Source organism: Calonectris borealis, chromosome 3, assembly GCF_964195595.1.
Source record: "Calonectris borealis chromosome 3, bCalBor7.hap1.2, whole genome shotgun sequence".
Classification (NCBI taxonomy): domain Eukaryota; kingdom Metazoa; phylum Chordata; class Aves; order Procellariiformes; family Procellariidae; genus Calonectris; species Calonectris borealis.
The window spans coordinates 46,354,733-46,498,911 of NC_134314.1; the positions used below are offsets into that span (position 1 = coordinate 46,354,733).

Below are 144,179 nucleotides of genomic sequence, written 5' to 3' on the forward strand. Positions count from 1 at the left end.
GCTGAATGTGAGCTGGCAGTGTGCTCAGGTGGCCAAGAAGGCCAACAGCATTCTGGCCTGTATCAGAAGTAGTGTGGCCAGCAGGAGTAGGGAGGTGATCGTGCCCCTGTACTCGGCACTGGTGAGGCTGCACCTCAAATCCTGTGTTCAGTTTTGGGCCCCTCACTACAAGAAAGACATGGAGGTGCTGGAGCATGTCCAGAGAAGGGCAACGAAGCTGGTGAAGGGCCTGGAGCACAAGTCCTATGAGGAGCGGCTGAGGGAAGTGGGGTTGTTTAGCCTGGAGAAGAGGAGGCTGAGGGGAGACCTCATTGCTCTCTACAACTGCCTGAAAGGAGGTTGTAGCGAGGTGGGTGTTGGTCTCTTCTGCCCAGTAACTAGCGATAGGACAAGAGGAAATGGCCTTAGGTTGTGCCAAGGGAGGTTTAGATTGGATATTAGGAAAAATTTCTTCACCGAAAGGGTTGTCAAGCACTGGAACAGGCTGCCAAAGGAAGTGGTTGAGTCACCATCCCTGGAGGTATTTAAAAGACGTGTAGATGTGGTGCTTAGGGACATGGTTTAGTGGTGGACTTGGCAGTGCTAGGTTAATGGTTGGACTTGATGATCTTAAAGGTCTTTTCCAACCTAAACGATTCTATAATTCTATGATCATTAGCTGGAGATCATTACTCTCAATCCGTGCCTCCTTTGAGCAGTGGAGGCACAGATGCAAAAGCCTCTGCACCTTTTGGAAAGCAGCAGAACACCCATGGATCAATAGTTTAACTTGAAAGCTACTGTCATTTTCTGAAGAGACTGAATTATTTAAAAGTATATACATAAAAAAATCAGAGCGGTATTGTAGATCTCTGTGTTTGATTGGTACCCACTGTATTTTGCTCTTACAAATCCTTTCTCCTAGCCAATTCAAAGATAATGATTTACTCTTGCATAGCATTTAAGTTCGCCATGAATCTCATTAGTACGAGATACAGTGAATATTACTTGATCACACACAAATGGAAAGTGAATTACAAGTTTAGTAATTCGTCCTCATGTCAATCGGCAGGCACAGCACTGACAATGACACAGTCCAGGGTGCCCACCCGAAGGCTCTATACCTACCCACCACTTTCTTTCCCTCTCCCAATCACTTAAAAAAGATGAGTATCTTATGCTCAACACTAGGTAGTGGTTCCAGACCTTAAAGAAAAGATGTCTGCTAGAGGAATGAATGTTACTGCAAAGCATCCTATCAAGTCTATCAATGCATTGTATGGAAAAAAATAAATATACAAATGCTGAAAACAGCATGTCATCAACTTCAATGAACTCTCCATACAATGGTGAGATAATTTTGCACACAAACCCTTTGCAATTACTAAACAGAAGTGACTGCAAAAACACACTGAAGATTTCTCTAAACAGAGATACCGCATAGTAAGTTCTCTAAAGTTCACCCCAAAGCGCACTTGTTTTACGTATTTCCAAAATGCCCAATTAAGCAGTTTAGCACTCTGACATTTTACTGTAGTCACTGCAAGGGACCAGCTGCTGCCACCAGCAGCATCCCAGGAACAGGTGTTGGAAAGCGATAGCAGACACCAGACCCAACCATCTCAAGAATGAGAATTGCTTGCATCAATCACACTTTCTTAGATGTAATGCATCGTTTTATTTTAATTCCCATTCCAGTTTTCATTAGCTCGGAGCTGACTTTGATAATTTTTAGCAACTGTTAAAATGACTAATTTAGACAAGGTGCTCTTGATCCTTCTATGAGAGGCCTCCTGTGCTAAACTAACAGCTGCCCAAATTGTTACGTTTACTATTGAACGCTAGTTTACTACCGGTACGAGAAAAAATAACCTGAGTGGGTTGCCAGCACATCTTTCTGTCACATTCAGTGTCGTTTTTAAATATAGACTATTTAATGTCTGTTATCTTGATTTTTTAAATTTTTTGCCTGTGGTGGACTTTGTTCAAGCCCTGAGCTTGTAGCCAGTTAACAAGGCTAATTCTAAGACAATTTATCCTTTTTACAAAGGGACTATGCAGACTGTATCACTGGGCTCCAACCGCACTCAGAGACCTATCGGCCTGAAGTTTGAACTTTGCCTGAAGTTTGCGCATTTGCATCCAGAGACATGGACATGACCTTGTTACAAAAATGCTGCTGCATTTATTTTAACTCCTAAAGATATTTGGCAGTTCAAAACTGCGTGCTCACTGCGTCAGGGCATTTTTATTTCTAGCTCTTCAAAACTGTGAGGGAAAGCGTTATGTTAAAATCTGTTTGTAATAATAAATGCCTGCATTGTATTTGATGACATTTGGTATTACCAGGGAAAAAAACAATTCCAGCATGGATGGTATCAGATCTACAGTGTTCTGCTTAAATTCAATGCAGATTGCCAATTGCATCTTAAACTAACAGAGACAAGTTCACATCTTTGAACGTTTTCACAGAACACTAATCTTTCCTCCGTCCCTCTGGACTGATGACATGTAAAACTGCGAGTACTGAGAATGCGTAACTGCTTCCACTTCCCCAAATAGTAATGCACTCCTGCCAAATAATAATGTAATAAAGTGTATTACAGGCTCTCGGGCATTAAAATCTGGAAATCCTGAAATATTTTGCAGTCTGGTTTTATCTGTGTGGGTTTTTTTTTAAGATGTTTGCATGATCAGAAGTGCCACGCAGAGGAACAGAGACACCTGACAATTTTCAGTTACACATGTGAATTTTCAATACTGTGAAAGCAGCTCTGCAAAGCTGGTATCTGCCAGAAACAGGGCAGCCAGAAATGAAGTCTGAAACTGTACTTAGCACGTGTCGAGAGTCGCTGCACTTTGTCCAAGGTGCACAGAAGCCAGGTCCAGTCTTGTCCTTAGGCTTCTCGATAATCAGAAGCACCAGCAGCCGTAAGTTGGTGCTAGAAGATAGTTTTAGCACGTTTGAAACGATACTGGCCTGAGGCAAATTGTGATACCAAAGCTGAACACTTCAGCAGGCGCTGGGGATTAAAGTCTTACTAAAAGTTTCCTTAGAGAGGCAAGAAAACAACTCAAAGCTTTGTAATTGTTTTAGTAGGAGTGTTGTCTTGAACAATTAACAGTATCAGGCAAATCGAACACTTACCTAGAAGAAAATGGGCACTGATCAGACCAATACCGATTTGGTAAATAACTCTGAATCAATAAACAAACTTTTCAGATAATTCACGAAAACAGGAGGACAAAGTCTAGCAAAGTAGTTACTCGTTTCCAATTCAGTACTTGGGTTGTTCTGGACAAGTCAAGTCCAACCGAGCACCTGTCCCCTTCTGGTTCCCATTTTCAAAGCTGCAGAACTCTGTAACACCTTTGCGAAACTGAGAGTTTATTGTATTACTTTAGTTGCACAACATTTAAACACAACTATATCACTACCTATATAATTGAGGGGCTTAAGAAATATGTTATGATAACATGATTCGCGTGAGAGTAGGAAATTATTCTTGAAAGAAATTCAACAATTTTTTTTTTGGTACATTGTAATCTCCATATTCCGCTTTATATCCCGTCTGTCTATATCCATCTGTTCTATCTTGCTCTGTACCTAGATCACAAACTGTTTCAGGCAGCGAATCATTTATTTTGTGTAATGCACCTAGCTCCATGTGCTTTCATAGGGCTACAGTAAGCTAAATATTAAACAGTACCACACTTCCCTAAAAAAAAAAAAAATTAGCTTACAAACTTGTATCTAAAAATATCCAGGGTAACTTATTTCAAAATGAACAGTGACAAAAATATGCCCAAACTGTTCCTCTGCATGCATCATATTTTGTGTTTTATTTCAGTGTTTTTTAAAATGAATGCACAAAAGGTCAATGAATGTAGACAAATAATTTATTTTTGTTTTATTTATTCATTATTTTATGTACACTTGGTATTTTTCAACACAGTCAAAGGGAAACAAATTAAGTGCAAAGCAAGATAAATATTATAGGTTGAATATATTTTAACACATTTCTGTCATCTCTGAATTAGCAGACACAGACAACTCAGTGGGGACATTAATTTCAAATTCTTTATACTGGCAGTAACAGAGTAAAACGGTACAACACAGTATTATGACATTTTAAATGAACCAACATGTCAGTATAAAACAGGCTTAATTTACTAAATAGAAATAATTGGTGTGTAAATATGTAATTAACTTTTGAAGATAAAAAGAAACTACCTCTGAGTTAGCGATATAAGGCATTAGATGATTTCTCCATAATAAAGTCAATCATTTATAAATATAGGGCTCACATCTGTGTTTTACGTGTGTTCAGGTAAACCCCTACCTTATACCACAAAAACATATTAAGTGGTACGAGTCAAAGGTTTTCAAACGAGGAGGAGCCAGGTATCCGTGCCCGAGCTGTATCTGCATATGCAGAGAGACCTTTGGGTACACACAGGGAGAGAAGATGCAGTAGTCAAATCTGAACAGAAGTAACACACTAATAACATACCTTCCACTTACTATTGGTCAATAGAGGGGAAAAACCCATCATTTTGAAATGTAATCAAGTACTTGCATAAATATAAAAAATGCACAAGCCTCAGAAGGGAATATTAAAAACAAATATACAGAAGATGCTAAGGTAAACACTGCTAGTATACTAAGAGGAGCACAAAACGAAAAATGGGGTTAATGCTGAATGTGTACGACTTGTTGAATGACAGCACAGAGAACAAATTTGGAATCTAAGATTGCACATACAAACACAGCTCTTGGCATACCGACTATATTTAGGACTGCAACGGTGTAGTGGATGTTAGCTTCGTGGGCCCATGTAGCTTAAAATCAGGAAACAGTCATGAAAAACACATTCATGAACCACTCCCCCACCTCCCACTTTCGGTTTTGCTAACCACTGCCTTCACCATGCTTTAAACATGCTCTTATTAGCCTTTCTAATCTAAACCTTCCCATGTCTGTTGCTCAAAGGACCTTAGTTAGGAAACTTATTGAACCCAGTCAGGACTTGCATGTTCTCATATGTTCACAGTAGCATTTTTATACTTTAGAGCTTGAACCACCATTATGAGGTGAAAATAAAAAACCTTGGTTTGGACATCCTTGTGACACAGTACTGAGATGAACTATCTAAAAGCTAAGGAGCCTTGGAACACAATCAAGAGTGGCTATCCTCATTTATGCTAATTTGAATTAAAACATTTGCACAACCAACATGCTCGCATCTACCATTTCACTGAAGTTAAATGCCCTCTTCCTTCTGCTAGCTTTAATACCTGACTTGGGAGGGTAAAAAAAGAAAAAAAGCTTTAAACACTCAACTACTAGAAAACAAAAGGTTTTCCAGTTTTAGCCAAGACGTTTTGTAGGGAGCAATCAGATACAGTTCAACCAACAGAGCAAAGAAAGCGGTGGCCTTTGATGGAAGCAAGAGAATGCAGGGGGCTAATGGGGAGCATCTTACCCTCAATCCACACGTGCTAGGACCGCATGCGTAGTTCAGGAAGCTAGTTTCCAATAGAAATTTTATGGGGTCTATGTGGACCTCAGCTTCTCCAGAGGTCAATTCAAGACCTCAATTTAAGATTGATCTCCTTATCGGAATTACCCTGTGGAGGAATCTCTCTCTCCAGAGTGAAGGGACCCCAGGAGACTAGTTTCCTAACTTTAGTACCTACCCTAGATATTTGAAATTAGATGATACAAATATCCTCCAGCTATAGAAAATGTGCTGGGAGGCAATTATCCTTTTTGTCCTTCTCAACTTGTTATTAAAAAAAGGCCTAACTTGCTCCTGCTGCTTACTGGCATAGCATGCATAGCAGAGCTATTTACAGATAGTGTCCACAACTGTTCCCTCTATCGCTGCTCTTCCACTTTTTGTAGAAATTAGTCCCTTTAACGCAGTAGGAGTTTGTTTTAACATTACTCAAACTCCTACTGTTGCGGTAGAAAATGGAGCATACTATTAAATCATAAATACGGTGCAAGTATTCTGCTGCTGGTTATTTGAGGGGGGAGGAGGGAGAGACCTATTATTTTTAAATCCAGATGCTGGGTTCAGGTATTTAAATTTGAAGGCCTGGAGAGGCCATTCTTTCTCATCCATAGACAGGAATAAATGTGAGCAGGAAAATTCCCAGACAATTCACGCACCTCACTTGTGGAAATCAGGCCAGTCTCGACACACCCCAACTCCACTATCCCTGGTAAGAAGATGAACGCAAAAAGCCAGAGGATGCTAAAGAGCTGTAGTGGCTTTATGCTCACTAGCAAGAACGAGAATGAGACCATCACATCGATTCCACTAAGATGGCTCAAGGGACAGCTAGCAATTAGCACTTGTTTGTATATGAAAGTTAAATCAGAAAGTGCACGGCCCCCGTACGAACACACCAATTCCTGGTTATTTTAATTCACTTTCAGCAACTCTTCCAAAATAACTCCAAGCATAGACTAGCCACTAGTTTCCAAATCACAACAAACCCAGTTATTTTTGATTTGCCTCTATTAGTTTCAGAACAGCATATATGTGCAGAAACCTGTGGCTCTGCCCTGAAGAAAATAAATTTAAAGAGACCAAGGTCTGATAGAGAGAACCCATCTCCTGATGGTGAGCAGAGGACTGTACTACCCAACAGCTCTTGACAATGGTATAATGGTAAATAAATGCACAAAAGATGGTAATTCACCACAATTATACACCGTATCTCCCTAAAATGCTCAGACAGTTCCATGTTTCATACACTTTGTCCTCTTTTTAATCTGAATTCAAATTTTCATGTTTTGACACTATGAACAGCTAACCACTATACTCAATTTCCAATGGAGTAAGCAGAAGCAATTGGCACCTAAGCCATGGTAATCCCTATTTATTATAAGATCTATGTAAACAAATACTAAAAATACGCAAACTAAACTGTTCCTAATGTATTATAGAAACTCAGTTTCTAAATGGAAACTATTATCAGCACCCAAGGATAGGGATATTTATCTTAGTCCTTGGTCTAACTCTCAGACTTCAGAGTGACAATAATACTCCTGTAAACTGATCATGTGTGTTTTGTGTATTACAGAACTGTATGTTGAAAACATTACAAAAATTTTATTTTAATAAGTTACATTTAGATTTTCCTACTAACCTAAACAAAGAAAAATATTACTTCCCTTAAAAAAAAGGGGGGGAAATTAACAAATGATTAAGATTCTTGTGACTATTCTTGACATTGCAAGTTTCTTAAGACAGGTATTATTTCTTTTTCCCCTCCCTGCCATCTTCAGCAATCGGTCCACTGAAGCAAACAGAACAACCAAAGGCCAAGTCTCAGATCACAGAACCACAGCATGGTTGAGGCTGGAAGGGACCTTGGAGGTCATCTGGTCAAGCAGGGCCACCTCAAGCCAGTTGCCCAGGACCATGCCCAGACAGCTTTTGAATATCTCCAAGGACGGAGACTCCACGGGCTCTCTTCGTCACCCTCACCACAAAATGTGTCTTCCTGTGTTCAGACGGAGTCTCCTGTGTTTCAGTTTGTGCCCATTGCCTCTTGTCCTGTCCGTGGGCATCACTGAGCGGAATCTGGCTCCCCCTTCTTCATTCCCCCCCTCCGTCCAGTATTCCTATACATTGGTAAGATTTCCCCTGAGCCTTCTCTTCTCCAGAGCTTTCTCTTTACCATTTTTACCCCAATACTGCAGCTTATTTGTCCTCAAAAAAGGACCAATTGCAAAAATCCTATGCAACTAAGTCTTACAAGCATCTGTGTGTGCATGCACAAAATTGTTTCAGAGTTTAACAAAAAATGCAGCTGGGCAGTGGTAGGTGAAGAAAAAATATTTTTACATCTTTCATAAAAATGAAACAAAGAGCCATAAGGAATTACTGCACAAGCATGTATATGAAAGGTCAGTATTAAGAGCATCTAAATACTAAATCTTGACTCAGAAGTACGAGCATGTGAAATTATATGGGAAACTAAATTTCTGGGAAAGATAACAGCTGATCTAGAACAATGCACTTACTTTCCTCACATCTATAAATAGCTCTGGCCACTCTTTCATGAGTTTCCAGATAAATCTGGGTAAGTCTCCTTTGTTTCTTTTCTCAACTTTCTTGACATTTGCATTTCTTCAGTATCCAAGGAAAAAGAGAGAGCTTTCAAATAGTTGAGGGTTTTTTATTTGTTTGTTTTCAGAATAGGGGAACAAAACATGCAAGAGAAAAACTTCATTCCTCACAAAGGATCCTCTCCAACTTAGGATATCTGTCTTAACTGTGCTATTTATCATTCTTAAATGAAAACAAGACAGGGAGAAACCAGAGCTGCTCAAACTAAAATAACAGTACTTAGTCCGTTAGCTAAAAAGGCAAATCCCACTATTGTCTGCTATTATTGAGGCTGAATCTTCTTAAAAAGAGTCACCTCTTGCTGAGGCCCTTCTTTGAAGACCATGAGGATCTGTAATGCACAAGACTCAGCCCTTCCTCATGTCTGTTCTCAACCTTCCCATGCCTGGTAATATTTAATAAAGAGCCCTTTCTCAAGTCAGACTCCTAAAATCACAGAAATTATCGTCTCAGTGAAGGACAAATGCTTTCATTTGGGAAAAATGTTGATATGTCTAACACAGCATGTACAGATACATTAAACCAGGAATTTATAGCCTAGTCATTTCAAAAGCTACACCTTACAGAATCATTGCAAAAGAGTAATAATGAACATGTAAATTAATACATAAAGTCACCCCCATACTCCATATAATAAAAATGCTACATTTTATCCAGTTTTTGTAAATTTAGTAGTCCTGCAGATGTGACATGGGAAACATATCCCATAAGATGCAATAAGTACACACAGTAAGAACCAGGACTAAACACACAATTTTTGCAAATGCACAGTGGGTAACATTTCTGATGACAAGAGAGCAGTTAAGCTAGTCATAGTCTTGATTATAGCAATACGAAAGATTATCAAAATAGCTGCAATACATTAATTACGTTTTCCCGTTAATTTCATGCATTTACAGAACTATACATATAGCTAGTTAGGTACAAGAGATATTAAAACAGGGAAAGAGGATGCATTTCCATCAAAACAAAAAAAGACATACCACAAGCATTGGCAAGGGACTCAGGGGTGGAAGTAGATCCTGGCATTTAAAACAGATTTTTCAAGTTGTTAGCATGTCTTTAATTTGCTTATTTCTGGATGGATTTTGGAGGATTTTGAGATTTGGAGATGGATGTTGTTCTGGTCCTGTTTTTTCCTATTACAAGACAGGTAGTACAACACTGGATGGAATGAAGCTCAGTTTAGTATTCTAAAGCGAAGTATCTAACCTGAGCTAAATCACAGCTTCCACAATCTCTAGAGAGGCTTTCCAGAAAATGATTCATTCTACTTTCCTTAAATATCTTAGGAGGAGATTAATAGCTCTCTAGAGGTCCGCAGATTCCTGCCTTAAACTAGATGTCTAACTTTCAGAGAGCACATTCAGTGAGATGAATTCCACTCACTGTGTACCATGATTATTGGACATCTTGTATCTGAAAAAGTTGGCTTGAGAGCCCCAAGGAAAGAATCAGCCTTTCCTTTTTTTTTTTTTTTGTCTGCAATTTGGACCTGCAAGTACATGGGAATTATAAAGTCCAAACTTCTATGCAAAACTGTTTTTCCATATAAGTCCTGTACTTACTAACATACTTAATCATGAGCATAATTTAATCAACAGAAACACCATCCATTTCCATAGAGCTATCTAGTCAGACAGCTCAGGATTATGAATATAAGCACACTACTTATGGGAAAATGCTTTAAAAGGTAAAATTATCGTATTAATTTTTAAAATGATCAAAAGAATGACATATCTACCTACACACCATCCCATACCAATTTCATACAGATAGTACGCAAGCCTCCCTTTAGTTTAAGAACAGGAGCGCTTCAGAGCAAGCCTCTTTTTTTTCGACATGTTAGCAATGTTTTTTTAACATCTGTTGCCAAAGCACATCTTTCACAATGCTTCAGAAAGACAGACAAGATCAAAGATAAAAAAATGCAGTATCCTTAAAAGCAGAATTTAGATAACGTGACTGAGGGACGGTCTAGTGTTGGAGATGACGACCCAACTCCAGAATAATTAAATTCCTCCAACTGAGAAATTGGCATAATTAATTTTGGATTAAATGAAACTAGAACAAATTTCCCTCTATATCACTGCTTCACAAGGAGACAGTCCACAGTAGTTATCGGACTTTGCGTTCACACTCTACCATACCCTGTAACACCTTTCATGTGTAGACAAACAAAAAGGCACTTCGGCAAAGGAACACAGGAACTCCAGCACACCTCCTGCCCAGGCTTTTCCTGCTGCACGAGTGGAGAGGAACTCAGTCTCCAGGTACAGTAAAACAACAGTTGAAAACAGAACTGCTAAGAAATACCTTTCGCTATTACATTCACTTCACATAAGTAATTCCTACATGAAAAACTTTGAGATTTATACATATATATGTAAGAATGTACACACAAAAAATTTTCATATATATACACAAACATATGTGCGTATATATATAATTTACACATGCATATGTACAGATAGATATACCCACATAAGTATAAAATAACAGAACTAAAAAGACAGTGATCTACTCTTGCTTCTTTGTGATGTATAAGGAAGGTCTGAAAGTGTGTCATTTTCTTTATCCTGGAAATACTAGAAATGTCAAGTCTGGTCTATCCTCTCTTTGCTGGAAGACTTCTTGGAGGTATAAAGCCATAGCTAAAAGAGCTTCTTACCCACTGATTGAAGGTTAAAGTCTACAACTATAGATGGAAGTCTTTCCCAATTATTTGTCAGCTATTTGAATTAATTATGTGTTAGCAACAGCTAAGTTTTGAAGAGTCCAAATAAAAGGTAGACTTCAATTTGTCTTTCAAGTGACAATAGAGAATTCCCAACCAAAATAACTTCAAACAGAAGGCACAACATAAGAAAAAAAATCCTTTAGTATAAACAAAGCGTCAATTTAAACCTCCTTTATACTACCTAAAAAGCAAGAGAATGAAATCCTTTACACATACATGATTACAAAAACACTTTTTGATTCACTAATGCTGTAGAAGTGAAACTATATTATTTACTAAGTTTACCAGTTTGAAGGCACAATGGCTATCACTTCATCCATATCCCATTCTATTTACAGTGAAAAACAAACAAGAAGTATCTCTAAGAAAAAAAAGGAGATAAACACAGATGCACCCTGAGAAGTGAAATTTCACAACAAAAACATTTGTTCTGAAATACTGTTCTTTGTAAACTCTCATTATCTGAACCTGTGTTCTCCTATAACTAGGACAATAATGTTTAATACTCAATTACAATGAAAAAAATTACTTGTAGATAAAAAAAAAGTTAAAAATTAAGTTCCCAGAAAAATAAATCAACTCAAACCTGATTGAAAAAAATGAGGTCTCACACAGAATCAGACCCAAGCTGACATCTGTCAGTATGGGGGGAAAAAAAAAAAGTAAATCAATCTTAAGATCTCTGACAATGTCCAGTTTGGGGGGCGGGGGGAATGGAGGGGGAAGGAATGGCATAATCTAGTTGGAAATCCCATAATGCCATCTGTGTGGAGGAAAAATAAAAAAGCCAACTGTGCATGCGCTTCTTTGGATCTGGAATTCCTAAGAGATTCTGTAAAATTTAAAAATCTGAAGAAAAAGGTCTTTTTAGAAAACCAGATAAATGTTCTGTAGCTGTTTCATGACATGGTTTATAAAGTATTGGCACCAGCACAAAGAGTTAAAAGCGTTCATTCAGGAGTCACAGAGATCATCAAATCTTTAATGATTCATAGCAGTCTTCTAAGTAGCGGTCGGTTATTTGCTGCATAAACTGAAGTATTCTTTGCCAGTGATCTTCGGTGCAATAATGTACTTCCGCAAAACAAAGTATTTTCCTTCTTATTCCAGTAGGTAGTAAGTGCCATCAATACAAGAACAGTGGAGACAATATCAAATGACAGGTGATATTTCATGGTCCATATTCATCAACAATGGCTAAAAAGGTAAAATTCTAAACTGAAGCTGTACATAGCAACATACTCTAGCAGTGGTATTCAAGAAAAAAAAGAGAAAAACTTCATCCAAGGAAGAGCAAAAGGAAGAAGCCTCTAGAATTTGTCCATCGACACAAGCGTCTTCCTTCTCCAGAGGCTAAACAGTGTTAAAGAAAGAGAGCGCAATAGTACTTTGAGCAATCACCTCCTGGAAAAATGAAAAAAAAAAAACAAAAACCAAAACAAATTCAATACTAAGGTTTGGTGATTATTAAGTCACCAAATCATATTGCCCTTGTTTCAAACTCACTATATTTTCACTGCTGTTTTACCGAACAAAATGTTTGGTTTTACACTTGACAGTAGATTTGATGCCAGTGTAAGGGAGAGTTGCTAATGCATAATTCTAAGTTCTATTTTTATGGTACTTTGCATGATAACCAGATGTATCACAAATCAAGTCTTGACCATGACAGAAATTTGAAAAGAAAATTGCTCTGGAGTTTTCTACACATTACCAGTTACGACACTAAGTACCTGGCTCAAACTTTATATCCAATACCAAGAAGCAGCTGGCAATTTTCTCTTTCGTTTCTGCTCTAAGTTCAGGTGGAAGATTCTTGCATTTATCTGTTGTGTCTCTTAGGGTGGACTGTAAAACATCACTACATCTAATTCAGGTGAAGGAAGGGAGAAAAAAAAAATGTATCAGATATGATTCACTGCCAAAAAAAATGAAGACAAAGTGTCTTTTCAATCCATTCTTATACAAGCTTAAATGGATTTTCAAACAACTGATTATAGGCCAGATCATAACATCTTATGCTGCAGGCCAAATTAGAATGCTACAGTATGTGTGTATGTATATACAAATACATCTGTAAACATTTATATATACACATACAAACACATACACATAAAAAGGAAGCACCCATCTTTTTCTTACTGCTAAATATTAAACTTATGCTTTCACCTGGATATTAACATAGTTTATTGTGTGTAACACCCTATAAAGGGACATTTAAGAAGACGTTACTCATTTTCTTCTCATTAAAGCCACACATATGGCTGGTATTTAAAAACATGCAGTGCCACCAATTAACACAGAGTAAACCAATTCTTAGGTACAATATCAACTCTTTAAGAAATGCATAACATATTTAAATGTATTTTACCCATTTGTGTAGATAATTAATACTTTCCAGTATTTCATAGGGGATTTATATTCTTCTTAAAAAAAGTCAGCACAAATTCACAGGAAACAACTCTGTCAAATGAATTCCACAGCAGCATATGTAGTGAGTCACTGGGTGAAACTCTTTTTTATGAACACATTAGGAAAGTTGGCATTCAGTTCTAGGACAATTCTATTATCAATCTGTGAACAGAAGGACACATCGAGTAAAGAAAGATCTTTACAAGATTCCAGCAATTTTCTTAAAGATGCAGGGCTTACCATCCTCGTCCCTGTTCAAAAACAAAAGAGAAACAAAACAAATTGTAAGGTTATGGAGAATAGTCTATTTTTTTAAAGCTGCTAATACTGTGTCATGAAAAAAATTGCTACTATAACACAATTTTTATTTAGATTATTTCAATTAGATTTAAAATTAAAAGCTTCTCAGAAGCAGTGCAGAATTCTTGCCTTTAAGAAGCCTGTAGTACTTTCCTAAGCCAACTACTTAAGTAACTCCATCATTTTCTATTGGGGGCCAACTTTACAACTTCAAGGGGAATTTCTAACTACAGAAGCTGACCCCAAGTACCCACAGCTACAAGACCTCCCAATGACCAGATGATGGGCTTTGGCAACAAGCAATACAGTACGCCACACTCATGCTCTCATGACTCTCCTGCTGACAGCAATGACCAGCTCAGCACACGAGCTATTATGGGCTACTCCAATTCCAAATAAATCAGCAAGGCTTCTAGGACTCTAGAGTGAGTATGGGTATTACGCACACGCAGTTGTTCAAGAGACTACTAATCATATCTATATATACACTAACTGTAACAGAAAACACACTATGTATCCCTGCTAAAAACGTGACTACAGTGACTGAACTCACACAGGCTCAGATCAACCATGGGATTGAGTCAGAAATCAAATAAATAGGTGTTTATGAGCATGCACCCACACACCCATTATAGCTGACGGAAATCTAGTCAGTACTCAGCGGTGCTCAGCACCTTATTCAGCTGACTGGGCACTGAGGTATGATCCAGTTGCCTGAAGTGCCTCTTGGGCTTCCTTACACTGTGTAGGACATCCACACAGAGCTGGCAGACAGGACACTGACCCACAGGGTGAGATCCGTGCCTTACTGGAATGGCTGGAAGCCAGGCAGGTTATTCTCAGCAAGTGAACCAAGCCTGGATGTCTACAGTAGGATAAATTGCTCATCAAGCTCTCCCGACTCTAAAAAGAGTTTATACATCCAACATGACTGCAGACACCTGCTGGCAGACACTTCAACATACACAGCTCCATCTTGAGCTGAACTGCACCCCAAAAAGCCACCTAGTCCCGGATCTTATCTATGGCTAGGGCCAATAATGCTTACCAAAAAAAAAAAAAGGAAAAAAAAAAAAGCAAGAGCAGATTTTTAAACCAGCTTTTCACTGGTGGGTCTTCTCAACTGCCAAAAATTATCAGTTTAGGGATTTCTGAAGCTACGTTTCATGAACGCTACCACTTTTCTGGACTTCTTTATACTTATAGCCCCTTCACATGAGTTCTACAGTGTAAATATATAACATTAAAAAGAAAAAAAAGAAAAAAATCAGCCTTAAACCCACTGCCTATTAATTACAATAATTAAGGGGCAATGAATCATAAAGAAGCAGTGGGAGATCATTCTCAGTTCACTATTTCCACATCATTCATAATCCTATGGACATTTCTTCTGTTCCCTCAAGGCTGTCTGTTTTCCAGACTCTTGTATCTCAGATGATCCCTGTTGTCTTGCTTCTGCATTAATTTAGTATTTTTGAAATCGGATGACCAGAACTATACAGTGCACTAAGCACAAAGTCAGTAACTGTATAACAAGGTCTTACGGTGTTTTCTCCATTTCTTTCCTAAGAAATCCTAACCTTCTGTTTGTCTGTTAGAATGATGCTGAGCAACGAGCTGATGTTTTCCAAAAATTGTCCACACGATCACTTTCCTACAAAACAGGAACTTATATAAAGCCACCCCCCAATATCCTTCGTTAATGTTATTTCGCCTCATGTGATTACTTTGCATTTGATGGAACAGTGTTCCTCCTGCTTTGTCATCTGTTTACTAAGTATTGTAAGATCATTCTGCAATTTTTCAGCATTATGTTCTTCTGCTTAAGATTCTTCTGCTCTGAATATCTGTGCATCACCCTCTGGAACAGCATTATTCACGCCTTCGCCTGGATTACTTATAAACAGAGCAGTACAGACCCTTGGTGATCACAGTAGTGACGTAACTTCACTGAAAAGTGAAAAGAGATGATACATTCCTATCCTCTGTTCTCTATCTTTGAAACACTCATTACAATCCAGAAGACAGCTAAGCTACAAAAGCAGAACAGCCTTGGCTAAAGCTTTTGAAAATCCAGTCCTCTATGGACTGGATCAGTGCCCACCTCCACCAAGAACTCCAAGGAATTCTACAAGATTGGAGAGGCATGACTATCCTCATGGGGACGCTGCTCTCCTTCAAAATACCGAACGGCCTTCATGTCCACTGACTGACTTTCTTATGGTTGCAACTGGTTTACACAGAGCAAAAGACAATCTTACTGTTCTGTAGCTTCTAACCTGCACTCTTTACAGAAGGTTTTGCCGTGTTTGTAACCCTTCATTCCTCTAGTGCTGAGGCTGATTTTAGTGACAGATCACACACCAGAAATAAGATTTCCACAGCCCTGTATTTGAGCTCGTTTAGAACTGCCGCATAAATACCATTTAGTCCTAATAATTTATTATTGTTCAATGTATTGATTTGTTCAAAAGCTTTCTGTATTGGCATTCCAATTTAAGGCAGCTTTCCGGGCTAATCTCCTGGAAAGAATGGCTCTGATGTAGCAGCCTACTTGATCCCCCTTGCCATGAACACTAATGGACAGACAACAGTTCTCCTGCAACGACCTTCTCGTATCTGAGGGATCCTTTACATCTGGAGTATCTACCAACCTCAGTCACTCTCCTGTAAACTACTTCTAACATATCTGAAATAAAATTTTAGCATTTACCTTTAGCAAATGGTTCCTTAATATCTCATTCTGCCTTACTGTGATTTTGTTTCACTTTCTAGAGTTCATCTTCCTATTTTTCTTCTCTGAACAGGATTAATTTCCAGAAAGATGCCTCTGTTTTTAGTAGTCTCCTGTACTCTTCTTTGTAAGCAAGGGAGTATCTAAGTGTAGTCTTCACTTCTTCTATGGTAGGCTCTCGGATTAGCTGCTTTGAGACATCGTTTAACATCACCTGAAAACAGTCTTTGCTATCATTCCCCCAAAGTTTACCTCATCTACGCAAAGGTAATCAAAGCTTGTCATTATTATTGTGATTTTTAACTCCCTTATCATCATACGATCACTGTCACCACAACCGTGTGGTGGTTGATGTAACAGTCCCTATAGTCATACACAGAAATTCTGTAATACGCTTTAGTTTTTTACTTCACTTGACCGTAAGTTTACCATAGTACCACTGTCCCACCAGCAGGATCTGCTCTACCATTCCAACCGAAACTCCAGGAACACTACATTATGCTACTCATCTTTTTTCCACCAAGCCTTAAAATTGCTACTGCATCAGCACCTTCATTTAAAACCAGTCTCGTTTACACATCACAGCTTTTAAGCTTCAAGATCCAAATGGGCGTTTCTACAAAAGTGCTAGATCTAGATGCCTAGCCACAGATTTGTGTAGGATGTTCTTCATTCCTTCCTACCTGAACTTCGACAGTTCTACTGTTTCATCTAAGACTAAGATTTTAAAGGATTTGTAACTAAATAGGTCATCCTAAATTACATGCTTTACTGCACCTGTTTCTTTTTTCCTCCTCAGACTTAAAATTTAATATTAGGAAATATCTTCTTCTAAAAGCTAAAAAAGCAAATAATCTAGTTGGGCTTTGGTTATTCACACCAGGGGATAAGCAAACATCATCCGCAGCCTTACTTTTATTTATACAATGTCAATTAGTGATATATATATTTCTTAAAAGCACATTCAAACGCATTTCAGAAGTGTAAATAGCACATTTTCCTTTGCCTTTGAAAGACTGACAATGTATCCTGCCTATATGTAGTGCATTTTTCTAGAGTTTGGAGGCTTTGTTACCACAACTTTTCCTACATGGACTAATCAACCATTTCTCAGAATACATACATAACCAGTATATTAAAATTTGCTATTTAATTTTTTTGTTCAGTTTATTCCCTGGAAAAATTCTCTGGTATCGCCTTTGTAAAAGGCACTTCTGAGTAATGATTTCTTTGCTAGAACAATTATTTTTATTAGCTGTAAATTATTTCATTTATATCTATCATATATCCAAGTCTTCGAATTCTAGAGTTGTTCAGGAGACCTGTGTATGATGCCTATAAAAATTGCCAGAGCCCCAATTTCTAGGGCAAGGGATACTACTACACACCAAATAATATTTAAGAGTAGAGACCCTGAAAATGATTAGCACTATTCCCTCAAACATTCTTACTTTTCCTTTCCTCCCCTAGACCAGCCAGACTAGCCTTTTATTCTTTACATTTTATTCAATCTATTGCACACAACTCAAATTCTAAATTTTAATGTGCTACACATTTTCATGTTTGAATTGACTAACTACGTGTTGATGCTCTCAGGATAAAGCTGAAAATTTTGACAGCTGGCAAGGGGGCACTTGGGTTTTCTGTTGCTCAGGAAGGTGTGGGAGGTGTTGGTATGTAGATAGGAATACATGAATTTTGCAGTAACAAGGGTGTCTACTTTTCATTACTCTCTTTGTGCAGGACAGAGGCAGTCAAGACTTTTGGAGAGCAAGGTTAAGATGACTTATTCTTCATCCTCGACAGCAGCTGGTAGCCCCACAGCAATATAACTAAGCAGCTGATACAAGATGTACAAGAAAAGCGTTTGGCACTGCCAATTCAGGTTATCATCGGACTCATCAAATTGCTCAATGCCGATCACAGTTTGAAGACTAGTTTTTAACTACAGGTCTAGAGGTGTCCACTTAACTTTTGATAGCACTGGATGAGGTACTCCATCACTACAAAACTGTCAGATGATCACAGCCAGATCACTCTACTGCAGGGTGGAAACCCACCATGTCAGTCAAGTGGAAAGGATGTGGGCAGAGAAGGAAATTATACTTGTAGGCAGGCAGCTCGGTATGTAATGGGTAAAAGAAAGCTCAGAACAAAAACTTCAAGAAGCACACCCTCATGTACTCAGTGACACACTTACATCATGCTTCCTCTTCCAAATTATTATAACACAGCAGATATGGATCCAACTCTTTTTTTTTAAAAAAAAAACCAGAAATTTACTTTCTGAAGTATGTTTTACACCCCACAAACACAGCCACTCATCAAACAATGCTTTACATGGGCCAGTAATTTTATGGAACCCTTGAAAACTGACAATTTTCATCTTCTACGGGGTCCTCTGATTCTGTAACAAGGGAATTGCCAAACAATAACGGAGAGACTAAGAAAAGGACAGATGGGTAGCAAGCCACAGGACCTACCACCTGAAAACAGCATCTAGGGTATATATAACATCCATTTTGTAACAAATTAATGACACACAGTTCAACAAGATTTCTTTCAGAGGCTTAGACTCCTCCAGTCCTGAAGCTATTGTGGTGATAAATAATCTATAACTGAAACAAGAAGTCCTCCCTCACAAGTTTGTAAGTTCTAACAACTGCAGAGAGAAACCAGTACAGTACTGTCAACACTGGTGACTGCAATGCAAGATAAGACATTGTCATCCCTACTTCGGCAGGTGCCTGTATATAGCAAAAAACCTCAAGCTTTTACACACCTTTGTTGAAGCAAAGTAAGTTCCTTTACAGCATGCACTGCTAACCTGGCAGCAATACTTCTACACCCTTCACAATGCATGTACAAGCCAGACATCTCTGTACTTGGGAGATGACAAAGGATATAATGAGAGTATCTCTTGTTCATTCACATCATAGAGAAGACCCACTGTTCAAGGTTACTCTTGCAAAGCTGAGCACTGACCTCAGGCCTCTAACAGCTTCAGACCTGTTGTCACACTTCTTCAAAAGGACAAAAACATATTAAGCGTTTATATAGCTTATAGTAACAGGATGGCCCTACATCAGCCGCCAAAATTTAGAGCACATACAGAGATTTATAACTTTCTCTGTACTCCTGCACTGTGAGAGACTAGCTCTTTAGTTCAGACAACAGCGACTTCTGCACTTACATGGGAACACCTGGCAACTCTACCTCCAGATGGCCCGATGTGGTTCTACTTGACAACTCTTTCTTTTAACCACAGACTGTAATGGTTCCCATATTCAGACAAAGAAATGAACACAGTTTCCTTGCTGTTGCCAAAAAAGCTGAGTAACTCCTTCGCATGTATCGCATCACCTTGTACTGACTCGTTTACAGCAGAAGACAAACTTTTCCCCCTCCTACTAAGCATTCCTATGAAGGAAGATAGCGGGGTCTGGAAGGTGGATATTAAAGTTTTTGGTAACATCTTGCAGATAATTCAACTGGATATCCTCTGGAGAGCACCTATCCGAACCAAACATGCGGTCTCACTGGGAAAGGTTGACTACAAATCTCCTTGACTCAGGAATACTGGTAAGCACCCAGGGAACAGAACAAATTCCTTTTCCACGTTCGCACGTTATTTTTCCACAAAAAAATCAATAAGGTGTTAAACTGAATTCAAACGTGAATTCAAATGATAAAGGAAAAGTGTGGCAACAAACCTTTACTGCCAGCAGAGAGGCAACAGCAGTAGCAGACTATCCGTAGGCTTAACACAGACGAACTATTCATTGGGCAGCTGAACTATTCTGGTGTAGTGAAAAGGTCAGAACCACTTTGTGGGCAGACACAATGCCATTGTAGTAGAAATGCATGGAAGTGGGTGGTCAGGAGAACATTCGTGTTGATGAAAGACTTCATTCACTACACTGTTTGGAAATTTTTCATGTCTGAATAGGGAAATGTGCCCTTGATAATCTAGCTACAAAACAGATTTCCTTAAGGATATGCAAAACACATCACCTCCTGTGGAGATATACATCAAGTCTCTCCAATTTGTACTAGGTGGAGATAAGTTTTTATCTGTTCATCCTCCTTTCCCATGTTGGTCAGAAAGCAACTTTCTCAGAGATGAGTAAAACCGTATTTCATGGTAGACGAGTGTACTAGCTATACTGGAGTGACAATCTGAAGCCATATGGCAAATTTTTTGTAATGAGAAATGCTGATAGCCTTAAACTTGCTTGGAACATTATTCAAGTTGAGGGCTCTCAGTTCTTTCCAGCATCTCTCTCAACCTAAATGTAGTATTTTCATTAAAATTATTACATATTAAAAATACGCAGTGCAGCTACTTTCTTCCCTTTAATTTAAATCTTCCTTTTTCAACTAATCCTGTGAAAATAAGTCAGTAAAAAGCATGAAGAAATTTCTCCCACCTTGATGTCAGAAATATCCCTGCTGTCCTACATTATTTTAAAAAGAAAACCTCATATTCCACCATAAAAAGTATAAATTCAGTATCATGCAAAACTACATTTCTCAAAGTCCTTACCCAAGAGTCCAAAGTATATTTACTTTAGATTTCTAAAAATATTTTTATCTATAGAAGCTGTAGAGGATTAGAAATTTAAGATTTGCTATGCTTTTTGCCCCTCATCACTTCCTTCCCACCGTAGAAGAAAGTCCATTTTAAGTTTTGCTGCTAATTACCTTTTCCTCTTTAATGAGTCAAATTCACTTCCTGGTAAAAGTGACAAAGAAATTCAATATTGCTTGGTGTATCTGTATTGCGCAAAAGCAGAAATCTGTTTATTGGTCACAGACTCGCACTATAAATATACACAGAAATAAAAACAAACAAAAGCAGAAAAAAGGAGAAGAAATTGGATCTTCTGATAGTCAAAAGATAAAGATTTCAGTTAAAAAAAATAATGGTCACGAAACTAAAAATTACTGGAAAAATCTCACACTTAAATCTCAGTTTAAGCAATTCGCACTAAGCAGTCAAATTACACGGTTGGTATAAATCCACCGGATTCTAAGTCAGAAACTCACTGTAGTGAGTAAAACTTCCCTCCATTTTTTTTCATATGCTAAATAATTTTTAAAAATATTTGTCTAAAAATATCTAGAGGACCATTTTGTCTTAAGGACTCCTTTTTAACTGCAAGGCTCTTGAGTCACAGTAGGAAATATACCAATAGTTCTACATTTTCTTACCCAGTATATCCAGCTGCCGTAAATGCGTACAGTTAGCAGCAAGCTCCTCAATATCTGTGTCACACACAGATCTGTTGGCTGTAAGGAAGAGCTTTTGCAAGTTTGGGAGTTTACGTGCAAGGTTTGTGAAACAGCCTGTACTGCTCTGTAACGTAGGGCACCAGCCGAGATCAAGTTCTTCCAAAAGCTGGCAGCCTGAAGCCAATTCTGCTATTCCACTTTCAGTTATGTTTTTACATCTCCACAAATCCAGACTGCGAAGCTTTTTGCATTTTGCTCCCATCATGCTTGCTATAAGATCATAGTCTTCAATCTGCAAGGAAAGCAAACACTTTGTCATGTATGCCATCTTTCCAGACATACATAGGTGTTTCAAGATTTGCTTGCTAACACACCTACGGATCTGTCTTGAGCATTTGTCATTTCTAAAGAGCTTTGAAAATTATTCATTGTACAGTGAGGTCTACTTTTACAAAAGAAAAATAAAATAAATTTCCTATCAACCCTCAAACATAGATGTTTTTAAATTCACGTAATTCTAAAGATCAGTGAAAATGCAGTGAAAAGTTCATTTTCTTTGAAAACGCCTTCTTTCTACTGCACAGTTGTTTTTCCTTCAAAAGATGATTAAAACTGTTTTTATGACTATAGGCACTGCCACCATAACCACATGAAGATTGAAGAATGTGCTTATTTCCATTCTAGTTTGATCAGTTGCTGCATCTCATAGAATCATAGAATGGTTTGGGTTGGAAGGGTCCTTAAAGATCATCTAGTTCCAACCCCCCTGCCATGGGCAGGGACACTTTCTACTAGACCAGGTTGCTCAAAGCCCCATCCAACCTGGCCTTGAACACTTCCAGGGATGGGGCATCCACAACTTCTCTGGGCAACCTGTTCCAGTGCCTCACCACCCTCATAATGAAGAATTTTTTCCTTATACCTAATCTAAATCTACCCTCTTTCAGTTTAATTACCCCTTGTCCTGTCACTACATGCCCTTGTAAAAAGTCCCTCTCCAGCTTTCTTGTAGGCCCCCTTCAGGTACTGGAAGGCTGCTATAAGGTCTTCTCGGAGCCTTCTCTTCTCCAGGCTGAACAATCCCAACTCTCTCAGCCCGTCTTCATAGGAGAGGTGCTCCAGCCCTCTGATCGTCTTTGTGGCCCTCCTCTGGACTCGGTCCAACAGGTCCACGTCCTTCTTATGTTCGGGGCCCCAGAGCTGGACGCACTACTCCAGGTGGGGTCTCACTTAGAGCGGAGTAGAGGGGCAGAATCACCTCCCTCGACCTGCTGGTCACGCTTCTTTTGATGCAGCCCAGGATGCGGTTGGCTTTCTGGGCTGCAAATGCACATTGCGGGGTCATGTTGAGCTTCTCATCAACCAACATCCCCAAGTCCTTCTCCTCAGGGCTCTCAATCCATTCTCCACCCACATTTGTGCTTGGGATTGCTCCAGCCCATGTGCAGGACCTTGCACTTAGCCTTCCTGAACTTCATGAAGTTCGCATGGGCCCACCTCTCAAGCCTGTCAAGGTCCCTCTGGATGGCACCCCTTCCCTCCAGCGTGTCGACCGCACCACACAGCTTGGTGTCATCAGCAAACTTGCTGAGGGTGCACTCAATCCCACTGTCAATGTCGCCGACAAAGATGTTAAACAGCGCCAGTCCCAATACCGACCCCTGATGAACTGGTCACTGGTCTCCACTTGGACATCGAGCCATTGACTGCAACTCTTTGAGTCCAATCATCCAGCCAATTCCTTATCCACCGAGTGATCCATCTGTCAAATGCATGTCTCTCCAATTTAGAGATAAGGATGTCGTGTGGGACAGCATCAAATGCTTTGCCCAAGTCCAGGTAGATGACATCAATTGCTCTTCACTTATACACGAATGCTGTAACCCCGTTATAGAAGACCACCAAACTTGTCAGGCTTGATTTGCTCTTAATGAAGCCACGTTGGTTGTCACTAATCGCCTTCTTATTTTCCATCTCCGTATGGAAGTCTTATTAGTTACCTTGGGCAAGCCAAAGGGACTGAAACAGGGTCCCACTACACAGGCAGAAGGAATGAAATCCACTATCAAAAACCATAGGAAGACAAGGACTGTTGGAAAAATGTAGTCACACTGCCTTCCTCTTCTGTTCATCAGTCAAAGCAGGGAAGGCTGAGCCAATTCTGCTTTCTCACTTGCTTCTTGAATGACAAGGAAGGTCAGCTAAGTCTCCCTGATGAGTGATCTGGCATGTCTACCACCAGGAACAGCAGCAAGCCAGAATCCCACTACATACAGCCCTGGCACGCACATGCAATACAGCTCAGATGAGTGCCCTGCAGGAATTGCTGCTGTCCCTGTATTCTCTTTCTTTAAACCAATGAGTGCGCCCAGCAAGTCTATGACTCAAATAGCTTTTGTTGAAAATATTTCTCTCATGGTTATTACTGTAGGGTCAGACACGAGCATTAGTCTGCTAGGAATGATGATTTGGTCTGAATAAAAATAAGTAAGTCTTGATTAGTTTTGGAAAGAAAAAGTAAGTATGCATATAAAGAATGCCCCAAAATTTAGGAAGAGGCTGAAGAACTATGAGAAAGCCTACAACCTATATTTTAGGCCTACTAAACTAGTATGTAACCCTTAAGTATATGACTAAGCTGCATTCATCTTGGACCTTTCAAGAGAGTATAGTATGATGTCAACTTAGCATTTAACACGTCTGTGGGAAACATAAACCTAGGTCTAGTTCCAAAGCAAGCGTGCACACACGCGCAACCCCCACCCTGGCACGGTGTAAGTACTCACCATGACGCAGCTGCCCAGGCTGAGGTGCTGCAGCTCCGAGCAGAAGTTCAGAATACTGAGCAGGGCTGTTTGCTGCCACGGGGGAACACATCAGAAGGAAATATGGAAAGTGAAACAAAGAGAAGAGGTCAATTAGACATTAAAGGCTGTCACCACATTTCCTGAAATACAGCTCAAAACTCTGTTACAGACACCACAAATGCCACTTAATGAGTCCCTGGGTACTCTGCCATTGATTGGCTTAAAGCAAGGGTAATCGTTACAAACCTTTATGCAAGTCACTTTGGATGTGGTTTTGCGTTGCCCTGAAGATACCTACACACCCATGACCTACCCGCTCATTTCCCATAGGAGAGCTACTGAAGAAGTGTGGCAAGTTCAAATAACAGCCAAGGCCAGCCCGAAAACACGGAGGGCTGGCAACATACGAGAACAACAGCGGAGGTTCTGACATTCGCTGATCGGCTGCGGCCTGATGGAACTGCCAATAGAGCTGCGCAGCATCAGGACCGAGCTGGCGACTTTAATGTCAAAGGAGTCTCCGTGCTGACAAGGATGCTGACAACCATTGAGCACCTGTCACTACTTGCATGCAGACTGAAACAGATATAACGTGTATTTTACAGTCATGTTCCTGCCATTTAACATGGCCATTCTTTTCAGAAAGTATTGCACATTGCTCAGCCTGAAATTGGACTGGAACATCAGATGCATCTTACAAAATGTAAAGTACACGGCTGTTCTGTTCCACAACAAGGGCAACTTCATGGGTTTTTATTTGTGTTTCTAAGATACGGAAAAGACTCTTCTGCATTGTCTGTAGCCATATTTTGTTTTATAGTTGGCAATACACACAGTGCAAAAAAGAACATAGTCTGGGATTCACATCACAAATAGCTGTGCATCATACTTAAAACATTCACCACTTCCTTAGGACTTTGTAATCTGTATGAACTTGAAAATGGGAATAAGCTTCACAACGTATCAACAATAGAAGTCTGTGGATGTCTACAGGACATACAAGTTTCTAACGAAAAAAACCCAAGCAATATGTAAGTGACAAAATAATCTACTGCTAATAAGTGGAATTCCTACAAGAACACTAGTCAACAATATTTGTACATAACGGTAGTATAATTCTTTTTTTTTTTTAAATATAAATTTACTTGTTTGCAGAAAGTTTACAGTAAAATGCTTTATTTAGTTTCCTCAGTCTGTTATATTCTAATGAAACTTGGCAGGAACATGATGTTTTGTCATACCACTGTGAAGAAATATCTGATCCCTTGCACTGAAAGGCTGGCAGACACAGAACAGGGACATAGCCTGGGGTACTCATGGAGACCATTTCAGACATCTAATTTAGGTGTCCCCAGGGAGCAATTAGAAATACGCAACACTTGATGTGTGTGGAACCCTCAGCTTCCAACTTGGCCTTCTAAGATTTGATTTCCCAGAGGCAGGCTAAAAGTAGACGCTATAAGTAAGCCTTCCTCACATATATCTTTGCAGAGGTCTTACAAAGCCACTGTCCACTTGCTTGCTTTACTTTCTTTCATGTTTTTAAAGAAAAAGGTAGCTAGGGAATTAAACAGAAGAGCATTAAAAAGTCATTATTATATAGGTAAACCTTGAGAACACTTTAAGGCTAGTAAATGTGTAAATATCCAATACATTTTAAATAACGTACTTATTAAGCAAATGCTTCATTTGGATCATTAAACCTGAATAAACGAGTAACTCCAAGAGAATGAGACATAGTCTTTACTATTTAACTCAGTGAAAGGTATGAGCTTTAGAACCTACACAGGTGCACAAATTAAAAGCAAAATCCCCAAACCTCTCTCTACAAACCTTAAATATCAGAGCTAAATAAATCAGTGTCTGACTGCACGCACAGTTCTAAACAGGGTTTCTGCAGGTATTCAGGTGACTCCACAGGAAAGCCTAATACCTTGATGCATTCCACCATGGTTTTTAGTAATGGTTTCCAGACTGGAATTTTAACACTGGCCTGAAAGGATGGGAAGCAGCACTATCTTTCCTTAATTGACATAAACAGCACAAAAGTGAACAGTCACTCTGACCAGCTCATAGGATGTGAGATCAATTCCATACTTCCTCTTTTTCAGAGAGGGGTGAAATAGGTAGGAAGACTAATATTCGTAGTTATCTTGATTAGGTAACTGAGCTACTTTTGTTAACTTGTACAGGAATTTGATGCACCTCTCAGAATACCTTTTTTAGTCCCTCTCTAATTTGAGACCATCCTTCCTGTATCGACGTGCACTGAGTCCACATTTCCAGAGGTCTTTCCACAACCTATAAAACCTAAAGTATTATTTTAAGCAACTATTTAAAAAACCCGAACAATTAAATAAAGCACTAGGAATGTGGGTAATAGAAGGGAGTTTGGTAGAACATTGTGTTGTACCATCACAAATCATGCCAAGTTAAGCCCAAGAGTAAACAACTACTTACTCAACATCAATTATAGCAGCTATATTAATTCCTCTTCTGGGGTGCATACATGCCCACACAGAACAAATCAGACTTATTTCAGAAGCAGTGTCTGTTCTTCTGTAACTGAGGTGGGGTTTGCATATGTCAAAAGAGAAGAAAAAACCCTTTGTGCATGCCTATCTGTGCCTCAGTCAATTGAGAATCCAGGTGGCAAAGGACATGAAAATAGCATGAGAGAATGGCAGCTCACAGAATCCATATGCACTACGTATAGGAGGACTATCATTGTAATAACCTGTCTGTTTCAAGCCATCTGTCTGTACAATTCATCTCTCTGACTTGCAATACAAGATGAGTGGTACAGTCCTATTTAAGCAAAAGAGAAGAGCAAGGCAATCACCTGACCCTGAAGCTGTAACACAGGCCAAACTTTGTTAGAGGGCTTTACAAGAGGAGCTAAGAGGCCACCTAGATTCTGGATCAGCAAGCTTTAACCTGGAGAGAGTCTAATTTCACTTTCTCAGCCAAGCAGAGATAGTCAAATCAAAGATTACCCATGTAATACTATTCTTGAGGCTAGTAGCCAAGATATGTATAGTTTGGAGATTTTTTCAGTTTCCCCTGAACCAAAGGTAAGGTTTGGTTTTGCACCTGCTCCCCTTTACAGAGACTGAGAAAAGAGAAGAGTGGACGATTAAAAAAAAAAAAAAAAAGAAACACAACAAAAAAAACCTCAAACACCAAACCAAACCAAACAAGCCCCACCCTGGAAACAACCTTAAAGTAAGAATTAATTTTTTTTTTGTGGAGTAATGTATGGCATGGCTTTAGTGGTCTAAATTTCTTCTGCCATCCAAGCCAGAACAAACACTACTAAAATAATCAATTTTTATAAGATGGCACAGGCAACAGGAAGAGTTCCAAAGGGGCTGAATAAAATGGTCTACCCTATCCTCCATTCCCAGGAAAGGTGTTTACAGATGAGGAAAACATACAGCTGAGACCATGCAGGAGCCGCTTTAAGAGAGAAGACTCTTGATGTCAAACTGATTAGAAGGATATGATACTGCTGCTAAACACAACCTTACGGAGCAGATTACAGAAATATTTTAAGGCATGGCAGTTAGTCCTAAACCTCAGAAAAGGGAAGCAGACTGCCTGAAGAGTCTCTGAAGACTTTATGAACAGGTCAGACAAACATCTGTCAGAAAGGACATCGACAGAGTTGATCCTGCCTTGGACAAGAGAAGAGATGAGATTACCGCTTGAAATCCTAACTTACTCCACATGAGACAGGTGAGAGGTCTGTCCAAACATGAAAGTCTTCCACTCTGCAATACAGGCCAGCCTGGAAGACATTTACGTATTGTGTATACTTCAATTAAATAGCTGATACTGGACTAACTTGTATCCTACCTGTCTTTGTAAAGACTTTAGACATCACACTTAAGTTTTGACTTAGATGTTGCAAGAGTGTTGCTGGTTTGAACAGACAACCCATCAGTGGAGAAACCAAATACTGGTGCCAGAGTAATACACTTGGCCAGACTGAATCTTGCTTGACTTTTTTCAGGACTTTTTGCATTCATGATCCAGCAGGAAGTGCAAATCATTTCTGACGTTAGTATGGTAAGGGAAGCATCCAACAGATAGCCTGAGCTCCATAACCGTTCAAACAGAAAACCCTTCTGTTTGTGGCAGATGTGGCTCACTGTGAAAGATGCACTTTGAATATTTCACTCATTGCAGTTTCATTGTCAAGTAGTCCAAGATTAAAAAAAAAAAACAAAAGGTTTTAAAAAATACACTATATGCACTATAATATGGCTATCACATAATGGCTGCACTATAATAAAAGGCATGAAAATAAGTGCACCACAGTGTGCCTCTGGAAGATTAAAGGAAGAGCTTCAGAAAAACAACAAAGTTTTAGGGTTGGGTTAGGGAAGAAACAGCCTGCACCTTTTTATAAACTTTCTTTTTATAGAGAAATCTTAAAAACGACTTTTAAATTGTTACTTTTTATGCTGGGAACAAACAACGGGCTGTTTTTTCTCCTTCTCAGAAGAACTGTGTCTGACATAAGTTGGGAATTCTTCCAGCCCCTCAATGAAACAACTTTAGAGCCTAAATCTTTTACAAGACCTTTATTCTCCTGCAATTTTTTCTTCAAATTTTTCAATTAAGTGAATGCTGAGAGAAAGTAATTTTAAAGTCTCATTAAAGACTGCTTCCCCCTTCTTTAAATATGGTTTCCCTTGCTTGCTACATTTTTAATCACAAAGTTACTAATTCTCCAGTTAATCACTTTGTCCAAGAAAAAACTGAATTATGCAAGACTTAAATTTTGGTTTTTTTAACATTAAAAATTTAAGTTAGGGGTAGAAAAAAATTTCCTTTAATCCCTGCCCCCCACAACTGCATTATATGAGAGGACAACCAAAGTTGTATTATTTTTTCTTATCATTTCCAAATGACGACCTCATCTCTAGCCCTCCCTGCCCTATTTCCCCCAAACCCTGTTGTCTCCACTTATGTTCAAATACTTATATAACGTTAGTTGCAGGCAGGTATCAGATAACATACCTACATTTGCAAGCTCACCACAACAAGAATATTGCATTTTTCCACAATATCAATGAATTAATATAATAACGTTCCTAAAGACCACAATTTCTTTTTCATATTTCAGTTACTTATCTCTCCATCAAAAAAATGCATCTTGAAGAGTCTTTGAGGTGAGTTCCTTTGCATATAAATTTATGTGGTTCCATCACAGTATTTACCCATGTTTCTAGGTAGCATTTTCATCTTACTCTATAAACTGTAAAAAATATTTGCTTTTAGGTTAGAAACAGGGTCTTTAGGACTATCTTAAGCAATTGTACTGGATAACATATTTGGAAAAGCTTGTTCCACAAATCATCACCTTTTGGATTAAGGAAAGCATCAAAAGATAAGACAAATAGGAAAAGCATCAAAAGATTTGATCAGCCAGCTAATAAAGAATTGTGGAACTCCGAATATCCAGTAATCAATCAACAACTATCACATGCTGTTTGTATGCAAATCAAATTTACATTTCTCAACACATTTAGCTAAAAGTTGATACAGCAATTAGGCAATTACTATAGGACATCAGTATACATTTGATACTACGTAGTTATGTTTTGGGAGCTTATTTATCTGACAGAACACCTGACAATATTATTCCATTTAATAACAACTAATAATCTCAGTAAAAATCCAAGACAGAAAATTCAACCTTGCCTGAATGAGGAGAGGTAAATGTGGTAAAGAGGAGGTAACTCTGCAGGGTACTCTAAGTATTCTGTCTTCCTAATGGAAGTCATAGTCAATGACTTTTGAACAAATTCCTTGAAATTCCTGGAACCTGAGAAACAGACGGAGAAGAGAACCGGAGAACTACAGACTAAGGTCAGGCCAATGAAATCTTCCATGTCTCTCTCAGCCCATCAATCACATCCATATTCTCGGAAGCAATCCCTCAGCAGAGAAATCAAAATATTCTCAGAACTGCACAGACAGGTTCCTCTGTCCACAATCAGGGCAGGAGCTTCCCTTTTGTTCCCAAAAGTTTTAAATTTACAGCAAGGGAGGTTGGGACCAGCTGACTCAGCCACACAAACGCACAACTGTGGGAACAGATTAGACCAGAACATCTCAAACTTCAGCACACACATCATGAGAGCTACTTCTACTGCTGCAGATACAAACCCCCTTCCTGGGCAACTGCCTTGTCCTGCACGCAAGTATTACTGCATACACATCACTGTGTACAAAATGACTTTGGGAATTCTCCTTATAGGTAACGCAAGGTCTCCAGCACACCACAGACTAGAATTCTCCTGTTGGAGAACCAAGTGAGACATATCACACATACAAAAAAGATAAAAAGTCTGAATCACATCTTTCTGGATGTAGTTACAAAGTAAAGATGATACAGAATTTAGCAAGTTAACACGCCAAACAGGTTAAGAACACTTTCCTTAAAATAATAACTAAAAAAATTTGCCAAGTTATCACAACTAAAACCAAACCTCTTAATGCTGAACATACACGCATGGAGAACCCCATGGTGAAACAAAAAGCTGATTATCGAGTCAATGGGAAAGCAGAGAGGAAGGAAACCACCACTTGCTTTAAGAAAACTACAAACAAGCTCTTGGTAAATCAAGAAGAGAAATCACACGTATGGTATTTACCACTTGACATTGAGATAATCATCTCACACAGGTTATTTATTGGGATCAAGTAATTTGAATCAAAAGGGTATCTGGAAGTTTTTACAGTCTGACTACTGGAATCGAGGCCAAACTTTCTGGAAGGGCAGACTAGCGACTGCAAGTTTATCTCCTTCCTAATTTCACACCAACAGTTCAAACCTCCTTTGGTAAGACCTGTCCTACTTAACAACAGCCGTACCCTGCTTTTCATCAAGAATATGTTTCTGAAGAGTGCAATTGTTAGTGATTCCGTGGGCAGCAAAGTAGTTTTCCCCCGTAAGAATTAATGTAACAGAGGGCATACATGCAGGGACCTAAGAAATACATGCTGGTTTAATACAGACAGGTCACACGTATATGTGATCATCACCTGAGAGATGTGATGGTTTTAAAGCTGGCTTGAAAACATCATCCACGTCATATGCAGTCTCTGGGTATTTCAATGGTGTGCATTAAGTTCCTACGTACATGCACCCACTCTGAATTCTTACAAGAAATACTGCTTTATCACTAACCAAATTCAGCTGCTTCATCTGCAAGACTGAACATCTGACAGAGACCTCCTAAGGGGAACACCCTCACTGTCTCTTTCAGGGCAGTTCCATCTCCATCATTATCACTATTCTCCTCAGATTACTCAAAGTCAGACAAACCAATCAAAGGCGAAGGATGGAAAAACAGGGTAATAATGACGGCTAGCAGAGCAAAATACCAGGTGACTGGCAGCAGAGCTCGAGCAATGGCCAGAGAAGCAACAGACAGCAGAGCATTGCTGTAGCTGGGCATGGCCCCACCACCCGGGAAGCAAGCCTTCCTGAAGCCCCTTCACCTCCCTCGGGGCAGGCGCTCTCACGCAACGTCTGGCAGGAGTTTTTCTGCCGAGCCTCACATCTCTCAACGTGAACCCTTCAGGCAGAAGGCGGCTGCTGTGGTCACTGCGGGGCCTCTGGAGAGAGCCCCTCCTCAAAAGGCCATCCAAAGGAAACATCCTGAACTGCATCCTTCACACGGCAGCTTCCCCTTTCATTACTACAAACTGACGTATACAACTTTTGCCAAAATATTTCAGAAAATGAACCAAATTACTTTTAATTTCAGGGAAAATATTTGAGACACTTCACTAAATGTTGATTCTGCTTTAGGACTTCCAGAAATACCTTAGTGAATAGCAACGGCTATGTGTTCTGTGTAAAGCGGAGACAAGAAATCTTGATGGCAGCACATCACTGGATTCCTTTTTTTAAGACTACAGCTATTACTATATGTGACTAAGCTATCTTTGGAATGGCAATTGATTTCCGTATGTAAAACCGGATAAAAGGAGGTTCTAGTAAGACTCCTTGAAAAATAAAAAATCAACAACCAATCCTCTCCCTCAGAATACTTTTTTTTCCTCCCTTTGGCATTATATAGCACAAGAAGAAAGTCAAAAATCAACTTTTTGGGTGTGGGGGTTTTTTTGGCACAGTCTGTGAAAGAACTATGTCAGAAATTACTTGGCATCTGCTACTCTAATACAGTAATTAAAAAACATGTCAGATGCAAAGCCAGAATTCTGTAAATTTCTATTAAACTGTTCATTTTGAAAGGTAAAACAGGGCAAATCAATGTTGCCAGAAAAAGGTAAAAAAAATCTACTTCATGAATTTCAAGGTATTGTACATCAGCATCTAAAAACCAACCTACAATCATAGAATCATAGAATAGTTTGTGTTGGAAGGGACCTTTAAAGGTCATCTAGTCCAACCCCCCCAACTAGTCAACCTACAATAGTCCCAAAAAGCAATTCTTCTCACAGAAAGAAGAATGTAATACAATAATGCAGAAACAAAAGGTATAGTAATGGTGAAATACAGTTCTTATCTAAACCTGCTCCAGCAAAGAAACTGTAAAATATGTTTCTGGTCTTTTTTCCTTTTCTCCCCCCCCACCCCTCACAGTATTTTAAGGCATCAAGATAATTTCAGTTATGTACTTGTTGGTACTACAATACTTTGAAACAACTATGTTAAAGATATGAGGGAATTTGAGACGTTTAGAGAGATGAGATTACACATGTGCATATAAACACATGGTTTAACTGGTTGAACCAGTTAAAAAGAACACAAAATGAATTTTAGATACCTATACAGTGCTAGTTTTAGTTTTCAGGAAAAGTTTTCATACCCGTTGGCTTCCCAGAAAGCACTCATTTTCAGATGACTACTAAGATTTTGAGTTCTAAGCATAAATACTTATCCTCAGTATCTTATTTTTGACAGAAAGAACACGTCTTGGGATAGTACACGAACATTCAATAACACACAAAATACATAATATACTTTTTCTGGAAACTAAAATTGGATCTAGATGTCTACAAAGCTATTCAAGTTGTTCATCTTCTTTTGGTTTCATCTATTTTCACTTCTCTGTATGTTAATTTTCAGTTAAATGAAATGTTACAGAAAATGGCAAGGAATCATATGCCAAATTAGAACTAAATGGTGGCCAAATTTGTTTTATGCTTAAGTCCTTCAGTTCCCTGAGCTAACTGGTGCCATTTCATGAGGAAGCTCATCCTTTACAAGGTAGTTTTTGCAGCCTTTAGGAAGAACAAGATACCCATGTAGTCCCAGACAGAGATAACCAAGTGTCCAATCATTTAGTTCACAGAAATGCTTATACCTCTTAAGCAAGCTTTCTTTAGCAATCCTTTTCTCAATTTTTCCAGAGGAAAAAGGCTGAGTTTTGTAACTAACTGAACTTCCTGCAACTTAGAAAAGGATGTTATCAAGGTACAGTATTTCAAGTCCTTATACACACCCCTATGTAGAGTACTCTATAAAGTACCATACATACCAGAGAATCTCAAAGTCTTCTGTACATGTATTCTCATACCACAGCTACAAAATGAGAAAGTTGCTGTTACGCAAATTTTACTGATGGGAAAAGTGTGGCATACAGATCTCACAACTGGCCATTGTCCTGGTCACAGATCAGGAGAACAAAGCTCATGGGTGAAATCCTCAATTAGTGCCATCAGCACCAAGTCAGAGAATCACAGAAGAGCTGAGTGTTGGAAGGGACTTCTGGAGACTGTTCAGCCCAGCCCACCTGGCCTCCCCAACCAGACTGAAAAAAGCTGTCAACAGATGTAGGAGCCAGTCCCTTTCACACCTTCTCAACTGATGTTTGCAGAAGGGGACAAACACACATACACACACACTGCCCTTTATTACCACAACCACAAGTATCTTTAAGTGATGCCTTCTGGATAGAGACATTAATGTAGACAATTTTCATTTATAGATTCAAAATAAAAATGGCAGCAAAAACATTTTCCTCTACAGTATAAGCTGGCATTAGAACAGGAAGTCTGTTCTCCCTTGAGCTTCCATCCAGCTATCACCTTGGAAGATACAACATGGAAAGAAACATGATGAAAAGGGTGAGAATTGGAATATACTTGTTAAAAATCAGCTCTCCCCCCTCCTTCCCTCCTTGCCCCCAATGTACTTGGATTATTGAGATGAAGAACTGGACAGTGATAAAACTTTTGCCTCCAAAACTTTATGACACAGGTTTAAAAACAGATGCAATATGAACGTCAGGTGAGAGAAGAACGAGAGTACATGGAAGTGAAGGTGGAATGAACCTTATTACTGAGTGCAGACGTAGCCTTTCAAAAGTCAAAACACTTGCCTCCTCACAAATAGGTGCAGTGTAATTTGCAAGCTGAGATTCAGGATGTAGAGGGGGACCTTTTTGTTCTCTACAGCTACTGGAAAGTGCCAGGGACACAGCAGGGATTGGGACACAGCAATACGGCAATTACTGAATTAATTCAATGAAAGTAATAGTCTCTGTAGTTAATTCAATCACTTATTTTGGTTTTGCTTCATTTGGTCAAATTATGCCCTCCCTTATGTCTGCAAATCTGTTTTACACTTTCACTCTTCCCCCTCACTCTTCACATTACAGGCTCAAATGACCAAATTCAGCAGGACATGGGATCAAAAGGCACCATCAAGGCCCTGTATTGCATGATTATTTGTCACCAGCTCAACCTCCTTCCAAGAATCTAGCTAAAGGTCTTCACTTTTTTCCCCCACTATTTGTTTGCAACATTTAATCCTGAAGATTTGTACCCAAGCCAATGAAGTTTTGTCCAAGCTGAAAAACCTCAGACAATAGCTCTCAGAAGTGTAACATAACCCATAACAGGTTATTTCTGAAAACTCTGTAGAATGATTTTATGGCAGCATTAACTCTTTCATTGCTCATGGCATAAGAAAATAAGAGCTGTTACATTTACTGCTAAGATTCTTATGCCTCTTCTTGGTATCTAAAATTTCCAATGTCCTCTCTTACAGCTGCCCAAGTTCCAAATTTGCTCTTGGTCAAAGATATCAGAGATTATAAGTTATAAATACAACACTTGCTTTAAAATGTGTGCAAAACAAAGTCCTTTGTCCATTGTCATTTGATTTAAATTTAGTTCATTTTGTATTTGAATTATAGTTGTAATACTATAATTGTTTAAAAACTTTTTCTTCACACATTATAAAGAATTCAGAATATCATGCAACATGAAACATATAATCTTACATTAAAATTTACACCTAGCAATAAGGAGACTGTCAAGTTCTCCTGCTGCAATTGTGGCTTTGGTTTCTTTAAAATACAGTTTTGGCTGCATTATTTATATGGATGGAATACTTCATGGTAAGCATTAAAACAAGATAATATTCATAGTCAAACCATAAAGATGTGCATTGCCAATTATTGTATACAGTAATACCTTCATTGTTCATTGTATTCTTTAAATGTATCAATGCCAACAAGTGCTTCAATTATGCTGTGAATACACTCTCAATGAATAAACATTAAGGAGTCATGTATTAGCATGTATTAGCAAATACCGAAACAACCACAAAAATCCCACAAGTATAATAGTGATCTTGAGCTAGCAGAAATTACATTTATAAAATGTTGGGATTAGTTTCTCAAAGCAGGTTACAGATTATTTCAAGCATATACATAATTGAACAACCTTTAAGAATGAACTTAAAGCACCAGAAAAATGAGTTGTATTTAGTAGGGAGGAGTATAATGATGCAGGACAATTTTTTTTTCTTTTTTTTTCTTGTTTGGCCTGGAACAAGTTACTGAAAGTCACTGGACTTTCCTCCTTGTAACAGAGAGGTTGGAATAATTCAAGGGTGTTGGAAGCTTCCCTTCAGAGGTTTGAAACTGATTTTGTACACAGAAATTTGCACTCAATAAGTCAAGGCAATAACATTATATATGGCCTTGAGAATCAGCAGGGTTAGGACCAAAGTCCATAAACTCCTCCAGATGGTGCAGCTATCTTCCAAAATAGCAATGCAGTGCTTTTGGTGCCAGAGATAGTAAGTAGCAGAACATCAGAATTGCCCACTACCCTAAAAACGTACACTTTGGAGCTTTGATCACAGAGACAATGGGAATATTTTTAAATACAAAACCTATGGAAAGAAAACAGTTAAAATAACAAGAAACTGTCATAACAATTTCTCAGATGATTACATAATACGTCGTAAATTTTATTAAGTTTCCGTTTTCCTCAAAATCTGTTTTTCTGTACCTAACAGGTAAAAATCATTAACAGTAGTCAATTTTCTGCAGAGTATTTTTTCAGAATTCATCCATTAGTGTCACAGAAATCATATAAACAGAAAAGTACAACAAATATTTTAAATCTTAAAAGCAATTTTTCTCTTTTTTGGCATTAAAAAAACCCCAAAAAATAAAAGGAAAGAGTACTGCAAGATGTAGTCTGAGTAGGGAGATCCTACACCTGAGCAGGTACATGGGAGTTTGCTTTCATTTAATCAAAATATCATTTCTTTTATTAAAATGTTAATACTGTACTTTATAAAGCACTATGCAAAACCACAAACAGCTTTATCAATATACTGACAAGAAGGATGGAGAATCTTCATCCCATATCCTATGTTATTTAATCACACGTCCAAATTCACAACCAAAAGAACAAGTTGTACTATTTACCCAGATGTGCTCTGACACAACACTGCATTTTCAACACAGATTGACAACTGTGGAGTAGGAAAATTACCCCTTTTTCACTGGCATCACAAATAACATGCAGAGAGGGGCCCTCCTTTAAAGTTAATTGGAGCATTAAGTTCTATTTTGCTTTTCTTGTTATCTTTAGTGTTGCCCTTTTTAAAAAAGACGATCATTTCCCTTAAATAATTCAACTTAAGCGTTTACCTTGATCAGCCATAACGATAAATTCATCAGACTGTTTAAAACCATAAAAGGTAGTCCCCCTCCTCATTTGATCTAATTTTACTATGCTTCAATTCCAGTGACTGTCTCTAATTGTGCAGTAAGATACATACAAAGAAAATGATGATACCCCATCGGAGAACTCATTTTGGTCAACTTTCTATCTACTTGTTTCTCTGTGTATTCATTCCCTCTTCACATTTTGCTAATTACCTCAAAATCCCCAGTAATATCAGAAGCATACCACCCTGGTTTTACATCAAGGCAGTTAACACAGGATGAACAGGGATGCCATCCTTCTGTCACAAAGAACGATAACACATTGATAATTATGGTAGGACTTGAACCTTTGCCATTCTAGAACATGATGCGAGAAGAAAATTTAGATCAAGAGACTTCATGCTTTATTTTGATTTTCTTTAGTTTATTTTTAAGGAAAAAAAGCAAACAACTGATTTATTTAGGAAAACAGCGGTCTAAATGGAATAAACAGATTTTTCTTTTGGTTTCTTTTTTTCGGATTTTGAGACAGAACTTTTACAGAGGACCATAACACACACATCAGCTCTGTTCTTCTCACCTTCTTACTTACTCTTACTTACTTTCTCTTAATAATCACATACTTGTTAGCAGTTAGCAGTTTTCCTTAGTGGATTCATGGCCTCAGATTCTTTTCTCTGAGCAGGTCAAGCTGGCAACAATACAATGCCAAGCTCTTGATTAAACATTAGCTTTGTTCCCTTGTTTGTTCCTTAGAAGCTCCAACAATGAAGAACCAGTAGTTGCAGAAATTTCACAAAAATCAAGAACGCTACTGTATTACAGTTCTCTGATAAGTTTTAGAGAAGTCTAAATCACTCCAGAGCATGCTTGATGAATTTACCTATCCCATCTTTTTTGCATCTAGACATCAGTTACTACTTAACATCTCTGTACCACTGAAGAGTACAGAAGGAACAGCAGCCTATTTTGTATATAAGAACAAAGATTTGCATTAAGAGAAGCTAATGGCGAGAAAGGTAATGTTATCTCTATAAATCTGTGACTTTTGTAACTCTAATCCTCTAATTCAAATCCTATGCTACATCTTCTTTCTTTCCCTTTTACTTTTCCACCTGTGATGCACAAAGTATATTGTTAAGTGGCTTCATATTAACAAGTAACACAAAAGCATCCTCTCCAATTTACCTAATTAAATTTCTAGAAATTTCTCTTCCATGGTTTGTTAGGAACAGTGCCTTTTGTTTATACTTATGTATAAAATGGAAGCGCAATCTTAAGTAAGCTTGATTATGAATGTATGTTCTTGTCAGCTACAAGCAGATGCATGTCCGTACACATGAAAGGCAGAAATGAATCTTCACAATTTAAGGACTTCAAAGTCAGGAAATCTTTAGCACCTACATTCAATCTAATTTCAAGTTCTGTTCAGCAAAGCGATAGCTGAGAAATGACAGTTACCAATCATTTTCAGAGCACACCTCAGCTGCTGCACTATTACAAACACCAAGTCTCAAACTTTAGAAGTTACCTGAGTAGAATCGAGCAGGTTATGATCAATCAGCAATAGAAAAAAAATGAAGTTATACAACCTTTACCTCTGATACAATGATCTTTTTTGCATCTGAAAAAGCCCTGTAAAGTACAGAGCACAGACTTAAAGTGAGGTAAGGAGATTTATCCAAGATTTACAGAAAGTCTAGTGAGATACAGCCAGAACAGATACACCCAAGGTACTGATTCAGAGCTCTATACAAAAGGCATTTCAAAGCAGAGCTCACCAATTTATATTATACTCTGAAGAAAATAATAATTGCTTCAATACAGAGAGCAACTACCACAAAGTAACAAGTTACTGAGGGGCACTGGCTTCATGCTGACTGCCTGCATACCCCACAGCAAATGCCAACTATTCTAGGCAGCCTACCCTTTAATCTAACTACCTTGCATTACCAAATCACCTCTACAGATAGCTAGACCTTGGACACAAATGTACATATGATTTACCAAAAAAAGGACAACAAGATGCAACTAACTTTGTAGCATGTCTTAGGTGTGAACTGCTTATAAATGAAATAAGGTACTATAACTTCAAGCGCCCCTTGGACATGTGGTAGACAGAACCAAGCCACATCCAGCACTCCCCAACACCCCCAATTATATAGCCAAATACAGTCTGTCTGGAGTATACTTCAAAACAAGAGAAAAGCTTTTACATTTGTGATTTCACTACATTGCTTAAAACAGCTGGTGAAAAATCACCAAGCTTCCACGCAAGTTAAAACATGCAGGCTTTTTATTTATTTTTGTTAAATCCAGAAGCTATTCTGAAAATAAAAAAAAAACCTACAGGTTTTGAGACTACCTTTGAATTTTCTTAATTTACTTTTGAATTCACATGCAAAATTCTAATTCACGTCTTCGTTAATGAAAAAAAAAAATACAACTTTACCGGGATTGAAAGTATTTATTGCAAAGGTTAAAAATACTTGTTCCTACCTCCACTTTTGTTCGGTAGAGAATGAGACGCTTTAGGCTGCCCACTTTGGCTATGTGGTTGAAAGCCTGAGGTGGTATTTTATCACATGATGAGAGATTTAATTCCTGAAGATTTGGACACATTTCAGTAATGACCTCCAAGCATGTTTCATTGAGAAAATGGCCACAAGACAACTCAAGACGTACTAGTTCAGAGCCACAAACTTTCAAGAACCTGTAAAAAACACATTTCAAGTGAAAAATAAACATACTTTCAGGTTAGAGTCTGAATGCTGTCAAAACCTTAAGCATGTAAACCAGGAAAAGTTCCTTTCAACAATGAAAGGAACCTACAGATCACAGCTCTTATGTCATCCCAGTTAACTAACAGAAAACATGATTAGGTTAAAGTAAATTAATCATAACCACTCTGAAGAAGTTACTTCTGAATCAAATCTGTACAAATCCAGAAGAGACCAAACTAATTAGGTTTTGAGTTAGAGAGCAATATTCAAAAACCAAAGGTAGTCTGAGAGTCAAGGCTGTTTCATCAACATTAACTTGATACTGTACGTAATCTAAATATTATACAATGTTTTGTACAAAGGAATAGTTGACTACATACATTTTAAGAAACACAAAAGTCTATATAATGCTATACATGGCATAAGGAGGCTAACGTCACTAAAGCAGCCTTAAAAAGCAATTCTACCTTGAAAACGAATTGCAAAAGAATCATTGGGGGTGAGAACAGTACAAAGAGAGCTTTTTATTAAATTAACATTGGTTTTGAAAACTCTGTTTTGGTTTAGAAAGTTGGAACGTGCTTCCTTCTTGCCATTTACTCTGAGACAATGGAGCAAAGAACAACACAGATAATGTTTGAAATGCTTTTAAACAGTCCCCAAAGCCAATTTTGACAATGGCCTGCAAGTTTCCACCAATAATTTCATATTTCTCTTTATCTCAGAAAAATCTGCAAATGTAAAAGTGAGGTTAAACAAATACTTTCAAATGGATTAAATATTCAGGAGAAGTATTTTAAGACTTTCAGAAAAACATTTCATTCCTTTCATTAACAAATAAGTCAAAATCAACACTTCGTAGCTGTTCTAGAACACAGAGATTCCTAAGGACTATTTCACATGACTTTCATTGGAATTATAAAAATTTAAGATATTAGAAAACAAAATATTCAAAATCAGAAACTTTGATGGTCTCTGCATGAATTACACCTTCTGTCAGAGACCTTGTGTCAGAAATTCAAGCTCCATTATATCTAATCCAAGCTTTAATCAAAACCACATAAGCTTATGTCCCTTTTTATTGCAAAGATAACCTTCAAACTGTGAATCAATCACTAGGCTTCTAAGTTTGATATTTAATAGGAAACAAAACCCCATACGTTTGCAGTGATTTTGTTATACTTTATTTTAAGTTTCTCTAGTAGAAAAAACTAAGTTCCTAACCTATGGGCTGCAATGAGTTCCCCTTTTTACTTCCTAGAATAATGGAGCTACTTGTGAGAGAGCATGAATTAGTTTCTCATAATAAATATTCTGATCTGCTCTATTACCAGTTCTATCCTACAAAAACTTTCACGCAGACATGCAGCTTTAGGTTCTGCCACTTTCACCGCAAAGTTAGCATTACTTTTTGGTTTAACTGATACAATAAAAATGCCAGAGAGACGTGACGCTTCTGCTTGCACAAAAACTCCTATTGCTACAATTAAACAGGTACTAGCCTTCCCAAGACTTTGCTCCTGATGAAACTTAGGATGAAATAGCTGCTGGTCTTAAAAGCAGACACATTCAGGGAGGCATTCCTCAAGGATACTAACAGTAGCATATGACTTGAAGTCCGTCTTTTAACATCCAAGTTTTCAAACCTCCTCCCTTCCTTATTTTTTTATTACTCGCTCAAATCATACTTGCCATTCATCATCACCTTTCTTTACTCCTTTCATCTTGCACATTACGTGGCCTTAATTTGATTATACAGATCCTATGCAATATGAAGGGGAAAGGAGATTCCAGGGTAGCATCACCATCCCTGGAGGTTTCCAAGAGTCACCTCAAACCTTGACTGACCTGATCTAGCACTGGGGACACTGGCACTTCAAGTGGGACCTTCAGCGGTCCCTAACATCCAACATTTCTATGAGCCTACACAAAAAAAAACCAAAGAGAGGGTCTGAGACATGAAAGGGGAGACATAAGCCCCAGAGCTACAGGGGTTCTGCTAAGTATGGCCTTCAAATCTACTTTTCCACTCTGCAGTCTCTCTTTAGAATCTATTTTAGCTTGTAAAATCAGAGTTTACCAAACACCAAGCACTTATTTGCTGTTTTCATACTGGATACAGTGAATTCACCTAAACTGGTAAGCCTTCTTATGGGAGTGTCAGAGCTGAAATGACAGGACAATTAACATCAGGTACTTAAACATTACACTGCTATTTTAGGCTAGCAATAGAGTTCAACACTGCCATGGAGAAACACAGGATGCAAATACTCTGGAAATCAGAGTAGAGACATATGGATTCATTGCTGATTACTAATTAGCCAATTCCTCTATTTAATGAGTGCTTTAACAATACATTCACACAGCTTCTTTCATCAACAAATTATCAGGTTTGTTTGAATGGTGATATTTTCCATAAAACCTTGTCAATCGCCACTTATTATGCGGCTAGCTTTTAATTTGCTAACGGATAAATATTTTATGAATTACTCTATTACAATAATGGATGTTAGGTTAACTGCCATATAATTTAACAGGGCTTGGCTGTTATAAATGTTGGTACAGATCAACGCTTTTCTCCTTCTAAGACTATTAAAAGTTAACATTACCAGGTCAGGGAAACACTCATTTAACCCCCTAGACTTGGAGAAGAACTCCAGGCTCACCAGCTTGAGGAGTTATTATCCTCATAACGTTTTATTTAAATTCATTACACTTGAAACCACAGGCAGAGCAAACACAGCGACAGCAACGAGCGTTGCACTTCATGGCTTTGCTGCCTTTTTGGAAAAGGTTATTTAGGAGACATTAAACAGGAAGGCAAGGGGGATAAGGGACATGCAGCAGGGTACAAGAATGAGCTGACAGGCATGAATTAAAGAGATGAACAGAAACAGGAGGAGGAATTTGAGGAAGTCACCAACCAGCACAGGGCAGAGAACATTAGGCAGAACTGCAGAGTTTTCTGAACAATCACAGCACCCCAATCTTTGTTTGCACTTAACAGGCTGCTCAGACAGAGGCTTTTGCCTAACGTCTTTCTACACGGATCTCCAAAGCCATATGGCAAGGTAGAACATGGGTTCTCATGCTTTCAGAACAAGTGTGGCATTGCCTTCATACTTCTGAGACTTAACAGACACTGGATGCCTGGCTCTGACTTAGCTCATTTGAAAATAAACAACCCCCAAAAAAGCACCTTCTACCCAAATCAACATTTCTTCACATACCTCTCCTTTAATCACTGAGGACTGACTGGTTCTTGTTTTCAGTCTCTCCTCCTTTCTGCACAGTCATCCACCCCTTTAGTTTTGCTTTTATTATCAATATTTTATACACACAATTTCTGAAGTGATTTCCCTTCATCCCTTCATGTTTGTTATGAAATATGACTGACTAAACAACCTCAAATAATGTGAACATGTACATTTATTTTGCTAGACACTGGATTGGGCCCTTCCCTCTAAGTTCATCCTCATTCTAGACTGCAGTATTTCAGTGGTTTTTTTGCTGGTTTTTTTGGTTGTTTGGTTTTTTGGTGTTGCTTTTTGGGGGGGGCGGGGGCATGTTTTTTGTTTGGTTTGGGGTTTTTTAGTTTGGGGGGTTTTTGTTGCTGTTTGGTTTTTTTTTTAAATAAAAAAGCAATCTCACTTTCCACCACCTTCTGCCTGCTCTCAAGAACTGCTGCTCATTTTCCCCTGCTTCAGCATCAGCTTTTGGGAAGTAAGTTAGGCCTAGTAAAATCCTTCTGAAACATCAAATGTATCTATTAGCGGTTAGGACGCTATTTGCTTATGCTGATGTTGGAGTCACTTAGTCTATTAACAACTTCCAATCTTATAATTCATGTCTGTTTCATAAGCATATCTGATGAGCTAAAGAAGATCCAAAATTAAAATATCAAGGTACAAGAGATAGCACCCTTCATGTCAGAACTGGCTGCATAAGATTTTCCAAACAAAATCCTCAAAATACCTTTAGACATACGTTTATGAGGGTACTGACACATCACATTGCTCCAATAGTTTCTAATGGAACTGCAACAGATCCAAAACCTGCATTTCACTGTTAGCATAGTGATCCTCACTTACTTGATACCCCATGGTTCAAAGTTACTGAAAACTCTACAACAGGCAGGGATCACAGTCCAGTTCTCTCTCATCTACTCATCGTTCCTAAACACAAATAGCTATCTAGTTTTATAGCCCTTTAGTACAATTACCCCAACAGGTTTCAATCATGCTGATTTTACCAAATCTATTTTCAATGAAAAGCTTAGGTACTCATTTTGTAGTCACTGACATATAAATCACTGAATTTGGTGTCCAACGGCGGGGAAGCAACTTCCATTTATGAATAACATAGGGTTGGATAGATTTTTTTTTTTCTTTAGCACTTTCCCTTGTAGTGTTACCTTATGCTAGCATCCAAATCAGGGATGTTACCTCCCTTACTTCACAGATATAACATTGCCCCATTTGTCTAGCCCTCCTTGGTATCGCCCTCCCAGAACCAGTATTTCATTAAAACAACCGTTGCAGTTTGCTTCAAGTCAATTACACATTCCCTCCGGCTACTCAGGTCTCCTGCTTTCCACAGCCTGCCACCAGAGAAGAATACTGTCAAAAAAAAAAAACCCAAAACCAACCACTTGGATTTTATTCTTCCTCATTTCACTTCTAAGATCTTAAGGTCTTCTCTTTCTTACTGTAGTTCTATCAATACTTTACTCGCACAGACTTGGCAGAGGACTTCATAATCCCAACCTGTCTTGCAGTTACAGTCTTGCATTTAATCCAAGGCCATACCCATTCCTGTATCCCTGGCAGCTTCTATTGTCTACTGTTCTAAAATCTTCTGTTTTCCCTTCAGTCTTCATAATTAAGGAGACAGTTTACTTACTTTACACAGAAGGCTTACATATTTGAATAAAATCAACCCCTAATGTTCTATGCAAGTTTAAACCTCATGCACTTTTCCGTTTTCTCCCCCCAAACACTGAAGCACATTCCTCCTCCTTTCAGCCAGTGAGTTGTTTTCTACTCTAGGTAGTTTCCAAAGTTGTGGTGACTGCATATTTGCACGGCGGCTTTTGATACTTCCGTTCATCAGCAGACACCAACTCCTGGGATCATGGTCTCTGCACTGATTAATATAAAAATTAATATAAAAAATTCCAAGTGCCTAATTGACTGTGGATCATAACATGCTACACCAGCCTTACAGCAGAGATCTGAGGACCTAAAGGAACTTTGACAGATTTACTTATGTAATTTAAAACAATGAGGTTTGGCTTGTGGAATTACATTTTAACGTATTTCTTAAAGTCACGTCCAGATATTTTTATACTCACAATGACATTTTTCCTTTCAGGACTGCTGTGTTACACAACAGCAGCAGCATGTAGTACAGATAATTGTAATAAAAGTGTTAAGATTGGTATCACTGGAGAACAAATGAGTACACACAGCTGTAGAAGCATGAGAAAGAACAAATGGCAACACGAGGGCTGGTAGAGTGGTGTGTTAGTGGAAGTTATATTAGCAGGTCATCAAGATCCTTGAACATATGTATGTGCAGTTTCTCAGGACACGCAGATTAGGAGACAAAGGACGGAGATGGCACAGAATGGCGAGACTACATGCTGGATAAATTGGTTTGGACACATCTCAGTCGTCTTGGTGCATCTGAGTATGCACGCGTAAGAGTGAGACTGAGTAACATAATTTTGTTTTTAAAATGAAGTCACCTTCCCTTCCTCTAAGACATTCTAATTGTTATTTTCTACTCTAGCATGTATTAAACTTTTTTTTGTCAGCAAACCTTAAAACATTGCATGCAAGTAAGGAAAATATTAAGTACCTGATCCTGTGCTTTTCTCAACGCAGATTAAACTATTTCAATAAAAAAATGCAAAACATTATTACTTTATCTCAGTGACAGCAATCCTAGGTTTTACTAAAAACTGTGGAAATTAAAAAAAAAAGAGACTGACATGATTTTTAAATTGAGAATCCCTGTCAAGTCACACATTACTCCTATTTTCTGTGACTGAGTATTTGATGCATGTTTCAGTAATTTCTCTGACCTTCCTGCTAGTTTGATTTGTAGAAAAACCTCACCAAGTTAAACATTGTCAAAATACACCTCTATTAAACAGCAACTGAAGCCTTCAAATATTAACAGCAACAAAATTGTTGAAGAAATATTCCTGGATGTGCTTGACATGCAAACACTACATCACTAACCTGAAAATAAAACACTACTAATTCATTTTCACAGTATAAAATGTTAGAAGTAAATAGAAATCCTAATACCTCAGATATTTAAAGCAAAAGAGTTTAAACAATCTAATGACATTATCAGTGATACAAAGAAATCTGCATGCAGAACTCGGTTTTTAAACTGTCATGGTCCTTGAGCTGTTTAAACCGCAGCATTTATTCAGCACCTCAATACTTAGTGTACCTCCAGTCAACTTGCCTCACTTTTCCTATATAGGTCTTATCCTCCCACGCTGATATTCCCCTGGTGTGAATAAATTCACCATACCTCTAATGCCAAGAGAAATGCAGTGCTGCTTATGTAACGCTTGCTGTGAAATCTTTGTTTATTCCCTGTCACTTTGCGTTCCAGACACTTGAGACTGCTTAGATACTCATTTAATTTGTCTTTCACTTTTCCGTATACTTTTAGTTCAATCTAAACGATAAAGTTTAGTTAATTTATATTATATGCGGAAATGAAAACTTTATGATAGTCATTTTTAGCCCTCAGGAGTAGATGTTATCAATAAGTTAAAATACCTTCAGCTTTGCCTCGGGATGTTCATATGCCTGAAGCATTCTATCTTCTCATGATAATACAGTATTTGCTTCAGTCACATTTCTTAAAATTACTCCTTTTAAAAATTTTCTACTTTAATACATTTTTGCAAGAAAATATATATTTTCAATTATTTCTTACAATCATGTCTATATGAACCTTTTAAAGCAACACACAAATTTACCCAAGCTGCTACTTTTAAGATTGTCGTAAGAAACCACAGATAAAAACATTTTTGAAAGACATTTGCCAAAATAGAATTCGAGCAAGAGTAGCATTTAAACATGCCCTGACTTGCAGAAATCATAACCTAAACTGTATAGTTGTAAGAATGAAACTAACTCTACCTGTTTTGAATTCAACAGTGCCAACTGTAACACCAAATGCTGAGAAAAGTGCAAAAATAAACAAAATAAAAAACAGGCCCTGTAAAAGTGAAATGCTGTAATCTATGAGGATAAGGTATTTCGGTTTTAGCATTTTGCCGTTTCTATACTGTAGCAATTTGCAGTGTCTGTGAAGTTATTTACAAATTTCATTTAGCAAATAATGTTTTTTCTCCTTGAATTGACAAATATAGGTTGGCCTTTTAAAAACAGCATAACGGAGTTCTTCAAATTGTTACAACTTCTAGGCAGAATTCTCTACACCTCCAAGCAGTTGGCTTGACAGCCATTCATGGTCGCTTATGCAGCAACCTATCACAATATTTATAAACTTGAAGTATTGGAATAAGCAATTTAGGCTCGTCTGAATTCAACCTCAAGTTACAAGAAGACTTTTTCACTAATTAAATCCAAAATAAAAGATGCAGCTTGGTACTCTATAAGCACACCTCATTGCCTTATTTAAAAATTTCCATTGCAGAAAGAAATAGAGAATACCAAGACCAGAGAGGGAGCCAAAGAGAGCAGGATAAATTAAAAAACAACAAACTGACTCAGAAACATTCATGCAGTAGTCTGCAAGAGAAGATTTTACGCTAATAAATGTAGTGGTACATGTCTTCTACTGTTACGTATAGAGACAGAACCACATAAGTATTTAATTTCTGCAAAGGACAATTACAGTCTGAAAATCTGATTAAGTTTTTAGTAACAGTTAACATCAGCAGGTAACTGATAAAAGCAGCAATGCACTCTCTCCAGCCAACTGAGAAGACTCATTCTGAAGAGTAAACTAGAAAGAAAATTTAAGGGTGAAATAGAATTCCTAGGGAAGTCAAAGTATCAAAGTACCTCCATTCTTTGGAAACTCTGTTTTGCATAATATCTCCCAAAAGTCAGGCTGGGTGAGGAACGTCTAGAATTGCAAATGGAAAAGTAGGAGTTCATGACTACATGTCCCGGATGCTGCAATATCGACATGGTCGTGGTTTCTTAATGACAGCCAGAGAAATAAAACTAAAACACTACTTGACAGATTTCTCCTTTGAGGAACACTATCTCTTACCAGAAAGCTACTTTTTTGATGAAAGTTACGTTAATTCCTTTGAAAAGCAAGTGTTCTAAGAAGTCTCCTGTATTAACAGATACTTCCATAACAAATAAGCAGCAAAATTTCATTTCCTGGAGGCCAGCAAATTTGAGAAACCTGTTGATGAAGAATGTCAAAGGGAAAATTTGTGTTTGGAAATTCTACTAGAAAAGACACTTCTACGGAACAAAGAGTTGCAAAATTATTTCTGTATTGGGAAAAAGAAAACTTTCAAAATCAGACCTAGTGGAGAATTTTTGATTCAGAAGTGAAAATTCTGAGCAGAAGTCACATCTGAAAATTATTTAGCTTACAACTTGGTTTCAAAAATTTATGATTGAATTGCATCTCCCATTGCCAGACTGCATTTATCTCTTCCAAGAAAATTTTTCCTAGAAATAGATAACTTCACAACTGTATCAATGTCCAAGAACACTTTTCCCCCTTGTTACAAAAAAAATCACCTGTAATAATGATTATAAATTGACCATGTTTATTCACAGTTTATTAATAGTCAAACAATTAATATATATTATTTTAGAAACGCTGACTACACGTAAGTGCTACTATTAGTTCAGCACTGAAGTTAAAAAAAAAGTCATTAGTAATAAAGCCATTTTCAACTAACTGGAAGTCAGAAAGGCTAGAACTGCAAAGTTTATTATTCTCTGAATTTGGATATTCATTTCTTTCAAGACTACAAAAATTTTTAGCAGTACTGCATGTTAAAAAAAAAGAAAATCTTAAAAAATCGCCATGAAGATGCACATACTTTAAGTTTTCAAAAGACAGATTTAATAGCTAAGCATCAGAAAAGCAAGCACTTCATGATTGCAGAGTTGAATTCTCAATTAAAGCTTGCATATTTATCCTCTGCATAATGTATCTAATATGAAATCCAAATTTAGGAAGAATGTTTGTACCCCATTCAACAACTAGCTGATGTCTATCTCCTTTTTCTACCAACAAGCACAAAAGAGCATAGGGGTCTTGGATTATACTGGAAGGTCAGGAAAAAAGGAAGCTACATTCTCATCTTGACAAAGTATTTCTTCAAGTTATTTTACTTCCCCAGGGAAGGCACCCAGGCACCAAAGGAAAGAAAATGTTTGCATACTTGATTTAACCTTTTTATTCAGAAAGCAAATGAGAGTTAAGACAAATTTTTTTAGATATATTTAACATTTCTGTTTCTTATCAGTCAAGTTCTGCTTTCACCTGCCATTGCTGATTACCTCTTACTTGAAGCGGCAATTTTTGCTTAAATGAAATACATTGATAGATGCTGTTTAACTAATGCAAATGAGCAAAGAAGCAAGAAATTATATGTTGAGAAAGCAGAGAACATGGCTGTTATACAGAGAAGAATCCCTGCGAATTTGCTATTTTAATGACCTACAGCACAGTCATATTTTCAGCTCAGTGGAAGATGCACATGCAAACCCCCTGTTTCCCAACAGGGCTAATGTTTTAAATCATTTTTATGAAAATATTTGCATTTACATTGCACTCCAGTGATTACTTAGGGCCCGTACCTTGTAAGCATGCACTGTAATCAGTTTATTACCGCAGCCATTCTAATACAGTCCTACTGATGACTCATCTGTACAAAGCACAACCGCAAACATTTTCTTTGTGAGACAGACTTTTGACAGCTTGGTTCTAGCGGAGTCTTTTAGAAGTCCAGGAGAAAGCAAAACACTGCTCCCCCTGGAAGAAGCCTTTCAGTCACAGGCAGTTTGGCACAGTTTTGACTCTACGTACTGAAATGGACTTCTGCTGCTGTATCTAGTATCCCTTACTGGTTTAGCTTTTATTTTTTTCTACATCATAACAATCACAGCCTTTACAGTAAAATCAAAGACATTTCTTTTAATAAGGTTTCAAACACTTAGTGAAACTACTGTGCAGCAGCTCTGCGAACAGGGCTTGTCAAAATACTTCTGTACATTTAGCACTGACCTGCTAAATCCAGAAACAGAGATGGCTCCCCTGTTTCCAGTCCAAGACAAATTCAGCCACTGGATGAGAGTGCAGCGAGACTGTAGGTATTCCAGAGATGTGTCATTAATCCTTGCCCAGTAAGGTTGTAAACTGAGATGAATGTACTGTAGAGGATCACAGCAATGTTGATATAGTAGCTTACAAGTCTGCGCTAGTCTACAGAGGTCTGGTACTGTAAGGTGACTCAAAATCAACTGGATGAGCTATATTAAAAACAGAAAAAAAGTCACAGATGGTCATATAGCACTTGAAATGTTAAGGGAAAACTGCAAAGGAATAAGAAAAGATGTTCTAACTTCAAAGAAAAGTAAATCCTTTTACTTAAAAGTAACTTCTCAAATAAATCATTGATTAACTATTAAATAGGACTGCACTGCCTTTTCAATTTGACAACATATTAAACAAGAAAGGAAAAAGCAGATCAGCATATGAAAGTTACAGGAAGCTTTCAAATTAGAAGTTTCTTTACCTGTGCTAATTTAAACAGTGATATATACGTAAACACTATGTTTACATATTTCCCTTCACAATGTCTGCACTGCCATTGATCAGAACACTGAATTGGCAACCTCTTTCTTCTCTGGATTTGGTTTTTAAGATGGTAGCATACTTACAGAGTACATGGAAAAACCATACCATGTCCCAGTTTCCCCACACCTTGAACTGATTTCAGATTTATTCCTCTGCTCCCTGCTTTAAAAATCAGTGTTTTGTCTTCTACTTTATATCCTCTCCCATCCATGCTGGACTATGCAACTAGGTAAAAAATTCAACATATTCAGATCTTCTTTTACGAAGTAATCTCTTCCTTGCTGTAATACTTTGAAAGCATTTTTGTTCTATGCCAGAGTCAAATCTGAAAGGCAAAATCCCTTTTTAACTTTTATCAGATTGAATTATCTCAGCTTCAGAATAATCACCAGCCCTTCTTACTAGCACCACTATTCATGTTTTCATAATGACTTATCTCACACCCAGAAATTAAGAAATATCCCCTGTCTCCTATCATTCTCTGTTTTCCTTTCTAAAGGAAGATCAACACACATCAACATATAAGTATTCACTTTAGGAAATAACAAAAACGCTCAACAAAAAAAAAAATCTCCTTTAGCTTAGAAACTGAGAGAAAATGCACTTGAAAAATGAAATCTAAAAATTAATGTTTACTTTACCAGGGCTGTCTTTAACACCTGTAAGTACCTGGGCTCGAGCTATGTAACTAAAATTGACTCAGTGTTTTCAAGCACTGAGCAGGAAACAGTAACTCGCTGAAATAAATCAGTATAAATTAAAAAAAAACCCAAACAACCCACAAACCAGCTTAAACTGAAGAGAGTCCTGTGGCCCTTTCACAATACCATAATGTTTCATTTTAATAACAAAAATCAGAATAAAATGCTTGACATAAAATGAAAATGAAGCTTTTTCGTGAGATTGCACTTCCAACGTACCAGTTTATGCAGCTAGCTTCCGCCTCCCCTCCTCCCCCCTTCATTTTTGGAAGAAAAGAAATAAGAAAACAATCCAACTTCCTGCAAAATGAAAAATGTTACTTCCTACTCAGCTCCAGATTTAGTATTTGGATTTCAAACACGATCTACGACTCTTCAAAAAATTTAACTTCAACTCCAATGCCAAAATACAGTGTTTGCATATACTCCAGTTTCTCTCAAGCTGGATTTCAAGCCTTCCCTCTTCCATTCTCCTCGCCCCTCCTTTCCCCTAAAAACAGCTCAGGCTTTTTGTCTCTGCAGGTGCCTGGAACTCTCACCTCATCTTGATGCAGAGGATCTGCGTAGACATTTCAATGTGACAGCAAATATATATTTAAAATATATATAATAACGGCAGTTAATATATTATAATCAACAAAGTTTACTCCCAACTGACATTTAGTTTGTTGGCATTTTGGTATCTAAGAGAGAGCAAACTAACTGAGAGCTAACATAGATATAATCCCAAGGTAGTATCTTGATTTTTGCTTGGCTCAGACCCATACTTCAGCTTAGAAGTTGCTTAGCACAGTTTTGTTTGTCATTCTAATCGTAGATACTTAAACATATACCCATTTTTCTAAGGCCGTCAATTCACTTTAAATACTTTTCAATATTCTGAAAGACAGCTTCAAACTATTTTGCGACCTTTCAGGTATTTCACACTCTGTAAGCCACCTGAATATCTATTTTATGAATGTCTTTTCCCTCAGATTTTTCCCATGCTTATTTAGCAAGTTTTCTAGAGCAGAGAGCTCAGCAACAAAGGCTGCACAGTTAGCTAGATTTATGTCTACAATTAATGTGGCATAATAATGTCTGATAAAAACTAAGTAACACAAATTTTGTTCAATGGAAAAAAAAGTTATTTTGTGACTTCTGAGCAGTATAGATAATGGTGAATGAAACTATAAATGCTTCACCAATGTCCCTTTATACTAATTGATGACTTCAATGAGTATTTCATAACATACGAGACGTTGCAAGCTTTCCACACCTGAGATGAAATGTCTTCCCACATGAATGTCTTAGAAAAAATAATCCTTCTTTATTTTTTACTGAAATTATGCTATTTCATAATATCTAGAATGAAAAAATATAATGAAATGTCACTACTATGACATTAAGATATAAAGTACTTTTTTTCTGGCTTTTGATTAAACAAAGATAACAGGTTCCAAACCTACAGGCTAATAACCATTAATAACCGTTAGTCTGGAGTTTGGTGTCCGTCAGAAATCCGCTTTTTATGTACGCATATCCTAGCATGAAGTACAATTTGATACCATAATGAGTACGTGACATGATGTGCTGTATTGTTCTATACCATGCTCATGGCGGTTCCAAGAATGTTGCAGAATTGAGTATCTGCTTTGAAAACTAATTTCGTAACACAATTTCTCGCAAACAACTGTTTTTACTCTGCATTTATGAAAAATTATGGCAACCATTATTGTTTCATACTTTCTAATAAATCTATCAGTAAAAACAAAGATTATTGGAAAAACAATACAAAGGAATATAGAGGAAAACAAAATATAGTTTATACAACGCTGATTGCCTTTTTAGGCTCTGATGGATCAAAAGTACTTTCTCTCCCATTTCCAGGGCAAACATGGCACATGCCAGCTTTAGAGATGTGGTGAGATCAACACCCACTAAAGTGAAAACCTCCAAAAACTGGAGGTTTCCAAATCATAAGTCTCCACAACAATTCAACAAACAACAGTATACAAATTCATTGTGTGCTGTTTGAGCACAATAAAGATCCTGACTCATACCTCATCCATGTGTATCATCATCACAGTCCCCAATTGCAGCATCTTACATATATGCATATATTTTGAATTATAAATTAAAGAACATAACATCTTAAAAAAACAGACATTTCACCCACTGCATCAAAGTTCACTTATAAGCTCCGACAGGATCTCCATCACACTCTTCAATACACGGGGTAAAACTTTAGCAATCCTGTAGCTCCTAATAGTACTTATCTACCCAAAAGTTTCTCCACCTTTTTTAAGCTTTTTTGCTGAATAACAGCAAGCAATAACCATTTGTACCAAATAAAATACCTTCTGTGGCTAGAGCACAATAACGCAGAACTTGATTTGGTCAGAAAATAATGCTTGGATGCTGGTCAAACCTAGAATATCTGCACTTTCTACAAATTTCCTCTTTCAGTTCTTCAACGTGAGTCCCTCCAATATGAAAATAACATTAGTCTATGCAAACCACTCATTCAGAAACACGCAAATTAATGACTTGCGATTTTTTCATTCTGCAGCTAGAGCTGCCACAGCTTAAACTCTAATTAACTAGAATTGATACTAAGACATGCTCAGATAAAGAACAAAGGAGATGGGCACAGAAGGCAAAAAGAGAAGGCAGGAATAAGATGGTATTCTAGGGCTTTTGACATTCCTCAACATAGTTTAAGAAAACACAGTCCCTAGTTCCACAATCCTATAGCTTGCACCAGCGAATGCATACATATTTAATAGCGCACGTGAACACATGAAAAGTGGATCTTGCAACTGTTTCACAAAACACATCCGTTTAAGTCTCTCTCTTCTTTATTCTACTCACACAACATGCTTTGGCGGAGTGGGCTTTACATCACCAAGCTATAGGCTCTGATCCTCTCAGCAACGAAAGGCTGTAAATGTTTTAAGGCCCTCCTTGATTCAAAGAACAGAAAAGGATCTTACTGACAGACTGCACAATCAAATAATCAAGACTCCAGGAGGACTAAAGCTGGAGAGATCTTCTCCGTGTGCCATTGCTCAGAGCCTAGTCTGCTATAGCAACTGGCAGTATATTGGCCATTAACTGAAGGGAATCTTGTGTCATATGGTTATTAGCTGTTAAGACAGCTTTTAAGACTCTCATGAGTTTCTCCTTCCTAAGAGAGGCATAAAATGTTGCTGACTATCTGAAAGCCTACAAATATTTCTTCTGGAAAGATGTAAGAACTTTACTGTTGAGTGAGAGGTGTATGACACTTAAAAATGCTCTTGCTTATTGCTCCAACTCTTAGCTATCTAAGTATCATTTAAGGGATGCAGACCTTACATTCAAGACCCGTTTTCCTGCAACATAGGTGCCAAATCCACATTTAGCGGTGAAATTCACTTCCCCAGTAGACATGAACAGCTCATAAATCTTGTAGGCAGTTTTAGGAAAAATTGGCTTCAAGGAATGACAAAGATGTCATTTATATCTTTTTATATCAAAATTTATATAAAAAGTATCTTGGGACCGCAGCATGCAGGATTTCTCCTGACTCTCCTCTGTGGAGAACAAAAGTTAGGTTCTTGGTACCTGGCACATCTTGGCAACTCTCAAACTGCACAACAGGTATGCCGTGGCAGGTACTCCTCACCTTTCTCAAAGGCTTTTAACCTGTTCAGGCCTTCAGATCTCAAGCATTCCTGCACAGCCAACTAAGACTAAGGCCTTATTCCTTCCACTTTACAAGCAGCACAAGTTCGTCAAAGATAACTAGGAAGAAAGACAAGGACATGAAGTGTCTCCTAGAAAATCCTTCCTCAATTTTAAGGTAATTCTGGAGAACCGATGACAGTACAAGTACTTCACAGCTACTAAGGGCTGGTTAACACTGTCCATGAGCAGGGAAAGAAAATCCTCTCACCTAGTTCATCCAAGATTTCACACTTTCTTCTAAGGAGTCTGTGCCCCAGGAGTCAAGCATTTTTCTCTTTTGTTGGCAGGAGCAATCTAGACTCTTACAATGTTTTTAGAGCTCACACTGCAGCAAGCCATTCCTAATGCCATTTTGAGGAACAACACAGTCTATGAAAGGATAGTCTATGGAAGTTCAGAAAGACAATGAAGGCAAAACGAAAGCTGAAGGAACTGCTGCCCACTTTACGATTAGCACAGAAGACCATTCAGCCTGTGTACTTTTTGAATTATGGAGGGTAGTATGAAAAAGCCTGGAACAGCTCAAATAAGGAATAGGCGTATGTATGAAGACTTAGGACAGCTACACATTCACAATCAACATGAACGTATAAAAAGATACAATTTTTCATGTAACGTATCTATCAAAACTGGAAGGAGTCAGCGGTTGCCTTACTTCATCATTACAAGGTTCGAACACTTCCCAGAAAAATCTGACACTTGTCAGTCTTGAAGACAGCATGCAGAATACTGTTCCCATATCTGATGTGATAAAAAACTGTCTTACTACAAAGTACAACATTTTTGCTGCTCTGATACCCAAACCTTCCAGCTGGACCAAGAAAGTAGGATACTGGGATTTCTGCTGTCACAAAACCAGTCCAGAAGTAGTCTTTTGTAGTTTTCTGATAAATAATCCACCCATATTTTCAGTTTCTTTAAATCAAAGCAGAAGAAAAAAATGTATTTGGTATTGATAGACCATATATATGTATTCATGAAACCAAACACGTTAAAAAATGGATAAAAAAGAAAGCTGGTGCACAAACAGAAAAGCACAATAAAGTACATGGAGGCAGAAGTTCACAGGAGTAACAGGACTACACAAATACTTCCTAAATTATAATCTTAATATGTATAATCATGTGGAACAGAAAAGAGATTGATTAATCTCTCTGGTAGTCTACTATACTACAAATCAGTTTATCCAGCCTTTTCAAACAAGACTTCCTAGACTTAAATAAAGTTTTCTCTACAATTAATTTATTTGAATGACTAAAACCAAGACATTTTCAAACTTTCAAAGAGTTATACATTTTCAGATGTTCTGGAATCAACTGCACCTTTGCATATGCAAAGTACTTTCTTTACTTCAGTACTGATATACAAGCACCGACAGTAAAATATATTAAACACTATATGGACTCTGGGGAAAAAAAAAAGTCACCACTAGAGCTAACTCAGGATGAAGTTAGCATCCTCATTTATTATTCCTCTGTAGCAACAAAAAAACCAAACTCAAGAACTGAAGAAGACTTAATAGAGAAAATAAATACACAGGAGAAAGATGGAGAGAGTTGTTACTCTCTTTCCTCTTTACAAGCACAGCAAACTTCTGCAGGTTCCTAAGGCACACGGTCACCCAACCATGGCTTTCACGTGCTGATCTGGGGTACTTCGAGACAAAAGATGTGACAAAACCAAAATACTATTTCATTAAATCACTTATTTCTGAAAGTGCCCTGCAATCCGTGACAGCATCTCTCAAATCCTCCCTTCGCTTTCAAAAGCAAGTCTGATTCAAGGCCACAAGCACACAGAGCATTTGATGAGTTACCGCAGTAAACAAACACTTGCTTCTTTGACCAGACTGCAGTACACTGAAGAGCAGGAACAGTCATGTCTCTGCCCAAGTTCAGAGGTCTGACCAGCAAGTAAAGGCTCCTTTCCACTATGCGCAAACCCAGTTTATTTCAGGAGAGGTGAAGACAATTATTTCGTCTCTCAATTCTTGCTGTAACTAGGGTACTAGCCTCCATAAATGGCTACGCTCCACTGAGAATTTCCTGGCCTGCACACAATATTCAGCAATCATACTTCACAATCTCATTATACTGGAAATCACAGGAAAGAAAGTATTTATCTACACTGACTCTGAGCACACTTGCAACTGCCCCGCTGCCAGGTGATCTGAAAGGAGTAGTTTCTTCACAATTGTTTTCTGCGCTAATGACAGAATAAAAAGTAGCAAACACCAAAACAAGACAGTGTACAGAAGTCCAACTATAATACTCTTTACCTGCACCATGATTCAAAACTTAGCTGGATGGAAGAAGCTTATTTCATAATAATATGAAAAGATTACCGCAGTTTCAAGAACAAAGGTCTGGGTCTTTATAAGACAGATAACAGGAAAAGAAACTTTTAACGTATTACAAACTATTTTCACTTACAGATCTTGATTCGATCTTTTCCTATCTCTTTTACATATCTTCTTCATCAAGCATGAGGACTAAAACTACTGGAAAACTGCCAGAAGCTTCTAAGTTCAAGAGCTAGAAATTCAAGGCTAGAATAACTGGTGTAAAAACTGCGTGTGAGTGGACAGGTTCTTGAGAAATAAAAGTGCAATAACTATGCAAATACCAGCAAAGTGCCTTGCTAATGTCCGTCCATGGAAGTAGACAGACATACATAACTCAGGCATAACTATATAATAACTGCAGGAGATTCACAAAAGAATGCAAGGAAAAAACAACAATTTTGACCAGTACCGAATAAAGCACTTTTGCACCCTTAATGATCAAGACAAATACATTGAGCACAAACATGCTTTTCTTACCTCATAAGGCAGTTTATCAAAATATCCGTTAGTCGGCCATTCCCTGAGGGTAACGATGCTGAACTGTTTATTAAGGGTGTCCATTCCACAGCCATACTTTTCTTCATCCTCATCTTCATCAATATCATTCATATCAATCATCGAAGTCTTAAGTGAAAGCACAGGTCTCTCTTTCACACCATGTAGTACTACTGCATCCAATTCAGTGTAATAGTCCAGAAGAGAGCTGTTCACTTCCAGTCGGATTAAGTTTGTGGGAAAGTTTATCTGTTTGATACAAGGTGTGAATTGTCGAGCCTGAGGACCATTCACCTTTGTAGGTGCCTCGGACCAAAGGATTTCCCACCTGTGAAAGAAAAATTGCACACACAGACAGTATAGGGATTAAAATCAAAGTTACTAAAGCAATTCCTGAACAACAGCAAGAGTGCTTCTTCATCAGAAGTATTTAACAAGTGAGAAACATGGTTGAAAAGACAATGAAAATTATGTTTTCCCTAGATTTGGTAAATATCCTAAGGATGAATTTAACAGCGTACACTAATTCATGACCTTAGCATATTTTCTCTGCATTGCTAACTAACAAAACAAGCTGTATACTCATAGTCACACACTTGTGTTAGAGTACTGTTATGCACGCACAAGTTGTAACATCTCACAAGTAAGGTAATCGTAACAAATGGGTTACAGGTGTCTTCACAATGTTGGCATGTTAGTGTAAGTATGCAGGGAACAGTCTTACCATGTAATCCAAATATACAGTCAGCTGACCTCTCTTATTTCCCACAAAAGGTTTTCACAAAAAAGTAAAAAACAAAAAAAACCCACAGCTCAGACTCTTTAACATCAAACCTGTTCAAATTGCAGCATCGCAAATTATTAAAAAAATAATCTAAACTCTTTTTTTCAATCTGTCTCAGCAAGCAAACTATTCCTTTTAAAAGTAATTCACTGTCAAATTACCAAAGAAAATAGAACCTTCAAGTCATTTTTGAAAGGGTCCTTTGCAAAAAACATTAGAATTTCCAAACTGCTAAACTGAAAAGTTTTTCTCCTCTTTGGTCCAGTGACAGAAGGAGGTTCGGTCATGCATAGAACTTCCATACATACATCCTTACTTCCACACACAGATCTTAAATCTCCTCAGTAAACAACAGTGAAATCTGCTGCCAATTGAGTAATCTGGAGAATCAAGTTTTACATTCATTAGGTCTTCAGTGCTTCCAAACTTGCCAAGAGGCCTGAAAACAGAAACATGCTCTTTATAACTGCATGGGTCCTCATCCAGTGAATGGATTTCAGGGGTCCTTCAGTCACTGATGCCCATATTTTCCTCTCTCAAGTCCAGTTAATTCCTAAAGAAGGAAGCCTCCAGCAGCCACTGCTGCTACTCCCTTTGACAGTACGCTTACAGCAATCTCTGCATCCCCTGTGCATAACCGAGACACTTCCACATCTTCTCCATCTCTTTCTGATCACCCTAGCCCCAGCTTCAAGGATTTCTCTCAGGCTACTTGTCCTGTCACGTGGGTCTCAAACACTGTACCTGCTCCTTAGCACCTCAGCATCTCGGCTTTCCCTACCAGATACCACTACTGTGAACTTACAAGTATTGCTCAACACTGACATGTACTGCAGAACACACCGGGGGGGGGAGGGGGGGAATGGGATTAATTAAAAAAAAAAAAATCAAACATGCTTTATTTTCCAGAACCAAATGCTTAAACTTTGTCCATCATGACAGAAAGTAAAACATATGCAAGGACTTTCATTAAAACATAGCACGCGGTATAAATAAGGCTTAGAAGCTTAATATTTGCTACTATTTCAAGGATAGGAAAATCAATCCGTATCGGCTGAAGCTTCCATTTCACGATGGACATTTTCAGGTATGCACAGATAAACTTTCCTATCCTACATCATGCTGCTCTCCACAAATACCTTACAGTAGAATGGGAGGCCTGCAGAAGTCTTCTGTCAAAGGAAAAAAAAAAAGTCATGAACTAAAAACAAACATGCAAGACTGGTGAATAGATGGCACATCAGAAAGTACCAACATAGGAGAGTGGACAAGTCTACCCTAAGGTTAACAGTTTTTATAAGAAAGACTTATTACTAAGAGAAGATTTCATTCATTTAGGAAATGAATGTCAACTCACGGCAAAAAGTAACAGACGTAGTCCCACTGCCACACCCTCTCACATAGGTCGATTCCCTAAGCAAATACTTAATGTTGGCAATGCACATGACCTTTCTTGAACACATCCAGATCACCATCTGACATTTTGCTTAGACACTTTCATATACCCCAACTATCCTCAGGGAAACTCAAGGCTATCTTTTCACTAATTTAGCACATGCTGGACCGTCAACTTTTAACAGAATGTGTCTCAGTTATTGACTTCTCCTTTGGTGCCCTGGGGAGAGGATTACCTAGCAGTAGCAGAGTTCTGGAAAAAAATAATGCATCTGGAGGTCTAGGTTCATCAAATTGCAGAGCAATAACCTCCTTCAGCAAGCAGTGAATCTGGTTTCCAGTCTTTGTAATAAACTAGAGAAAAGGAAAGACACGTAGCATGACTTTACAACCTTGTGAAACTCCACATTACATACCAAGTGCTGATGAACACCACCACCAGTGACTATTTTCCAAGGTCCTTGTCATACTGTTTTCATCAACAGCGCTTTAAAGGAGTTAGCTGTTGGTTTAACTGGAAAACCTCAAGTCTATTGGGTTGATTTGATGTTAGTCTCTGCCTTGATGGCACCACACACAAGAACAGGCCATAGCAATTGCTCTGAGTCAGGGTTAGCAAATTTTTCCTGAGTATAGATATACTCTTAAAACACCCATGACTGCAATTGGAAGTGGCCTCTTCATCTAGGATCAGCACTTTCACATTTAAATGGGCTACATGTAACCTGAATGGGAGTGAAGACTCTACAGTTGGAAATGGATCAAAAAAGTCTAAATTTCCAAGAGGCTTCAGTAAGAACTGCATTTCTTCTGTTCTGGGACACTTTTTTGTTATGGTCATCCATTTCAAAATCCTTCAGAAGAAAGGCATTTTGACAGTCAGTCCTGGTTTGAGGGTACGTACCAAAATCAGCTTCCCTAGTAAGGTTGCCTGCATTTGTTTCAAGCTTAAAATGCTCAATAAACTATTTAACCCAAAACGACGAGAAATTGAATCCCAACAAATACCTGTAAAGAAGTCAAAGGAATTTCCCCACCACCACCTTGAGTTAATTAGGTAGCTCTCAAAAATCAAGCAGAATCAAATGATTGAAGGTAGGACATTGTTTGTCCTCAAGTCTTGGAGATATACAGTAACAGGTGATCAAATATGTTGCAATAAGAGTGCTTTGATAAGAAGGTTTCACCAGCAATGTGCTAGAAAGCCTCGGTCTTTACACTGCCATGCAAAGCCTGAATGAGAGGCAGCAACATCATCTGTATTATTTTCTCTAGTGATTGAAGAAAATGAGGACTTTAAGTGAAGTTTTCCCATTAGCTTTCTCTCTACCTCATGAAGATAGCCAGGAACTCATTTTGCTCAAATTTCTGATACTAAAGACTGCATACACCTCTGTGGTAAAAAAAGAAATTCCCATTCTTCTTCCCTCATCATGAAGAAAACACAGTCTAGTGATTTTTAGGCTGAGAAACATACTTGCAAGGTTTTTGTCAAATGAGAGCAAATATTTAATGCTTGTTTAATTTTCTGTTGACCTAATGCTGTTGGAAAGCCTTTTAATGGCTAAGATGATGCCTGAGTAGACCTGGTAACTTCGAAGAAAATATATAATAGGAAAGATTCTTTGGAAAAGCGGCTCCCAGGAAAAGTAATCAGATTTCTCTCCAGCGAGACAAAATTAAACTTTGCCTGCAATCTGCTGAGATTTCTTCCATTGTAAAATTGAGATTGGTGTAGAAAGTGAATAAAGCACTACGTGTGATTCAAGCACAAAAAATAAACGCCCTGTTCTAAGAAACTTATAGCTGTGTTAAAAGCCAAAAGAAGGGAAAGTTTCAGAGAGACCAACAAGGAAAACTCAGAGAATAATATGACCACACTGTTGCTGAAATTGCAACTTCTGCAACAATTATAATCACGATATGTGATTATAATACATCCCATCTGCTCTTATCCAAGCAAGTGCTCTGTAAATAATCTGTAGGCTACCTACAAGAAAACGTCTCCTGCCTGCTAACATGCCAGGGATGCTTCAGCACACTAGGTTCAACATAACCTGGAAAGCACAGCCCTGGCCACAGATGTGAGTTCGTAAACACAAAATGCAGGGAAGACTTATCATGAAAACAATTTTAGAACCATTTGGATCAAGGTGATAAGCAGAATTTACAGCAGTCTAATTACTATGGGGGAATATGCAGCAGATTTTCATTTCTACTTTGAGAGTTCCAATACTGAAATACCAGAGAGAGCAGACAGGACTCCAAGAATGCTCAGGGCATTTAAAATAGCAAAAGGTATTTCAAATAACTGCCCTGTCCACATGAACTTTTTATGGGTTTCTCAAAAATGACTGTGTCCTATGAACCCAGAATTCATTCTTCTATGACAGTCATCTAGACAAGAAAAAGCTGTTTCCCTGAAGATGTCAAAACAAGTTATAAGTAAGGATGCAAATGGCTAGAACTTAAGTTGAGTGTTACACATAGGTGAGATACAGCCCTGAAGGTCCCTTATCACGCTCTAATGTGTTGATGGTATCAGCAGTGTTTCAGGTGCCTTCATCTGAGATTCACAGGGAACAAAAGGTAGAGCAAAAGAACCATCTGAAAGCCACTCTCTACAAGCAAGAGACTCATGATATTCTACATCCAGTACACTGCCTTTCTGGTTTCACTCCCTTTATCAGAAGGGGGGATTTTTTTTCATCAAACATTTTGATCCTTATCCTGGCTGCCAGCAAACAAATCTGCAACATTCCCACCTGGATTAGCATTGTATTGCCTAAATACAATGAACTTCCTAATGGAAGGAGAGGGAGCCTTTTACTTTGTCCGCCTTCTTTAGCGTGCTCCTCTGGTTGCTGCAGCTTCTGCCTCTACAGGCTTCAAGACCTTCAGAAAGAGAAAGGAACCTCACATGCAGCAAACACTAGGAAATCCTAGGAAGCTAGGAAATACTGAGCCAAGCTGTTAATCTACAAATCAAACTCAGAAGAGCATCTAGCAAAATTCTAAGTGACATGAAAGAAATTAAACTAAATAGAAATAAATGGCGGAAACACAGAAGGCAGAATGGAACTGCTCCCAGCCAGTCAAATGATCATGGTATCTCACCTGTGAGAAACAACCTATCAATGTTACACTTTATCTGTGGAAAACAAGAAACAAATAATCACAAAACAATCTCCAATCTACTAAAGAAGCAATCATCGCATAGCAGTAAGAACATATGCTATGAAACATCACCCCTAGCACTGCCACACACCCCAGACTAGTTAGGAATCTCTGGCTTTGAGCTTTTATAAAAGCGTATAAATATGTGGTGTCACTATAATGTACATAAAATAAGAGAAACTGTCAAATTAAGTTAAAAAAAGACCATGACAGAAGAAGAACAGGGACCAATTTTTTCTTTTATATTCCAAATTTAAAAAGCAAAGTTATTTTTGTAAAAGGAAAAAGTTGAAAAACTTCTGAAAAAATTATTTCTGACTTGAAAGCTCCCATTTAAACACACACAAACTCTTCCTGTCTGACAGCAGCTAACTATTAGGAGTATCAAAATGTTTCAAAAGGGCTGACACCGAAGAAGCCATTAGGGGATCGCCAAGAGTAAGCCTTCTGGGTAAATGAGGAGGAAAAAGAAACAGGAAAGAAAACATTTTCCTCATCACAGAAGCTAGCTATATCTTATCCATCAATCTTATACACTACTCAAAACAAAGAAAATTCTGTTGGTTGGGTTCAGCTCACGCCACTGTCAGGTGCAGTGTCCCCCATCACGCCTGCGTGGAGCTCTGCCTCTTCCACTGGCCAAAGAGGGACTCATCGTTGTCACCAAACCCTGAGTACACAGAAGGTGCACCACAGTACAAAATCTCAGGGCTACACTAGTATAATAATCATAGCACAACACAATACAAAAAAGGGAGGGATTTCTTCACCAATAAAAACTGAGACTATATGCTACAATATTCCCTTAGTCTCAGATTAATTTTTGCTTGGATTTTCTGCAGATAATTCATGTAACAAATTTGTACATGGATACCAACATATGTTAGCATAGTTTAAGAAATTATCAAACACTTCTCACCAGTCAAGGTGTGAGTGGCACTAATGAAAAGTATAAAAGGTCTCCATGTGTAAAGACAGCAGCTTCTCTGACCTTTATGATTTTTAAAAATTGTTTTATGCAGAGGAGAGTGATGTAATGTCTTCTGTGTTTAAAGCAGCAAAAGATATGAGAAGGCAGAGAATCCTCAAATTGCTGGAAGCTGGTTAAACCATAATGAAAAAACTTCAAATTAACTGTCACGTTTTAAGCATTAGAATTATTTAGGAACAATTACATTCCATTGTAATGTGATAAATGGAAAAATAAATGCTTATTCCCAGTCCACGCAGAGCTAATCCCACCTCTAAAAAGACTCTGAATAAAGCTGACCTGAGACAGTGTCATACAAAGCTGTAACTGATAGCAGTACTGAATGCACCAGCGACAGAGGAACATGACTAAAGACCTTTTTCTGAATACCTGCACAAGTCGTTCTTTCATGCAACTGAAGCATAAAGTGAGCAACAGAGCAACACGTTGGCCAACTATGTGGGCTATAGCCATTTTTCTACAAGAATATATAAAGTCCTCTTGAGCAAGGACCGCGGTACACCAAGTCCTTACAGAGCCTCTTGTAGGTTAGAAGCTTTTGCACACAGCAAAGTCTTGGATGAGCTGATGTTTTAAATACTAAACAAAGAGAAAAAAGCTTACTCAGCTGGACTAGTGCAATCCACTAAGCATAACTTTAAACAACAGACTTTTTCCTCTCAACTGTTTTGACTCCACCATTAATTTGGCCTTCTTTTTATATCAAAGTAAGAACCGGTGAAAAGGAACCTTTCTAATGACCTGCCCTTTCTACATTGGTGTTCAGAAAGAAACAGATCCAGAGTCAGCAGATAAAACAAAGCAGCACTTTAAGGTTTTTAGGTAATAAGGTGATTTAAAATTGAGTACCAAAATAGTCAGAAGAGGAAAACAAGGTTCTAAGTGCCCTTTGAGTAATTGGACATGGCCTTTTTTTAACAGAAGAAAACAGTATAGCAGTTCTTCAAGTCCAAAACATCAGCTAAACACAGAATCACCTGAGATTATCAGCAGCATTCTGCCTTCAAAAAAAAAAATTCTTAGTTGACATCTCAGAGAATTTTTGGAAGTGAAAACAAGGGACCAAGAACTGAAGCAGAAAAGAGACCGCTTTCTTGCAACTCTTCATATTCCCCTCGTAAAGGAGCAAATGAACAGAGAAAAAATACTGCAAACCTCATGTGGAGAAAGGATTCCCTCATCTTCTTTCAAGACACCATGCATAAGACATGTTTGTCTCTTTCAGAAGAAAGGAGACAAACCAAACGTGCAGCTCTCAACAGACAAGTCCTGCTGAGGAAAGGTAAGCCAAAAGAAAAAAAAAAAGTTCCTCTAACACTTCTCTAGCATCAAGACTGGCAAATACTGAAGATGCAGCACAGACAACTGGTTCTGAGGCTCCCTGAGACAACCTTCTTCTAATCAAAAATGTTGTTAACACAGGCAGGCAGAACAGAAGATACTCCTGCCTACAAATTAAAAAGCAGGGTCCATCCTTTTTATGAAGAAGGGAAAGTCTGAGCTCTCACTCTGACCACACCCCAAGAGGAGTCATAAAGCACATCCCAAAAAGTTTTATATTGGTATTTTCACTTCCATCTTCTTTTAGTTCTCTGAACATTTTTCTCCTTTTTTTTAGTATACCTTACTAAATAGCTCCTTCAGTTAACATTTGTTAAGCTTTCCTTCAACACTTCTCGGTCTTTACACAAAACCAAAAAAAGTATACTGTTTTAAGAACCAAAACCTAAACAGACATATTTATAAAATAGCATTAGCTTATTACTCAGAATAATATCCTTTTATTGCCCTGCAGCACACTATCTTACTATTACTCTACTGCAATATTATCAACAGTTAAAGAAGTAATCTCTACATATATCTGTGCTACCTCATAAAATAAAGAAGTAAAATCTACATCATAAAATTAAAAAGTAAAATGAAAGTTCACAGAGTAATTGACCAAAAGTCATTTCACATTAGGTTCTAAGTTCAAAAGTCTTAAAAGCTGCCTTCACCACATACCATCCTATAAATAAGTTCGGTATTACAGTGCCAAATGCGCTCCTACTTCTGAAGTTAGGCGGCCTATTATTATTAGTTTGACCTATCACTGTTTGTTTAATTCGGATGTTTACTTTAGAGCTATTCAGTATATACTCATCACAGAGCTGTAAAACAAACAACTGCACTAAACAACAGTCGGTGACAGAATCACACAATATATTCATTGGGAATTTTAAATATATAACATGACACCTGATTTTCTAGGGGTTTTGAATAAACGTCAATGGCCTAGTATTAGGAAGCATGGGATACTAAGTTAGACCGAAAAGTATGCTTTTTAGCTGTACCTGTAAAAGTCAGGGAAAAAACACCCAGCATCCAAGCTAACACTACTCATACCGCCAAAGCATGCATTTTAAAGGAATACAGCATTTGTTGGCATATTATTTTCTACAGGATACATTTTTTAAAATCTTTCTTCTACCAGTTCTCCTTTCCTTTATGGGTTTGGTATCACTTAATCTCTTTTTGATGTATTCGGAATACTTTGATTGCATATACTGATCGGTTTTCCCAATGTTCTTCCCCACTATGTGCTTCTACCTCTCTCTTTCTCCTTCCATTTCTATTTCCTCACCTCCTCACTAAAAGCTTCACACCTCATACATAGTGTTTTTCTGTATTATCTTACCATTCCCCAGGTCCCCATCTTCCTGCCTCCCCAACTGGAATTTCATCAGGAGTTCTTACTATGAGGAAAACCAACAGGATCAAATCAGCTGCTTTTAGTCTACGAAGCAAGTGTAAAAATGAAGTGCGGCTCACACCCTTTGATCAGACCAAAAATAAAGATCAGACAAATGGCATCACCTTTTGTCCGACTGTTCTGTGCTTCTGGTTTTGGCCTCATTTCCATATGAATAGTTATAGTGCCTGACTGTACTATACATACAACCTAAAGCATGCAGAAAGAAGAAAGAGTTTATGGCTACTTGAAGCAGGATGATATAGCAACCGTGAATCTTCAGCCTCTTCTACACAATTTGCTTTTCTTATTGGAGAAAGAGAAGAACTCAGAACTGCCATTTCAAAAGTGATTTTTATACATACATAATAATTATTGCTCATAAAAATTCCAACACAAAACCCATCATTACACAAATTAAATCTGATACTAGGATCTGCATTAATTCCTACAAAAAAATCCACAACTCTGAAGTTGCTATAAAAAACATGTCACCACAGTTTTAAAAACACGCAGAAATAAAGAAAACGTTAGTGGGTCAGATACAAGACACAGAAATACTAGGAAGTAAAGTTCGCTAAACAGCATTATTTGTAGCATTTAACATCTTACAGGAAAGCATAAAGGAGAAAAAAAAATTACCTTACTTCAGCTGGTGGATTTTGTGAGTAAGGATTTGCAGAGCATGCCAAAATCCTGACTACAGCTCCAGGATGGTATGTTTCCAGAATGTGCACTGCAGTGGGATAAACTGGTTCCTCAAAAGCGAGTTCCACATAGTCCTGGCTACAGAAGGTGGGTGGCGTCCTCTTGAACGGCAGCCGAGCGCTAGGGCAACGATCCCACCAGGTCCCGTAAGTTCGAAAGACAGCAGTCTGAGTAAAGTCACCAGAACTAGGGTACACGTTTGGAATACCTGCTAAATTCCACATGGTATACGACATGCTGTTTTCACTACCATAGTGAGAGCTGAAATCCAACACTTCTTTGGCGTACTGAACTATTTCAACATTGATAGGTAAGGCTCGGGTGTTTGATTCAATAGCCCTCCGGCTGTTCATTTCTCCTCTTGTCGCTGTCCTAGCTCGGCGCCGAAGGCACATATAGTAAAACATGCTCAGAACTGTTAGCATGGGAAACACTGGTGACATCTAGATATGACTCAGGAAGATGCGAAAGGTCAGGAGTCCTTCATAAGGTGCATTAACTGCTTGTGGTGTTTTGGAAAAGAGCTGATAAAACAGAATGAATAAACATAGTTAGCAGGTAAGACATTCTTAGAAAGCAAACTGTACTCTTTCGAATATCCTCTAAAACAAAGTACTGCTACTAAAACATTAATAAATTATTACATTTTATTTTAAGACAGTTATTTATTTGGAGGCTACTAAGTGCGGCTCCCCATTTACTGTGTTTAAAAAAAGAGAAGACTATGAAGAAACATTAGCCAAACCTAGCCCTCGAGCAACAAAAAGACTAATGGTTAACTTAAGCGTTATTTTCAGGGATTTATTAAGAGAAAAAAAAACTTGCACTGACTTACAGAAATGAAATCAAGTATGAAATGAAATCCGGCCCTTGCAGTAAACAACTGTAGAAGGGTATCTGAAGGTACAGCTAAAATTATCCGTAGTATAGTTTTGAAATACGTGAACTAAAACAGACTTTTAAACAAAGTACTCGGGTACTTAGTCAGGCTGCAGCAGTATACAGCTCAACAAAACCCAAGTTACTTCACTGCTTACATTTTGCAGTAGGACTGCTCCCAGACCCAGATTAGTTCATTTAAAGCTAGCTCAAGTATATCTATATTATATTATAATCTGGAGAGTAAATACACCCTTCAAAGACAGCTCATATAGAAAGCTGGACAGCTGCTCCAGTGAATTGTTTCCTCTAATTTGTTCCCATAATTTGTGAATGGTTTTAAAAGTGAAAAGAGCGAGCTTTGGGCAGTTGATCTAAACCAAAAACTTAACCCACTGCTTCCTATATCAGAGCACTAGCCTGAAATAGACTCACAAAAATACTGTCTTTACCCTCTGAAGTTGTCCATGACAGCATTCACCACTGACAGAAGGGTCACCAGCCTCCTGAAGGATGCTCAGAATTCATTAACGACATCATCTTCCTTTAAGCCAAGCAACAAAGTAAGTCTTCAAGAGAGTCCTGGCATCAGAAGGAGAAGTCCCCATAGAAAGCATTTCACTTCTGATAAGAGAAAATATTTTCATTTATGTAACAATTCAGTTAAACACAAAATATATTAGATCTGCATACTGCCAGACCACCTAAAAAATCAACACAAAACATAATAATACTTAAGGATACTGATGTGTTTTACACAGCCTACACCAAATCAAAAGTAAAACAAAAAAACAAGCAGGTTTGACAATTAGAAAAAGCCAAAGTAAAGTAAAGTCTCTTTACTAAAGTTTCCTATTTACAACAGTGAAGAAATATTTACAGCTGAATGTTGTCTTCAGGGCACAGAAGGGCTGTATCATATTCCCTAGTAATAAAGATCCTCTTACATATGCTTGTCCCATATTTAGCAGCCGCTCCATACCTGTGTGATGTAAACTGTTAGATTTACCAACACACAATGAAACGTGGAACGTGTTCTCTGATTTCTGCTAGCAGTACACAACAGACTTGGGCAATAACACAGCAGTCCAGAATTCACATCCTCCAGTACCAAAAACTGTTTCTCACAAACTGGCCTTCTAATTAACTTGTTCATCAGCTTTACTAGGAAAGCATAAGGAGTAATGCCCATAACCTGTTAGAGGCCAAAACAGGGATGACTAAGCATGCCTCAAAATAAAATAAATGTTTCTTCAACGGCCTGTACTGGAGTCGCCGGTTAGTTTATCACAGGATACACACTGTGGTAATCACTGAACCAAGAGAGGTGGCTCTTCTATTGCAGAAGACGCATCAAACAACAACTAATATGATGCCTCACATTGCCTGGCAAACAAACCACGTATTTAATGTTTGCAATGGGTACAAGTGAGACCATACTTTATAGAGTTTTTGGAAGCATAAGCTTAAAGTAGGGTAAATAATTAAACAAATGGAAGCAAATCAAAGTGACTTTTGTATGCCTCTATATAAATCCATTGTGCGTGTTTCTTCGGTAAATTGCTTGTTTCCCATACTCACAAAATGCACACAGATGTACAAACAGTTCTCTTTCACTTGAACGTTGCCAACAAGAAGGCGCTTGCGGTAACAGATAAGGACAGGCTGGACTATTTGACCCTCTTTCTTGTGACAGCGAGAAAGTTTACTAACGAAGTGTTCACTTCTCACTTTCTTGCCTCTTCTATTATTAGCTTTTTGTTTAGTTCCTGTCCTTCACTCAGTTTCACATGTTGACATAGCTGTCAACAACATGAATTACTCCTGACTTTCGGTGCAGAAGGGAATGCATAAGACGATATGCTGGATCGACTTCAAGCTCTCCTGGAATGCCAAAACCCAATAATGTCACATTTCCCCCAAACATCCTGTTGAACCACCTTTTAGAAAAGGCACTGGGGAAAAAAGTAGCACAACCCCCAATCTCTCCGCCTTAAAAAACACCCAAAAAAACCAACTCCAAACTGAAAACTGTTATTTTAGCTTTTCAGCATGGAACTGCTGTAAGACGTAAGTGAAGATTACAAATACATTCTCCTTCTGGATTTTTCTTTTAAAAAGAAAAATCTATTTACAGAATATGCCAACAGACATTAAACTTCCACAAACTTACTGCTGTCAAGCCCTGGAATCATGTGTAGACCAGCATACATACCAGCTTCTAACTCAAAACTTCACTGATTAGCATGGTTTGAAGGCTGCTCCATGGAAATTATGGCTTTACAGAGCTCAATTTCAAGAATCATTCAGCTGGGGTACTTCCAAGATCAGGCATGAATCACTTATCTCATATATGCATCCTACACAAGTTCACATCTGCACTGCAAACTCCAGGCTTCCTCTGGCCATAGTCCGGAGCTCCTACAGCGCTGTTGTAAAACCAGCTGCCTATCAGCTTGTCAAAGAGCAGCATAACCGCCGGCTGGTTCAGAGCTGTATATCAACTAGCTGGCCAGTTTAAGCCAGGTCTAACAGAGCAGATAACTTGAAATCATACTGCAGATTTTCCATTAGCATTACTTTGGGTCATTCCCCCTCTACCAACTTGATGGTTTTCATAAAACCTGTAAAAATTTGATATCCTTGACACTGACGCCACTTTGTCAATTTTGGCTGACATTGGTCAACAGGCTCAAAAGTAAGTAAGTAGGAAGAAACAGGGAAGAGCACACAGCTTTCATAAAAATGTATTAGTCTGAACAATACAAGTGGAGGTAAATTACTCCTAAAGAGTTAAAAGCAGCATAGGATTTAGTAGTTTATAACAAGTAAGAGGAAACAGAAAACTATTAGAAAAGAAGGATAAATAAGCATTAGGACTACAATACAAATAGGAACTCTTCTTCTGGCATTTTAAAAGAAGCATTAAGAATTGCATGGAGTTAAAAGACCAATGAAAAATTGCTCAAGAGGTTAAAGGATAATAAGCTAGTGAAAGACTTACATTAAATACAGATCAGTAGGGCCAGATGATATAGAAAGATTTTTTCAGGAACTACCACAGGTCAAGCTGATTTCCAATTAAAGGGATTTAACTTTGCAAAAGAAAGATAAAAATGCAGACTCAGGCCTATGCAAAGCATCAAGATAAACAGCTCTGGAGCAGAGCAGTTCATGTACATGCAAAGTTTATGTGGAAAACTCCCCCTTCCCCCAAACCGCTTGATTATTTTTAAGAGATCCATTTGGGCCTATGCAACTATACCTTCCAATCTCTGGCAGCATCTTTGGCCTGTTGTATATTATTCATTTTCTTTTGTACAGGCATAATTATGCCAAACTGAAGCTTAATAAAGGTTTCTTTTAAACGTATCTTATTATCCTCCTCCCAAGCAGCAGCCTTCTACTTCTTTTCTTTTATTTGGTTTCTTTCATATCATAATTTTTTTTCTGTCAAGATACCATTAAATGGACTGAAATGGCACTATTAAACACCAGGACCTTCAGCGGCCACCACAGACTAGCACAGAGGACGTTAATGGTTGGTTAGAAACAAAAAGCAATATGCTATGAAGTAGAGTGACGTTGTGAGGCGCTGTCCTATGCCTACATGACCACTTCGCACTTCCAGACTGGATCCCGTCCCCAGCCTCTCTGGGGGCTGCCTGAGCCCTGCCCTCCCGTCTCATGCCCCACGCAGTCCCGCTCTGCTTCACAGCCACCTCTCCAGCCAGCGCTGCTGGGGAGCCAGGTGAGTCCCGGGGCTCGTCCAGCCAGACACCAACCACTCCCGCAAGCGAGTGTAGTTTTCAGTCTCTTCATCTCTCCGAGCCAACTCGTTGCCAATTAACATGAAGTCAGCGCTGGCTCAAGTCGTGTAAGATTGCAAGAGCCCCGGGTCAGACCAGGGCCATGGGAATGTTACCTCTCGTTTTACAGGACAGACAGGACTCCAGAGAACCAGACTGGACTAGACCTGGAATAAAACTTTCCTAAGAGAGAGGCAGGCTACCTTCTTTCAAAATACATTGGAGCCTATCACGTTATTTACAATCTCTCCTATTCAGATCATTATTTAATCGACAACTATTTCAATTATATAGGCAAATTCCCTTTTTCTGTTATGATTAACGGTTCTTCCCTTCGTGCTATACATACAGAAAGCCTTCTAAGACTGTAATTCACTATTTCCTTCTTTCAAACACAACAAACCTTGATAAAGGAAAATGTCTTATGGTTTCTGTACAGATTTCACGGGAACAGGCACTAATTAAACTAAAGCATTCAAAAGCACTAGATCTCTTCAGTCTATTTTGCCTCTTTTTACAGGGAGTTTACGTACACAAATCTATTTTCCAGCTTCCAAGCAACCCATTCTGTTAATGATGATTGTCCCTACTCATTTTGGTTGTTTTTGCAAATGCAGCTCCCCAGTATTCACAATTTCATCCCGTAAGAGCAGAAACAGGACATAGTTACATAGTTATTCACCAACCAGACTGCTGAGAAAAGGTGGGAAATACACAGAAAAAACCTGGGGATTTGGAGGGGCTGCAAAGTGAAGGATGTGTGTAAAGACATAACAAGTAACAGATATCAGACACAATAAAAAAATGAAAGATGGCATGTTTCTTCCCTGAGCCCCTAGCAATGCATGTGTGAGACAAGAGTTCATACTATTTCAAGAGAAGCAAATGTTGTATACACAAGTCATGTATACACCAGGTTTGATTTTTAAAGCCAGAGAGGTAGTAACTCCTCTTTACACCAGCTTTGCTAATCTCACGCTTGGGAGTATTGTGCAGAGTTTTCTTTCATTTGACTATAAAAGAAACAACAACATTGACAAATTAGAAAGGACGTATAAATGACAAAAACAATAGATTGTATTATCTCTGAAGAAAGATTAATGCAATTTAATATATGCATCTTAGATAAAAGATGGTAAATGGGAAATCTCTTAATTATCTTTGCACGTTAATGCACAGAGGGAATACTGGAACCTTACATTACAGTCTAAAACAGAGTATTTTTACCACAGGTTAGCATCTCTCGCTGTTAATTACCCAGATTATACCAACATCTACACTCAACTTGTTGAAACTGGACGCTAATATTAATTAAAAATTAATAAGCTCAGGCCCCACTTGCTGTGTTTCTTCCTGTAATGTGTTCTGGCACTAAAAACATAGCCATTTTACATATTTGCAACTTATAAACTTACAGTTTGGAAGAAAAAAAAGGAACATTATGACAATTCTATCTATTTCAAAATCTTGCTTGTGTTGCCGTCATAAGCGTCAAAACATGCAAAATCCAAGAATTTCAGATTACTTCACTGATTGACTGTTCCTTCCTGCTAGGACCAGAACTCATCGTGTGGTTTAGCACCGCAGTATAACGGAGACAAATGTTCTTTAGGCATCTATTACATGGTCCAGGTGACCACCCTGCCTTCTGGAGGTTGTCTTCACATGTAACAGAAATTGTTTCTCAGTATGTGTAAAATCACCAGGTAGCCCCTTTTAAAAAGGACTCATTCTACACGAAGCCTAAAGTCACCAGCATTATACCACTTCATTTTGAACAACTGCCCTTCCAGCTACAGTGAAACTCTCCTCCTCATGCCAAAAAAAGAAAAAAGAAAAAAAAAACATATCCCCATTCAATACTACTTTCAATAAGCAATTCAAGTGCACTCGTCTTCTCATTTTTCTCTTCACAGTGTTGCACTACCTCTCCATGCAGTCACACCCCGTGTAGCACTTACTTGCTGGTCCCCTGCCTCCTCACTGGGCTGATCGCACCTATTAGGCCACGTAGTTACCTCCCGCTGTCCGTTCATCAGCCTGAGCTGATAATAAACAGCAATTCACATGAAGCAAAGCACCCCAGAGTACATACCTAAAAAAAAAAAATAAATAAATATTGCTAGTTAAGCTCCTGCCCTGCTCCTGTTGTCTTGTGATTGGGCAACTGGGGTAACGGGGTGTAACTGGTGTAACACAACGGGGACCACGCAGCAGTTCGCACCTCCGGAGCCCGGCGCGCCCAGAGAGGACGCGGCTCTCCACGGGGGACGGGCGCAGCCCTGCCCCGGCTCCGCCAGCTTCGCCTGCCGCCGGGGCCCTTCCGTGCACCCTGCTCCGCCTCCGCCCTCCAGCTCCGCACCCCCGGCACCCGCGCTCGCTGCCGACAGCGGCCTTCGCCAGGGGCAGCTCTCGCCCAGGCCCAGGGGCACCGGCGGGGCACCCCACCCCCAAGCAGGCGGGACCGCCTGGCGCCGCCGCTGCCCTCCGGGTCCCCGCCCTGACGCGCGGACAGCAGTCCGCCACGGCCCCGCCGACCACGGCCGGGGCGCCGGCCCTGCGGCCCGGCCCCCGCCTCCGCCGGGCGGGCGGGCACACACCTGTGGCCGGCCGCGCCCGCCGCGCAGGGCCGGCACCCGAACCGGGCTGCTCCCGGGCCCGGCGCTGCCAGGTCGGGCGGGGGCGCGGAAGGGGGCGTCGGGCACCTGCCGCCCCGCCGAGGCGACCCCCTCCTGCCGCGGCCGCGTCCCGAGGGGAGGGGCCCCGGTAGGCAGCGCGGCCCCCCCGCGCCCGCCCCTCCCCCGCCCGAGCGGAGCCGCCACCCTACCCCGTCCGGAGGGCGGAGCAGCTCGGGCCGCGCGCCACCGCCGCGCCAGGCGCCGCCGGAAGCCCGCACGGCGGCGGGGCGGGGCGCCGGAGGAAGAGGCGCGGCGGCGGGGGGCCGCGGGGGCGGGGCCGCGAGCTGCGCGTGGCCGCGCCTCAGCGCGGGGCGGGCCGTGGCGGCCGTTGCCGGCGGCCGTTGCCGGCGGCGGGTGGGCCACGGAGGGTGCAGAGGGCTCGGCCCGGTGTCCCGTGCTTTATTTCGGTTGCGAAGCCAAGGGAGAGGCGGTGGAACGTTGTCACTGGTTGTGACTCACGCCCTCTCCGGCCTGCGTGGTAGCTCTGCAGCCGCCAAAGGCTGCGGTGAGGCGGGGGCCGTGAGCCGCCCTCGGGAAGGCCGCCTGCCCTGGGCAAGTCCCAGCCTGGTTTCTCCCAAAGGTTTTTAACAGGCGGCTTAAAAGTCCCGCCCTGGCCCCAGCCCAACCGGATCGTGCATTTAACGTGGTGCTTTGAGTCCTCGGCATGTCGTAAGGGCAGCCCTGGTTTTAATTGATCTTAATGAGTACTTGCTCCAGCGAATTGTAGTGCCTCTTGGGTCCCCAACTGGCATATTGCAAAGGAAGTGTCACGATTTGCTTCCATATCCTTTAATTTGATATGCGTGCCCAAGCACTTGTGCTTTCTCTCTCAACCGCCGCTTCCCATTCCAGCTCCTGCGATGGTCGCCAAAATTGCCATCAGTCCGACTAGTCTCCTCGTGTCTCCGGCGATGCTCCACATTAGATGGTACCTGGGACCATTCAGTTACAGTAGAAAACAGTGATGCTGACTTTGACTAGGTGGTCAAAAATAATTCTGAAAATCCAGAAAAGGTTAAAAATACTTTATATCTAAGTTACTTTTTGTATAATGCCTTAATATAAATTCTATACATTTATAATAAATTCCAAATATAGAAATCTATAAATTTAGGATCGAGTGCTTCTCTGCTGCTAACTGTAGTGGCAGACAGGCCACTGCACAACCCTGCTTTCCACAGACATGCCAGGCTGACCAGTTTATAGGTGATTCATGTACCTGCACGCACATGTGTGTGCACATACAGAAATGCACATACATACATATTTTATATGCATAAGATGCCACTGTACCATATACAATATTTTTAAAATAATATTTTAAACCCCAACTTTTAAGGCATTACTTTTACGGAAGAGAAAGGCGGGGCCCTCAGGTTCCAGTGCCAGCGGTGTAGTGTGCTGTTCTGCATCATTCAGCCTCACTCCTACCCTACAGTTAGGTGCTAGCTACAGAGTGCTTATAAAGGTGCTTTCAATACCCACCTTCCCAGACAGTGGCCACCTTAAAATCTGAATTCATAAAAATACAAAAAAAGAGGAAATAAGACTACAAATAAGTTTGATGAGTCAGAAGATAGGTTAGACATGAAGCTGCTTTTTTGTGTTTTATTTTGTTTATTTTATTGTTTTCATTTTGATTTTTGTACATATCGTGGTATCCTCCCTTTCTGAATGAAATGAAGGGAAAGGGAACACTGTGAAGGCACAATTTATCTATCTATCTAACTCATTTAAGACTTCTGCTTTAGCATGAAATGTATCACCTAGGAACAGGAACGTAAGAGCACCCATTTCTGTCTATTGGCTATAAAGAAAAAGCAGGCAACTAGCTCAGGTATCTGTGCAGAGGTCTATGTTTGACCAAATCATTCCTGTCTGGTGTTTATTTTAAGACTATATTGAGATTGATTTCTGTGTCAGTGCAGAAGATAGAAAGATAGGAAAAGTTTTTCTTTCCGTTCACTCACACTCCAGCTCACAGATGCTGAAATTATCACTTAAATTTAGCTTTGTAAAGGTTATGTGTTTGATCTAGTCTACTAGGCTCATTCTATAATTCATGGGGAGACACGGCTGCCTCCAGGTGATCCAGCCTATCCCATTCACGCCTATGACAGGTGCCTAAGATACACAGAAGATACCGCTGTTTGGAGGTACACCTCTCTCCACGTAGCGCAGACTGTCCCCAAGCTTTCAGACAGCAAATATGATGTGTTATGTATGAACACATCCTTACCAAGCCAGACAAATTACAGAACCAACTTCTTCATTATTCACAGAGATTGTCCAACAGCAGGTAGCATTTTAAAACTGCAGTGAGACTAGAATTTGTTGAAGAGGACAGAGGACATTGGGTGACAGTGTCCTTTTTGTCTAGGCTGCTGTCTCAAATTCAAGCTATGATGTGCATTAAAGATGTGCTCCAAATTACTGTCAAATTGTCATTCCACAGCCTTTGTAAAAATCAGTTGATGATCTATTAAACAGTTTTCCACATCTGGAGATGACAGATAATTTCCAGTGAGCTATGCCACGTAAACACTTTATAATATATATATATTTCTATATAACATCAGCAGTAAAACCAGGCATAGAGTATGTTCCAGAAATAGTCCCCTGTGTTGAAAGGAAATACAGTGGTAGAACAGTACAGGAAACCTTCCGTTTGTAAAATAACAGAGAGACTTATCTTCTGTGTGTTAATCAAACTTTGTAATCACCAAATTCATGTCTTAACAGCATCCTGCTTCTCCTTCAGCTTTTGCTCCTTATGATAAGCGATGCTATGGCTTGCTTATTAGGGGGAAATCTTGCTGATGTCAGTAAGAATATTGTTATTTCAAAATTAGGTATAAAGAATGGAAAGGCCATATAACTGGCATGGTTAAATGTGGTGAAGTTATGTCGGTGTCTATACCAAAGGCACGTAAGGGAATGATATGGCTAGTGACATCTCAATCACTTTTGATTCCCAAGACATGTGGTTGGGTCTTGGATCCATGGTCAGATCCTTTAACTCACTTGTCACCACAAGCCGCCATTGTGATAAAAATGTCCGGAAGGAAGCTTTCCAAAGGAGGTCAAGATCCCACCATGTCAGCTATGGTGTCTGGCAGTTGGAGGTCCAAGGTTCTTTTATGTTCTGCACTCCCAGAAGATATCCAGATCCACTTTTCCAGGCAAGGTGGTCTTTGAAAAAGCACATGTGGCGAAGGGGTTTTTAGTGAGAACAAAGAATCTGCTTATTAAGCAATGAAGCTTACCTGAGCCTTGGGTAAAGAGTTAAGAGACAGCTCCTCCTGAAAACAGGGTAACACTTTAGCTAGTTTGCAAAAAAAGAGAGGCCTAAGTTGCTCTTTCTAACATATTGGTTGAGAAAACATTTTGTAAATAAACAAACGATGCAAAAAATTACCTGGCTTGTAAGTCACCAGTTCCCACTCCCAGCAGGAAACTGATCTGAATTTTGTTATCACTTTGCAAAGCTTTGTATTTGAAAGTGTTAAATTGAACCCTAAAAATAATGAAATCATTTTAATCAGTGAGTTATTTTTAATACAACCAACTTAGCCAAGCGTTAACCACAAAGCAGCACTGAGTGCCTATGCATAACACCGTTGCCATTGGTGTGAGTTGTTCTCTCTGGCTTCCTCAGCATCCCAGGATATTAACCCAGCGTGGGAAACATCTCACTGCCTCTTGGACCGGCGTTACTGCTTTTTGATATGTGAAATTACATATATTCTTTGAAGTGGAAGAGAAAGTATACTAAGCCAATGAGACTCCTCACTGAGTAAATTTAAACATGTTTGTAGGTGTTTCCACGAGCCAGGCCTAACAAGTCATTGGTTTCTGTGTCAGCTTGAACTCTGCTTTTTCCAGAGGAGATTTTTTATTCCCTGTGGGTTTTTTTTTCCCATGTAACAATATTTTGCGTAGCATCCTCTCTCTGCTATGCTCTATGAAAACACCATATTGCATAGTTAATCATATTTGCTGCATTTTATCTTTATTTTCCTGTGTTTTTATTAAAAAATAAAGGGAAGAATGTGCCACTGTACAAGTATGTGCTTAAATTTTATACACAATTAAACAGCTGCAGTATTTCATCTGTCTCTCTGCTGCTTGGCACTGGTTCTCAGTAGACCGCACAGAATTTAGATTATAGACTCACTGGGGCAAGGGCGATGTCTTGCTATGTCTTCTATGAAGTACCTTGTATATATTATCAAATTATATAACAATAACAGTTTCAGCATTTGAATGGCTAAGCACTGCCCTTACTGTGGAAGCACTCTGCACGATATGTAATTAAGCTTTAAGAAAAAAGCATAAGGAAAGAGAAAATCCAAATTTATCAAAATACGGTGTTACCTGGACATATCACAATTAAAAATCTTTCCTCTTTCCTTTTTATCTTTCTGCAGAAATGTACTCATGAGCAATAATCCTAAAGCCTGGAAAGGATGTGCTGACTGAAGTCTTCGTGAGGTTTTTTAATGAGGATTAGGGAATCTGAGATAGTAAAATCTGCTGTATACAAGGAGGTTGTTGTGTAAGAATCTTCAGACAAGTTTTAAATCAGAATCCTTTGTCAGCAGCAGTAGGATCCAGTAAGGATAATATGCTAATTTTAACCAGCAATAGGCTTCATATAGGGATCTAAAGAGACAGAGATAGATACAATCTTACAAAGCTTTTGTGTTGACACTGCACAGCTTGTTACTGCATTCAACTGAAATTTAAGAGTGGGAATGTAAAACTTGTATAACATTTTAGCAAGATATACAGTAACATTGAAACGTGAATAACAATTGAAAGAGTAAGTAGGAAGTTCCCTTAGCCCTTGGGCTACTGCCATTTTTCTATTCCAGCAGACAAGTAAATGCTCTAGGTGTCAGTGCCATAAAAACGTTCCCAGAGGCAATTCTGGCAAAGCACCTACTTTCTTCAAACCGGACCCATTGCTTTAACCTTCTGAATGTCAGATTTCTAAAGCTAAGTGCTTCTCGTGCACTGTCTGCTGCGTCTGGTCTCTAGGCTTTGCTTACAGCCTGCTGGGAGTGCAGAAGAGTGTCACAGGCATGTACGCTCAAGGAACAGGGACAATTGATTCCTTCTTCATAACAACTAGAGAGCTGCAAGGTACATTTGAACAAGGTCTTATTGTAATTTCACAATGAAAGGAAAGTTCTAATAATTAGCGGGACTCTGTGTTTTATCAGGCTTATGATATTGATTGGTAGTAATTGTTAATCAGCTCAAGTCTCCTTTATCATGCCAGTACTTTTTCTTTAGAAATGTATCAGCCATTTCATATTTTCTTGCATAATGGCTGTATGAACTGACCGGCAGCAAGGAGCAGATGACTGGTACTTTTGAGATAGATGTGTGTAATGTCCACACCGTGCAGTTTTTTAGCACAAAAACCAAGGGAATAGATACAGCTGCAGTGCAGTACTTCAGTGTTTGCAGATCTGAGCCATATTGATTTCAATGGAGATATGTAATTTAGCCTCACAAAAAGACATTGTTAGCCTCTCATCAAGCATCGCATAACAATTTTAAACCCTTTATAATATGTTCATATGACCAGAGATATTTTTATAGGTCAGTTGTGTTCCATGGCTACAAAGCTGTTCGTGGCTCATCCACTGCTGCCACATTTCACAGTGTCACGATCAGTCAAATCAGAGCTCAGCAGAGCTGAAGAGTTACAGATGCTAAACAGTAAGATGATTCCACCCAAGGATTAGAAACCTGGAAAACTATGAGAAGTACTGTGAAGTTCATATCGCTGTTCCAATCAGATCAATGGGAGCATTGTTATCAGTTATCAATGAATGGAGAAGTTGTTGGTGATGCTTTGCAACTGATATCTTAGGCTACCAACATGACGGATCAGATGTGCAAAGTTTTCTTTCAGAAATAGCATATGCATCCACGGCATGCAGAAAAGCTGCTTTCAGCCATGTAAATGTGCCAACAGTAAAACCATATGTTTATTTAGTACCTTTTCCCATTGCTAAAGATATTATACAAGTATAAAAAGTAAAAGTGATATATTAAAAGACAATATAAGAAAATTTACCCATAAAAAATTAAGGAGGCTTTACTGCTTGCTGTGCTTTATTTAAAAAAAAGAAAAAGGAGGGGGGTGCGAGAGGAAATATACAAAGCACATTGCAAACCTTATTTTGTGATGGAACAGTTCAGAATGTGTAGTAGAATTCAGCAACCTATTTTGTAGCCTTCTTCTAAAAAAAATTATTCCTGAATTTTAGTGAAGGAAAGTCTGGGAGCTCTAAATATATACAAGCCCTAAAAAGTCATGGGAAATCTACCTCAACTTGGGTAGTTAATGACCTAATGACCTCTTGCTTAACCTAATGAGTCTTCTTCAGCAAGCAAGGGCACAAAAAAGGAACCTATCTTCTCAAAGAGATAAGGTCTATTCATCAGCAGAAGTTCAGTCCTCCCAGAGTTGAGGATAAATGGCTTCAGGTCATTCAGCTGAGTTTGTCATTCAAGCATTTTTCCAGAATATAGAGCAAACTAGGAGAATGGGTTGAGAAAGGGGGTTCACACTGCTGGGGAGCGTGTGTAAAACTGGCAAGAAGTCTCTAGTTGTGTTCTTTCTGTGTTTGTTTCCAGCAGATAATGTGTAAGAAAAGCGACTGTCACTTCCCTAAATATATAAGCTTTTAGCAGCCAATTTCAGGAAAGACTTAATGAGCTTCAGCTTCTAACTAGAAGCCTGTAGCTACCTTCCTTTCCCTGCTATACTGGCAGCTAAAAGTTACACTGTGCATGTGTGCTTGTAATACGCATATGTGTACACACACACCCACCCACATCCCCACACCCACACCCACACATACACCCTGCCCCCATTGCAGTTCTCCTTCATTTGTGAAAGTCCCTTAAGTATGGATACGGTGCAAATACACAATAACACAGCCAGATGTCTGACCCAAGCATTCTCTGTTTAGGAATGAATTTGCTACAGCAATAGAAACAGCTGGACTAAGTCACTTCTCAAGTATGCATGGATACCATGTTGGCATTCAAACAATCAGAATATGAAAGCCAAGAATCTGGTTTTTTTTCATTTTTGTCTACTAATTATACCAGAATTTTCTACCTTGGTGAGTTGGATGCTCTATTTCCATCTTACAGCTAGTCAGAAACAAGCAAGCTGTTAGTTACAAGTAGTTCTCCAGCCCTTGGGTCTTAGTTTATTTAGCTAGCTCCCTTCTGTTTTGCATGTTTTAGCTTTTGAAATTATTATATTTTCTTGCAGGAATTTGGCGTGTTTCCATAGTTGATGAAGTAGGTTTGTAATCTAGGTAATATTTACAGAGAGAGGGTGAATAGGCAGCAATATCAAGCAGCATAGTGTCATACCAGTACGCAGAGGAATCGTAATGGGCAGGACATCTACATATAAGTTCTCTGTGCAGCATTGCCAGGGAGAAATACAGGGAAGTGGGAGTAAATGCTACCTGATCCCAAACAAGAAAAACTAGACATCATTTTAAAATAACTCCTTTTCCACATCCACACATCATTACTGCTTTGGAAAGGGGACTCATAGCATAATGGGAGGTGATGGTTCCTAGCTATAAAATTACCAGCGCTGTGAAACTTTAAAGACACAGATGTGTTCAGACTGAGTTAAGTATGATAGCGTCACACACTGTTAAACCTGCATGGTCTGTGATTTTATCAGCTGTGGATTGATTCCCGGTATGTTAATGAAGACCTATGTGTAGTTTTCTTGATTAACTTAAGGCTTAGAACTTGTTACTTTAGCACTGAACAAGATTTAGGCTTTTGAGTGGTTGCATCTGATACCTCAATTATTCATCCTGGGAATTAATGTACAATTAGCATGAATTCCTGCTTACATGGAAATAGATGGTTATGTTAATTTGGACGCAGTTGCTGAAAGAGTTCTGAATAATGAAAAGACTGGTATTAATATCTTTGTGTTGGATACAGATCAGACTGTGTAAGGAACATTTTTTTTTAAAGTAGAAATGTGTTCACAGTTTGTTTTATTTGTTCCATTCTCCCTTCAGTTTCAGGCTATTCAGCACATCTGCCAATGATTTCACATAATTATGACTGTTAAATAGTTTTTGACTACAAATATATATAAAATATTTGGCCTACTTCTGTACTGATTTGTACACTTCTGAATGAGGGTAACTCCTTTGAAGTGACTGGAATTATCCCGTTATAAAGTCGCTTAAGGAAGATCATAGGTAGGTCAGTTCTTCCTGGAGCTTTTTGCTCCAACATATCATGCCTCAGATTTGCCAGTCAGTTGCTGGTACTGTAATTAATTAGTTCATTCAAAACCAAGGTAACAGTGTGCAGTTGCTGAGAACACTGGAATATGTTTTTCATGGCAGAGCGATTTCATTCTTAGCTTTTAAATACAGCAGTTTCACCAGAAGAGCGGCATTTGGTTTGAACCTGTTTTTTTTATCTATTGATTTCTCTGCTTCCTGGCACCAAAAGCTTTCCTCACTGTTTGGAGGACATAGCGAGGGATCATCAGTCTAAGCCTGAAGCTGCAGTGACATCTGCAGCTCCTGCACGGATTAAGGAGACTTGGGATGCACAGAAAACTGCTTATGTGCGTGCAGCCCACTCACCTCCATGCAGGGGACAGCAAGTTACTTGGAATAACCAGCAAAATGAAACAGTTTTTTTTTTTTTGCTGCCTGCTGTTAGCTTCCAGTATGCATTAATGCAAGATATTCAGTGTTGTTAGTGAGATTTTTCCCCCTTCTATTATTATAACCCTTTAGGCTAAGTGTTGTCCTGTCCCTGGCTTCCTGGTGATCGCTTATTCTGGGCACATAGTTAGTCCTGAAGGTGGCATTGTTATTGACTGAACATACTGTTTGAGAAAATGTTGATTACTTCACATTCTTCAAAATTAATCCTGAAACCTTCCTGAACTATATTAATCAACTCCTTTAACTTTTTCTCCAGTGGAGAAGGTGGAGGCCAGTAATGTCATCAAAGAGCAGGTGCTCCTCCCTGCCTCATTAGCACCTTGCCTTTCTTCTTCAGTTCCAAAATCCTTGAAACCAAGAACGCTATTTATAGCTTTTACAGAGCTCCGTTGGCCTGTTCCTGTCTCTGCAACTAACCGTTTGTCTGCCTCTTCCACCATGTTAAATCAGCCCCTTGTGACAGCACCCTCAAGACCTGCAGAAGCAACGGCTCTGGAATGACATGGCAGGTCTGAAGGAGATTGATGGCAGCCAGAATGGTGGACCGATGGGAGCATTTAAACACACCAGCATCTGAGAGACTGAGGAAGAAATTAGGAGTGTGAGGATGATAAAAGGGAAATATGGGGGCATAGGAGGGAGGACAAGCAGGGACTCTCATAAATGAGAGCTGGCCACATCCCAAGACAGGAGGGTAATCTCAAAATGCCTATAAAGAGGATGCTGGTAACAAATGACTTTTTTTTTTTTAATGTGTGTATTCAGACTATATTAGGAACAGAACACAAGGGCACTTAGATCTAATAATAGAAGCTATGTTAGAAAAAAATGGGAATATTTTTTTCCCTATATTTGCAATAAATATCTTCTGATATCTTTGCATAATGTCACAAAATCAAATACTACTATTGGATTATTTTGTGATCAGCAAGAATGTTTGTAGTGCTCTGTCTGCAAGGTATATATCTTGCCAGATATCCTTGTGGTTCCAGGATATCTGTGGAGGATTTTTCCTTCCATATGCAAGGCAGCACAACCCGACTGGCCAAGGATATTACTGTGAAGCGCCAGGCCGGCCTGCCTCCACGTACTGGATGCTGGAATTAAGAATCATTATTTCAGGTTGGAATGGAAAATCCTGTATTTCTACTGACACTAGTGATAGCCACGATAATAAGTGGGTTTTTATGATGTTAAAAGGCAGAGACCTTTAAATGTTGATAGCAGAGGTATGCAGTACAAATAAATGCTGTGGTGATCCATGTTCAGCACGTAGAAATGTCTCTGTACATAGTCCTAGCATACAGTAATAGCTGTGCACACAAGTGGAAATCAAATGTTCTAGGTAGTAACATCTAGGTCTGCTGCAGCCAGCTGAGTGACCTTAAATATCTATCACCTATCTATGTATGCAGATGCTCTCCCATCACAAAGCAGGATTAATGATGCTACTTCACAGAGCTAATGAGAAAATGAATCAGTTAGTGTTTGATTCACAAGAGCCATAAAGCATTATATAGACATTGTTTGTTTTTAATTCCTCCCTCTATCATGCTAGCTAATAAGCAGTATTATTCATATTCATATTATTATTAAAATCACATTCGATTTCCCAGATAACCCAAAGCATCTTTCCAAAATGCTTTTTCTAGCTTCTTTTCCACTTAGTATTTCTCTGCCAGACTACTTGGATTGTAGAATCTCAGTTCAACAGAACGCATAGAAGATATAGAAGATACAGGCGGGTAGGATCGTTCCCTCCACCCCCCCCAAAAGTCATGATCAAAGAGTATTCTCCTCTTACAATACCTAATGATCTCTCCTTTTTGCTCAGCTTCAGGATCTCATTCTTGAGACCCAGTTTACTGTTCTGGATAGAAAAGGTTTAAAGGATCTGACCCAGAGTTTGTCCTCCTGCTTCTATAAACCTGAAAAAGATCATTCTCAAACAATCAAAGTGTACATTCACATTTGGATAGAGCATACGTGCTTTTTCCATCTGGTCCTTGCACCAACTGACAGAGGTGAAAAGACATCAATGGCAAATGATGTGAAGCATCATTTAATCACATGTAATTTCTTTCTTGTTTAATACCAGAGGACATATGATTTTGTAAATATTTATACAGGGTCTTAGAGCCACCTATATAATAATAGTTTCATATTCAATAATGACAGATCACCGATGCAAAAGCCTGTGCTTATTAAAATGAAAGGTAGCAACAAATACACACTACTAATACAAATAAGAATTTTGATTTGTATTCTTGTTTGCTTCTTTTTTGTTTTTTTTATTTTTTTCAATAATATTTCTGGTTATCAAACCCATGCATTCCTCAACCAAATTGGGCTATATCCTGTCCTAATACAAGCATAAATGTCCTAGGAACATAGTTTGAGGATGAGGCAGGTCCTGTTTAGATCTCTCAAACTGCTATTGTATTCCCTTTAGGAAAAAAAAAAAAATCACAGTTTTATTTCCTTCTGTTACATGCTATTAGCCTTCCCGATGTGAGATGCTTTCCTGAAGCAACTAGGACAGCAGCAGTTCATTTGAAGCCTCCATTAAAAGCATCTTTCTACAGTACTGTAGTGAGTCTTTCCAGCCCACCCAGTTAGAGAGTTTCTTTTTACTTGTAACTTTCCATCTGGATTCAGAGCATTCTGAAAAATCAGTTCTCACTCTTCTAAGGGTTAAATTTCTGCTAACAAATATGGACTATTTGATATGAAAACCATTATTGTTTGATATGTCAAATAAAACATTTGTCAATCAAAAGTCTTTAAGCACTGGGCTATGTGACATTTACTCTTTTATAAACCGACAAAGTCCCTTGTGGCATGCCTTTCTTCCTCTCATTTAAATAGTGGTAGGAGAACAAATCACACTTCAGGGCAAGTTGATAACTGCCAGTCACGATTTCTGCCTTGTTTACTATAATGAGGAGGGTAATAAATGCATCTGACCATTTCAGCTGGCATTTGCATAGATGAATGATTTGTCCAGTCAGTCGCTCTCCAGTGATTTGGGCCTTTTTGTCAGCACAAAGAGCATTCAGTCTCCCTGGAATTTACAGCAGCCAAGCTCTCATTAGCAAACATCCTTTACCATGAATGATTCAAATAATTACCACTGAAATAATAAACTGTTTCACAAAAACATTTTATTTGATGGCTCCAAACATCAACTTTTCTGAATTGTTGACATTCAAATAAGCCAGAGAGCTTTATTGTTGAGCAACAATGATCCCCTTGTAAAAGGGTGGGCATTGTTTTACCTCCAGTAGACCTTTAAACTTGGCCAGATATCAAATGTGTCCTTCAAACAGCTAGCCAACGTGCTGGGTAATCGGAGGGCACGTACCAGATGGAGCTATAGTAAAACTGTATGTTCAGGCTCCCGACTAATTTTCACTAGATTTACTTAGGATATTGCGAGCATAAAATTCCAGACTAATTAGCAGCAAGTTATCTATTTGCATCTGCAGGAGTTGTATAATTATTAAATGCTTCTGCTTACACTGAGCTCTCAGTTCTGAGTTCTCTTCTGTAATGATATTCTATGTGTATAATTAAGTGTTATTTGATATAGTTTTGGAGTTCAATCAAATGAGCAAGCAACAATTATATCCTATTATGATCTCCTCTAGTGCCTGGCAATAGGAATGATGTCATTGCATTTCCAAACCCGTAGCATGAGGCAAAAGGAATTTCCTGCTATCACTCTCCTTTACCCTTTCTACCATGCGTAATTAGAAAAGTTTTATTAGTTAATTTAGAGTAGGGCTATTTACTATGGGTGTTCATAGGCTGCAGGAATGTCTTCAGTTTTCATTGCAGCATTGTTTGTATGGGTATGTGCATGAAATTATTATCTTAATATCAACCAAACAGGATTCAATTGCACATTTTATGCTTCTCTTAACTGCAAGGAAACAAAACACAACAACAGAAGGGGGAATATTTCACTCATCCCAGCACATTCTTCTTTGCATGATTTCACTTTCACATTAAGGTAGGGTAGGTAACAATAATCTCAAACAGCCTAATACCTGAGACCTTGATGTTCAGAAATAGAATAACTGAGCCCTAGTTTTCATTTACAGACCCTTTATATCCCTCTGGCAAGACAAATGTCTTTTGCTGCCAAGGAGAGGTAGAGAGCTTTTAAAATATGTGAAAGTCAGGCCAGTAAAATTAAATACATTAAAACACATGACTGTTATTTGCAAGCTATAAAGTGTACTCCTTAAAATATAATGTCTGGTAATTGTTCTGAGCCAGGAAGGCAAATATTTAGAACCCAACTTTTCATACTTAGGTGTTTGCAATAAGAGGCACAAATTCTGCCTCATTTTTATTCACCCAAGGATAATTGCCCATTACAACACCCAAATTTGGGACTATATATCCTATTTAAGCACCAAGCTTTGGAAGCTGAATCCAAGTGAATAAAGTTACTTAGATAAATTGTACACTGTCTTTGAGCTTTCCAAGTTTGTCCACGGACATTTCATCTTCACCCAGCCAAGACCATTCAAGTCCAGCCTAGTCCAGTGTTATTTTTTATTTCCTCCTGCTGTTTCTCTAATCTGTAGTCAGTAACTAGATGAAATAGACTATTTCTTATTTTCCTTTTTGGCTTCTCAGGTGCAACATCAGAAGGAAATTAAGAAATCCCTTAATAATTCACTTTTGACAGATTTTTTTTTTTTTCATTTCTAATCTAATTTGGTGTTGACAGAGCTAAGGAACAAACAGAATTGGCTGGAGCCATGTACAGACGGCCAAGTGCAAAGAACATTTTCTACACCTCCTGGTAGTCCTGTGTTCTGAAAGTCTCAGAGGAGCTTGCTATCTTGCAATGAAGATCAGTAAAAGCTCAGTTAAAAGCAATACTGCTTTCCGGAGCAGTCCATTTTACATGTCAGCAGGAAGAGAACCTGCACACTAACATTTAATCCATAGTTTGGTCTCTGTAGTCTTCTGTAGATCATATTGTTACCACGTTGCCAGCATGCTACAGGTGAATGTCCTGTTCCTGCCACCATCAAGCTAGACTTTAAAGCTGACTTAGTTAATGAGTTATTTAATCTCAAACTGCATACATCTTAGACATCACCACAATTTAGACAGCAATAAAAAAAAGTCCAGTTTCGATGAGAACCAGAAAACAAACCAGAATTTAAATCAGAATTTGGAGTGGGATTCAAGTCTGGATATAGATACATATGTTTAGATGTCTATGTAGGAGGCAGGTATCTAAGCTCTTGTCTCAGTAAATAGAGACCCTGTCAAAACTGTCAGTGGAACGTGGAGAACAAACTCAGGTCTCCATTGACTGTAAAGAGTAGATCTCCACAGGCTGCAAAGGAAGATTAGATACCTTGATCACCTGTAGAAATCTCCATGTAGACACCTAAGGCTCAGTTGAGTTACCTAAATATAGGCACTTGGTGTTGGTTGAGATGTTCTGTGGTATCTAAAGCATCTTCACAGGGCTATGAGCAACTGGAAGCTTAGTGCAAGCAAGATGCCACTAAAAACCATGTCTGCGACCCTAAACAAAGATATCTTAATATTGATTTGAATCCTTCCTCAAGTCTCCAAACTCAGAAATGCTGAAAATCCCAGCTCTAACAAAACTGGAGCACCCTGAGCAGTGTTGGCTTTAGATGTAGGCAGAATAGGTGTCTGCCTAATGCTGCACGCTGCTGCTGGCAGGAGAATAGCGCGCAAAGAACCATTTATGTATACCTCAGCTTCTTGCGCACCTTCCTGGGCAGCTTCTAGCACTTTCCTCACATCTCCCCACTCATCCTCTTCCGCTGCTGCCATTTCTACCTTGTAGTAGACTATGAGATCTGGTCCCAGTACAAGAACTATTTACAGAAACAAGTTTTATTTTATTTTTCCAGCTCACCTTGTTGTGCTTAGACAAGCTACATGATTTAGCTCACCAAGCCATTACAATTCCTTGCAATTGTACAATGCAGCCATAGTCCATTGGTAAAATATTGTCTTAATTTCTTATGTATGTTTTTCTTTATAATTAGGAGACTTCCTACATTATTTATGACTGTTCTTCACTTCTGCAACAGATAAACATAGAAATACTATGTAAACCTAGTAAAATGAGTAAATCAGGCCAGTAGTAGAAGTGAAAGTGCCATCTGTATGTACCGGTACAGTGGATTATAAGAAGTTGCTTTAGATCACCTTCTGTATTACCCTTCTTTGTGACAAGGAAATCCCAATTAACACTCATAGAACAGAAAAATGCAACTCTTTTTTTTTTTTTAAATCCAATGGTCTGGCAAGGTTTTTACTGGTAGATTTAAAACTCTAAACACAAAAGCTTTCTGTAAATGTGTTTTGTTTGCAGTTATAATATCTATAGCAAAACTGGTTAATTAAAAATGGACTTGCAAAATCCCCAAAAACTGTCAATCTGGAACTGTTGTTTTTAGAGTTTAATTCAGACTATTTCAAGGCATATTTCAGTGAAGCAACAATGATATGCAGCCTGAAATTTTATCACAAGCAGATATCAAATCATTCTCTGTCCCATGTAAAAGGGGTTCTGAAGATGCAAAGTGTTACAGAACAAACTACCCAACAAATCTATTATATGACTTCTCAAAGGGAAAAAATATCAATATATGTTAACCAATCCTATCCTTTTAATTCAGTGGGGAGGTTCTTCTTGAAAGTTGTATAGTATAATCACTTCTAGTTATTATGGCAAAAGTAAACATTTCATTAGAATTACCACATATGATAATATCCCCAATTTCAGGCAAACACACCAGATAATTTTCAGTGATACCCAGAGTAAGTTGTGAGTTTATTCTGACATACATAGTTTATGCTGCCTGAAGGACTTAAAGTATAAACTATTGCACAGAATGTGAAGAATTTCAAGGTAATGCAACTTTAGAGTTATGCTCCAAGTAGTCCATCGTATTACATCTTACTCTGTGTCTGGCTATTTGTACTGGATGTTCACATTTATATCATGTAGTCTTTTCCTGAACACTCTGGTCCTTCACTAGCAATATATTTAGAAACTGTCAGAGTTATGAATACACTAAGTACATTAGGTGACTCTCAGTTTTGTGAGACCACTCCCTATTTGACCTCTTTGGCAAAGCTTCAACTGAAGAACTGAGAGGAAAAGGAGACAGTTCTCATAAGAAGCAAACTTTTCTCTTTCAGGATGGATGCTTTCACAAATGATGTGTTTATAACCACAGGCAAATGCTCAGCTTGCCTTCATGTAAACAAGCATCTGGGTCTTATGATCTGGGCAACAATAAGATTCTAAAAACCTGCTTTCTTTTCCTCTGTGGGTAAGTCACAACAAGTGACCATTTATGAAGTCTGTCCTCAAACCTCATGACTCTGAAGTCTATGTTCTTTCTGTATGCAGATTTACTGTTTAAGAGCTGAAAAAAGCTCAACCAGCCCTGAAAATAAATAAATCCCACCTACTGAATTCCCTTGTAAGTCATGTCCTCTGAAAAGCTTTGTCTGACTCCTCCAGAGGTGAGTCATTTGGCCTGAAATCTTTTTGTCAGTGAGCCAGATACTGGTTCCTGCCTTCTTTTATATTCCTCCTGCAGAATAAAAAGTCTGTAATGATCTCTGCCAATTCCTCAGGTGCAAAAAGAGTAAATCAGCCCCATGGCTGTGCCTGTACTCCAGGGCAGGTGCCCTCAGGGGCCCTGCTGGCGAGCATCATAGCTCCCTTGCTTCCATGCAGTCCAGACCTTGGTTGGATGCTAAGCCAGCTCAGGACCTGGGAAGCACTCTCTGGTGCTGCAGTCTCAACATTTCCTACATTTACATGCTCTTATGCCTGTGCCATATAGCCTCAGATGAACAAACGTAGCCAAGAGAGGGAGGTGGTGGCTCATGGGTGGGAGAAAATGAATTTAATGTGCGAAGTGTGCATAGTGGCACAGACCATAACCAGTGTGCAAGGTTGTCAAAACAGAACAGCTACAGACAGCAGGGAGCGGAGGAGCCCCTGTGGCCCACAGATCAACCAGAATTAAGAGGGTGACAAAATCAGAATATTGTTTATTTTCTTTCCAGACCAGCACCGAGTACTTTCTCATCAGCTTCTAGAGCTTTTAACCTGACTCTGGAGTCAGAACAGTATTGCAAAATAAAAGGGGAGCTATGTGAAAAGCTTAACGTGAAGATATTATGCCTGATCCTTAACGATACAAAAACTGATCTATAACAACGGAAAATGCAGTCTATTAAGCCTGCAGAGGTCTTCAGCCTCAGAAAGGTAAGTGCTTCCAGGGAGTCCTCCCTATCCAGCACCGAAGTTATAGGTGCTGTACAGCTGCAGGAGCTGCTGTGCAGTAGCAGGAGTAGGAATACTCTGCCTTTCCGGGACACAGCGCTGCGAGCACCGGCAGAGCTCCTTCTCCCTCCCTCCCGTCCGCCCCCCTCCAGGGGACCAGCAGCTGCTGGGCTTTCCCTTGAAACCTTCCCCTCCTCCCGAGCACCTGCACTACAAGCTCCGTAAGTTTGACTTCATTTTGCAGGAGACAGCAAGGAGTTAAACTCCCACTGTACTAAAGGAAACTGTTCGAAAAGGATGTGACTCCCACATATCCCAAACTTTCAGATGCCAACCATTTTTTCTTGAATGAAAGCCCTTTTGGTGCTTTTCATTGGAGGGAAAAATGCATTTCAGGAGAATCAAAATCAACAAAGAGATTACAGATAGCAAATATAACACTACACATATTATAAGGGACGAGTACGGTAAACATGGATGGCTAATTAAGGAAATTCTTGAGAATGTCTTGAAACGGAATTGCTATATACTTTTCCTATGAGCCAGCCTTAAAAGGCATCGCATTCAGGATGAGTAATGGAAAATCTTGTTCTTTCCTACCAGAACTGCTTTATCAAAAAGCTAGCTTGCTTCACTTTTATTATTTACTATTTACTAAGCTTACAGTAGTGCTTAGAGTTTCCAGCTGTTAATCTAGCTGCTTAAAAAACATTGTTAAAGACAGCTGCTGACTCAGATTTCTCAGAGAGGAAAGCAGAAGGAGATACTCCTTTCAGCTCTTTCCAGATCATCCACACGACACCTGGGTCTTTTCTGGGCCAAGTGATGCCTCTGTAGATTTTAGATGTAATCATGTCTCCCTCCATGTATTTCTTCAATTTGAACTGCTGGAATAATATGAAACCTGGGCTGCAACTCACTAGAGCAGTGTTTTTACAAAACTGAGGGCTTCACGTAACATGTCCTGGAGGGTGATGTGAGGGTGCAAAGGGGGTGAGACAGTTTTCCACAGTGCTGGAAAACTGTGCCAGGCAGGAGGAGCCAGACCTAATGCGATCTCCTCCATACTGCCTTTCAGGAACAGACCTGGGAGTGAATTCAACAGGGAAGGTACCTGTGCCTTGTCTTTGCATGAGTTGTCTGCAGCGATCCAAATCAAAGCCAGGAGTGGGAAAGCAATTAGCAGGGTGCATAACTGGGACCTGGAGTGAAAACTTCTTCTTTGGTCCTCATTCCTTAAGTAGCATGGACAGACTCCTATAGACATGCGAGAAGTTGCTGGGATAGGGCAGAAACTGAAGCTGCATCTCCTGAATCTCAGCCCTGTTACTTAACCACTAGATAATCTCTTCCACACTTCATCTACTGTGAAAAACCACCATTAAAAAAAAAAAAAGGCAATAGTTTCTTATTTAGTGTTTAATGCTCTCAAAGGAGTAAAACTCTTTCCCCCTTGCTGCCCTCATCACTTTCAGCTCCCCACTTCTGTCTTCCAGAGTTACAGCAGAAGATCCATGCACAGAATGGACCCCCATTTCTCATATGCCAGGTATGATTTTGTGACAAAAAGCAAAGTGCTAGTCCTTCCCAGATATAAGAGGCAGGGACAAGGGACACTGTGAAGATATTCTGAGTAGGATATTTTGAATAGGTTTTGTCTTATCACTCATTGTAAATTCTGAGAAAGACACACAAACATATACCTCTGAGGAAAACACCCAGGGCCATCTAGAAAAGAGCAAAATGTCATTATCAGAATCTAATGCACTCTGAGTATCAGCAAACATTTCTACTTATAGAACAATTTTGAGAATTTAAACTGGTGAGGGTTTACATCTGCTCCTGGCCTCTCTGACTCTAACCAATATAAGGTCCATCTAGCCCAAGACCCTGTTTTCAGCAGTGTCCAAGGGCAGGTGGCCATAGAAAAGTATGAGAATAGAGAAAGCACATAGTGATATTTCCCAAAAATACTCTCCTAGCAACCAGAAATTTGCATTTCAGGGGCTTTCTGAGACAGAGTGTGTTTTGTTTTTAACAGTCCATGGTGGATTTCTCTTCCATGGATGGCTCCAAAACAGAAACAAGAAACAGTCAGAGACACTACATTTACCTGTCTGAATGGAGGATGGAGTCAATGGAGTGAAAATGTCAAGAAAAAATTTAAGCTCATTTTTCCTTGTGTAGAATACACTTTTTTTTCATGCTGACGGTATCACAGTACATACTCAGCTGAAATTTTAAGTATGTTTTGTTAATCACCATAATGTTAATACACCAGAAAAGTTGGACTCTAGTAGTATAAATTGCCAGAGCCTTCATGAGATCAGTGAATTTCCCCACTTACACCACCAGAAAATTTGGCTCACCATAGCTTCCTCTACTTCAGATTCTCTTGATAAACGAGGCTGTAAGGAAATATTGCATGTATTCCTGGGTTACAGGTATAAATGATGGAGGTTTTTGAACAGAACTTGCTCAAAAAATGTCAAAGAAAAAGAACTGCATGCTCAATGTTGCATTTAAAGAAGTTAAAGAATATCTTGGATAGCCTTGTGTGATGTTAGACAGTACAATTTCATTCTGTTTAAGAAAGTTTCCTATCCAACTTTATCAGGCTCCATAAAATTTCAGTATGATATTTTAAAATCTATCTAAAACAGCAAGAACACAGATATGTGCAACACCATGAATATAAATGCAAGCCATTTAAAATATATCTAAGCGAGCAATCCAGGAACAGTCTGATCATGGGGGAGAAAAACAGATAATCTGAATTTGTCTATATCCATGTCTCTCTGTGTAAATATCTATCTATGCATACTTATGAATATTTCATCTGGATCTAGTTTGAATTTGGATTCAGCTCTTAACCTAGACAGGCAGAGTTCACAAATTGCCTGTTCAGTGATCCTGCATTGTTTTGTAAGTGTGTAAGGATGTGACTCTCACAAACCAATATAGAAGCAAAAAACCTCTAAGGAAAAAAAGCCTGAAGGACAATACCTTCAGCTCTGAATAGTCAAACACCCTAGATTCTTGCTGCAAGGTGCATTATGAAGGGTACTCAATTCACTGCTCAATTTCATATTAGAGGGATTGAAGTGAGGGCCTGGTTTCCAAATAGCTATTTCTATTGACCTTTGCAGAAGACCATCCAGGGCACTCAGTTATAACGCCACTGAGCACCTCCGGCAGCATGTTTATTCTGTGCTTGGGAAGACTTTTCTTAAATCAGGAGCAGTATCCATAAGATATTTTTATCCCCAGGGAGTTTTCTTTTTAATGCCTAAAAATTAAGAACACCAGTGACGTTTTTCTATTTGCTTATATAAAACTAGTTTTCATCAGTATGAAAGAAGAGAGAAAGAACTCTGGCCACAAATCCTCAGCTGATCTTTTTTTTATAAGCTTTTTCTTTAAAAAATCTGATGCAACATATATGTTCAAACATCTGGATCCAGGAGATACAATGGTTTTGCCTATGAAAAGAATTTTGCCTATGAAAAGAATTTTACGGTGAAAATCACTGGTTTTCTATATTCTGTTAATTCCAAACTGGTTTAGGCTAAGAAGAGAGATTTGAATTTCTTTCTAAAAGGTAACTTTTCAGGTGGGTGTAAGATATTGAAAGCAAGAACTTGGTGATAACTGTCTGCTCAAACATAATTATAGCTTGCTGCCGCGATGTCAAAACAAAGCCTTTCACCCCTGGATGACCAGCCCGACTGGGACAGGCAGCGCCTGCAACGCTGCCCTCCAGCGCGCTGCCTGGACTGAGCTAGTGCCTCCGAGCTGTCATGTTGTTACCCAGGCGATTGCCTCAGCAGCAGAAGGAGGGACCAAGTGACATGAGAAGGTGGCTTCCCAGGGTGACTGATGCCATTGCTTCAGAGGAAATAGGGGCTTCATGCCTCAACGCAGGACCGTAATGTTGCTTTAGGCAATTGCTTCTCTTTGCCTCACTGTTCCCTGACTGTGAAGTTGGAATGAGAGTGTCTAAACATTAGCATAAGGCAAATAATGATCATGCTTACATGCTTTTCTCAATGATATGATCCACCTGAGAAGTTGGAGCCACTCAGGCTGTGGATTTTCTTTGGTTTCTAGGGAAAGGGAATGTGATGCACAAAGGCTACCTGGAAAAAGGAATATAAATTCCTTCTTGTTGACTGTCCTGTTAATCTTGATCCTCATTAAACAAATTTTTCTGAAGACTTCCAGCAGATCTATTATTTATACATCACATAGATGTGTAACAGTAAGGAAAAGTATCAATATCTGGAAAAAAAATTAATTTTGTCCTCATAGAGCTTCACAAAAAAAAGCACTTCAAAAAAAATGCCCAGTTGTCATTTTATAGACCAATTTTAATGAACTTTTTTCTCCTCTTACACTTTAAAACAGTCGAAACCACACTGTGTGTTACATAGTACTACTAAGCTCTCGACTAGCTGAAATGACGGCGTGCATGGGTAGCGGCAGCACAGAGAAATCCAGGCAAATGTGCACACAACACAAATTTCACAAATTTAGGTCCCGATTCAGCAAAGTCCCTAAAACATGAGCATAATATTAAGGATACGAATAGTCCCAGTGAAGCTAGTGGAATCACGTTCCTTCTAGTTAAGCGCTGTATTCTGAGGCACATGTGCACAAACAAAGCTATAGAAACCCCCATCTATCTTTCAAATAGCTCCTGTTGACAGCTGCTGAATGCGGACAAGTATGCCCCATGCCATTCCGGCTTCTGCCGGTATTATTGCTTGTGTCACCCCGGCGTTAGGCCGAGGGAGCGCTGGCAGCTGCTCTGGGGGGCCAAAGGAGACTGTAATGAACAGGAGGGAAGCAGGCAGAAGGGCCACATGGAGCTGTAAGGAGCAAGGGAGAGAGATGTGTTGGCTGCAATAAATCCCCTCGCTGGAGCCATAAAACTTGGATTTTCCCCTTAATAGGGCTCTCAGTTCCTCTGTAATGTGATCTGAAAAAAATTACAGCATTAGAGATGAAGGAAGGGAAACTTCTTGAAGATCTAGGCTGATTCAAACTGATTTAACCAGACTGTTTCTTCATTAAGACAATATTCTCTTAAATCCATGACAGAATATTGATTCCAGTATTCTGTTCCTTTTAAAAGCATACGGTCTCTTCCTGAGCTGAGAGAGGAGGACTGGAACAAAGATCTATCGTAGGAATCTGTGGGGGATACGTGCTGTAGGGCTGTAATTCACCACGGCACGGAGCAGTTACGCAGGTGCCTCTAGCATCCCTGTCCCCTCAGGGAAGAATCAGATAAGGCTGCCAGGGCCTCTACACTCAGACTCAATTTAATCTTAAGATTGTAGGTATATGTCTTGAATGTATAGTGTGAAGAAACTCTAGCCTTGCTATATTACCCGTGTTTTCAAAGGAAATTAAGTCTGTGTTGTCACGCTCTGTATTTGCATGTGCATCCGCACCCTCTCTCCACCCCCAGCACCATCTGAACTTAAACTTTAAATCACAGCCTTTAAACCTTTGGCCAGTTTTGACCAAATTTGACAGAGGGGTAACAGGCCCAAAGACACAAGCTCCTGCGGTTCTGTGAAGGCAGGCAGCTGCCCAGAAGCAGAGAGATCCGCCTGAAAGAAAGGCAGGCGTGTGGGTTCAGCCCTTCTTCGACACCGGAGGATCCGCATGGCAGAGGGAGGCTCGGGGTGCCCAGCTGTGGCAGAGGCTCGCTCGGAGCAAGGCCCTTAGTAGACACTTGAGAATCCAACTGGGAGACACCCACTGGTCTATAGGAAACCAGGCTCCCTTAGTCCCACCGGCCAGGGAGCCACCCTGCTTCCAAAAAGGAAAGCAAAGCACTGGTTGAAAGATAATGATACTTGTGAATTGTTTTGGTTTATTTTTACTGGTAAAATCTTAGCACTCGTTACAGTGGTAACTTTCTAAGGGAGGTCCTGGGATGCCTGGCAGTGCTGTTCAGCTGCCCGCTGTACAGCCGGGGGGAAGATAAAAGCAAGCATATTCTGCACATCACGCTGGTTCAGTTCCAGCGCCGAGCGTGGACCTGCCTGAGTGCAAGTGGAGCTGTCAGCTCGTACAGGCTTCACTGTCAAGGGCTGTGTCATCTGTCAGTGTCGGTTCCAGCTCACTGTACCACATAGAGGCGATGCACTGGTGCCTCCCAATTGATAACACGCTGCCAGAAGCGTGTTACTTTCTCATCTGTCTTCTTGTAGCTGTCAAAACTGGAATCCATTAATTAGTTTGTTCTTGTGAATTTTAGTTGTTCTGAAGACATGTAAATTTCAAAGTAAGACACACACAAAAAAAAACCCCCGACAAACCACCGGGAAGGTGCCAATAGGGGGTTCACAAATCCTAAGCGGCATTACTATGAGCGGTAAGTGCTGGCTGCAAGAACTCCGTCTAAGTGAGTCTAATGATGTGGCTAGTTTCACCACATTGCTTTTAATGAGACTGAGCTGCTTACAGGGGGCGAGAGGCAATGACAGCTAAGGAAAGGGAAGAAAACAAGGCACCAACTAGTGAAGTCAGCTGAGTCAAGAAGGTTCTGCTTGTTGTTTGGTCAGGGATTTTTTTCAATTTTACAGGTTACTTACCAAGAGTGGAGGAAAAGTTCAACTGGGCTTTATTTCCCCATATTTTTCGTCTCATGAAAGAAATGTTGTGATTTCAGAAGGAGATTTTGCCAGCGCTGTGGGTTTAAGATGAGATGCTTCTCACTCTAGCACTTGAATGGACAGTGCTATCTCTAAACAGAACAGTGGTTCCATTGAAATTTCAAATATTAAATATGTACATTTTTATTTTACATGGGCATTTGCATCTACTCCCTCACTTTCTCATGGTGTCAGCAAAGAGATTTCAGGTAAAAGTTTCAGAAGCTTCCTGAGTCTTCAAAAGCGAGTAAGGGACTGGGGAGCCTGCACTGAATTGAGACTCAATGGGACTTAGTGCAAATAAGTGTGGTACAGAAATCCCTGAAATGGCTCCACCTGAGCACAGCTTTCAAACCAATCTCGCCAGCAGGTATCAGAAGAGCTTTCTAGCTCCACCACAGCCGCACAGGCACCACCAGGCAGAGGCATGCCGAGGCAGATGCAGTCGCAGCCTGAGCTGGAGCTGCCATCGGGATTCTCCACACCATCGCCAGCATGCCCTGCCACCCACTCTCGTGTTTCTAAGCTCAGTCGCTTTCAAAAATGGGAATTAAGCTCATGCACCACTTAATATTTCTGAAGTTCCCATTCTAAGGAATCTCACATACAGGCTAACTTCAACTTGGCCCTCTCGCTTCCTACACAAAACCCTATAAGGTAGTCTACCTATAGGAAACCATGTACTAAAAGTTTCAATACTGTAATTCCTTCTACTAGAAGGGCAATTTGCTATTGCTCTGACTAGACATGATTTGTTTCTACATTTTCTTTAAAGAAATGTCAGGATAATTCCCTAGAATTCATCCTCAAAATAGCCACTTCTCTCTGAAAAATCAAGATATCTCCTTTTTGTCCCAAACTATGCCAACCAAGGACATACAAATATATTCACCCAACGTAAAAGGTGGGACTATATATTAACAGATAAGACAAACCTGCTTCCAGGAAATCAGATCCTTTCTTTGCTTTTGCACTGGTTACAGAAAAGGAAATGAAGCCAAAATTTGCAATTCAACAAGGTTACTTCAGTGTCAATAAAATACCTTTCATCAACGCTTTATGGCTATTGTACTTGGATATCTTCATTTGCATGCATTTACCTCGTGCGGCAATGCACACTTTCCTAGATATGTGTACATCTTTTTTAATATCCATTGAAATTTGGCTCAGAATCAGCTGTTTAGTGGTTTAAGTTCATTCACTCACATGGGTAATCCATGGAAGAACAAGTATTTTAAATGCGCCTCGGAGAAATAAATAGCAGTTTTATGTGTGTTTTGGGTATTTTAGGTACTCACATAAAGAAAAATAAATACCGTTTATGACCACTGGTTACATACCTGTAATAACCTAATTTTGAAGTCCCGAAATCTCACGGCCTGGCACCAGTATTTCCATGCTATGCGCAGGAATGGAGCTCTATGCTTTTTAACGGTGTTTGAGCCCTCTCAGAGCCCTTGCTGTTTTCTGTGGTTTCAAAGCCACCCAAATCCTGCCAGAACAGCAGTTTGCACACCCAGTCAGACCTAGGGCTGGAAGAAGGTGCTAAAATACAAATATTTGCAGCAAACGGTGCCAGGAGGAAGGGGCAGCCAGTTGCAGCCTTTCTTTGCTCTTTGCTTCTGCACTCAGGCTGTCACTGCTCCTCTTCTCCACGCCAGCAGCCCTGGAAGAGAAGGAAAGCGCCCACTTGCCCGTCCCCAGCACCTCAGCCCCGGGCAGGGTGGGTGGCAGGCAGGCTCCTTCCCCAGCTGTTTGCCTGCTTGAAAGAGGGACCCAGAAGAGGCAGCAAGCGGCATCCCCCCTGGTTGGAGGGCTGGGGGTTACCTGCTCCAGGTGAGGAAGCGCCAAGCACAGCTGGGAGGCTGTGAACACCAAAAGGCCTCCCTATGGGGCTAGCTAGACTTTGCCTGTTACGAACATCTACATTTTTATGCACTGCAGTGATGATGTGGGGCCTCCAGATTGCAGGTTCTTGTAAAAATAAGCAAGAGCTACTGTGGATATTTATTGCCTTATTTTGGGAATCTTATCTCTCATGTAGCAGCGAACAGAGCCATTTGAACACAGTTGCTGGCTGTGATGCGCATGAAATCAGAAGTGTTTGGTGGACAGGCTCTCTCTAACGTTAACAGCACAACATGACTTTCTGGAGAGGGATGGGGCAGAGGTGCTTATGTGGAGCGGCTGGCTGGCCCGCGGCGAGCAGCAGCCACCTAGCTGGGTGCTCTGATGGGAGGTCCAGTGCTGGCAGATGAGAGCCAGAGCCGTGAGGCTGCCTCCGCATCTTTTGTGCATGGGGTAGGCATGAGGGCAGGACATCTTACCTTGCCCCCACGGGGAGAGTCAAGTTTGGAGAGGCTTCAGCTCTCAGCTAGACATCACACTGTGTCTAAATAGGGTCTCTTGCGTTTGGGGAGCCAGACAGTCCTTTACAGTGTAAACATCCTTTCATCCCGTTAGTGGCCACTCACATCTCCACCTACATCAGTCTGTGGGGAGAGAGCAGGACCAAGCAAGGAGAAGGTCAAGAGGAAAGCTGGGAGGAACAGATATCACCCCCCAGCACTGAGTGCAAACTTTTGGCTTCAGTTCTTTCTCCCGGGGTGCCTGGTTTTAGCTCGGGATACTCGGGCAACATAACCTTAATGACTCCACTCTGTCATAGGCTGCCATAGCTAAACCAGGGATGCAAAGTTCCATCCCCATGGACATCCTAGAGCTCCCCGTAGGTCTTGTGGGGATCCTGAAGTCTGTGACCATCTTCTTTGTCCAGAGTCAGTGTCAAACTTTACGTCTCTGTGCAGTGGAAGATTGTAGAGAAAAGCATGCTGGAAAAATCTGCTTCGATGGGATTTGTCTCCAGGACAGTTAGCATGATGGAAATTTATAGCTAGATTAGAGATAATCTCTTCATGCTCAAGTAGCATTGCATAGGTCAGCTATCAATAACATAGCCAGTCGTTTTATTGTCGAAGGTGGAAACTAGATTGCCCCAAAACAGCCCTACCTGTCCCCATATACAGATGTATATGCTCCCAGCTGTTAGTTCATAATAAAGTCCTTCAGGAGAACATTTGCCTATGAATACTTAAAGAAGGCTTCTACTTTCTACAGTGGATGGAAATTCATACTTTTATTCACATTTTTTTCTTAACGACCTTCTGCCATAAGAGCAATTTGCTTAGTCCACTCCAGGTGATTTTGCATGATTTGCAAATCTAATTTTTATCTCCACGTCTCACATTTGAAAATCTTTTGCCACCATATTAATTTAACATTTTTATCTTTTACCCACCAAGACAGCTCATCGTGACCTTTAAATTCACTTACAAAGGATAACCCATTGGTTAATCTGGACCAATTGGCCTCAGTTACACACTTGGTGACAAACCATTATTTCTACCCCAGTTCTTTAATTGGCCAGAATGCTCTTTTTTATCAGATATATTAGCTGTCAGAAGTGCCTGCTAGCCTTTGCGTACTTCCTGGATGGTGTCCAGGTCATTACAGCAACATCTCTTCAAGTCTGGAATATTTATTCTCCACGAAAATCCTAACTTTCTCCCAGCTTTTAATTAATTAAAGCCTGAAGAATGCTGGATGGGTCATTCCACAGGCGAGCCTTTTGAAATGGAAAAACTGATAAGAAATCTTTCAAGCTTCTTTTTCTTTTACTCATTCAGCAGTTTTGCTTCACAAATCACAATTTTATACTATTTAAATTTCATCTCGTTGAAGTATTTTACTTTCATTTCTGCTGAATTATTTTGCACTACAATAAGGCAGGCACAGTTTCATGGGCAGGGAGGAATAGCAGGAGCTGAAGGGGCTGTAACCCCCCAGCATATGATGGGGGAGCGGCTGTACCTCTCCGTAGTCCTCCCCCCCATCTCGCCAGGGATGCGGTCTCATCAGGACTGCATCCTCTGAGGATCAGAACCGACTTCTGAGAAAAAAATAACACCCCACAACTATGGCCAGAGATCCCACAAACCTCTACAGACCTGCCTGCAGGGAACAGCCAGGCAGCTGAATCCCACCTCATTTGCTGTGGTGGAACAACTGATACACCTCTTCAAGGTGCTTAGGCACTACTTGTATGACTAACATGCATGACCTACATCCATCCCTTTCTATATTTAACGTCTAACAGAGGTGCTGGTAACATTAACAGTCCTTCATCCCTTACATTCGCAGAGCAGTAACATCAAGATTTTGACAGTGCCATAAATATTCTATTCACCAGCCAAGAAGACCTGGTTAAAATAATCTTTTACAATGAAAATTTATTTATTATTTTATACCACTGTGTTTATTGTCATTCACACTCTGTATTCTCCATCAGTGACTCACAACAGAATCAAAAGGGATTTCTTGAAAGGAGACACATGGTAAGTGTGGCAATTTCTTTATATCTATGTAGTAAAATTTTGTTCATTAAAGACATATCTCTTGATATCTCCTGTATGTCAGTCTTCAACGTAAAATTCCAAAGTCACCCTACGATAAAAATGGATTGACAGTCTTCAAAATGTCATAAATTTACTCCAGTTTTGTCAGTGTTATATGAATTTGAAAACAGGCCTATCTCAGTGCAAATATGCTCTGTTACAAATACTTCTTGCAGCTTCATGTTCTTCCAGCTTTAATAGTAACACTCTGTGAAGTGTAAGACTAATGTCTAAAGGTGTGCCAAATGGAGATGTTACTTGAATGGCAAATGATGAAAAATTAATGTAATACTTCTATTCTTGCTTCATGTTTTTGGCTTATGAAGCAAAATCAACATATTTTTAAAGTAACTTTTTTGCTGGATCTCTGCTTCCTGTGCATGTTCCTTTTCATATTTGATTTATTTCCTATGTAGATTTGGATGATCTTTGAATAGTTGAAGAATATTTCCGGGAGAGCAATGTCTTGCTTTGCTGAGATCAGAGATCAAACTTCACTATTGTCTGGATTTTACCCACAAAAAACCTGTTTTTCAGGCAAACAACAACCCTTAGGTAAAGTCACGGGAGCCGCATGACCTGAATGCGGCATAAGGGCTCTACTAGATGTGCTCCCTATTGAAACCTGCAGTGTCACCTATCAGCAAGCCCTTCAATCTCCAGTATACAGTATGTTTAAATGCTGTGTAAATATAGCTTTTGCACTTCCATTTACCTTTGTCTCGCTTCTGCCGCGGTGCTGCCAAACAATGCTGGAAGCCACGGCGGGGCTGAGCGTGCAGGCACGTACGGGAGCACATCTGCCAGCAGGCTGATTGAAATGTGGAGGAGGTGAACAACGGCCTCGCCGATGAAAAGCAAGTCCTGCGGTTCACCAAGTCTGTCTCAGCCGGACTGTGATAGGCTGCGCAGATTTTTAAGCCTACTGTATTTTTCGCAAGCTGAGGTCTTATGTTTGCAAAGAGTCAGAAGATGCAGTTGCATAGATCCCATTCAGGATGAGGGCCTTTATGTGCATTTATTCTTAAGGAACAATTTTGCAGTAGCTCAAAAGAAACTGTAGCCTGGTTATATTTTTTTTACTCTCCCGTATGTTATTGTAAATATAAGTCTTCAGAATTGCCTTTTATTTTGGCATCTAAAGCTGGTGCAGACTTTTTTTCTGATTATATGGATTTTAGGTCTGTTATGTTTTCTTCTTTTGTTAATGGATAAACTTGTTGCACAACCATTGAACGAGACTATTTCAAAGGCAGGAAAATCAAACTCTAAAACTAGGTTATGCAACAGCTGAGACATTGTTTGAAAAACCCTGAATTTGAACTCCTCGTAGTTATGTGCAGTAAGTATTACTTACATGGCTGCATTTTTTGCCACAAGACTGATGCTACAACCAGCCAGAAGATTTTGAAACAAGCTTGTGTAAAAAAAAAGGCAAGTGTCTGGATGACTTCTGCCTCTTCTGCTGTGGAAGTGGTGGTAGTGATGAAGCAGAGGATCTCAAGAAGAAGAGACAGTTTCCAGGCTGTGGTAGTCCTTTCAGTCCTCTTTGATGCCCATAGTGTTGCAAAAATTAAGTTTGTGTTTGCAACGTGAAGGTACACCCATGAGGTGCATCTTGCAAGCCATGAGAAAATCAGAAAATTTGCCTTTAGACCAGAATGTGAACAACATTTAGAAAATACAACAGCATATAGAAAATAAGGCATGCCAAACAAGGGAGAGGAAATTAAACTGCACATAGTTGCTGAGATAGTTGGTCTTCTTCACACTATTTGTTATGTACATTGGGTAGGCAAGGGAAAATTAAGCTTGTCTGGGTATTGTCTAAGTTTTGAATTCATAACTTAATGTTCCTTCATATATTCTCTTTGGAAGTAAAATACATACAGCATGAACACTGTAGCTCAGTGGTACTCAAAATTCAAATAGAGAATGAATAAAAAAGAAAATTAAGAAGTCACAAAAGATCCCCATTTCAACATGCTTAATAATTCAGTTTAAAAAAACAAACTCGTATATTAGAGGGCATGTATTAATTGCAGATTTTAAAAGACCTCTGCATAAGAGTATTCAGAATAACCACAAAAACCAAATCTTATATAGAAAAGTCATGCATCCTGCCAAATTTGAAGGCACCACTCCAGAACATTTGTGTGAAAGAGTTCCTCAAATAAATGAATTTTTTATAACACAAGGAAAACAGTTATTCTACTAACCTGTCCTCAGAATTAGCTGAGTCATTTTTAATTGAATTCTTTCAGCTCAGCCATCCTGAAATAAACCACTGAATGAAAAATTTCCACTCACACGGTTACAGTTTGTCAGCTGAAAACAGAATCTGTCCATACAGAGGGTCAACATACCCTAAGTGTAGCTGGGGCTTACACTGTTATGTTTCTGCAGGTGGCGAGTACTTAGATCGGGTGCACTCGGCTGTTGGGATACAACCTCATTCAGCTATCATCTCCAAAAGGGCTTTCTTCCAGAAGCTGAGGAACAGTGCTTTAAATGATGGCACCTTTGTTTTCCATGGAGCTAAATGTGGTGCCGCTTCTCTGGAACAAGAAAGGTAGAGGACTATGACTCGAAATATCAATTTTAGCACCAAATATGGAACTCAAGTTTCGGCTCAAACCTAATTATTCATTATTTCCACTACACAAGCTGATCAGAAATTGAATTGAGGAGGCTCTTGTAGGCAATTATAAACTATCTTCCAAATTATCTTCTTGCAAAGAAGAGGAATAAATCTCCTTCAGTGAAAGCAAGATAAAACCAGGGTTAATTTTATGCCAGCTGGGTCCACAATAGTTTACTCTTCTGCTTGTCAGCTGAGCTGCTATATTATTTGTAATGTATTAGAATTGCAGCCTCTCAGGATATGTATGTGCAATGTGCTGGTATTCCAGCACCACGTTTGATATAAAACCAGCTCTGGATAAAACCGGCACTACAGGTAGGAATGACAGCAGTGTTTGTCAGCGCCAAGCTCGGTGCCTGCAGCCTCCTCAACATTGTTGGCTGTTGAGCTCTTGGCTTGTTTGGCTGCTTTTTAAACGTGTTCAGCCTATGAACTCTTCTGGAAATCAAATTGCAGCCGATGATCTGCCACTCGGAGCTGGAAACATTTGGTGGGATTTTACGGAGACCTGACATAAGTAAAGTACCATGGAAATCCAGTGCAAACCGCTGACTTTGGCAAGAAAACAGCTTTAAAAACTAGAATCAGGTTGGGGAGGGGTGTAATCTGCGGACAATCTTTGTCCGTTTCTCTGTTTGTCATTTCTGATCTGTATTAATATTCATCCTAACCCGGCCCCAGTGGGAAATTACTATGCATTTGCTCTAAATCGGTCAAAACTCCTGAACCAGCCATATGGTGTGAATCCCTGTTTGTCTGGTAGCGCAGAGTCTATCTTTCACAGCCCTGATGCACATACAAAACTGTCTGCTTTCACTGCTTCGTAGCAGTGTTGTAAATATAACTGAACTTGTGAAAGAAACAGGGTGTTAATTGATGGTGTACATATTCGCCCTCATAAACGTCTGCTCCTAAACTACTTTTCCCGGTTTCTAAGGAAACCCTTATTCCTTAAAATGGCCAAGATTCTCGCTCACAATACAGTTTAAATTCTTAATCATCTAAAGCACTTTTTGCTGTGAGGGGAAAGGTGTAGATACGGCCCATCTGTATATTCAACAGTTACTTTGAACTGGGAGGAAGGGAAGATTTTTGTCAGCGCTGAGGGTAGGAAACCATCAATTCGCACATTATGGGAAATGTGATACTGTATTTTCAACTCCAGCTCCTGACTTTCTTAATTAAGACTGTGCTAGACATGCCAGAAGAAGGGGTCTGTGTGTCTGATCATGTGCAGGCAGTTAAAAATGGTTGCCTGTGGTTGCTTCACTCATCATAACGGTTCATTTTATAAAGCTATACCGATACGGGTCGGCATTGCAGCAGAAAGGAAAGGCCGTCGCCAATAACCGTGGTGCCTGCCCTTCAGTTGGGGCTCGTGTCGCTTTTCTTCCCCAAGCCAGGTTGAAGCAGAGTTACCAAACCCAAGGGGCCAAAGCTGGGGGCCAGCTGCCTGTTGGTGCATCCCTGGACAGTGGATCCTCCTGTTTTTTTCCCCAGCCTAAATCACACTAATTTAAATTAACTCACTGGGCTAACGTTTTCACAAGAGCAATTGCCGTGTTGGTCAAAACAAGATTAAGGTTTCTAAATAAGAGTGTGTGTCTATTATGCTATACTTTATTTGCATTTAAAAAGTATATGGGAACCTCTGTAACTCGGAGAATGCAACCACTGTGGCAAAAGCCACACCAAAAAGAAGCAGCCCAGATCTGAACAGACCTGGTAGGATACCTCAGCTGATGAGTATGTGAGTCGTGTGCCTGCTGACTTACACTCCTGCGGTGCAGCTCTCTGCCCCTCTCGAAACACTTCATGTCCTTCCAGCCACTCGGACATGTGCTGATCCCTTCTCTTAGTGGGGGCAAAGGGAGGGATGCTCGGGAAAGCCACTGAGGGCTTTTGCTGCCCAAAAGTGACCATTCCTGTCATATCGCTCCTTCTCCTCACAAAACTGCATGACATAGTCTAAGAAACATCTCTTTTTTATTGCAAGTAAAGCTTCAGAAAAAGAATAGGAAGAACTGAGATTTTGTATTTCCAGACTGTTACTGAAAAAGGAGACCTGTGGAGTCAAATCTTTGGCTCTGCTAATGCTTCCCAGGGCCTTACAAGGGTGAGCCTGCACAGTTTCAAGGCATAAAATGAGGTGCCCTGTATTTCTGAGGCACAGAATCCAACTAGCATTGCTTTTATTATTCCCATGCACTGCTACTCCTTCCCAATTCATTTTTAAATTAAAAAGGAAATAGGTAGCATGTTATTTTTGCTGGGATTATGTTTTTCCCCAGAGGAAAAGGGGAATTGTCCAGACTGTATCATAATGTCTGAGTCACTGCCAAGAAGGTTGCAAAACCATATGGATAAACCTGCCCGATTGCAGGTGGACAACTTGTTGTTGTTGTTATCAAATAACTCTCCATCAGTCCTGTCTTTCAGCCTCCCCACTCAACAACTGCCTTGGTAGAAATTACTGAACACATTTTCACTGCCATAAAAATTGGCCAGAGCTATATTTCTGGATTCCAAGAAAGCTTTTGACAGCCAACCATGATACTTTATGTAATAAGTTGTCAGCATACTGTGTATCACCTAACGCTGTCACTTGGCTTAGGTCAAAGCTGTCAAATTGCCAACAAAATATTGTTACTAGAAGCACTAAATCTTCTTTTCAGCCGAGTCCTGTTGGGGTCCATCAGACATAGTCCTTGGTCTGTTATTGTTTATGCTGTGTATAAATGACCTACCACATGAATATGCATGAAAAACAAAGCTTACATATATGTAGACAACATTGCCAGCAGATGCTGCAGTCAGATTTCAAAAAGATCTGTGAACCGGTAGGGGAGGACCGCTTATGGTCTGCTTATGGTTTTAAAAGCACACATATAAAATGTTTCAGATCCGGGTCCAGACGTTGAGCTTCTCTGTTACACTTGCAGGTTACATTTACGTTGTACGTTAAATTAACATCTGAGTTATAGATTTGACTATAAAAGCTCCAGCTGAATCATGAAAAACTCATGAGGCCCCGGGGTGAGAGGCCAAGGGACGAGAGGTGGGAGAAACACATGAGAGGGGATTTGGGAGCTGCCCTGCCTCGGGTGCAGCTATGAACTGCCCTGATGCAGCTGATCTCTGAGGACCTGTCCTCTTTTCCTTCCTTCTGGGCTGTCGTGTAACTTTTTCTCAGCTGACCCCAGAGGTGGAGAAGGAGGGGAGGAGGAGGGAGAGCCCATAACCAGGACAAGATCTCGGTTGAGGGGGTGAGTCCACAAAGCCTGAACGGTGGGTGCGATGCTCACAGTGCAAGGCCAATTTTGGTAAACAGAAACTATTTTGTCTCCATTATATATAGAAAGAAGACTTAAAAGGACCAAAGCAGTGCATTGTCTTCTCTTTTCTCAAATACCGCTAATCAGCTTTTTAAAAACACAGCCTTCCTAAAGCACTCCACTCAAACAAGTAGTCTCAGAAGCACGGAGATGTTTTAAGGATGTGCACACGTCTGTCATAACCAACACACCCTACAAAGAGTGCAAAGCAACATTGCACTGTCTTGCCGTCAGTTTGACAGTGAGTGTGTGGAGGTGACGACCAGCGGCAATCTGATTTCTTCTCAACCCCTGGAACTCTGGCCGTCTGCTTCTAATTTCATGTCCGTTGGTACTGAAACTTTACGTCGATGAAACTCCTTTACTGTTAGTGGGAGTAATTCTTTCAACTGGAATGAGCAAGAACTGAGTCAGGCTCTTGGAGAAAGTACAGCAGTGAGAAGTTCCTACATATCATAATGATGTATCATATAGGAAGAGAAGGGAGCAAACTAACCAGAAATTCAGGCCAGGAGTTTCAAAAGTAACCAATGACTTGAGGCTCCTCAGTTTCTAGATGCCTGGCCTAAGGCTCTATGAAAGATCTCAGTTTCCATAATGCTGAGCATTAACAGTGTCTGAAAATTACATTCATTTAAGACACCAAAATTCAATACTGAAAGGCTGATCTAGCTTAAAAAAAAAAAAAAAAGCTCAGACACCTTTGCAAATGGGATGAGAGGCCTCATTGCATCACCTCACACCAGTTCATGCACCCTTGCAGAAGTGTCCTCCATGTGAGATGTCTACACCCCTGGTCTCAGCAGCGGTATCTGTACTGCTGAATTAAACAGATCCAGGAGCTGTTCTCTGGCTCTGCGGCTCAAAAAGGCGCAGGCTTACTGGCTGCATGGCACTAGGCTCTGGCTCTCCCTTGGGCCCTGTGGGGTGCTCCTACAGGTCTAGATATAAATGTGGCATTCTGGTTTTGTCATTGCTGTATTTGGCACTGAATCATGAGGGTCTGCAGCTCATGACGGCGATGTTTTCCTAGCAGGAACCCCAGGCTCTGTGCATGGGGACAAGTGGGGCGTTGGAGAGAGCATCCTGGACGCCCGCAGGACACAGGGAGCCAAACCTGGTGCGCTCTCACTGATAGTGCCAGCCCAGCGCCCGGGCCAGCCACGTCGGGCACTCCCCGAGGGAGAGAAGCCGGCATGTATCAAGACCGTGCCAAGGTGTGAGCTAACAGCTAATAGCTAAGTAGCCTGGATGGCCAGCAGTCAAGGTTGCTCTCTAGCCCTGCTTTATTTAGCAGCACAGACACGGCCTTTGACAACTTGATTTTTGCTTTGAGAGCGAGCGCAAGGCTGCTGGAAACGTCCGCGGGGTGTAACGTGTGACTGCGGCTCCCGGATCACTCTGCCAGCGCAATCCAGGCGTGACACGGCCCTCAGTCCCCTCCGCTGCTGCCCACAGCTTCCTGGGGGCCCTGCCTGACGCTTGCAGTAATTCGTGCCTAATCCTGGGGTTGCTTGAGAGATGAACAAAAGGATGAAATCATCTTATTTGGCAGCTTTACTTATGACTGTGAGGAAAAAAAAACAAACTCGAGTCCCTTTTTTCCCTTTAATATAAAGCAACTGTTAGGACCATTTACAGGTCTATACATTTAGATTTTTATTGCTTTGGTTAATGATTTAATTTAAATGGCAGCAAAGGTTCTACCAACTCCACAGTATTGATTATGTGGTCAATAACTGGATACAATTATTATGCCAAAATACATTCTTTTATTAATGCTGATGTAAAGGCATTTCAAAATATAAAGCGGCGGTGGATATGTTGTGACTCAGAGCAGAGAATCAAAGTCACAGCATGGGATGGCAATAAAGAAAAGAACACAGTAATGAGGAGAAAAGTCTAAGAGAGAAAAAAAGGCAGCACTTGACAGACTCTTTGCAAGTTAGAAAACAAGCAGTTCTGAGAGCCGCATCATTAACGAAGCCTAGTTTACTATGAAACTCTGTCCTATATTCCTATTCCCCTCCTCCTCCCCACAAGCCATCCCAAATCCTCACCGTGTTCCCTATGGCCTTGATACCCTCCCACAGCATCCTCCCCTTGTCCCCTCGTCTTCCACCTCCCCCAGCACTGTCATCTCTCCGCCGTCCCCCGTGCCGCCCGCGGGGCACTGTGCACCCCAGCCGGTCCCGAGGGATGAGGGTGCCGACCGGCTGGCCAGTGAGCGCCTCCTGCTTGGCCAGCTGGCAACCAAACCCCGGAGATAACTGCTGCCCTCAGGCTCCTGCCGCTGAGCTCCTCCCCGAGGAAATCTCCAGCACAGCATTTCCTTGGATCCCTCTTTCCTTTGCAGATGCTGCTTTTCACAGTTTCTAATAAACTCATGTATCTGAGAGCTGCAGTCGGTAAAACTTGTTTACAGCAGTCATCAGCGGATTAAAGGAATGATGAGGGATGGGACGAGATGGGTGGAATCTCAGGCAGTACAGGTTTAAGTCTTTTTTTTCCTCACAAAACTGGAAAACTGGATCAGAATTCCTGTCCTGTATCTACTTTTCCAAAGAGCTACAACAAAGAGCTCTGACCAAAGGTCTCAGCTGCAGCCTCTTTCAAACACTCATTTTCCCTTTAAAGAAATATTCAGGTTAGCTGTGTTCTGGCATGATATAAAAACCACATAAATAAAGACCAACAACTAAAACTCAACCTCAGTTTCCCTCAGCCGTTGGTAAGCGATGGAAAAAGTCATGCTGCCCTCTATAAAAACTGCAGCTGTGTGTACAGCTCAGCCCGAGCCTTGGCTCACAGCGGTATTCCTTGTTTTAACTGCGGCTTGCAGAGTCAGGAGGCTCCCACTCTTTCATCCCACGGTGTCTGGGGATAACTGGGGCAGATACAGTGCAATAAATAATCAGCAGGTTTCAGCGTTCACAGTGACCTGGGATTCTGCATGGGACTGCTTGATGGAGTAATTAAAAGCCTAAGTCAGAGACCAGAATTAAAGTTCAGCTGCCACTTTTACTCTTTTTCCCTGCCTTTGAACATTTAATTTTGCTACGTTAATAATCTTCTAAGAGAACTCCTATGGAATTTTTTTGTATTTCTTTAAAATGACAGGAATAGACCCATTCTGCCATGTACCTAGATCTGTTAGCAACAGGGCACCTGGGGCTGTTCAGGAGGTACAACCCGAGACCGAACTTTCTGCCTCATTTAGTGTAAAATTTCCTGAGTCATATGGATAGATTTCCTGAGTTACAGGGATAAAACTTGGACACTGGCAGTAACAACATCCCTCCGGCAGCTTAGCGGAAATCTTTCCATGCAACTCCAATAACCATTGAGAAAAGCAGGGTGTGATTTACATACTCCTACACTAGGCATTCCCACAGAACCGCTAGGCTGTGATCACAGCACATTATTAAACGCAGAGAGCATGCAAAAAAAGGACATTTTGAAAAAAACCTTACCACTTTTTCAAATCACAGCTAATTTCCACCAGCTGACAGGAAGCACATTTTGCTCTCCTACACATGTTCTTTCTCAAAAATGTCCAGTTTCTGTTTGTTTTGACAAGTTTGGTCTCTTTTTAAGTGTTGGGTTTTTTTAAAGTTTAAAAAATGCCTAAGCCAACTAATTTTCCAAATAAATGGATAAACAAATAATTACAGAATTGAGAAAACACTGACAGTTACAAAGGAGGAGGTAGAGAGTAACAAAATTAGGAGCAGGTGAAAAGGCGGAAATGGCTATATAGTCCTAACTGCAGGCATTACATATAGTTTTGTTTATGAACATGTTCAACACATAGGCATATCACACGTTTGCAGTAATGACGGCCATATGGCAGCGCGTGGAACTGCGAGGAAAGTCCTGGAGCAATGACAATATGACTAAATCATGCGTGTGTATTTGACTACCTCATTGACTCCCTGACCATCCATCCATCTCTGCTGAAGCTCTTGAGATGTTCCAAACCTCTAAAGAGATTAAGGCTTTTCTTCTAAACTAACCTACTAGAGCATTTCTTTTGTATTTCCTGCACAAGGATCAGGACATATGCTTTATATCATTGGGAAGGAAACCTCTCCTTCCCAAAGATGTAGAGTTTACCGGAGTCACAGAGGAGGCCAAGGCTCCCTCTGAGCCTGGGAGGAATGTCAGAGAATGGACTTTCAACACAGGACAATTTTATGTGCTGAAAATCCATTGTAGGCCATTTTAAGCAGCTTTTATGGCTTCCTCTGAGTTGTGAATCCATATTATTTGCTTCCTGGCTAAAATACGGTTCAAGGTTATGGATCCACATTGAAGTTTAATAGTTACTTCAACATCAGAAATATTTGTTTGACTTGCGTCTCCCAATGTCATAGAAGTTCAAATACTGCTGCAGCAATATTTTAAGGCAGAAAACTGAGAAAATTTGAGGCCAACAGGTCAAACATTCTATCATTTAAAAAAAAAGAAAGGAAGGTGAGCATCTATTTCTTAAAAGATATTCAGAAGACCACCAGGTCTTGTGCAGGAACTTGCTCTTTAGAAGATGTGTGTTTTAAAAATGCAAAAGAAGAATCTTAATCAAAGAAAGCTCAATTCATTCCCTTTCCCCCCCTTTTTAAAGAAAATAAAATATGGAAATGCAAACTGAAGAGTGTGTCTGTGAGACACTGGAAGATGCTACCCAAGGGTGTTCGCTGTAGAGAGGAGGATAGCTGTATTAAAATGAATAATTTTGTGGGGAAAGGATAAAGAGTTGTTGCTGTAAGAAAAAAATCTTTTTGATTGACATGAGAAATTGCTGCCACATGAAACAGTTCATCTTCTTTGAAGGGCTCTTTTGTCAGTGAGGTCAGGTCAAAGAGGTTTGAAAGGTCCTCATCAAAGGAAGTTGCCTTTCTAGGCCCAGTGCATTCCCTTGCTGGAGCAGTCTTGGCTTCAGGAACTGTATGGAGATGTGGGAAGCCGGGGGATGGCAGCTGCATAGCTAAGCAACCGCGCCTGGCTGAGCCATGAATCAACACTGTCACCTGCTGTGGGCACGATAATCTCCTCATTGCGCAGGCCGGTGGAAAGCTGCTGCACAAGGGCGAGCGCTCAGTAGTAGTTCGTAGCACGTAGCACCGTAGCACGGTGCTGCTCAGGTTGTGCATGTAAGTACGAAGCAGGAGGGAGACCCTGTGCTCACCGCCCCGCGCCCCAGAGTCAGAATTTGGGTTTGCAGCGTGTCCCAAAAACCAGAAATCCCTCTTCCCCCCTTTCCTGTCTCAGTGCTATTCCTCATCCCTCGGGCACCTCCACTCATCTGGGAGTGGGAGAGTCCAGGTTTTCCCCTCCGTAAAGGACCATTTTCCCCAGGGACGGCATGGCACTTCTTTGCAATATGAAGGAGCAACATGTGTTAAATTCTAGCCCTAACCCTCTGGTCCAACATGTCTGTGCCACCCCCTGCCCCGGTGTCGCTAGCCCGTTTTGTAGGTGTCCCCACCACGCCACTTGATGATGGAGATACTTAATCGACCAAACCAAGACCTGGGCATGGCGTCTGGGTGTCATACCCAACCGGTTAGCCAGGCACCATGCGGCAGGCAAGCCGAACCAAGTCAGTGCTGCCGCAGCCTCCGCCAGTGCAGCTGAGGCCACCGCAGAGGAGCGCCGGCTCCAGGGCCACCAGTGCATGCCAGCCCAAACACAGCTCCGGTTCAATGCGGGCTGAACAGTACAGGCGGTTGTACTTGTCTTTCTGGTAACCAGCACCACTTTCTGTATTCTCCGTTTTTTTCTGAGATCTTGTTCCAAGCATCTACTCTTGTTTAGTTTTCAAGACACTACAGACCAGGATGGCAGTCACAATCAGATGAGTCCTGAGCTCTTCCCTTCTGCCCTGCAACTCATCAAAAGTCAGAGGAAAATTCACCTTCTCCTTTTTCCTGGTTGCTCGGGGATGCCCCGCGTGCTGACGGAGGGTCCTGCTCCCCACGTCCACCCTGCTCCCACAGCCTCCCACTCCAGTGGGACCTGGAGTCTCCCTGCAGAAAGAGTACGGGAATTAGCATCTCATTGAGATGAAAGAAGCAGCTCACACCTCTCCCAGCGAAGTGCAAAGCCCAGCCCTGGTAAAGGTCAGTTCAGGTTTTTTTTTCAGGATAATTTTCTAGGAAGGCTTGAAAATTTGGGGGCTTCTGTTTGTTCTCTAAAAAAGAGCTGACCTTCTGATACAGTCGTGCGACTCCAGGCTCCGCTTCCTTGGGCAGAAATTTTGGATGCTCAGTGCCTTAAAGACTTGTTTGGCTGATTGCAGGCAGGTTTCACCACCGCTCGCTCAGCCACATCTCGAGTTATGTGAAAAATCACCTTTGCTGATTAGGCTTTCCTTCCTGATTGCATTGCCCTGTTTACTGTCATTGAATTTTTGAATCAGGAGGACGTTTTGTTTGTTTCTCAAATTTTAATTGCTGTATGACTTTCCTCTTCTTCACTAACCTGCTTTTACGTTTTAGCAAACAATTCCAGAGGTAATTGCCGAATTTATACATTCATGGAAACCCAGCAGATATGTACGATAATAGCACAATTTGATATTTATGAAGTGCCACTTTTCTATAAAGGTAGAATTTCAGTTAATTATCACCGGGCTGTTTATTAACACTTGGAAATGGAAAAATAATGAATGGGCACATCGTTTATTCATTAAAATGCTGATGATGAGTTGCCCCATTCATAAATTAGCCTTGCATTTCACTTCAGTGAAGCACTGCCTGTGCTGGTGGGTTTTGAAGGTCAATTGTACTTTAACCCACGGCTTCCTGTGAACGGCGAACATGTCGCCTTGCACTGTGATCACAGTGACTCTTGTCAACCAAACAGAGTCATTCTGCAAGGAGTTTGGCTGGCAGGCTGTGTAGGCAAAGGAAGAGAGCCGCAGCAAGCGCCATTCTTCAGGAGATAATTCTCTTGCGCTTGGAAGCAGTGCATCTGTCTCTATCAGACAGCGAGGATTGATGCACCAGGCTGGGAAGGTGCTCCTGTGGACATCCCTATACATCTTCTGAAATCAATGCCCTTCCTTCCTACAGTCAAAACACTGTTCCTGGGGAAAGTTCTGCCTTGCTGCTGTCCCTCCGATGAGAAATCACACACACACACCCCCCGACTGGCAGAGCTACCTGGGCAGGGCATTTTAATATAGATGCAGGCGATGGAGAGAAATTCAGAGCAAGTATCTGAACATTTGGGCCACCTATTACCCTTTTTCCGTGGGTGACCCCTCTCCCATCCCTGGGAGGACTGTGCCAGGGCACGGAGAGCCATGTGGGAGGAGAGGGGCAGCAGAGACAGAGCTGGAACGGAGAGGCTGGGCAGAGGACACCTCCTCACAGCCATTTGCTATGCAGTGCAGTGTTGAGAAGATGCTACACTGGAATGAGATCTAATAGAGAGGCTTTTTCCTGAATTGCTACGGTCATTAAAATTATCAAGGACTTCCTCCCAGGATCATGTTAGCCCTGAGGTGAGTTTAAAATTGCATATTTCATTCTGCCCATCCCCAGCCCTCCTGCAGCGCAGGCTGGACGCTGCGGGGTGCCGTTGAGGAACTGCTGATAACTGCTGCCCCGGGGGCCGCTGGACACTCTGCAAAGTTTGCTGGGTACCTTGGCGCAGAGGTGCCATTGAAACGTCAGCTGTTATGAGGGCAACGACTCTGCCAGATGTGCTGAACATGATGAAAATTAGAAAGTAGGTGCCAAAATAGTCTATGGTGGTTAAACGGAGAAAATTTCTTTGAAGCCATCTTGAGCCGACGCCCGTTTCCGGTGGGTTTGGAGTAATCCACAACGCAGCTGGAGCTTGAGAGAGACCTGAGGTCTGAAAGGGCGCAATGAGTCGCTAATAATGGCCATTTCCAGGACAAAATACACGCCAATATCAGGAGCTAAGCAAGGACTGTGGGCTCTGCTACTGGCCGCAAGCAACTGTAGGCTCTCCTGAGAAAAAGCCCTGTATCACTAAGAGAAGGAAAGCTAATGCAGTTTAGCACTGTAGCTCCAGGTCTGGAGATGAGCCACCCTCTCACGTGTCTGGGTCAAACTTTGCTAGCAGTTCCCCTGAGCATGGTCAGCAGTAACGTTAACTAGGTGCTCCTGTGAGTATCTTGGCCACCAAACAGTTTTCAGAGGACACTGTTCCCTTCTGATAGCATAAACACCTCTTGCTCAGGTAAGGAGAAGTATGAAACTTGTTTTAGGAATGACTGCAAAATGAAAAAATCATCCTAAAGGGTCCTAAAGGTCCGCAGAAGGACAGATGTTTTTATCTAAACGTGAAGCCAGTTATAAGCAAGGTGGTTTTTCTGAAAAATGGATCTCCAGTGACCTTGGACAGGACCAATATCTCTCAAGTGTTTGTGCTGCACAGGGTTGTTCAGAGACAAGTCCGGGCTGCTAACTAGTTACTAAGACTATATATTGGCTTATGTTTCCAGTGGCATGTCTGAAAACAAGAATGCAAGAATCAAATTCAGGTTTTTTTTTAGCTGTCTTTAAAAATGCATAAAGTTTTGCTTCAAGTGTCACTGTTGGAGTTTTACTATTATGCTAACAATCCAGGCTACCCGCTGAATGCAATGGGCTACAGGCTCCATTTGGGGATTTTGCCTACTGTGAGCATTTTTTCATTCTTTTAAAATAAAATACGGTTCTCAAATGCCCAGCTTGCAGAGTTCCTTTCATATTTTTTTAAATAAAAAGAATGTTTAGAGAAATTATCTCTGCTTTCATACATGTTGCTTATAAAGTTCAAGAAAAGTATTTCTGCATTTTTTTTCCTTATCAGTTACAACTAAAATGCAAAACCCACCAAACTTTTACCCAGTTTAAGGTACACTTCTTCTAAGCATTGTGATCCTTCATGAGATAACCAACTGAATTTTAAGATACATGTCAAAATGACTAGCAAGGACAAATTAAGGTTAGTATTCGACTTTTTCTTTTGAAGTACAACTTATTTTCTTGCAAAAGTACAGCATCAGTTCCTGCAAAGCACTTCTTTTGTTATTGATTGGAGACATATAATATATAAAGCTGCTGCTGTACCACTCTACAATAATTAAAAGTACTTCATCATGCAGCTTTGAGATTTATTTTAAATGCACAAAATATGTTCCTTATTGTGATTCACAGGAATTTACTGGTCTAATTTCTTTAGAGACCAGCAGGAATATATATTGACTCTGGTTTATTTATAAACCAGCTATTTAAATTACCAAGTTATTTACATTGTTATAGTCTCCATCATTTAGTCACCATTTGCAAAGATTTCACATTGCTCTTAATTTGGCACTCCCTAGTGCTAATAGTACGTATGGTAGAAGGTTATTTAGAAGAGAGTCACGCAAACCATCCTGGTACGGGCGGTCTCCTTCTTGCCCCAGACAGTCTCTTCGTGACCTCCTTTGCAAGGGGACAATGTGCAGGGCTGGAGGATGTTGTGGTTATTTATCATCACGATACAAGGAAGAAACAAGGCACGTTGTGAAGAACTGTAGATCTGAGGGGTTCAGTTGCCCTCAAGGTCTAGATTAAACAAACTCTGCGGCAATGATGTTTATAACGTTGGCCAGCTGTAAATCAGTCTGTTGGGGACAACAGGGAGCGCCAAGGGAGGGACAGGGTGGCCCAGAAGTCCTCCAAGATCCTGTCTTGGTTCTGGGGTTACGTGAAGGAAGGAACAGGCTTTGGGTGGACTCGACTGGCCCCATTTCATCTTAGTCCACTGGCAATATATGAAAACCAGCAAGACCACAAGGCTCTGAAACTGCTGTAAGTGCAGCAGAGGAAAATAGTTATTAAAGGAATATTTCATTCCTGAGGGTGAGGACATTACCTAGTCCTTATTTTCATTTCTAGCAGCATTTTTTTTTAAAGTCTTAAGCACTCAGTACACTACTTATTTTCACAGCACTCGCTCGCTCTCTCTTCTTTTCTTTTCTGCCTTAAACTCCGTGTGTAGAGGATTGAGAATGACGGCTATTATTTACTGTGCCGCTTTTATCCCGTGGCTGGATCTCGCGCTGAAGGGCCTTCCTGAGTATCTCCAGTCGAGAGACAACTGTCAAGCAGACCGTGATGAAGAGCAACTCCAGCGGCCCCTGTGGGGAGGCGAGCGGCAGGTGCCCCGGCCACGGGGACGCCACGCTTTCGGAGGCTGGCGGGGAGAGGGGTGAAGTGCCCCGGTGAGCCGGCCAGCCCCGGCACGATGGCAGACCCCCTGGCGCTGGCAGGACCAGGAGACACTGGCTGACACCACGCCAAAAGCCTTTCAGCGCAGATGAAAGGGGTTGCAACTCAAGTGTTTGCGTGGGGCTTCATTTTCGGTTGGCTTCGGGATGCTTGTTGGCCGGGTGAGCCTGGAGAGGCGACTCCTGCATTCGCTTGGGTTGACCTCAGCGCCACGGCGACTGGGAGCTGCATGCAGTTATACAACTCGGTTTTCATTTCCAACAGCAAAAAACGAATGGATTCAAACCTCCCAAGGGGAAAAAAGAAAACCCACAGGAGTTTACTAGCACTGAGGTTTATTTCCTTCTAGATGCTTCAAGAAGGAGTCTCAGATGGAGGTACGAGCACCGCAAGCGCCACGCCAGCCACGTGCCAGGGCAGCGCGGGAGCCGCCTGTGGCTTCAGGACACGGTTGTCCAAACCTCGCCTTAAAAACAGGGCTCGGTGCAATGCCGAACCAAAGGTGTCCGCCAGACATGGTGCCTGCCACCCCATCTTTCGCTGAGACTGCTGCTGTGATGCAAAACCCAATAACGGCAACAAATAAACCCTCCGAAAGAGTGTGGTCCCTTCTGCAAGGAGATGATTGCTTCTTTCTGAAGGAAGAAATTACTGAAACGCATGCTGCTTTGTTGCCTTATATTTCTAAATAGCCCGTTCCACATAAGGAATAAATCTCTTCCCTTACACAATGCAGGCAGATTCAGAGCACATTTTGGAACAAGGAGAATTTTAATTTTTTTTTAGTGGGCTTTGGATCATAGCATTGGAGTTTTTACATTCAGAACAGTTTTAAGGGAACTGAAAAAGTTTCGGAGGTATGGATCCCAAGCCAAGAGATGCTGATCCAGAAATTTTACAACCGTGTACTTTCTCTCAAGATATCCACAATGCCATGAATTATGTATCCAACCTTGAAATGTTGTTAAAAATATAATAGAAAGTCACATATTGTGCATATTTAGGTTTTTTTCAATACTCATACTTCATAGTTTTGAGCCAGATTTCTTCTCCTCTGTGACATTTGTCCACACCGAGAACTGCGTCCAAGATACGCTTAAAGGCAATTGAAAGTTGTTTGGAATTTTTCTGATTTAAAGCATTTACTTACTGTGCAAGTTGCCAAAAATCTGAACAGTTTAAAAACACTGGGCACCTCATTTTCAGTTTTTCTCAGCAGTCATTCCATTTATTTCTTTGGAGCTTTAATATTCTTACAGGTTTTATTTAATTTTCACATCATGCATTTCAAGATCATTTTCGTGGAGTGCCTTTAATAGGTATTGTTTTAATTCCCAGCATACAGATCTTCCTAGTTACTTATTGTTAATGTTTCCTCTTGGACTAAACCCAAGAAACTGAAGAACTTGGCTCTAGAACATGGCAGACACATAGAGAGAATGCTCTGACAAGTGAATTTGGGATTTAATTGGCTTGTACCGCTAGATGCTGGGTTTGAAATGTATTGACAGCAAAGGACTGAAAGAGAAGCCTTGAACAGTACAAGCATTATTATGCTGATAAAATGGAGAGCAAAACGAATAATGACATTTCTTTGTCTGGTTGTTATCAGGCATCCAGCCTCCCCCAAACCAGCGGAGAAGCTGTTCTTCAGTAAATCTTCAACTGGTGTAAAGCAACTTCTTTTCAAGTCAGGGCAGGTATGCCATTTTATACCATCTATGCATGTTCACTGCCACCTTTGCAGAGGAAAACCAGCTAGTAAGATAGATATTAGGACTGCATCTGCCAACAAAAGAGAGTCTCCAAACCGTAATGACTGGTCTGAAAAAGAAGTATGAAGCAGCTTCATTTCAACCCATATGGCCAGCACATACAGTCATTCACTTACAGATAGGACGGAAGATAATGTCTCCCCATTCCCTGAACTCCGTAATTCATGGAAAGATAAAAAAAAAACAAAAAAAAAAAACCAAAAAAAAACCCCCTTCTGACATTTTAGGGGAAATTCCAGAAAATCTGTGCTTAGAGCATGAGTAGCAGCCAAGGATCCCTGTATTCTCCCATCTTCCCTTTAAAAACCTTTTGTTATCAATGATAAAGATAATTCAAACATGGATAGATCACATTTTGCACTGAGAAGAGCTAACTATGGTGAAGGAGGAGACATGAAAAAATCTATTCTGATTTTTCAAATCATGAAAAAAGGAGGCCTTGTATCACACTAAAAAAAGACTTCATTCGCACAGGTATTGAAATCCTAACCTTTCCTGCTCTGAACCATATTACTCAGATGGGAGGATGGAAGGAGCGGGAGAGAGGCAGAAGATGAGGGGAGCAGATTGCCTTATGTCATCAATTTATGCATTGTAGATGAAATTAAAATGCATACTTTTATGACACTAAGCGCTAATTCTTCAGATCTTAATTGATGCGGGGTGTGGATTTGCTTGGTTAAAGACAGTAAAACCCAAACCAGTGGAGACTTCTGCTTAAAGGAAGCATGCATGTTATGGTCTGGAAAGGAATCTGAGAACTGGGAAATTAAATATACTACTGTATATTTCTTAGAGGAAATAAGCTTATTCCTACTTGGAATGTATTTAATTATTATAAAATCGATTTTCTCTGAAATTCTAAGTTTCAGTAACCTTTCACAGTGAAACTATACCTACTTGAAAGAGTCCTAATGCAATTTGTGTTCTGGTGCAACAGAAGGAAACACTAAAAACTCTCTCAGATTTAGCAAACAACTTATTTTTCTCCCCCTTCTAAATCAAATTGATGTGCAGCATTTCTGAGAAAGATATTTCATGTGTACACCTGGATTAGTATAGGAGTACACAGCAGATGACTGTCTTTGTCAAATATGAGGTAGCTTAAAAAGCAGCTTTTATTTCTGCTATGGGGAGTGTTTTCCAGTCTGCTTTGAAAGAGCATGTTAATTCACTTACACATGTTGCTGGAAGCATCCAGACTACCTGCTACTGCTGTTTATTATTGGTTTATTATTTTCTTAGCCTTTCTTCTGGATGTCCATATAGATCATACAGTATTTATGTATATGGCTACATATGCAATTCAGTTGTGATTACACAACAAAACAGGTTAGAGCTTTGTAGATTTGGAGACTTTTTGTTCCGTGGCTGGTGAGGCGAGTGAGGAGGGTACTGGCTTGCTGTGCTTCTTTGTCATGCTGGCGTTGGCCAATGCAGCAGATGGATCAGTCCTTAAGCAGAGACACTTTTGATAAATCCTAGTGCTGGTCTGGGTGTCAGTGGGGAATGCAGAACTCCTGTTATGCTTAGACTTTAGGATTATATTGGAGAGGAACATAATAAATTTTTTCATCTGTCTGAAATTTCATATCCATAACTCCATATGCCTGTGCAATAGATGAAACTCTGTTCCTGCAAAACCTTTCCCATTGGCTTTAATATGTGTGCAATTTTTGCAGAACTCTGGGTCTATAAAATCACATTCTGTTTCACTAATTACCTGCCCAGTGTATCACAAATAAGATCCTGACACCCCCATGGGACAAAGTTCTTTGCAACCAGTAAAGGTGCAAGTGCACGGGGATGGTGCAAGGCTCCCTCCGCTTCCCCACTGCTAAACCCCGCTGTCACAGCGCTGGGAGGGGGCTGTGTGCCCCATTCGCTGCTCTGTGGAGACAACGAGCAGCAGTGCTGGTCCAGGCTGCAGCCTTTGTAATGAAGACACTTCCTCCTGAAACAGGAGAAAATTTATTTCAAGCAGAATCCTAAATAGTCTTTAGATTATAAAGTCATGTCATGCCAGGGACAGATTTGAACCAGTAACCTACCTAGAAAAAAGCTTTTTATCACCTGTTTTTTCCCTTAGCAAATAAGTCACCTACAGCCCAAACATTGGTCCTTGGATTTAAAAATATTTCACTGCATATTTATAATCTGCTTTTTGTATATTTATGCCTCTAATATTTGTAAATTCTTATTATGCATCCCTCTCCCACTCTTAATCATCACCTACCAAAGATAACTAGTTATCTTTCCCCTTGTAAATGAATTCACTCCATGCCTCTAATTATTTTTGTAGGTCTCGTTCCTCCTGTAAGACAGAATCTTATGATTAAGGAAGTGCCTTAAATGAATTCATTCTTTCCTGAATTATGTCTGTAACAAAATCCTTCTGAAAGGGTCTGAGACTTTCTTTTTACTTCAGGTGCTGCTCTGCTGTATATTCAGTTTCAGATTCCATAGACAATTTTATTCTCAATTTCATAGCTAATTTGCCTTTTGCCATTCCTGATAGCTCTGTTTAGTTACCACTTCTTCCTACTTTTTCTGCTCTTCAGAATATCTGCATTATGGGTAATTTTTCATTAGCAACATTTTTTTTTCTAAAAGTTAAATATGCATCACAATTAGGGAAATATGTCTTTGTGCAGTTTACAGATTTGTGGATTGGGATTCTTTGTATATCTGTGTCAGACAGACAAAACCCTCCATCTAGAAGGAGGAATTTTTTTGCCTTCTCTGCTGTCTTTTACATCTCGATGAGTTAAAACTTACAAAAGGGACAAGAATCACTCCTGATTCAGGACAAGCCCCAGGTCTCCTGTAAGAGAGCACAGTCCCTGGAAATACGACATTTGACTCACTGGATACATGACATATATGACAAATATGACTCACCAGAAATATGACATTCCCACGGCAAAACAGATTTTGAACTTCGGACTTTTCAGAAAGCTGGTTGCTGCTTTCTGCCCTTTCTGGTAGTCTTTAGGTGACTGCATATACTGGAATATAGGAAACAAGCGGTTGTAGAATCCTATCATCACTAACCAAAACACTTAAGTACTTAATCTATGTCCTTAGCAGTTTTTCTGGGCATACTGCAAGTCACTAGAGTATTCTGATTACTTGAAGGAGTTAAGTAAAAAAGAAAAATCTCATGTTTCTTTGTGGAAATGAGAAAGTAGTGCGTTGTGGTTAGTTCTGCTGACCTACAAAGCAAATGCACAAAGGCATGGGATACTTCCATGAGGAAGTAAGTTTAAAAATGGAAGGGTCTACTGGGGAACTGACACAGCTTTTGGCATATGTTTCCTGTCCTCTGAAGGTTCTCACCATGACCGTTCTTGGGCTAGTACAGTGACAGCCCTTCACGTGCATGTGTTCTCATGCACAGCCCACGCGTGTGGGTGCTGAACAAGGAACCTGAGATAGTTTTGAAGGAAAGTTCAGCTGCCCCTTGTCACACAACCACCTTGAGGTTTTGCTGCCCCAGGCAGGCAAAGTATTATCTTCCCCAAAACAAAGGCCTCACTTTGCCACTCGTTGCTATTCATCCCAGTCTTCTTCCAAGAAGCAACATGACATGTTTGCCAATTAGTTTATAGATCCAGTAGCCACAGTCCCATTTCCATGCATTGCACTCCATTTGTCGCTTAAATGAAAGGCCCTACGGAGACCACAGACCTGAGGAACAACTGGCATTCAAAACCAAAGGTGTTTACATAAAGATGAAAAAAGTGATGAAGGAAACACAGACAGTGGTAGGAAAGAATAAAAGGTAAAAGATTAGGACAAGTGAGAAACATAGAGAAGGCACCTGATTTCATGATTTAAATTATTCTAAAGCTCTTCGTTTGTGGTTTACACGGATAATTACTGGCAACTGCACGAGAAATATTTACAGGAATTTTGATGCTCAACTGTTACAGTAATATGAAAGAGCATTGATCCAAACCTGCTATCCTGCTTCAATATATTCGATCCAAACCTTCTACATCACATCAGTCAGGAAATTTAAATTGTGATGGGGTCAATTATATTCATCAGATCTTGCTTTGGCTTCTGAGAGGGGGGTTTATGAGATACTAGGAGCCTACATGAAAGGCAATGGCAGTCCTACAGTACCTCCTCCTTTATATATTTGTTCAAAATCATCTTTATTCTACTGTGCATTGTACCCCCACCTTCAAGTCTGTAATACTTGTTTCTTGTAAGAGCATAAGCAAAGGTTATGACTCTGTCAAAATATTTACCTTTCCAAACGTTTACATGGTTGATTTCCTCCTTGGTAGAGCATTTTCTGGAAAAGGCAAACAGAATCCCATCAACATTTTTAAATAACTAAAAATCAAAACATTTTAAGCTTTTGGAAGGCTTTTGGTAACGCTGCCTATTCTTTGGTGCCACGGTAACAGCAAAAAATACTGACATCTGAACTGCAAACGGTGTGCTCCCTAATGCTTACCAAGGAGCATGTTCTTTCATACACTTAAAAATATACTATTCAGTTAATTCAAACCATTTGAATGCATGCCATATTGGTTCTTCCAAAAGCAAAGTGTTACCCTTGTGTATGTATGTCTGAAACTAGTTAAAAAGCTAACTGAAAGCCAAACTTTTTATTTAAAGTTGTTCATTGCTGTTGACCGAAAGGAAAGTAACAGGGGAACACTAACACCTGTGTAATCTTCAAATTAAAGAACACATTAATTAATTATAAATTTTTAGAAATTAAAATTTTTACAAATGTTTTTACCCCGTGTGTGAGTGGGGTACACGCACGGCTATGGGGTGCGTACAGTGTAAGCAGGTAAAGGAGCAATTGCCAAGTCTATAGCAAGGGATATTATATACAGAAGAGGTTTTAATTAGCTAGAGTTTTAATGGGATGGAGAAGAGAACCAAAAATGGGTAATGAGGGGGGTATTAAACTATATTAGTGATAAACCCTTGCTCCCCAGGGTGAGAAAACACAAGAAGGAGAGAGAGATTAGGCTGAGCAATGAACAGAAAGAAACGATGAGGAAAACAAGGCGATGATGATTATTGAATTTACGCAAAGTACTTGCAGACACGCAATTGAGACCAATCCTGCATTTGCTATGGTTAGATGAGCTGAGACATATATTTCATCTTGGATAGCCACCTGCCACACACCAGAACTAAAACAAGCATTTTCCAGTAAGCCTGATATTCCCTACACTCAATTTATGTGGATTAGATGAAATTTCCTCTTTCTTTTCAGCAATTTTGGCAGACCGCTGTACATTACCAAGGGTTGCCATTATCTTCCTCTGAATGCTGCTGAAATGGTTTGTAATTTCATCCCAGTATTACCAAAGAAACCTGTAATCTCCAGCTACATTATTTTAAATAATACAGCCCAGCGATCACATCAACAAGCGGAATCCTCACAAATGAGGAAGTTTTTATCTAGAAGAAAACAACAATATTTATTTGCTATCACTTGCCTTCAAAATAAAATCGCTCGGGCACCTTAAGAGTGTAAACAATGAGTGTAATCACAGTTCTCTTTTTGTCTACGGAGGAAACGCATTGGATAGATGCAAAAAAACCCATATTAACAGTAATGTTTTTTGGTAGAACTGGTGTAACTGGGAGTGCGTTTAGCACAGGCAGTATGCTGTAATCTGTCATTATGCACTGGACTGCTGTCAAAATGCCTTCTGATAGCTGGGCATCTAGATAGATATTTACTAGATTTAATCTCCTTCACTAGCAGAGGTTGGGAATGCAACCAATTTGATCAAAGTTTCAAAACAAGGCTATTGACTGATACCACTTTCAGCAGAAAACCACACAACCTAGTTATTTTTCATGTTTCCAAAAATGTATACATTTAACAAAAAGATTTGTGGTTTCCACTGCAAAACAGTATGGTAATTTGAATTAACCTGTTCATTAGCAAAGTCTGATCACCTCCTGAGAGTTTTTTCCAGGGGTCCTAAACAGGCAAAGGATAAAATGCCAAGCAGAATTTATGGAATTTATGGAAAGATCAGTGGTTTAGATAGCAGTATTAGATATTCAGATTAATACTTTTTTTAAAACAATAAGTTAAAAAATTATTATAGAAGGGCTTTATCAGATGAGAACATTTTAGCATCTGCTGAAAAAACAACGCTTTAGTGGGCTATGGCAGTAAAACAATAAATAGGGCTGAACTCTTATCTCATAATATGACATAATGAGCTCTGTGAACGAATGAATCCTGAATCAATTTGGGGCCAGTCATATTTTCACTGACACAGAGGATTCCTACTTTTCTATGTGTTTGTGTACGTGTGCCTATCTCATTATAAATTGCGCTCATTATTTCTGCTCACCACCTTAATGATAGAGCCACTTCAGCATTTCAATACAGTCACCAAGAATACTCATTCAGGAAACAGAAGGGAGGGTTTTTTTATGGGCATTCATATTCCTCTTGCTAGAATTATAGCTGTACAAATATATATTTCACTGGCCTTTCCCTTACTTAACATTAGTGTGACATTTCGGTTTCCACAGGTGACCTGCAGGGGCTGGGAATATTTTTTCCTTTCCTTGACGTACAGTTTGGCTTCTGGCAGGTTTTTTTTCACATTACTCTGAATGATCTTGGACTGCCTGTAGCTAGAGATGAAATGTTGTGCTGGATGCATCCATGATCCTAGTGCTTTGGTGCACCACCTCGGATTGGCAGGGACTCTAGAAAAACAGGGAGCTGACTTGTCTATGGCACATAAGAGTGATCCACCTCTTAGAGCTGCTGAGGTGCTTCCATGCAATTCCCTCACTATTGCGGGACTTCAGATGCCTCTCACCGACTCTGCTTCTCTTCTTGTGGCACTTTGCAGCTTTCTTGAATCTGGTATTAAATCGTCTGAAAGGGTTTCGTGACTGGCAGCTCTCAGGGCATGTGAATTGAGAGCTCTCTTCACCCATCCTCTTGGACATAAATCCATCGCACGGCTGCTTATCACTGGGTAAAAGACTTCTCCAGCCTGTGTTTGTAAGCACCAAGTGGGAGCACAAAAGAATTGTTTGGAAGTTCAAGATAATATTATTGAAAGAATCCCAAGTCTAGGCATTTGCAAAATCGCAAGCATTTTCTTCATAAGGTGCTTTGGGATCCGCAGGGATGGAAAACCCTGTAAAACTACAAAGTGTTGTTAGTAAACTTTCCTTACCGTTCTTCTCTGGGTCTGAGCAAAGGTAACACGGGTCGGCTAATGATTTCCAAGGAATGCAGTTGTACTAATAACGAAATATGTACACTTGGGCTGGGATCCTTCTCAGTCGCTGTGATTGCTCTCCTCTACCCAAGGCGTTTTATAAAATATGGTAATTAACGCAGCGCCTTCAGACAGTCTAAATTTATTGCAATTTATATGTTCGGGAGTGTTGGTAAAAGGCCAATGCTGGCATTTCTTTAACTAATAATTATTGTGTTTTATTGTTGTGGTTCTCTAACACATTAACGAGCGAGGACCCAGCTTTATTAGAATTCACTTGGCCCCACTGTTCCATGCATATTTATTATGCGAGAGAATAGGATTCTCTTCCTCTAGCCTTCACTAATTTAAAAGAAGATATCCTCAATGAAATGTATTCAAATATTTTGACATTTTGCTTCACCTCACTTACAGAGCAGAAATTGTTTCTGACAGTTATTATACAGTACGGGAATCCTGCTGTTTCACTCTGCTGAAGCGCAGGTTGAAAAGACACAGCGATTGCATTTTGTTCAAAGAGTGATTCTCTGGCCTAGAAATAGCAACACTGTCAGCTGTGATTCACTGGAAGTTTAGATAATATCCACTCTGTACCTCCCCACCAAGAACATGGCATTTTTTTCTTCTTCTTCTTCTTCTTCTTAAAATAGAAGAAAATGAGTCAAAGTGTGGAAAATTCAGCATGTCCAACTTTGGGATCTGAGGTAGAGGAAGGTTTTGATTTTGAAATGTAAGTGGAAATTGGGAGAAATGGCAGTGAGGGAAGTTGAGTGGGAATTCTTTCCTTCATTCAGAGACTTTCAGTCCTGTCTTTTACTGTGTTTTAAACAGGCCTGTTTACAAGACGAAATAGCAGAGGTAAAAAATACAAATATCTGGGCATTTCCAAAGATTTAAAATTACTGAAACAATTATAGGCGACACCGGCCTGACTTTTCTTTTGTGTCATGCTTCTAAGCATGTTACATGTGTGGCAATGTCTTCTTTAGTACAATAGCATCTATGTGTGAAGCACAATGCCAAATTTCTCAGGTAATGCTCCCAAAAATTGCTTATAACATGAAAACCTCAGCCTTTTTTCCCCCTTTTAGAATGCATTTTGGTGCTGTCTCAAATATATATAGGTTGAAAAAGAAATTTTATCTTTCGATCTATACAATCAACTCTGAGTGAAGTTAAGCAGAGCTATGGTAGCATATTTAACACTTTAATTTAGCCCAAAGGCCCTTGCTTTTAGAGCAGATTTTAAGTTTCATGAGGGTTGTTTATTCGATGGCAAGTGGAAGAGCACCTGGAGAATCTCAAGCAGGAGGAGGAGGAGGGAAGAATATGAGGAAAAACCTGTAAAAGGGTCTCCCGGATGCTTTGCTGCTCCCTTTGCTGTTCATGCTATGCAGATCCTCTATCAGAATCGAGGCTTCTCTTTTCAGAATAAGAAAGAGGAATCTGAATGCACAGTGAAAAGAAATCACAACAGTGGTATTTAATACAGTTCCTTAAGATTTCAGAAACTGAGTTTCTGTCAAAACCACAGAATATCGCAGAAGGGGGTAGGAGACAGTGATAAAGGGTCTGTTCTCATAAAAAGGGATTGTTCAGCTGTAATCTCTGTTAATGCTCCTGTCGTATCACGGGAGAATCTGCCTATTACATTGATGAGAAAATAATGAATATAATATCTGGGAAAATCACATTGCTCAAAGTGTTTCCTAACTTTTCCATGCAAAAAAAGCCTCCCAGACAGACAGACATTATTAACTGGAGTGAAATCATGACAGCAGCTGCAGGATGTGGCCCTTCTTGTCCTGGAGATGCAAGCCTCGACTGTCAAATGCGATGAGCAGTGTGGCGTGTGAGCTCGGATTGAACCCCGTCTACTAAGGCAAGTGAATGGAAGCTTTAAATCAGATTTTGCTTTGTGCCACTTCGTCAGGGGGCTGGAGGAAATCGGTTTCCCCAGAAGGCTCTGGAAAGCATGGCTGCAACTATTCTTTGCTAGTCGCTCGGGCACGAGGCACACTCACCCTTACACAATCGCGTGGCGATGGGATGGCTATAGCAGGAGCCCTGCCAGAGCAATCGGCCATTAATGAACCACGTTAAAGCTCTGCCCCAACAAAACAGGAGCTAGTCCTGGACTCCCAGCCCAGCTCCTGGCCCCTGCTGCCCCTCCAGGAGCCATCTCCTTGAACACCTCCTCCTGCAGAAACAGTCATCGCACGCACAGAAATAACAGGGTATCGAAGCCTGGGATAAACGGGTTGATCTTAATTGCACACCCTGCTCTTGGGAGCTCTGCTTCCACATTATTTTCCTAGAGAATCATACTTTGTACGTGGCAAAATCAGGAAACGGTTGCTGGCAGAACAGGGTGTCTTCTGGAAACATGATTTGCCTAATTTCGGAGTTCGAGAAAACTTCCATTGCTTTTGATCGCCCTATTTATGTGAAATGTCAGCTGGTATTTGTGTAACTATATGTTCCAGCTTGTGCAGGGGATGACACCATTGAAATGGATGACTACGTCCTCACACCTGTTCTGCTTTTAAATACAATGGATTCATGGGAAGCTCCTGTTTGTTAATGGAATGAATTCTGAACCCTACCCAAGGGGAAAGAGATTTTAGAAGTAAACTGATAAAAAGCACTCATGTTCTCTTCTCAGACAGCATTTTCAGGAACAAAAGAGCTGAAATTACCAAGCCTGCATCCTACATGCTCTAACATCATCGTATCATTTCAGATCCTCATGCAACATGCAGCCAGCTGTGCCAGGACTGTAATTACAGTAAAGGTTGATTATCCTCTCTGACATGATTTTCCCACCTATACTCATCCCAATATTTTTCATTTCTGCAAAACATAAACCAATACATTTTCCCAATTTTTTTTATTTAAAGGACAGCCTGGCTTCTCAAAGATGTCCGTGAAGGTATTGTCGGGAACCGTGAGGTCTGAGAGACACAGGACTTCGCAGTGCAGTAGGCACAGGTGGAGTAGATGCTCAGAGGCCACTGTGAACACTGATACCCAGGGTAAAATCCAGTGCCCCAAAGTCAGTGAGGTGGTACTTCACTCTTTGATTACACAAATAGGATTAAGACTGTTTAAATTGCCATTGGATATTAAGGTTAACAAAAAAGTATTTCAAAGAATAGTGTGATTATTAAAAAGTATAATTGTAATCTGTTTCAAGGAGTAAAATATATGCCAGTCTGTGAGCTAGTAGTCTTGATTCTTGAACTTAGAGCTCACTTGATCCTTATTGACAAAGGTTTATTGCAATATGAAGAAAACCACCGGTGGTTGGAAATCGAGGACGCTGTCATACCTGTGTGCTGAGTCTCGGCTTGCAATCCTCCCCAGGCTCTCTGCAGTACCTGCCACACATAGCGATGCTCCCCTCTTTCCACCTCATGTTCTGCTCACCTTATTAACAGGCTTTCTGGGGGGAACTCATATAGAAACTAGACGAGACTCTCTTTTAGGTGAACTTCCAATGCAACCTTAATTTTTGTTACCAAGTCGCAAATGAAGAAAACAATGATGAGAAAAAACTATCAATTAAGGTTGAGGGGTTTTTAATTCTGTATTTTTGACAGAATGAATGATCAGAGGTGCAAATTAAAGTATATGGATAATGTCTCCAGCATATTGTTGAATATAACTGTTTGGGTTTGTCAAATGATCCCCGACACTAAATGCAGTCTGTAAGTTCGACATATAAAGCACAGATATTCTTGTAAATACTGTGCTTCATTTTAAAAACATGAATAAATTGAAAAGTTGATATTAAGCAGGACTCATGGACACTTTTTAATAGGAATTTGGACAATACTCATTTGAGAGAAATATATTAACTCCGAAAAAAAGAAGAAAAAATGAATAGGCCTTGGAGGTGGGGAGAAAAATCCCGTCACTTGTTTCAGTTCCAAAAGCCGTCTCAGCTGCTTTCTATACTCAAAACCCTCGCAGACCTTCCCACACAGCCCCACTACCCCAGGGGCAGTTTTGGTGCAGGAGAAACATGGAAGAGTCCAAAACTTGCCTGGTCCTCGCTGGGCTGACACTGTAGGGAAGATGGGGTAAGCAGTTAGGATGCTTCTGGCTCACCCTTAGGCACTACATCTTGTTTTCTGGGTTTAAGCTGCTCCCTTTGGGCTCCCCATACAGCCTGTGGAAAGTAGGAAACCCCAGAGAGCAGGTACATTACCTGTGTGCTTATCTTAGGGTAAAGTAAGCTTCAGATGCCTGTATTAGATGAGATAAATCCTACCAGTCAATACACCTGAAATCATCAATAATGCTCTGCAGGCAGGGTAGGTAAAGACAGAGCCCTCTGTCAGCCTCTTATTCCCCCGAAATCATTTACTTCTTCTGTAAAACTACCCACCACTTAGAATAAAAGCCATCAGACAATATGCATATGCTAAAAAACAAATATGTACATTGCATCATACTGCCTCCTATTACCAGCCATCACCCCGGCCCCAGTGTAAGTGGGCTTGCTACCAGTGTGGACCAGACAGCAAGTTGTCTAAGCAAGACAGCAAGAGAGAGCAAGCTGTTTAAGTAAGAAAGAAGGGACAGTGGATTCACATGCACGGGCAAGGAGACGCCAACACAGTGCTGGCCAGCACAGCTGGCCACTGTCCCAGTCTCAGCAGCGCTTTCACCGGTGTCCAGATATGTGTAGGGATCCTGATGGCTTGGAGAGCAGGTAATGCTTGATTTTGCAGTGTTTACAGAGAGCCTGCCAGGACTGCAGGCAGCTCAGGAAAACCATGAAGATGCCTATTAGAAACACAGCAACTAAGCAATAAAGGCTGCTAGTCTGGGCAGACCTGGGAACTGACCTTACAGGAGGGAATGGTACATACAGCTAATGCACAGGAGGGAATAGGTAAGAAAAACTTTAAACACAAAGATGAATAGGTTATGATGTTTGATGTGATAGAGAAGATGAAACCAGTGGAGATATGTAAAGAGGAGTAATATGGTCAGTCACAGGCCAGTAGAATAATTTCTAGCAGGAAAATGAGGGCAAAATAGCATTTGTCAAGAGATGTGCAGTTGAGGTGAAAAGAGCTGTAGTTGTGTAGGGGGGTTGGAAGTACCTGTAACTGAAATATCATGAAAGGCTTAGCACGATATAAGGGCCAGTGGCTTAGAGAGGGGTTGGAGAAAGGTACAATACATCTGTACAGTGTCTAGCATCATGTAGATATGTAATTAGTCAACCCTATGTACTGTCTGGACTCAGCCACCACACAAGGCACTCTCTTGTTTTGCCTGAAAATGGCCCTCTCTACTCCTTTGTGCCCTCTGGACTCTGTCCTCCTACCCTCTCACTAAGCTCAGGACTGACACAAGCAGCAAGCTAAACTGCGTGCAGATAGGGTTTAATGAGCGCTATCCACACACTGTAGTTCTCCATAGGTGAAGAAAATAAGCAGTGATGGAACGAAGATTCATTCGATATCAGCACAACGGAGGTATTATAGCAAAGATTGATTATGCAAAACAAAAATTTAATTCTCATAAATGCATGCTAATAGGCTGCAGAATGAAAGTGTATGGAAACATAAGAATAAAAAACCGGGGGGCATTAAGAAATACAGTTTTCGAAGCCCAAATAAACAGAAGGCAGAGAGAGCCCCAGCAGCTGATGCCGTCTGTGCTCCATGGCATTAACTGCCACAGAGGCAACGTGCGCTGGGACCTGGCACAAACCACAAGTGGCGATCGCCAGGACTTCTCTGCTCACCCGAGGCATTGCCACCAAGAGAAAATGTGCGCAATGACCACGCTAAGGTCCCGGGAGCTCGAGCTGCCCCGCTCCCTATCCCATGGGGGAGGAGAGGTGCCACGAGATCTCAGAGTGTCTCAGCACAGCAAGCGTGTCGGCTCGCTTGACTCAGACTCACGATATCATATAGAAGAGCTTAGGTGAGTGGAAATGGAGTAACACAGTGACTGATCACAAGCCATAATATTTGTACCTTCTGTTCTGCTGATTTAAAAAATTATCTTCGTTTTTGATATCCACTGCAATAAGATTTCTAGCCAGTTCCCCCTGACCATCTGTTTCCACAGTTGACCTTTAGAGACAGGAACACTAGTGGGCTGTGTAATTCCTCCTTAAATCTCAAGCAAGTTCTGCTGCAGATATTTCAGCACCAATTTCTCCATAAATGATAACGCTAACGGTCTCACTGTTCCAGGCTTGTGATTGTTTGGGTACAACCTTTTCCATTCATATTAATTGGCCCTGGGTTTATTTAAACCCGGTACGGTAGGTCTCAGAGATGCCTGCTATTTTATAAACCATTGGGTAGTAAAAGCAACTGAATGTATCAGAGAATTCTACTACCTAATTACAAAATCTGCAGATTTTCTCATTTAAGCAGACTAAAATCTAATACAGTTCAGTTTTACTCTCTCGTACTTACGTTTTAAGTTAGAGCTATGGCCTTTTCTCATTTTAATTGCTCAGAGGGGAATTAAATCCCTCCCAATACCTTTACCAGCTGTTTCCCTAAGAGATCTATCTGGGTATTTATATGGTCCCAATCATAACAGTCTTTCTGCTAATCCCAAGGACTATATTCATAGATTTCTGTGGTAAAATCCCTATGGGACGGGGTAGCGCCGTTATCTCCGCTGTACAAATAAGGAACTGACACACAGAGAGATGAAGGGTTCCCAGCTGGCAGAGAAGGGCCAGATCCCCTTGGGATTTGGGCAATGAAATGCTTGGCACCCCAGTGGTCCTTCCAACCACAAAAGTCTGCAATGCAGATGCTCTGCTCACGTGCAAAGGAGGACTAGTGAACCCTTGTAGCATAAAAGGAGGGACCTCGCTCGAGGTACCTGGGGGCTGAGGAAGGCGTCCTTGGCCCAAGGGGCCAGGCTCCCTCAGTAGCTGAGCAAAAATGATCAGCACTTGCAAAAGGCGGATTATTTTTCCTTGCCTGGAAAAACAGGTGGGATGGATCTTTCTCTCTGTGAGACAGAGATGCCTTGTGTAGGCCAGAAGCCGTTGCTTCGATGGGCCACGGCAAACCGAGAGGAACTTCAGCTGGGGTTAATGCACCCATTTATGGATTTGGCCCTGTGATTATTCAGGGTCATATATGAAATTTGGAAAGCTGGCAAGACATCAAATTCAGACCTCCTAATCGATGTGCAGTTTCCTAATGGCTGAACGGTCTATGTTTTCAGTTTCCAGACTCCAGATCAGCATAAAGTCAGAGCATCGGCTGCAGCTCTTCTTAATGGAATAGCACTTAAAGCAAAATTGATGCCTCTTTAAGAGCAAGTCGGTCCTGAAACAACACGTTTCTGCCAGATCTTGGGCACGTTCTTGGAAAGCAGTGCACTCGCTGGGCATCATAACCAGAGAGCCGTCAAAGTCATTGCAGCAAATGCTGGCTCAGTCACTATTTCTTCTCAGAAGTACTCCAGACTGGGGTTTTGCCTGTGTAAGGGGTTCAGGATTTGGCCCAAAAGTAATAAAAAAGAAAACCAACTTCCCTATATACCTCACTTTCAAATGCTACAAAGCGTTTTTCCCAGATTAATAAAACAGGCCTCACAAGTTTGCCAAAATTTACTGTTCTCCCTTTAGCTAATGGGGAAACGGCAGCACAGGAGGTGAGCTTTCTGCCTGGGTCGTGGAGGAGAAGTCAGCAGCAGGCTTTGGGCTGGCCTCCAGACCTCTGCAGAATGGTAACGATCTGAATAAAAGCTCAGTGTTAATAAGATAAGACTGCAGTAAGACAGTCAATGAGTACATTAAAATCTAGGATATGCAAAGCAGCTCACGGGGCGTCTTCACTGAACGTTTCAAATATTTTTTTGCTTGTTCCTACATTAGTCGCCAGTGCAGACCAGGGTGAAAACCTCCAGACAGTAGGGAGGAACAGCTGCTTCGGAGAACCTGATGTTAATGCCATGCACATTTCTTTAATCCAGACTGTCCCTAGTTTGGCCCCATGGGCTGAATGCCCGTTTGTGACTGGGGTGCTCTCCTAACGCAGATACACTCTTAATGCCCATTTTAAGCCTGGTTGTACACTGTTGTTGCTATTTGTTCTCAGTTTGCCTAAAGGAAGAAACTGTTTCTAGACTGGGGGAGTCTCTTGGTTCATAATTCTACCATGGTTGCTTTGTCTTAAAAGTTTGGGACTGTGCCCTCCTACTAATTAGTGAGCCCAGAAGTCTTCCAGCACTACATTCTTCTTTTCAGTTTTGTAGAGTATTAATTCTGTATGGCACAAATCCCTGCATTGATTTTAACTTTGATCCTGAAGAACCATTCAATGCAGAGATTGGTATTTAAATCTAATGCCCTTATTAGTTCACTCTTGTTCAGCTTCCAAATGAAACATGTCGTAGTCTTTCATACCAAATGTTGGGATGCCAGTGGTGTGGATATGGACTGATGTATACTATGATCCACAGATAAGAGAAAACACAATGACCTTGATTTGAACACAGGCACCTTAGGTGACAGACCAATGCTAAAGGGCAGCCAGATCTCACGTTGTCATTTCAAAGTGTGTATTCAGTGTAACTTTTTAGAAAACAAGATGAAATATAATTCTTTAGCTTCAAAGGAGTCTTTTTGAAAGTTGTGATATTTCAACAAAAGATGACAACGTGCCACCACAGAATAACTTGTGAATGCAAATACCTCTCACCTCATTGTTCCTGGTTTTCTTCAGAAGCCGTACATCTTACTTTTCTAAAAAATGTAGGCTGGAGAACTAATAGAATTTAAAAGAACTTCCTTTCAATATGAAGAGTTGTAAGAGTGTTAGTTCTCCAAGTCTTTAAGGAAATCCAATTATAAGTCTCTTTATATTCATGCACCTTACCAAAAGAGGAACTTTTTTCTCCGTTGGTGTCATTTTCTCAGCAGGGACTCCACCATGACATTGGTGCTGAGTTTCAGTGCCTTTCTCATTAGGAGACAACTGCCATCAATTCCCAAGAGACTGGGGCGGGACCCAGCCACACTGTCCTCGCCTGTGGCGCATTATAAAAGGGGCTTAATGTTCAGAAGCGATGCATAAAGGTTCTCCAAGGCCACTGGCTTCAAATTTTTAAATGTGTACTCCGCTGAGAAATGCAAAGTCTAAAGGTAATTGTTCCCATATTGTACTGTGAGCCTCTGAGCAAAAGTCTTTCACTTCCCCTCCGTTTACAGCAGTACATAATCACAGCTAATTATTAGTATTATTATCATGCTGTCCTCAACAGTTTAAAACAAGTGTCTGTTTGCCTGACTTTTAATCAAATAATGTAATCACACGGATAATTTCTGATGTAATGCTTACAGTTTTACAAGCAACGGTGAATTTTGGGGAATCTGAAGTTACAAAAGATCAAGACATTATTAGAAGGAGTATTAATTCAATCTACTCTATGTCAGTCTTATGAAAATGACTCTTTTAAAACTGACAAGTAATCACAACACTTTCAAATTAATAACCTCCTATCTCCTTTGCCAATCACATTTCATGCAATATTTCTGGTAACAATCCCTTACTGATGGGCCCTGGTGGTGTGATGTTAAATTCCACTTTTCTTTATTAATAAGGGTTTAGTAATTTATGTTTCCGGAAGAGATGACAGAGATACACCAAGTCCTAGATAGCCTTTGTGCCATTGAATTAGGGGCAGTGCCGGTGCAAAGGCTCCTCCTGATCCTGGGGGGAACTGGGCCGGGGGGATGTACAGACAAGCATCACAGGTGGCAGGGCACCTGTATCATCGATTTGGGACAAGACGGATGACCCTGTATCATCCTCTCCATGCAGATCCAGAGGACGGTTTCAGCGTGAGTCCCCCCGCTGTGCTCCAGCGCAGAGCTCTGGCTCTCACCGCTGCACTCGGCCAGAGCGGGTTTGCTCCGTGGGAGGTGCACTTGATGAACACGCTTCATGTTTTCCAGCACCGTGGGCATTCACTCCGTGGCACCATACCAAATAAAACCAAACGTGCATAGGGTGAACGTCACTTCACATACCTGCTGAGTCACTTCACATACCTGCTCCTGCCAAGCCATGCTCCCTGCTGATTCAGGCACAGCCAAGGATGGTGAGCTGGCATGAAGTCTGTGACCGCTGCCATCAGCCATCCGGTCCACAAGCATTGCATTCTCTTTACCTCAGAAACCTGCAAAATGTTTCCTCTATGACTTTCAGAAAAAGTGCCTGGACAACCCAGAATGACTTTCATGATCCATCAGATGACTTTCATGGTCTTCATAGACTCACCAAGTCAATATTCTGCTTCAATGCATTTAAAAAAGAAACACCCGTCATGCTGCCACTACTCACTTTAGCCACAGGTAGCATGCTAATATTATTAGATATTTCTTTTTAAATAATTGAGAACATTTTCTGAGAGTTCTCTAAAATCTACAGTCGATAGCACTAAAGTTTAAGGCTTTTATATCAATATATCAGAGACACATTGCATGTGGCTGAGGCAGAAAGGCGAACATCACGCCTAAACGATAGGAAGGAAGTGGGAGACTCTAAAGCACTCTTCTGGATCAGCTGGAGCCATAGATGGCTTGGGTCCTCTCCCAGTGCCGGCGCCTTGAAACAGCCAGCGGCAGCGATGCTGAATGGGAGCAGGCAGAAATCCCTGCAGGCAGTGGCTCCGCCAGAGCAGGGCTCCCCAGGTCCCACTAGAAAATGAACGCTTTATAACCATGTTTTGCATGTTACATTTCCAAAGCACCAGACAAACAATAGCTAATTATAATCCATACGAAAGGATTATATGTTTGGCAGCTGGTGGTAAAGCCTTTTAGGTAATTGCTTAGGGGTTTTAGAAATCTAATACTTTGTTGCTAAATCTCCTTATAAAAATTGCTGCACTTGGACAGTGGAAGTTCGTAGGAAGGACCAAGCCCCATTTACCATTTTCCTGCAGATACAGATTTAATACAATTGCCAAAAATACTCAGTCAGGTATCCGTGACCACTCTATTGGAAATAGCCATCTTGGCCTCTGTAGCTCATGGAAAAAAGGAGCCCTCTTCAGGGAACCTCTGCAGACATGCACAGCACCCAACTCTTAGCTGCAGTCACCTAGTAAATGCACAGGGCTGGGGTCTCGCTTCTGGGAGCTGATCAAGGCCACCGATGGCAGCTTTGGCTCTGGTCCAGAGCTTATAGGCTTGCATAGAAAAGCACTATTCTTAAAAACAAACTAAATGCTGCAAAGTTTAGGAAGAGAAACACAGAGGCACCCAGTAAAGACCAGCTACTGTCTTTTAAATCTCACAGTTATAGATACAGTAATTAGGATGGGAAGAAGGAGTAAAGAGAAAACATCTCTGAATGGGCACAACAACTTTCAAGGAATAAGCAAAGCTAAGTGCTTAGCAAGGACACTATAGCATTTCCAATAATCCTCATCAAAAGCCCAAGAGGCCTAAACTGTGATGGCAACGAGTGCCATCTTCAGGGGCAATCCTTCTGGCCCCTCCGATACGTAAGAAGCATTTGCAGCTGTAGCTCTGTAGCCCTCCTGGGAAACCCCATAAAGTTGACACAACCGTACTGGGAGCTGAGGTGGGACCTGAGCCACAGGAGCAGGCAAGGAGCAGACCCTGTTAGCAGCCATTTCTCAGCCAGCCCCCGAATCAGCCGTGGTTTTTACAGTCAACCTGTGGCCAAACCGGACCAAGCCACCCCCGGTGCCCCCCTGCCACCAGCAAACCTGACCGCACACGAAACGCCAGTCCCTGCGCGGCGCTGGCTTAACAGGTACATAAAAACAGGAAAATAGGGTTGGAGAAAGTAATGTAAACCTCCACTTTACTTCGGGAGCCAGCTGAAGCATAGCCAATGAGTTTAATGGACATTTTCATTTCTGAAGGTGAGCTGCTTTATTGAAGCGGTTATGTGGACGGATACGTTTTTGCAATCAATATTCAGCACTAGCAGAAACTGTACTGACAATACTGAAAGGTTTTCTGTGCCATCTACCTTTACTCAAAGGAATAAGACATATCCTTGCTTTCAAAGTATTTCATCTGCCTGGTTCTAACTTTTCTGGATTTCTGTTTTAGTGGAAACCGTTGGCGTTACACCTCAGGAATGTAAGAAAAGAGACTGGAGAATGTGAGCAACCCTAGCAAGGTGCAATGTGTGGCAAGGTGCATGCTGCCCTCAGGAAGGAGGGCAGGTTGCTCTGGGACAAAGAGTGAGAACTCCATCTGCCAAGGAAAGGTAGGAAGAACTTCACCAGGCTGGCATGCAACAGCTAAGCGTGGAAGCCTGTGCGTTCATCGACTGCAAATTATAGCCTTTAAATGTCACAGTAGCTGAGGCAGAGCATGGGAGCTGCGCTTTTGCTGCACACCAAAGGACCCTTGGGCTCTCTGTACTGTCCCTTGGCAGTGACCAGGATGGATGCCTAGCAAGAAGATTAAGAAAAGAACCAGTATGACGTCCTGCCCAATGATTTTCCATTCCTCCCACCCCATGTTCCACATGTCCTACACTTGTCTCTATTCAGGAGATAGCCACAGCATCACACTTCCTGACAATGTCAGTTATTCCAGCTGTCGAAATGTCCGTGTGTGGCAGAGGGATTACACCGACAGCTGTTTCAGGAGAAAAATAGCTAAGCGTAGTTCCTGTTACATAGCAATGTAATCTTTTCCTCTGCCTTGGTCATGCTGGTGACCCACATTGTCTCTGACAAGTGGTTATCGCTGTATTACACTACATTCAGAAACATGTTAAAAAAAGCATTGGCCTAGTAAAAATCTGGTTTATCCATCCATCCATCCATCCATCCATCCATCCTTCTTCATTCCTTCCTTCCTTCCATCCTGCACATACCCTAGAACATTTTGAATAATGACCAAATGTTGAAAAGATTGATTTTGATTCTTTTAAGTATTATGTGTGGCTTTTGCTTACCATGAAGATATCTTGTGGGGGAGAGGTCTCAGGGACGTGTACCCTCCCTCAGCTTGGAATGACTTCAGTGGCTTATTTCCCATTTTCTTACAACTGCATAATGAGTAAAAAAATCTTAAAACCTGAATATTTAGCATTGCAGATGCACAGTGCCCATGTTTCTGCTTTGTTTAATGTTTGGTACAGTTTCAAATGTTGTGCTTTTCCCTAGGAATGTTGTGGCCAAATTTGTCTCACTGGTGTAAGTCCGGAGTATTCCCACTACCTGGGAGCAGAGCCCTGTCTACAGTATTTTCAGCAGGCAGCAGTTTTGCGGTTCTATTTTATATGGTAGGTTTTGTGGAGTATTCTTAACAGGTCAATGCTAGGGAACAATTTACAGGAAAACACATCAACACCTAGCCATGGGCTTGCCGCCTTCTTAGGAGTATGGTTAACTATTAATTAAATGGCAAAGAAAACACTAAAACCAAAAGGTCTTGTTGCTTCTACTTGAAAACTATTCAGGTTCTGCATCTCCTTCCAAGTGTCTCTTGCACATGCAGTAACACTAATAATGAGAAAATTGTGACTGCTACCAATTACCACTCAAATTTCATTTAACAGGAAAAAAAATCTGAGGCAATAGCAGATTGGCCATGATTTGTGAGCACCCACGGGATGCAAGGAGGAGTCCAAGAATATTTTAGCATAACCCATTGACTGGCTGCCCTTGCTCATTCACCAGTTCCCAGCGAAGGATAGTCAGTCAGCTCTTAAATGCAGGAAACACTCAGAACAGCCTGTGCGTTTGTGTCCTTCCCTTTGAAAGCCAGGAGCAAAGGCGCGAGTGCGCAGACTGCCCTCCGAGCGCTGTGCCAGCCTGGGGACGGTGCCCGTGCCAGCTCTGGCTCTGCTCCTGCCGTGCAGCAATTCCTCCAGCCCCTGAGCTGGAATGTCCCCAGCTCCTGCTGTCCCCGACCAGAGACACCAGTCATCCCATCCTCTGGACCAGGAAACAGCTGGAAGCGCTGCTCATCTCCAGGGAGAGCAGAGACCAGGGAGGGGGATCCTCATCTGAATGCAGCAGGATCTCCAGACAGAGGGAGCGCTGCGTGTTGTGCCTGTGAAAACATCAGTAACTTGGGGAAAAAAAGGAGGGGATCCAGCTCGGTTGTACATGCCGTACTAACGAAGGTAGAAACCTAACTAAGGTTAGAAGCCCTTGAAACTGGCATCAGGTCGCAACTGTACAGAGACCCGTTCCAGTTATAAGGTGAATTGTATTCCCCCGCCAGCCGTGCTAATGCAAGGTAGACAGCCCGGCTCCCCAGGGGTTAGTTTCTCTCTCTCTTACACTTTCTGGCAAAACCTTCACTGACGCCATGTGGGAGCCGGTCGGGCCCAAGGTCTCCTGTGCATATGCTTTACGCTCTCTTACAAACCAGCCGGGTTGTTTTTTTATGCTTCTATGCCATTTTCCATATGTTTAAAGACAATTTCCATTTGGCAGCCAAGGTAACCTTAATTCTGGTTATTGGCATTCATTGCATGTGTTTGTCAGCTATGAGGATGTCAGGTTAATGTAAGCACTGCGCTGGATTACAGTTTTCCCTGATAAATCAACTTGTAAAATTACCCAAGGAAACACAGAGTTTAATAACATCAAGTTTTGATTCTGTCCCAATTGCTGCTTGTGAGCAGTCTTTTTTTTTAAATTTTCATCCAAAAGAGGTTGAATTGCCCAGCAGCCAAGGATTCTTAATACCTGCCAATAAGATTTTATTTACCGTGGATTATTTTGGAAGACTTAGGCTTCTGTATAACTGATCATTAAAACGGCGATACTTAGTACGTTTTCCATGAAATGATGGAAATTATTTGCTCAGCTAAGAGTGTCCCCTTAAGGTATACAAGCCTCTGGGGCGTCCACTATTAGGAATTTCAACAGTCAGACGCAAGCGTTGGCTACAGGAGGCCCCATGGATAGTTCTGATCCTCAGCAAATCGTCCTTAAGTGCGCAGTCCCATGTGTGACGCATCTGACTGCAGCGGTGTGACTACTGGAGCTGAACTCCTTTCCCTTCCAACATCTGCAAAACAGGCATCTCAGCTCCATAACTTGGTGTCTGAATCCAAGGGTAGGAGTACACGGGGAAGTCAGAGCGAGGTGTGACCTACACTGCTATGAGTATCACTTTGCCGCCGCTTGCTCAGAGCCCGCTATGAGTGCCTTTTTTTGTCCAGTTTAGTTTATGTTTGTTTAATGTAAACAATGAAAAGTCCTTATTGCAGGAAGACTAATTCTGATAAAAAAGTTCAACGGTAGCAGTCTAATTATACTGGCAGTACTGGGAAAAAACTCCCATGTAGATAAGTCCATCAAGAAAATCAAAACAGAAACTACCTTTAACCAAAAAATAAAGCTGACCATCTATTTTCATTGCCAAAGTTAAGACAAATATTATGAGTTGCTGGCTTTTGGAAGTTAATATCGTGCAACCGTAAGGGTCATCTTTCCACTTA

General features: G+C 40.4%; 1 protein-coding gene across 17 annotated transcripts; it reads right to left on the reverse strand.

Annotated features, from left to right (window-relative positions):
- Window positions 1-3,861: 3,861 nt before the first annotated feature.
- Window positions 3,862-75,502, reverse strand: FBXL4 (F-box and leucine rich repeat protein 4). Of its 17 annotated transcripts, none has more exons than XR_012672960.1 (13): window positions 75,431-75,502; window positions 74,565-74,698; window positions 69,247-69,418; window positions 67,855-68,439; window positions 67,333-67,417; window positions 67,154-67,211; window positions 58,112-58,457; window positions 50,306-50,550; window positions 39,819-40,032; window positions 24,337-24,408; window positions 21,530-21,842; window positions 13,241-13,532; window positions 3,862-12,222 (listed from the first exon to the last, which is right to left on the reverse strand). XR_012672960.1 is itself a non-coding variant. In XM_075145520.1 (12 exons), exons 4-12 carry the CDS (start codon window positions 68,356-68,358, stop codon window positions 13,369-13,371), a joined length of 2,001 nt encoding a protein of 666 aa, XP_075001621.1. In that variant the 5' UTR covers window positions 68,359-68,439; window positions 69,247-69,418; window positions 74,565-74,698; window positions 75,431-75,502; the 3' UTR covers window positions 3,862-13,368. The 17 variants fall into 17 exon arrangements, 14 of the variants coding, with proteins under 14 accessions (XP_075001621.1, XP_075001623.1, XP_075001622.1 ...); XR_012672958.1 differs by having other exon boundaries at window positions 3,862-12,736; XR_012672959.1 differs by having other exon boundaries at window positions 12,603-13,532.
- Between the last annotated feature and the right edge of the window lie 68,677 nt (window positions 75,503-144,179).

Bases quoted from the DNA above. Each gene is read 5' to 3' on its own strand.
- FBXL4 (XM_075145520.1), bottom strand. From the start codon at position 68,358: ATGTCACCAGTGTTTCCCATGCTAACAGTTCTGAGCATGTTTTACTAT. The intron at 67,212-67,332 runs GTGATGCCATTT...TTTTCCTCATAG, and splicing joins ACAGAACAGTCGGACAAAAG to TAAGAACTCCTGATGAAATT. The intron at 21,843-24,336 runs GTGAGTACTTAC...CTTTCCTTGCAG, and splicing joins GCCTGGGCAGCTGCGTCATG to ATTGAAGACTATGATCTTAT.